Source organism: Antennarius striatus, chromosome 13, assembly GCF_040054535.1.
Source record: "Antennarius striatus isolate MH-2024 chromosome 13, ASM4005453v1, whole genome shotgun sequence".
Lineage (NCBI taxonomy): Eukaryota > Metazoa > Chordata > Actinopteri > Lophiiformes > Antennariidae > Antennarius > Antennarius striatus.
The window spans coordinates 13772425-13881363 of NC_090788.1; the positions used below are offsets into that span (position 1 = coordinate 13772425).

Here is a 108939-nt window from a genome sequence, read left to right on the forward strand (position 1 = left end):
GAATTGATTCCGCCCACACAGATTAGTGACCTTCTTTTGACAAAGAGAAAGAGAAGAAAGAGAAGAAAACAGAAATTGTTGTTTGAGAAATGAATACAGTCAGAAATAGGCATACAGTATATAAAAAATGAAAACTTCACCAGAGGTTGAAATGAGAAAGAATACTAAAGAAAAAGAAAACTGCTGGAAAATTAGAAGATGATGAGGGTGATGCAAAACCAAGTCAAAGAGGTTAAAGGAGGCTGGAATGGAGAGACAGGCAGGAAGGGAGAGTAACAGATGAGAAAATGTGTCCCAGTTCTAGGGTGTATACAGTGTGTGTGCGCGCGTGTACGTGTGAGTGAGTGCGTGTGTGTGTGCTTGTGTGTGTGCGCGCGCGTGTGTGAGTGCGTGTGTGTTTGTGTGTGTGTGCGCGTGTGTGTGATTGCTAGAGTGGTTTGTGTTGCAGGGATCTTGGCTACTGACAGGCATTGAGACTCCCAAAGGAAGCCAGTCCTTGTTCAGTTTACAGTGAATGATTCCCTTCCTTCCCTGCACAGCCCTGTAGGCCAGTGGCTGTGTGTGCGTGTGTGTGTGTGTGTGTGTGTGTGTGTGTGTGTGTGTGTGTGTGTGTGTGTGTGTGTGTGTGTATGTGTGTGTGTGCGTGAGTGCATGTATGTGTGTGTGTGCATGCATGTGTGGCTGCTTGCATTTCTTTATCGGGTGTTCTGGTGGAAAGATGAAGATTGTCCTGTAAATAGAAAGTCACAGGTTGTGCAACATTCAGTGTTTGTCCACCAGCAGCCATGTGTCCAGTGGAGTCAATCATGTCCTCAGGTTTGAAAGACCTGCCTGTGTTTTTGGGCAATGTTTTTGTTGAATTACTTGTGGGGCACCTCTCAAACGCACCTCTTTTTATTCCAGTGGGTCAGGATTAGGATTAGAGTAGCTGTATTGCTTATAAATCTCAACATGAATGATTCAGAACGTTAACAAAATATTGTTTATTTAATCTCTAGCATTGCAACATATTTCTGAAAAATCTTTATACAGTCACTTTCTAATTATTTGTCTGACTGTGCTGATAGTTTGCAGCAAATTTCAATTCTTTAGTAAGAAGTCAATGACACATTAACAGGAAAACAAATTAGATTCAAAGCGGGATAAGTCAGCTCCAAACCAACATTTTTAAAGCCTCATTAAGAAGTAATTTCTTTAACAGGAAAATGTAGAACTACTGCACATTTTGAAACAGTAATTTGTCACACTCTTGAAAAAGTAATAATCCTACTGTAATGCTCCTTGCCAGTTCTGTTTAAATTCCACAATAATAAGGAACTTGTTGGAGCCATGAATTAGCTCCGGTCCTCCCAAACAACCACATTCCAGTGTTTCCTGTAGGATCTTTTTCCTGGTATGGCCTCCGAAACAACGTTTTAGACCATGTTCAGAATCAGCCTTCAGAAAGTAAAAGTGGATTAGATAAATAATGCCATTCCTTCCAAAATTGTGGTGAAGAACTTTTTTTGTGTTGTCCTGGTATCATCTGTCACAACTTCATGGGTTCAATCATTTTAAAACGAGTGCAGCCCAGAGTCAGTGATCGTTCTGTATTGCTCTGTAGACCATTATGTCCTACAGTCCTACAGGCCACAGCTCTTTTTAATTACAGAACAAAGTGAAAATACATGTTTAATGATATGGTACAGGAAGAAGGCATTGAATGTTAGGTCTGATTTTATCTGGCCCATTCTTATAGTCCAGATTGTCTGATCAGATGTTTTCAGATATACTGTAAAATCATTAATGTTGTCCTGTATTTGAGTCAGACAGAGATTTTCCATGGCTTATTGAGCTAAGGCAAAATTTATGTATTCAATCAGTAAGGTTAGGGAACATTTGGTATCTGATTTTGGACTGAGCGCCTTCATTATTATTTAAGTATTGATTTTTACTGTTCATGTCTGTAAAGTGATGGCTGTGTTATTTATTAATTTCTTTTACTTAAAACACATCTTTATTTAATGGCTGAAGGTTTATTCGCACAATTTACCCTGTTACTGTCATATAGCAACAAGTTCAACGCTTTTATCAATGATTAATTTTTACTGGAATTTGGTGAGACCCTTTCGGGGAGTAATAAAAGCTGAGAAAGAAACACTGGATCGGCCGTAGCCCTCGTCGACCAGGGACCAGTGAACTGCAGCAAGGCTGCCATCTGGTGGCTCAACACCGAAATTCACATATTATAAATTCCACATTTTCTTTTATTTTGTTCATGTTTTTGTCCTTGAAATTGTATCCGTACAACGACCTTGAGTGTCTTGAAAGGTAACTTCAAATAAAATATATGTATAATGCAGTATTATTATTATTATTATTATTATAAATTCAGCGACTTGTTGATGCAGGCTTTCATCAGGGCCTATCCCAGATGACTTTGGGAAAGAGGACAGTTCACCATGGATGAGTCACTAGTTAGTCACAGGTTAAATGTGGGAGACAAACATCCATTCACGCTCACATTCACATCTATGGACAACTTAAACCCACCAATTCACCTCTAATGCCTGCTTTTGGGCTGTAGGATGAAACTGGAGGGAACCCATATAAACATGAAAACTCCACTCCTGGATTTGAAGTAGCATGTTTACACATGTGAGGATAAATAATGTAATAATAATGTGAATTCCTTTAATGATGTATGTACAGTTACAAACTATTAATCACATGTTTCTACAATTACCATAATCACAAACAGACAAACATTCTAGTTCCATTTTCAATGTAGACTTAATTTCACATTTAAACCAGTTCACTCAATGTAAATCTAGTAACTTCTCCTCACCAAACAGAAGATTCCAGGAGTTTCCCATAGATGTAAATTTTAAAGCTAAACACTTCTTTTAAAAATCACAAAATATGCAAAAAGGCATGTAGTTACAATAAAGTTTTCACCCTCCTCTGACTGGCAAAGGAGGGATTCTCAATCTTCTGGAGACATGTATTACACACAGCGGGCTGCAAAGAGTGATTTTGTTTTAAACTAGTTCCCATCTGCTTCAAATGTTCAGGAGGAAGCTGCTGTAAAGACTAAGGAATATCATGAGGACTAAACAAAACTTCATTTGACTTTTTATTGGCAAGACTGCAAGCACATACATGCAGAATTTACATTTCTTGGTGGAACTACTCCTTTAACAGGAGATGTGTTACTTTTTAAATGAATTATTAATGTACATAAAAGACAGTCACATTACCCTTTTGTTCCTTTATTACTTTACTGACTAAAAGGTCCCACAATGTTTTGTAAGATTAAAATGTTTTTATAAGAATTATTCATAAATAGACATACAACAGGAGTGGAACTTATATAGGGTGAATGATTTTACAGCACCTCTGTGTTAAAAAAAAAAGATAAAGTGAAGTTCACAGGGAAATCTGCTGGTATATGAAGATGATCTATGATCCACAGTGAAAGGACAGTTTCTGTAAATTCTGTGATAAAACTTTGGTCCATCTCCCTTCCCAATCAGAAACAAAGCATTTGGTGTTCGCTATATGTTAAATACTTCTCCTCTTCATGAACATACAGCTCAAAAATTCATGTATTATGAAACAGTCAGATCTGCCCTGAGACTGCCAGGTGATATGGTCATATAATCCTGATAATAATCAGATTTGTCTATGAATCTAAATGTAAATATTTAATGCACATTCTTTATGGATCTTTTGATGACATTTATAATCAAGAAATTTACCAAAACTCCCAATTAACTGCAGTTTTGCAGTTAACAAACAGACTTGTTCCGATTAAAAGTAGCTACGTAAAAGATAGTCGGCCAATCAGTAGAGAGCGAGCATCCGTCCTACTGAAGATGATGAAATAATGACTCCCACTGTTATTCCCTGTCATGTTGGCCTTATTTGCTGCAGGTTGAATTCACAACCAGATGGGTGCCTTTTTATTTTCACCGCCTTGTTAATTTCTTTTGTGCTAGACATGATCAACCGTTAAAGTATTCCTGTGTAAAACTGGTTCCTGTCTTCCAGCAGTGGTATTTCATACTTGAGTTCAAAGTGAACACCCATTAATCAAGAGTGGCATGTTCTGATACCACACACACACACACACACACACACACACACACACACACACACACACACACACACACACACACACACACACACACACACACACACACACACACACACACACACACACACACACACACACACACACAAGCACATTTTTCACACACATGCATCTAATTATATATTCTCCCTTCATAAATATGTGAACCTTTTCATGACTAACCTTAAAATAGAGCTTGAACAAAGAGTGAAACTTTTTTCTATACAATCATACAGATTTTATGTAACTTTTTTTGTCATACTTCACCCAAGACAAGACTGCACTCAGTGTGCATCGAAAAACTTTATGTAAGTGTTCATAGTTCCTGAAGCCATCTTGTTTCACATGTTGCCTACAGGCCTGGGAAGGAAAAAGATGGCCTTCTGGCCCTGGTGGGTCTTTGGTCCTGCTTTGGGTTGGCCGTTCCTCTTCAGCCCAATGTACCACTTGTACTTCTGGGAGCAATATGTGTTGTAGTGGTTCTCTTCATACTTCTCCAGGAAGTAACACTCATCATTCAGCGCTTGCTGAGAGAAGCAGATGAAAAGGGAAAAAGAAAAGCAAGTTTAATTCAAAGGTTGTGTGGATATAGTGACAACGTAAAATATGGTAAATATTAGTTTCTGGTGAAATAATCTGCAGAACAAATCTCTGACTCACTCATCTACTCATTTATGCGGTCACAAATTATTACTCACAAGGATTTATGTAATGCAGAAAAATCCCCCGTGGTTTTCCAGTGTTTTGCATTTGTGGAAATAACATTGAGACTTCAGGAATCGGCGAATTTAATCCCTGACAAAATTAATGCCAGCAGATTTGTATGATGTGGCAGGAGCACCATTAAACGACTCCTGAACTCATTGGGTTACAGAAAGAGGATAGTCTCCCTTCTTCATGAATCAAAATCCATGCTATTAATATAGAGTTTTTCTATTTAAAGTCATATTTTTGATGGGGAGAGTAATTAACACTCACTGATCCGTAGAGTTGTCCTTTTCTGTTCATGGCCAGGTACCTTCCTGCTGTCTCACCCCTGATAACCACCACTCCCACACTCACAGCTTTAAGCCTCAGGATGTCTGCAACATAAATGTATTCAGAAGACCTTTATAGTTGGAACTTAAACACAATGTTCACATCATCTAATTTGCTGAAATATTTGTCTCCTTTTTGTACATTGTAATATTTGCTTGTTGTTGTTCTAAAACTGTTAATTCCAATCAAAATATTAAACAGAAAATGTCTCTTTTTCTTCTTTTACTTTGCTTTTGAATGTAAAAAAAAGAAAAAAAAAATTCACCGTAAATGTCATTTTCCTGCCTGCCGCCGTTCACGGTCCCATCTGGTAGGATTCTGAGGTGAAAGCCCCCGTTCTGGCTGTATAGCCTCACCAGCGTTCGCTGCTCCTGTCTGGACAGATCCACAGATGTAGGTCCCAACGGCAGCACTGTGACGTCTCCCTCAGACGCTCTGCATGAAGTAGGGTGATGTCCCTGTGTCTGCAACGATAGAGTAGGTCCATGGGGTTCGCTGTGTGTGTTGTCTGGACTGCGTCTTAGACAAGACACCAAACAAGCAGAGGAAGACAATGCTGCCTTCATGATGATTATGAGAAATCCTCTCCTCCTCCGTCACTTACGCCCTCTGTCTGCGTCTGTTTCTCTGCGTCAACCTTTCATGATACTCTAGGTTTTCATTAAATGATGAAACCAGCCTAAGGATTTGATCTGGATGGAGGCCAGGAAGACCCACATGACCAGACATGTTTTCCAGATGAACATCACTTAGATTCTCTCTTTATGGAAATAATTTCCAGATGGCAGTGATGTAACTTTAACCTGAAGTCAGTGAGAGGCAACAAAATAAACACGTGCTATACAGATTTCACTACAATGATTTTTTTTACTTTGTAAAAATTTCTGAAGCCATATGCAAAAAACCCCAAAAACAAAACAAGGGAAAGGGTCTGGACACCCTCCATTCAAAATCTTATTCCACTAAAATCTCAAACAGTTACTTGAAATATTTCAGTATCTGGAACCAGCATCCATCAAGTCTCTTGGATCGCCTGCTTCCTGTAAAACTTATCCAAAAAAACAATCATTTTAAAGCCCCTGAGGCAACATGATCGTCGTATGATGGAAAGTCAAGATCCCAGAGCAGCAGAGGCTGTCATAAAGTCTGTCAAACTGAGACGGAGCAGGGAGGCGATGACGGATCCGGTCAGCAGTGTCTCTGTAAAACTCTGCTGTTTGATATTACATGTAGCCGTAGGTAGAGTATAATTAAAACAGAGTTAGGCTAGCCCACATCTGGAACAGCATAAGACATGGAGGGAGGGAGAATGGAATGGGAGAGGGAGAAGGAAAACAAAAGCCACAAAAGGAATGTAAGGCCTTCCCACTCACAGTTTTTCCAAAGAAGAGGATCTGAGGAGGAATGTAGTATAATGGGATCTGAAAATTAAGGTTAGTGGCTGAATGGACACCAGTACTGCTGGTAGGAATGATGCCCAAAGTGTAACTGCTGAATCAGTCACAGAGGAGAGACTGAAGGAACTGTGTGTTTGATAAGGGGGATGTGTGTGTTTGAAATAAAGTAGAGTAAGGTTCAGCTGGGAGTCAAACCTTGATTCTCAAATGCGTTTTAACCATTAAATAGCCTTCATATCAACAAGATCTGTCTGTTATCACTAAATCACAGAAGTTGATGTATCCCAACACAAACAAGGCAGAGCACCTACCTGTGGGAGAGTCATGTGACAGTGCCCCTGATGAGCCAGCATGTCCTTGTTTCTACTTTTCAATAATCTTTCACTCAGCTTTTTTTTGGGACAAGTTTTCTACTCCACAGAGCACCAGTGTCTTCTGACACTTCAGTATGTGCTTCTGTATTTTTACCCCATCCACACGCCTCCATCACCTCACCAAGCCTCTACGTTACAAGGCACATTTTAACAAGCAGGCGTCAGGACTAAAATTACCACACTCGAGATAGAAATCGAGGCTGAGATGCAGTGACGTAAATGTACGGACAGTGGGATCCAGCTAGAGCCTGGAAATGAGCAGAGCTGCTGATACATTCTCATAGTGGTTCACTGCTGGAGACGCTGGAGAGAAACACAATACACCCATTCACTCATTTTCTCAACTGGCTTCATCAGCTTTAATCATACATGGATCTAATTGCAGTGGAAGTTTAGGTCATGTTACAGGACTCCTCATTCCTGCAGCAATTTTTTTTGACTCATCAAAAATATAAATAATTCTGTGTACACGGTAAATGTCCTCAGCACATGAATACAGCTCCACTCAAGAGGTGCAAGTCATTTCCCCACAAAAACTAAAACCTGCACTCATTGTAAAGTACTGTTTAGAAAGAAATATTTCACAAGGTATTATTATTATTTATTTTTTATTTATTTATTCATTTAATAATATTTTATTATATTATACTAGCGGGAACCCGTGGATATTCCACGATAAAACAATAATATCAGACTTCGTGTGTTTTCCTTTTTTTTCTTTGCCGTCACAAGAAAAAACCGCTGTGTCCGACGAAGCCATAACGGCTCCGACGAACGTGAAGACGAAGGCCGCTTCGGCGTTACAGTCCAGCCATCTGGGTAGACGCCGGCCTCGTGACTTCGGTCCTGGTGAATAAGGCATCAGGATTCCCACCATGACAATGTGAGGTCCATCACAATCAAAGAATACAAACCGCTTTGTTTGACGAGGCCAAAACGGCTCCGTAGGTAAGAGACATGGACAAATGTGAAGACTCGGCTAGCAGCCCTAACGTCCGGGTAGACGCCGGAAGCATGACAGTGTGAGGTTTTCAAGTGAGTTTATTCAAATATATAGTTGGGGATATTTTGTAAACAGGGGGAAATGTATTCTACTTTCACTGTTTGTCTTGCTATACAAGAAACAGTAGTTTATATGATGACATCTGCATTCTAAAAGCAGTTCAGTTTTTACTTTATCATTTTTTCATCATGACATATAACACTACGTGCATGACAAAGAAAGACTATCCTTCCAAAGAAGTGTAGTACAGTATCTGACCTACTTCTGTCTTACCCGTTCAGCTGCTGAGGAATTTCTTGGAAAAGCCTGTAATACTTTTTTTCACCAGGAGATGACGAGATAGGCCCGTTCTGGTTCTGTAAAATAGAATACCTCTCAGTGAAGCTTCGAGGTCCGAAAGTCCCCTTAATTCAAATCAGGCCCTATCTAAAATCAAACCCATGCCCTGAAACCATAATTTAAGGTTACCAGATTGGTAGCAGTCAACCCTTTATATCTGGTGGAGCTGGATCTTTATTTGTATCTACATGAAATTCCAGACAGTCATTCAGAACACCAACTCTTTCTTTCTTTCAAATATCCAACCGTTATTATAAAAAATGTAAGAAATGTGGGGATTAGAAAAGATTAATGAAATATCTAAGTTAAAAAACAAAACAAAAACAAATGCAGGTTCCACCTCTCCAAATTCAAGGCAAAGTTTAATGGAGAACTTTTCCAGCTCATCCTCACTGCACATTTCATGCAAATCCAACTCTGTAGTAAATACAGTATAGCATTTGGAGTATTTACCAGTAGTCCTACTGGAAGCTGTGTTGAATGTTTGAGCTCAACACAGTGTTGTTAACTCCGTCATAGGTCTGTTACCATGTGCCATAAAAACCTCTTGACCAACATCTTCACTGGTACCATAAATGTTATTATCCTCAGATGATGTTTACAGGATATATTAGACTAAACGTTCATTAAAGATAATTACTTCCATTAGATTTTGTCCGGATTCAGCGAGAACTCTGAGACTACAGGGGTATAGGAAATAATGAGAGTGCACTTAAGATATTTATTCTTCTATCCAGTTAACAACCCATGGTCAAAACCACAGACGGCATTCCATCACAGGAAACAGTATCCAAAGGGCCGGGCAGACTCAGAGTCCAAGCAGACAGGCAGACAACAAGGGATGCTGAAATAAGGAGGGAAAGACCAACAGGTGACACTGGGAGGAAGAGGTCATTGGAGGCAGGTGAAAACAAACATTCACTAGAGAACGATTATAGAAAAGTATAGAACACAAAAGTAGAAGAAGAACACAAAGATTACAAAATATGAACGCATGAAAGCAAGACAGAATGCAAGCCATGAAGTGTAAAACAAAACACAAAGAAAACTTTAACTTTCAAAAAATAATAGGACACAATAATATAAAAGCCTAACAATAACCTCTCAGAATGAAAGGAACAACGAACAAGGACCAAAACCATGACTTTAAAGGTAATCTGGATCAACGTTGTGTTTATGATTTCCTGTCTGCTCAAGGTGTTCATTAAGGAGATGAGAGCAGAGCTGCACATGCACAACTCCCACCAGGAGGTGGCATCAGACAACTGTGGAGTGAGCCCCATTACATATTTTTTAGAAGAGGAAGTTGTGCCACATTGATTCAGAAGTGTAACAAAAGGAGAGATGGTCATTAAATATAGATAGGGAATGTCAGAAAACGTTAGAACCAATAAAACAAGATAGTGAGGTGCCGAGAGGCCAGTTATATTAGTTAGGTTTTGAGGAGGATGTTGAACTTGTGAAGGGTGGAGGAACTTATCATTTATTTATAAAGAGGAAGTGGAAACCCACAGACTTATATTTAGCCATTTAGTGAATATATGTGGTTGCATGTACAGGAATCTTCTCTGGGTGAGGTTGATGAAAATGATAAAGTTAGAGAGGAAGAATAAAAATCTAATTAACAGCTTCTTGATAACCATAAAGCATCTTCGCATCTCTGTACTTTAAATTTGCAATATTTAAATATATTCTGTGACAAAGATGTGAATGGAAATTCCTACTAATTTATGTTATTTAATTTATTGTTTTTTAAGACTCCCTTCTCTGCTACCTGGAAACCGTTTCCTTTCGACACTTATCAGCTTCACTCTATGAGGCTAATATATTGTGGAATAAAATGGATTTTTGAAAGCGGATAGATTAAAATATTCGACAGGAAAGCACATTTTCCATGCAGATGTCACAATTAGTGCAGCAGTCTATATTTAACACAAGCACCTGACTAGGAACTGTTTTTTTTTCTAGTTCTAAAACTGACCTACTGAACACACAAACAACAGGCTACGACATCCTGCGAAAGGTTATATCTGGACGCCACAATGTGACAGATGGAATAGTGAGTAGCAGGCTCTATGCCATGCTGTGTTACAGGAAACAACTGTGAGATGTTTTCACACAATAGTCAGTAACTCAGACACGTGATGTAATGTAAAATCACACACAACAAATGTAATACAAGTATCATATGGATATGTACAATTTCCTCCGGGATTAATAAAGTGTCTGTCTGTCTGTCTGTCTGTCTGTCTGTCTGTCTGTCTGTCTGTCTATCTATCTATCTATCTATCTATCTATCTATCTATCTATCTATCTATCTATCTATCTATCTATCTATCTATCTATCTATCTATCTATCTATCATGATTTTAATTTTAAGGCAGAAGAGGCAGTGACTGCAAAATAGAAATGTATAATCAATACAATTGAACTACTTTGAAGCGGTTGAAATTCAAAATATGTGAATGTCATGTAAAATTTTTTTAACAAAGAGAGAAGTTGACGAAATAAATACAGTAATACGTATTCTGTAGCAGTGCAGAACAGTGCCGTAGGAGGGCACCATATAGTTATGGGTTTAATCCGAGACAGAAATTCCCCGCGCAGGTTGAAATGACGTCACGGCCCCTCCTCCAATTGAACACTCACCCCGTTGCATACAAAGATTGTCTATGATCGTTAAGATGTAATACTCAATTGAGCCAAACTGGGTCAACAGAGAACATTAGTATAACAAATGGGTTAGTTCAGAGATGTCAAAGTCAAATACAAAGATGGCCAAAAAACTGAATTTGCTTCAAGCCGAGGGCCAGACTGGTTCAATGTTTACTAAAACATGTTGAAATGAGTACACATAGCCCACTGAACCAAGAGTATATATTATTAAATGATACACAGAAAAAAACAAACCGGAGAAAAATCACGTCTGTATGTATGTTTCTGAGATGCGCGAGCGCACACACACACACACACACACACACACACACACACACACACACACACACACACACACACACACACACACACACACACACACACACACACACACGAATAATAACGATAATAACGACAATAATAATCTCATTATCGATCTATCTATCTATCTATCTATCTATCTATCTATCTATCTATCTATCTATCTATCCATCCATCCATCCATCCATCCATCCATCCATCCATCCATCCATCCATCCATCAAGAAAAAATTACTAGTGTGAGACCTCTGTCTTTTATCCGCATCTCTGGTGAAGACTAGTCCGACACTCATCCACCCTGGAGTGTCAAATCCCCAGTTTGGGCCATCTGATTGGTCGACAGAGACGTCAATCAGAGGATTATACGCGCACTGGTAGGTTGATTTACATTCTGCAGAACTGAGCTGAGAGGCGCAGGAGAACAGCAGCGCGTTCAAAACCGCCCAGGGAAGACGCCGCGATATCGAGCCTGGTTTTGTTTTTGGCTGTTCCCTCCTTCCCCAGTCGCCCTTGTTTGACTCAAATCCTGTCCACGATGACTCGGTCTGGAGGAATGCGGCACCGGTACACCTGAGGAGGGCTTTCCCCCCCTAACTATCCACCCAGAAAAATACTTTACTGTGACATTTTTTAAAACTCAGTTGAATTGGATGCCGTGTCGTGTCAGAAATACGAGCTTGCGGAGGTAGCGGGCATCTCTGGGATACATCTCTGCCCCGTTTGTTTACAGGTTGTAATTGGATTTTCCATTACCTCCAGTAGCAGAACCAGAACCATCACCAGCAGCAGCGACAGTTAAATCTTCTGCTCGAAACACATCCCCGGGTTGTCCAGGTTCTGTAAGAAGATGGGTCTACCTGCTCTGGAGTTCAGTGACTGCTACCTGGACAGTCCTCAGTTCAGGGAGCGACTCAAGTCCCACGAACTGGAGCTGGACAAGACCAACAAGTTCATCAAGGATTTGATTAAAGACGGCAAGGCGCTGATCCAGGCGCTGAAATGTAAGTGGAGCTGTGAACGCGTGTGCTTCCATCCACAGTGGGGTTGCACTGGTTCGAATGCATGAGGTTTGACTCCTCGGAGTGTGTTCCAAACTGTTCTGCGAGGGTTTTTCCCCCTGCTTGATAAGAAGGTAAAACGCGAAGCAGGTGCATGTGGATGAAAAGTGCGTGGATTCCCGTGAAGCTGTCAGCAAGTTTGTGCACATCGATTCTCATCCGATCACATGATTATTTCAAGATGTTTCATGAATGACTTGATGACTGATGATTTCTTGGTTGAGCTGAATTTCTGAATCAGTGTGATTGGAATTAGAAGTGTGTAGTTCAATAACTGGTTGTTCCACCTGTGCAGTAACACAGGTTATTGTGTGTTTGCATGGTGGAACCCCGTGGAACCCTGTACACACACACACACACACACACACACACACACACACACACACACACACACACACACACACACACACGCACACACCTGATGCTGTAGATCCCGTTGTGTTTGTATACTACCTACAGTAATGCTGCTCTAATCCAAGTAGGGAAGCTGTGGAAGGTCCACAGCAGAATGGTCTCTCCTCCCCCTGCATCGTAGGTTGTCCTCAGTCAGCTGATGTGGAGCTACAAAGACAATTCTGCTTTGTCAATTGGTGAGGTCTAGAAATCAAACAGTGGGGCTGGTGTGAAAGTGGAAGTCATTTGCTTGCTCTGCATCATTGTCACATGGGGTGCCGCCTCACAAAGCTCATGTCAGCAATTGTTCCTAGCGGAACTTTCTATACCTGAACTGCATTGTTTTCCATTGCTGGTACACTGGATGAAAAGGTTGCAACAGGCCATTAATCCAACTGTGTTTTAAAGATCTTCACTATAAATCCTCTCTGCTGCTGCTTTCACCACACCTCTACCTCTTCTGCTTTTTCCCGAGGCACTGACAGGATGCTTGACTGTCCCGGGACGCCCCTGAATGTATGTTAGGTACCAACTGCTGCCGGAGCAGGAAGCCCAAAGTTTCCTGACAGCTTTCACATGTGTTTCTGTTGTAATGACCACAGACATGTTACCACAGAAACTGAGAGGGAAACATTTACAATACTGTACTGTGTGCCATTCTCCTGTGGATGGTAAAGTGCTGCTGTAAACTTTGTGCGCCATGTTGTTATCTCTGTTGGAGACCCTACTGGTTGTAAAAGCAGTCAATGATTACTTTTAGATTCCCTCAAATGAAAATATCAGGTTCTAATTTCACATTTTTGTAGAATTTTTCTGCAGAAAAATCCCAGCAAACATTCCCCTCCAGTGGTTTGCCTCACACATACAATGGTTATTCTTGAAAAATGGAGCATTAGATATGAGTGTGAGGGTTCTAAGCAGACCTGAGGGGGAGTGTTCCTGCTGCAAGAGCCCCGGGGCTGTTTGTAGAACTTTCCTGGGGGGCAACGTGCAATACTTCCACTGGTCTGGCGTCCTATAAGCAAGATGAGTGTGTGTCTTCTCTGATGTTTTACATATATCTTAAGCAGCACTTTGTTTTCTAATTCACTAAGTTGGCTATCGACTGCTTTTAGCACCTTTTTAAACCTCACGGTTTTCGGTTGATCACACGATGTATCGTTGCTGGTACACCTTTGTAATATATCTGCGGAATGTTCAGGCACATTAAAAGTGCACTGATCACAATCACTGCATCATAAGTTGATATAATTGTTTCCCCTGCATCATTCTAGTGTCTGTATTGAACATTTTGTTACAAATTTCCTTTAGGTGCAGTGGGATGTTGGCACCTGACATTTTAATGCTGGCATTGGTATATAGAAATGATTATTGCTGCTAGAGAAATAATTTAATAAACAGGATAAAAACTTCACTCTGATACAAGGAACAGGAAATAACAAAGTTATTACAGACTATAAAGAACCCAATAACAAACAAGTTAGATGTTCCCACATGTTACACAGAGAGGCCTTTACTGACATTGCAGAGTTACAGCAAGTGCATTCAGTCTATGGGTGTCAAACTAGCTTACGTTGCAACCAAACATGCAGACAAAGTCAGGCAGATTCCTGAACACAGTCGCACACACAAACCGTGTTTCATTTAGCACTTGACAACCACAAGGTACTTTTGAGACATAAGAGATTACAGATGCTTGAGCAAAAAGCACCCAGATACACAAATTTTGCATACAGACAAGGATTTTGTGTTAGGCGTGTGTATTAGCCAGATGTCATTTAAGGGCAGATGTGGCTTTTTATTTTGGAGTCTGGAGAAATGTTTGGTTCTCTGCTCCACCTCAGACAAACAAACCATATTTACCAGCTGGGCATTCACTGGTGCTCCGAGTGGCGTCTCCTTCGTGACAATGTTACGTATGTTGCGTTGTTTCATATGAAATGTTCTGACACCTCCCAACTTAATTTTACATAGTCACTCGTACTATGTGAATGCGTAAAACACATAAAACACGTAATGTGCACATAAACGTATCAGTCAAAGGACTCCAAAATAGATTTTAATAACAGTGATACTGAAATGTCTCCATCAAATCTTGTCATTAATGCTCCTTGGTGTTACCGGATTATTCAAGGAAAGAGGAATGAATGTATGAAACCTTTTAAAAAAAATCAAAAAAAAAATCAAGTGAACATGTTTTAAAAGAGAATGTGTGGTGAGAACGACTATGAGCCAAAAACAGGAAAACTCTTCAGTGATGAAATAATCAAGCAGATGCTGTCAGCACGTCATTTATTCCAAGCATTCAATTGAAAAACTCAAATAAAAAGTGACAAAAAAACAACAACAAATGGTACATATTTAATTCACACAAGCGAGTCCCATGACTATGCTGTCATAGTTTCATAATGAGGTCATCATGTTGGGGGGGTTACAGGAATATTTTAGTATGAGACACACACACACACACACACACACACACACACACACACACACACACACACACACACAGTGAAAGCATCATTCCGTCAAATAGATTTTAGATCATTAATGGAGCTTTTGTGGCTGAAATGCCTGAAATATGAGAGAAAGCAGCTCATGGTAGAAACGGCTTGATTTAAAATGTGCAGGACAAGGGTGTGTGTGTGTGTTTCCTGATCTTCACAAAGTTGGTGGGTGGGTGGATGAAATGACAACAATACAATACAGTACTGATAAGATGTTCAATTCTATCAAACTAGATCTGCAAAAAAAGTGAATCAAAGATAAAAATGTGATTAAATCAAGACTACATATTACGTGAATGTAATGGTGGTAGATTAAAAGAAATATGAAAGAATGGCTTTATACATATTGTCAGTGATGCAGAAGCATAGACAAGAACAGGAAAATTAAAACACAGCTAAGTAACAATTTTAGATGTACCAAGAAAGCCATCATCTATGAAATCAACATCATCATGAAGTAATTTGGTAAGATTACCTCTGTTCCACTACTGCTCATCCATCAAACCTAGACTGAGTCACCATAAAATAAAACCTGCAAACCTCCATTCCACACAGCCTGTCTGTGGTTAAAAACAGCCTCCACCCATTAGCACCATCCTGATAATGGCTTCATTTTCAAGTGTCTGCTCTGACTTCCAACCTTTAAGCGCCCCTAGCAACCTCACAGACATGGCGCTGGAGGTGTTACTAGTGAGTGTTACTGTCCCGGATACAGAGAAGTGGGAATTCCCAGCGTGGAGCCACACAGTGTTACACTCCATACGTCTGTTTTAACCCCCTGTTTTTGTTTGTCTGCAGCCACACACTGTGCTGTTAGTGAGTGAGTAAGGGGTGGTAATAGTAGTCATTCAGTGCTTCAGCTGTCAACTGCACTGATAGATGAGGGTCACACACACACAAAAGCACACACACAATGCACGCCACACCATGGCTAATTCTCAATTATGGCTGGTAGATGGAGGGAATCCTCCTTTTTAAAACGTCTGGAGTAAAGGAAGGGTGTGTGCTCAAGGGCAGGAGAAGGAGGAGGTAGGGGTAGGGTAGTATTGGTGTCTTTGACAGTAATATTTGAAATCCATCATAGCCTTAATTTCTACCTGCCTACGGTAATTGAGACAATATGCGATGAGGAGAGAGGAGGAGGAAACATGGAGGAGGAGAGATGCATGTGTTTGAGCAATGCGTTACATGATAACAAAGAGGTGTGTGTGTGTGTGTTTGTGTTTGGTCTTACATCATTTTGTCTGGAGTTACAACTATTTTGGAGCCTCACACAGATTTTTCAGCCTGCATGTCATCCATCATATGTGTGTGTGGGTGTGTGTACTCATTGAACATATGCATACCTGTGTGTATGTGTGTGTGCATGCTGCTGCTTCAGTTCAGCACAGTGGGGGTTGGGGGTCTTCCTCCAGATGTGACGTAGCAGGGAGAAGGAAAGTAGGGCACGAGTCAGCCCAGATCTGGTGCTATTGTTGCACTGCTTTTGTCAGAACACGCTGTCTGAGACACACACACACACACACACACACACACACAAATTTTCAATTTACATGTAGGGTTTGTCTGTCGTTTTAAGGTCCTGGATGCAAAATAAGAATCAATGAGCTTGTTTGTGGGCAGCATGGTGGCGCAGTGGGGAGCGATGTCTCCTCACAGCATGATGGTTCTGGGTTAGGATCCTTCCTTTGTGGAGATGGTATGTTGTCCCCATGCTTGTGTGGGTTCTCCAGTTTCCTCCCACTTCCAAAAAATGCAGCTTACACAAATTGATCAGTTCCAAATTGTCCATAGGTGTGAGTGTGTGTGTGAGTGGTTTTTCATCTTTCATGTGTCTCTGCGATGCACTGTTGGCGTGTCCGGAGCGTCTCTCCATCTCTCGCTCGTAAGTCTGCTGGGATAAGCGCCAGCAACTCGTGACCCTTGAAAACAGAAGAAGTGACTCGAACAATGAATGAATGAATGATGTTGTTTGTTTGTATTTTGGGCTTGACATAAATATAGTCTTCAAAAACCAGGTACTCTTCATCAAAGGACAGGTTTGTGTTCCTTCCTGATGAACCCTCCTCCTTTTTTCTCCCTATAATCTATCCCATATGTGTCAAACTCAAGACCCGCAGGCCGAATGTGGCCCGCCATATCATTTTATGTGGTCCGCGAGAGCATGAAAGGTCAGTGTCTAAAACTGAATAGGTCAAAGGTGTGCTTAGACCAAAAACTACATTTCCCACAATTCAGTAATTACGCCAATTTTAACTTGGCCAAAAATGTTTTGAACAAAGTCAATGTCCTAATTTGTGTTTGATGTTAGTTTTCAACAAGAATATCGATGTGTCACTGTACATTTTTCATTGATAATCTCGTCACAAATCAGTTAAATCATACTTGATGAAGCTTTTAAGGACTTCATGGTGCACTTCCAAGAACGGTGATATGTTCCAGGACTGGTATAGAGATTAAAAGCGTATTCCGGTGTTCTTATTAGCTGAATCTTTGATGTGGCATGCCAGTTCTGGCCTCCAGCTGTACTGAAGCTGCTAAATATTTTAGCTCTGGGACTTATTTAGTTACACTATTTGGTTACAGTGACTCACACCCTTGATGCAATGTTGTATATTCTACTTTTGTGTTTTGTTTCATCACAGTATTGGACTTTTCTTACCGGCATCTCATCTCAACCACAGTTCCAGAAATTGTTGCAGCTGTTACTCATGCAACACCTTGTTAGGCATGACTTGATTATGGGTCATTCTGGTTATGTGTCTTCAGGGAGTCTTCAGACAAATGCATATTAAAAGCACATTATGTCAGTAGGAGAGGAAAGATGTAACAATGTTATCAGAAGCTAACCATTAGAGAGTTACAAGGTTAGGTAGAACTGATTGAGGTTGGTTAAAAAATATACTACATAAGTAATTGAACTATTATCCAAAATGTTGACATGTAAGAGTACTTGGAACTAAAAGAGAAAGAGGTGGGACTCAAAAATTGGTATTGCTTAACTTTCATCACAACCACTCCATCACCTTTTAGAGGGGAAGGTCACACTTCTTGTAAGTGATTGGCAGAGTCGTACTTGGCAGCTCTGCCGCATTTTTATATATGCCTATAAGAAAATGACTCAGTGTGGATCATGCTTGGCCACAAACTCACACATCTTAACTTTGATGTTCAGATAGTTTTAATATCTTAACGCCTATCTTGAGTGAAAGAGAGCCAGGGATGTATCTCAGTCGTAGAGTGCATGCTTTGCCTGTAGGCTGCCCCAGGTCCAATCCCCGGCATCTGAAACCCTAACGGGCACAAGCCATTGTCAACTGTAGGCTGGTGCTAAGCCTGGAAAAATCCAGAGTTGCGACAGAAAGGGCATCCGGCCTAAAAAATAAAACAAAAAAAATATGATTCATTTGAATAACAAAATGGAAAAAGGATGGCAGGCTGTTTTTATGAGTGAAAAAGATAATCAGCTTCTAGAGGAAAGTCCTGCCAAGCTCAAGATGCACCTCCAGTGTGACAAGTAGCATGAGGCTGCTCCCGTCTCTGCCAGAGTAAGCTGAAGACTCAAATAAGGTTTTTTCTGATGCACTTGTGCCAGTCATTTAAAAAAAAAAAAAAAAATGAATGTGCTGTATCAATTCCACCTGCTCATACATACATTGATGTCATTGCTATACTTTTAAGGACCAGGGAGGAATCATTAAGAAAGGAGGGAAAGTGATCCCTGAGACCTACTCTAACTTTCTACCTGATCGCTGCTGTTTGGTCATAAAAACCCCAGCTGTGTTTTTACAGCTCTTTAAAGACCGTTTGTGTCCGTAACCACCTTCTTTTATGGCAGTAAGCTATGGAGGCAAATTGTTTTAATTGGAGCAGTTTTAACAGCTGACCTATCAGGTGTTACAGCCCAACTTCATACCTTCACACAACAATAAAACGGTAGCCTCATGAATTGTTTTAATGAGAAGTCAGTGGTTCACTTAAAAAACATAACACAAACTATAAAGATTGTTCAAAAGCCACATTCATCTACTCCACAATGTTTTTTGTCTTTGTGGATCTGATTGATCAAATTTAGTTGTTGTCTTTTCGATTTGAACTGGGTGTTGTAACTGCCCTTAATTGTGTTGGAAGACCTCAGTGATTTTCCAGAATTCCAGACTGGACCAGAAATCCAAATATTCAGTTACTATAGTTACTTATTAAAAACTGTTGGAATGAAATACCTTGAATTTGCTATCCTCAGGAAAAATGAAATGTGATGAGATCACATGTCAAAGGTGAATCTTTACTTCTTAGCCTGCAGTGTTGAGCTTCCAGCTCGAAATTAAGGATGTGTGTGATAGTGAAGAAACCCTTCAACCTGAGGCAAGTAAAGGTGCGGTTCAGAGTTGTTACCATCCAAAAATAAATCTTACAACTTGTTGTCCAGACTTGCAGCAGGTGTTGATGTGTGCAGGAAGATTTTTTTTAAAGCGTCTTTGTCATGATACTCAGCAGTAGGTGGCCCGTTGGATGGGCATGCAGATGTACTGCAATACAACCGCACACGTATTCTCTCACACATGTAAACACACATACCAACACATGTTGTTGATAAAGTGGATATTTTCCTCCCACTGTGCTTGTAGACGTTTTGTGCAAAGCGAGGAGAAATGTCAGTGTTAAAAGTCCCCAGCTTGGTATCAGTATCCAGCGTCTCCCTTTTTTTGAAATCCGAGTTGCGTAAGGTGAACCCAGGCTGTTGTGTCCTGGAGGGATGACTGACAAGATGGAACAATGTGTTGTGCTTTAGAAAGACATTTTTTGATAGGCTTTCCGTTTTACGGTTTTGTGCAGATGTGAGGGCCTTGTGGGGACAGTTCACTTACTTATGGGCAAATGGGTAAAAGTTCTTTTTTCCTTTTATTTCTTTTTATGCTTCCACCCCACTACAATTTAGAGACATATTCACTGCAGTTTTAATCACTAGTTACAAGTCATCATTTTGTGTACAAAACATAAATGAAACTTTTTTAAAATAGTATTTCAAGTTAGATTTATCTGCATAATGGCACCTTTTACTTCTGATATTTAAACATCATTTAAACTTTTTTTTTCATTTCTTCTTAACAGGAATTAGATTTAACTTCTTTATATATTCATTAACTAAATAAAGTCATCCATGACTCAGACAAAACTTGAAAGAGACTGAAGGGACAAAGTTCACACCACATATGACCTCCATCAGTCATGAGATTGTGATCTACGCTACCAGGACAACATTTGATGTCATCCTTCTGTCTTATTTTTCATCATTTGAGTTCATCCATGGGGCTGAAGTTTAGCCTACACAAAGAACTATTTGGGGAAAAAAAGAATTGCTGTATCATAAACAAGACGGTCTTCTTTTCATCATCCAAAGAGGGCTTTTTCCTTCTTTTGCAAGAAATGGGGAATCCACAGCTTCCTTTTCCCGATTGTGAAGGACAGTTATGTTTGGTTTTAGCTGTGATATGATCCATGGGAAACGGCTGTAGAGATTCTCTTACTTCATGGTCATGTTTTAGAAATATGATGCTTGTCAGGAATTGGATGTTTATTTAGGATTATTTTTAGCCTTCTGAACAAAATAAAAACCTCATCACCTCAGAAGCAAGTCAGTATGCCCAACATCTTGTCTGTTCCTCACTGATGCAGGCGTCACATTATGGTCCTAACTGGAGGTCTTAAAGCAGAGGATGCTGAGCATGTAAACTCTGATTCCACCTTCCCAATCTTCACCTTAAAAAGTCTCTTTTTTGAAACTTAATCTTCCATGAAGATGCTTTTAAACAAGTAACAAATGAAAGGTCAGTTAGAGTCTCTTGTTGTGTATGATTTAATGGATAGTCAAGCTGACAGTTGACCTTGTTCAGCTATTATTTGACTTTCTCCTTTTCCTCTGGCTTTTCCTCTTCCTCTGTCTTTTCCTCTAAGTCCTTTGTAGGCATGATATTTTAGACATAATGACGTCATCCTCCTTCACCTACTTTTTTTCATCCTCCTGTCCCACCTCATTTCCTTTTGTCAACATGACATGAAACTGCCTGTTACTCATCCCATCCTGCAGCCTCTCATCCTGTGTCCCTGTCTGATGTAACTCTGTTTCTTGTTATTGTTAAACAAGGATAAGTGCTTGCAGAGAAGCCTGACATGGCCATTATTGGAAATGGCATGGCGGATGAGGGAGGAGTGCATATTAAATTGAGTGCAGGAGCCTCTAACTCTCTCCGTCACTCCCATTGTTTCATCATGCGCCACTGTAGACATGACTTGGCCGGGCTTTGTGCCGGGCTTTTTCTAACAATGAAACAGAAAAGCACCAGTGTGAGGAAACAGCCATATAATCCCCAGTACGAAGACAGCACAGAAGTTGAATGTAATACTGTACCTGCAACTCTTAGAGTGTTACTTGTTAATGCCATGTCTGTTTATGACACTCCCTGGAAAGTGTATTTCTGGTAATTCGTTCCAGCTAATATGAAGTTATGACCAGTTATACTAATCTTTTTATTATGTAGTAATGTACCATGTTGGGAGCTTCTCTGAAGCTACCATTGGGTCTCAAAGGATACACTAAATAACTGACATGTGGGCTTTCTCCAAAGGCCCATTTACATTTCCTTGTAAACAGACTATGTGTCAACACCTACGTACTTCCGTGCAGCTGTTAAGTTGACATCCGAAAAACTGTGGGTGGGTACTGAAATGTCAAAAGTTCATATGGTGATTGTAGGGGGAGATTATGACGATGTACCTTGTATGTGTCTTGTTCACACTGCAGCAAGATTCAGCGATGTCAACCCTGTGATAACAGCTACCACGTTGTCACAGGGCTGGAACAAACACACACCTTGCATCACGTTCGTTGTGTTCAAACAGAACAGTTGGATGCAGTTAAAGCATACAACCTACACTTTGGAAAACCTGTGCAAATGGGGCTTTGGAGAGGGAGGTTGACCTCTGGAAGTTACAGGGACAAAGGAGAGAAATCAAATAAAGGCTTTTGGAAACAAGATCAGTTTCATTGTGAGTTGATGTTCTTCTGACTATATCCATGAATTTTACAGACTTTAATTGTACTTATGAGCTTCACCTGATGCTGCAAATTATAACCAGCCAATCAGAGGCATAAATTAGAGCTGGAGCTAATTCAAATAAGCATTCTGTTTAAAACATTTCACCTCATGAACAATTCATTCTGCTAAACCTCGTGCTGCTCTGCAATGTCTGCTGGTAGCAGGTTGAATTAATTTCTCCTCCTCTTGTTCGTATTTATAACCGTTTTGAGTAACTAGCTATGAGCGGAGTAAAAGTCACTGCCAGTGTAGGAAAACACGTTTTACTCAATATTTATCATCAGAATTCCAGTCAATTGGTTGTTGTCTTGGGAGTGATCAGCTAATGAAACCAACAAAGCATCCTGGTGTGGATTTGAATTGGTTTGAACTGAATACCTTTTTAAAAACACTTTAATAATGATAATATTTCTACAAGAGAGAAAATCTCTCTCTGAATCTGACCTACTCCTGCCTTTCAGGGGCCAACCATTACAGCTTCCTGGGAGGTTCAGGATCTGGCTTAAGGATAGTGACTTGCAGGGGTTTTGGAAAAAACCACTGACCTTGAAGTAATTTCCTTACACTTCCTTGAAGTGGACGACCACTCTACCCTCTGTGCCACAACTTTTCCATCCTCTTGAACTACCCTACTTCTAAGGACATACTCCCATTCCTTCACCTCCAGCACTTTAGCAGTGTTTATTGGGACAAGGAAATGTGCTACTGCTCAACCTCCACACGCAAGATTTTCTCAGCAGGTTGGAGGATCTGAGCTGGCAGCTCTCTAGTCACAACCTACTACATACGTATATAATCAACTAAACTAATAAGCTGTTTCACTACCACACAACCAAAAGTGATGTGTACCCCATATCAATGTTCACGTCTTAAACACTTCTAACTCATGCTGTATCTGTGTGTGTGTGAGAGTGAGACGATATTCCGAGGGAAAGACTGGTGTCTACTGCTGTTCAGCCAACACAAACCACATCTACTGGCATGTGTGTTTCTGTGTTCAAGTGGGTGTGTATTTGTGTGTGTGTATGTTAGGAGCCAGCTCCCATGCTACAGAAATAACCCCCTGCTAAGAATATTTAATCCTCAGGTTAGCGCTCTCTTCCCTGTATTTCTTTAGAGCTTTAGCATTTGATGTGCTTACACACACACACACACACACACACACACACACACACACACACACACACACACACACACACACACACACACACTGTATGCAGGACTTATATGTGGGTGAAACACACATATTATCACGGGCTAAACCAGCCAAAACTCTGGCTTAACAGAGGTAATCTGGGTGGTGACTGTTTCTGTGTGGGTGGTGCCATTGTCTGGGCTAAAGTGCTTTTGGCTTGGTGTGATATTTGGTTTCGGCCTAGGAAGCCTCTGGGTTCATAGTGGTGATTTGGCTTGTCCTACAGCGTGGAGATTCAAGGAGCAGGAACATAGGAGTGTCAGGTCATCTGCCTATAGTTGACTACTAAACTACAGGCAGATGATCAGCTCTATATGGAGGTTCATCCAAGGATTCACTGCACTCTATTCCAGGTCACATGTGATTGTATACATGTAGAGAGTAAACTGTCAGGTCTTCTTTAACATTCTTTGCATGAAAAATGGTATGTGAATAATGGTTATTTCATACATGACTTTCTTCATGATCACATTTGTGTTTCTTGTCATGTTATACGGGTTTTAGTCACTGACACCTGAGACCAAAGTGTCTCCTCATGTCTGTGTCTGATTTCTCTTCTCGCTGTTTTAGATTTAATACTTAAATCACTTTACAGTATATCTTAAGCCTCACGTGCCTAATAATGTTTAGCCATGTTTTTGAGTCTTTTGAATCACTCACCGCTGCCGTTATCAGCACTAGAATAGAAGAGCATTATTCCTTAAAAGGAATTTCAGAGATGATAGGAATTAGCTGTGTCTCTACGAATGACTGTCTCTAGTCCTGTCTGTCTCACTCAGTGATTAATCATCTCTGATCAGCTCAGTCAAAGACATTTCATGACTCTCGATTGATTGATAGCTGAATTAGATCTTGTGTGCTGTGTTGGCTTTGCCTGGCCCACACCACAATGAACAAACAGTGTCCGTCTCTTCAATCCTTAATTGTTTTTTTGGTCCCAGAGAACTATTTTCGACTGCTGCCTTTTTTTTTTTTTCAAACTCTGAAAATATCTTAATATACTGGTGAAAGTCATAAAAAACAAATCTCATCTTTTACTGTTTCTAGCATGACTTAACATCCACCAGACCTCTTTGACACGGAAAGCCAGATTGGCTCCCACAATTCTCTTCTGATTTAAATTTAGACTTTTATATAAAATAACACAGGCTTTTCAGTGGTGATTAGGAAAATTAGGTCAAAAGCAGGAGGAAAAATAAAATGCAAGAAATCATGCAACATAACATGCTGAGTGTTGTATCATGACATTGGTACTCATTTTCATCTGTAAAGGGGAAAGTTATGCAATAAAGCAGCATTATCACTCCTGCTCTACAGCTGGCATTACAAGAAAAAAAAAAGCACTCAAATTGAAGATGCCACATCCAGATACGTCTTGCAGCTATCAAACTCAACCACAGAAAATTCTGCTGAGGATCATATGGTGATAAAAGTGCATTTTCCAGCCAGAACTGAAACACCAGAACCACAATAATGTAAAGCTCATTTGTCTTCCTTTACAATGTAGATCTCAAAAATCAGTTTCCCATCTATATTCAACAGACCATCACATGTTTTACCATTTAAAAGATTTCCAGCTAATTTTGAGTTATTTGTGTGTCTTCTTGTGTTTATTGATTGGATTTTTTTAAACCAAACAAGTACAAAATTGTAAATTGAGTGTAATTCCTATTTGAACCTCTCTGTCCTCGGCTTTTGAGTAAGACTTCACAGAATGACACTGAAGAGAAATTGAGATGCATTCTGTTGTGAAATGCTGCTGATATATTTTGCAATAATTCTTTGAAATATCTTTAAAATGGACAGGTGTATATGCAGTTCACTGAATTTAAAGGAACAAATTAACAATAGCCTAATAAAGGTTAAATTTGGACCATTAACACATCTATGGACAGCTTGTAGATTATTAAATTAATCGTTTTGCACAATGCCACTGCATGAAGTTGTAGTTTGTCACGGGGTGCACAATTCATTCATTCAGATGAACACTGTTCTTTTACACTGTATGTGTGAGCGTTGCTTTAAAGCGTTGCTTTCCTTGGACTCTTCCTCATCGACATTTCTCCATCAGTTGAAGCTGCCTGCAGTTTAATGACAGCACTCTCCTTCTCCCAGGCAGAATATATTACAATTGTTTTCTAATAATTGTTTCATTCATTTGAGTGCAATTAAAATAAAGTGGACCATTTATCTTCTTTATCTGGCAGTTATGTTTCATGTTGTATGTCACTGGACAAAAGAGAGCACCCTAATTTTTTCATTCGATCAAGAATTGATTTTGGACCAATCAACATGCATTCCATTGTGATGGTTTTGACAAACATATTTCAGGCATTTCTTTCTAAACATCAAACAATGATTGGAAAGCTCACCAGCTACCTCTGAAAGCTAAGCGTCCTTTGGGCCATCTAAAGAAACCAGTCTGAACATGAACTGCGACAGACCTAAGGCGTGTTTTCTGGTCTTATTAGCTTTGATGTTTCTCTCAACTTTGTCAGTGTGACGATGGCCTCAGAGGAAGACTCTAATTGACAGACCACCAAGCAACATCTAGTCAATTGCACATCCCTTCGGCTGCTGTGATCCATCCTGACAGGAAGGGTTATGTAATGAGAAAAAGGGAGAAAGAGAGATGAAGAGAAAAAGAGATGAAGAGGAGACAGAATGTAATGGCTACTTTAAGTAATGGCTGTACCAGAAAACTGGCCTTTGTATGTTCTATTAGTGCATACTATAATAGCCTGTGAACAAAAGAAAATGTTGTGTGGTTGGAAAAATTTGAAGTCTGTGATGGTGCACTCAGGACTGCTTTTATTTTCCCTTTTCTTGTGAGAGAAAATCAAAGAGGTTGATAAAAATCATATTCATGGAATTGCTGTTGATGTAGCGCAGCCATCTTCTGCATTATTGTATTTTCTCTGATCGGTAAATCTCGTTGGACAGCTTTATAATGTTCTATTAAACAGAAATTTTTCAGACTTTTCTTTAGTAAGTAGGTGTTGCTATTATTTAATAAATTTTAAAGTTTTATTTCTGTTGATTAATTGAATTAATGCCTACCTAATCCAAAATCCCAAGCGGTGAGTTGAGAAAGGACTTTTTTCAGCTGACACTTTCACTGCCTTCTATGATGGCCTGTTAGATAATGTGCATCCTCTTTATTTAAACGATTTCATTTTCCGTATTTCGCTATCATGGACTGATTTTCAGTGTGTTCATTCAGAGTTTCAGACAATTACATGTGTGCTAATGAATGCCACAACTTTGATTATTCAGGTAGGACTAATTCAGATCATTCAATGCACATTTTCTTCTGTCCTACATGTGTGTAATTTTTTTTTACAAGAACTTGTACAAGTAAATTCCCTTTCTGTCCTCATTTTACCACAATAACATCAGGCTTCACAATTCAACATCACTTATATTATTTTGGGATGTGGCCTTTGGAACCCAAGAGCTGCTTTCCTGAGGCTGCAGCAGGTGTAAGACAGCCTGCATGAGTACACACAGATGCATGAACACACACTTACTCCATTATCTTGCCTTGTCACTATGGTTACGCACAAAATCAGCATGTCTACGAAATACAAATGATGCTTCTGAGGTTCATTCTTGTACAGGCACAGTTGAATGTCAGGAAAGGAGTGCTCAGGGCATCATATTTAACACTCAAAGCCTTGTGAATTAATGGGATTGCCCTGATAACCTAGTAACATCTTGACTGGAAGGGACCGAAGGAGGGATTATTGAGGGATTAAAAGAGAAACGAGAGTTAACGCATGGAGGTGTCTGGTCTGAGTGGGGTTTGAATCATGAAAGGTTGATCCATTCATTTACAAGCATATTTTTCTGCATGTAGGGTGAGGGAGAAGGAGAGAGATGTGTAGGTCAATTTCAGGCAAGAGTCTAATTCCAGAGAGAAGTCTAGCTGACTTTTTGTCTTCCCTCTCTCATATTCTGTTTGATTCTGGGCTTCTCCAGTGGTGAAAGACTTTCTGCTGCTACAACACATAAAAGACATGAAAGTGTGAGGATGGGGAAAGGGCATCTTTGCTGGCTGGCGAATGTCAGGTGGCACTGGATACAAAAGATGACTTCTTAGTGGAGAACTTGGCCAGTTAAAGATTACCATATGGTGGACATTTAGACAGTTTGTGTTTACTGGAATGGAAAAGCTGGGGTTGCACTGATTTGTCACATCAAATGGAGCAGTCAAAAATACATAAAATTATATGATTGTTTTTAATACTTCAAGAGTAATTATAAGCAAATTGCATCTTCATGCAAAGCACAAGGCAGTGCTCGCTATATGTATTTGGCAAACTCTTATCAATTTGCTCCTGGTTATTTGTGGTACGGATCAAAGTGGATTTCACAGACCATAAACACCATTAACTACCAGTATTGGAGTTTGCAGGTGGTTACAGGGTTTGAATGTCTGGTTTTAATCTACAGTATTGAAGGATGGAGCTGAATGTAGTGGAGCAGGAGGAAAAACGCAAGCAACATATCCTTATTTTAGCAGAAAGACAATATCCTCTTCAGAGAGAGAAAAGTGAATTTTCTTCTTCTGCTGTATTTTGTTTCCTGATCACTGAAAGCTGAAGAAATTGAAACGAGAATTGACTTTGCCCAAATCAGAAAAGAGATCTTTCCATTTTTGGCTTCTGTCTTGAAACTCAGCAGGAAAGGCTTACAGCCAAACTAGGGTTTTTGTTTTTGAGTTAATATAAATGTAACTTATGATACTGTTATTTTGCTGCTTGATAACTTTATTTTTTATCTGGAAGGGCAAACTGTTTGAACCAAGGTTGGTGCCAGGTTCAGGTCTGCCAAAGGAGTTTTGGATGGTTTACAATTAGTGTCACTAGTGGGTGACATTCAAGTACATCTTACTGATTTGGACACATTGAAAATCTTTCTGTGCTCCTGCAAAGGGAACTTCTTTGGGCAGCAGTAGCTCAGTCCACTCAGACCCACATCGGACAAACAATTTCGTCAGTGAACTGGCGGTGGAGAGGGGCCAGTTCACCTCCCAAGCATTGAACAGGTGTCTTTTAGCAAGACACCGTCCCCTGCTCACTAGGGGTGCACCTCTCTACCTCTCATCAGCATGCTTGCAAGCACCCCGTGTGTGTGTGTGATGGGCCTGTACACATATACACTATGTATGTAATTAACAACAATATTCTTACACTAGAGTGGACAAATAATTTCCCATCTGGGATTAATAAAGTTGATTTAATCTTTCAATTTAAAACCCACAAGGCAAAACGAGATTCAACTTCACACTTGCTTTTAGGGGTCTTTTGGTTTGGTTTTAAAAAATTGGTTTCTTCAATTTGATTGACTGTCTACATTAACACAAATGCAAAGTTGTTGCTAGCAATGTTGGCGGCAAACTTCAAAGTCTACAAATAAAAACAGTAGTACGTGGAAATTAACCTGATTGTTCTCTGTGATGTTTATCTGTCTTCATCCTCCCAGCACTACATCTGGTTTTGAGGATCTGCTAAAGCTGAGTATTTAATTAGATAAAAACATGCTGTAGATTTTGGAATAGATAACATCCATCTTTTTACAGTAACTTCACCTTCAGACTCCACAAATAAAAAACATGCTGTGCAGCCTGTAGTCTATACCTATATTAATGTAGCAGAAATACAACCAATGAACGAGTATGTTGTTATAGAGGTCTTCATTGAAATTGACCAATGAAACCATCGGGTAAAATCAGTATCAGTTTGTTTTTTAGGAATGAAATGAGGTCAATGTTGAAAAGCCATGTATGCAACCTTCCTTTCTTTATTGAGTGATAAATTGTACCATATGATAAAGTCTAAATACACATTTTGGCAGCACAGGACATGAGGTATTTCCTGTGCCATAAAATAACAAAAGATGTCAGCTTATGGGCTCAGCTTTTCTGGATGGAAAACCTACTTCCTCTTCCTGTTCTTGTTTGACACTTCCTGTTTCAGTCTTCCCAGAGCTTTGACAAATGACGGAGAGATTCTCTGTAAGCCTGAGAAAATTTACAGAGAATCAAAATGTTAAGCTTAGCGAATTTGATTGTTGTCATTACTGCTTAAACTCCAGATTACTTTTTATTAGTAATGATCAAATGACTGGTCAATGAGATAGAGGGATGGGAATTTTGTGGTACGTTCAAATTTCAATTTTTTTGACGCATGGACACTTTCTACGAAATAGAGTATAGAATTCTGTTCTCTGATAACAGCTAATTTGATTTTAATGTAAGCAAAATGACCTTGAATTGCATATCCATAACAGAGCAGTATAAAATTTGTATTAAGCAAAGCAAAATAAGCAAAATATTTTTGCTCAAAAAAATTCTTGAAATTATAAGTACCCAGCAGCATGCTAATAAACAAAATAACCACTTAACACTTCTTGTTAATTAAGCGATTATTTGGACATTTCTGTCAAAAAAAATCTACATTGACTTACATTGCTTGGATTCTGTGGTGCTTTCTGTCGCATCTCAGGCTTCTGATCTGTGTGAACACATTATAAAATGTCCTGACCTGAAATTGGATCCATTAACCATTTATATGGGTATTTTATTAATTTTTTAAATTACAGAGAATGCACTCTCTAATTATTCACCTGCTACATGGTACTGTATATAATGTGACCGAAATAAAAATATTTAAATTTCTGTGTACAAGTTGATAATGTATGCTCACCATAGCATCTTCAATGATAATGTTCAGTCTTTTTTTTGTCTTCCTTATCTTTCTCTATGTTTGTCTGAAGGGGAATGGGGTGAGGAAGGATCCTGTAAGACATTGCTAATATACTTTGTGGTTAATGTCTCAGTCTGAACTTAGAGCTGTGTTTTCATAGACAGAAGGTTGGCATTTGTACAGACATCTTAAATGCAGTCAGTGCTTGTGCTCAGACAGCATTTTGGCAACCACTTGATTGGCATTTTATCCAAGCATTCATGTGAAAGTGAAGTTGGCATCCAGAGACGGCATGTTGCCACCCTTTAGAACTGGCTTCTGAAGGATAGTCATTAACCATGTAATGTGTTGAAGGCTGGCCTAACAGACATGATGTCTATTGTAGGTGTCAATCCCTCCAGGATATTCTTGGATTCACTGCATTTTTGACATGTCTTCCAATATTTTTCAATCTCCTGGAAACAAGCCCATCTGATCTTTGATCTCATTACATTGCTAGTTTATATTTTGAATTACATTTTTACACTAAATTCATGTTGATTCTTTTAGCACTTGCAACAGATCTGGATGGTTATGTTGTGATGTTTTATGTTATGTGTTTTTTTTCGTTTTGAACGACTATATTATTGTAGAGCACCGTTTTAGATGTATAAAATTATTCCAATACTTTCCTTAGTGTTTCAGCACAACTGTACACAGGAAGAAAAATCTTAGAGATAGCAATAGACATAGGCTGCATTACAATGAGTTCACATGGTCACAGTTCAATTCCCAGAGGTCATTGGGGTATTTAACTATGTGCTTTTGTCGCGGATAGGTTTTTGTTGGGCAAATGGAAGAAGTGGACAAAGGATTTTTGAATAAAGTTTAATCAGGTAACTGTTTTCTGCCCTCTTCTGTTTCTCTTTATATTGCTGCTCTTGGCATTTCTAATCTGATCTATCCTTTTTCCCTTAAGGTGCCTGGTGCTTGGTCAGGTGACTTCTTTTTGTGCACCGACGGTGTTTTTAAAGAAACTAATATCCACGTGAGCTCCAAATGGTTTTAAGTGATTATTTGAGAACACCTCACTAGAACATTTCCAGGCAAAGCTGGTGGAAAAACATGTGATAACATTTCCTCACTATTGCTGCTTTAATATGACTGATTCACAGCATCTGAATGATGTGATAACAGCTAAATGTTCTTTTTCCTCTATGTTGGAATAGCATTTAGTTTGTCCTGTAGCAGCAATGACCTCAAGTGGGACAGCAGGATCTGACAAGTAGAACTACTATTTTGTCCTCTGGCTCTTGTTTTTTCTGTGATTCTATTCCGCTGTCAGAGTTCTCCACTCTGCCTGCCAGCTCCATGTAAAGATGAGGACATTTATTCTCTTACATTTCCTGTTTTGAAGGGGATGCTTGGGCTCAGTGTCAGATCATGTTTGACATACCATGTTTGATCAGTTTTATTGCAGCATTTTTCTGCAATGAAAGGATCAAGCAGTCATTGATCAACCCTTATATTTTGAAAATGTTAGCTAAAAGTGATCTAAAATTTCCTAAAACCCACATCATGTCATCTGCTCCCTTTGTCCAAAATCCACAGGAAATGTTTTTGACAACCTTATAGTTAGTGAATAATTATCTATAATTAGATAAATAACTTGTCTGCAACTGTTTATAAGGCCACTTTGTAATAATAAATTACAGTACTATTGAAAATACGGTTCAAAATAGGTTTTGAAATAATGCTTTGTAGGGCTGCAAGTAGGACTTTAGAACCGAGAAGAGGTAATTTTCTTAATGCAGGAGGCATTGCTAATCACCACACCATTGTATTGACCTGATACAAATCAAGTTGATGGATAACAAAAGTGAAATAAATGGAAAAGTAATTTAGCACTTTTATATAGTGTTAGCCTTTCTCTAATTCTTCTATGGACATCATGAAAAGAGCCAGAGGTGCTAGACGGACCATTTTGGTCCCTCTAGCTGCCACTCTTGCCCTTGCTCTCTCTATCTCTCTCCCTCTCTCTTTCTCTCTCTTGCCTTTGTGTGGTGGATCATCGGTTATTGGTGACCTCTGTCCACTTCCTTGGCTGGTGGTATCAAAAGCTACACAATGGATTTGCATCACCATCTACTAGAATTGTGGATCCTCGGCAATTGGTGACCTCTGTCTGCTTCATTGCCTGGTGGTGACTCACTCTACTGGGTGGATCAGTGTGCTTTTGTCATATGTTATTGTTATTGCTATTGTTATTGTTGTGTTGCTAATCTGTACATGTGAATATCTATTGCTTCGTCTGCCCACTCCTGGAAGAGGGTCCCTCCTCTGTAGTCTTCTTGAGGTTTCTCCCATCCATTTTTTCCCCCTGTTAAAAGGGTTTTGGGGGGAGTTGTTCCTTATCTGATGTGAGGGTCGTACTGCTGGCAGTACACAAAGGTCAAAGGGATATCATCCATGTGCAGATTGTTAAGCCCTTTGAGACATTTCTGTGAATCTGGGCTATATAAGAATAAATAAACTTGAAACTCTGGAGCACAAGCCACAGGAACATAAATTCAGTTGTGTCATCCCCTCACTTCACAAGAATCTTATAAAAAAAAGTTAGTGCTTTCCTCTTAAATTACGTGTTCAGTTTTAGCCAGAGCAGGGCTTTTGTGGCCTTGTGTCCTCCAGTCGGATTCCAAGTTAGATTGTCCCAAATTCCTCCTGCGGATTTTTCCAGCAGCAGCCAGCAGTCCGTAGGATGATTTCACTCCACAGGCGCTCCTTTTTTAAAAACAGAAAAAGAGAGAAAGAAAGAGAAAACCTCCTTGGTTGTCTGTGTGCGCTGTGTCAGCAACAGGCATAGCAGTGCCAAAAGGAGAGCAGGAGAGCGAGAAAGGGGTCAAAAAGAGGGTTAAATAAAGTCAGTGAATGAGGGAGAATCAGTCAGTCATCTTCAGATTACCACCGATATATTCGCTGCAGCGGGTCACGGGGAGCCGGAGCCTATTTCGGCGGCATAGGGCGTGAGGCAGGGGACACTCCGGGCACAATGCCAGTACACCGCAGAGCCACACACAAAGACATACAACCATGCACACACACAATCATTCCTACGGGCAATTTGGAACGGCCAATCAACCAGAAGCGCATGCTTTTGGAGGTGGGAGGAAGCCGGAGAACCCGGAGAGAACCCACGCAGACACAGGGAGAGCATGTGAACTCCACACAGAGCGGGACTCGAAGCTGGGTCCGCCGTGTTGTGAGGCGGCAGCGCTAACCACCGCCCACCGCGCCGCCCGTAGCAATGAACAACAAGAGGATATACTGTGTATGAGAGCAAATACAGAGTCTCACTTAATGAATACAACAGTTTTGCCTTGTCATCATTCCACTCTCGGTTTATGTCTATCATTGTTTTCTTTTTTTTGACCCTTGGCTTTACTTGGGTCTTTATTGACCTTTTTGCTGGTATCTGACCACCAGCCAGTCATTTTCTGATGAACCAAGTGGTTTTACAAGGGAAAAAAGCCACCATTGACCTAAACAAAGATTCATTGACTTTTCAATCTCTTAGAAGGTTTGTCAAAGACAATTTCTTCTTGTTTTTCTTTCTCTTGTTCTTTCTCGAAATTCCATGGGGTTCTTCCCTGGGATGGGCAGTTTGACTGTCATTAAACAGGAATGAGTGTGTGTGTGTGTGTGTGTGTGTGTGTGTGTGTGTGTGTGTGTGTGTGTGTGTGTGTGTGTGTGTGTGTGTGTGTGTGTGTGTGTGTGTGTGTGTGTGTGAGAGAGAGAATGAGAGATTGCATTCAGATAATGAAAAGGTTGTCCTCGTGCTTGACTAATTACAGTGAACACACACACACACTGTCATAGACCCAAACACTTGTTCCCTCACACATTCACATGTGATAAAAGCCATCTGCCGTGACAATGGGTGTGTTTCCGGTCGTTGTGTGTTTGTGCTCTTTTCTTTGTCAACCCCATTGTTATGTCATGTGTTGGCTCGTGTTTGCTTTCATAAGTGGTTCCAAATGTGGGCTATTGTGTGCCCCTAAGTTCCTGTGTGTCTGTTTGCACATGTATGTGCTCATGTGCGTGCGCGTGTGTGTGTTTACTGTCCTGACTCCCACATGTGAGTACCATCACATCTTTGTGGTGTTTACGGTCTGACGAGCTGTGACTGACAATCTCTCAAAGGTTTACATTATCCTAGTATCTTCTGTTCGTCTCTTCTTGGGATTCATTCCTGTTTGACAAGTGCACATTTTGGCGTTTTGAAATTGAATATTATACAGACTAAAGCTCGGGAACTAAGAATTACGATCAATAAATTCAGTTTAATTCATCTTATATGTGTCATTACTACAAATGATATTTATATATGAATACACTGGAAAATAAACAGGTGCATAGTTTCATGCCCTGATTTAAAATCTGGATAATTATTTTGACGAAGTGTCAGAAGTAAATACTAGTATTCTCATTTCCTCTTTTTTCTTCCTGGGTTAAACCTGTGTTGAAAATAAAACTGACACTGGCTGGCACTGGAGCTCGGTGTGGGGTATGACTCGGGTATTGGACCTCAGGTTTGTGTGTCAGCTTCTATTTTAACCACAAGCTGGAATATTTATGCAAGTGGTGACAATTAGGTTGTGATTGAGAGGTATGTAGAAACCATATGTTAGTGAATGTGTGTGTTTAACATTTTGCCTTCAGCTGTAGTCTGTGTGTTGGAGAATGTTTTGGGTTCTCGTGGAGCACATATTTGTGGTCACCATTCTGGAGTAGGAAGTGGAGCCTAGGTATCTATCCAATAAAAGGCTGTCCTGTATCACTATCACCGTCAACTTCTGATGGATTTCAACCTTTGTGTTGAGATTTAAAATTTTTGAGAATCATTGTCTTACGGATGATTGTCTAGAAACACTGACACCATGTATATAGTGGTGATACATCCTGTCTTAATACACGCTTCTTATTGTTCATTTTGACCCCTTTATATGTCACCCTTGCTCTTGAATAACTGGCACTATGTGAGAAAATGATCACTTTTAATAAGTTATCACAAAACTCTGCACAAACTGCTGCTTCTAGGCAACTCATGTTTTCTTGAAATGCGTATTTTTATCCATGCCAGCTGGGTGCCTCTACAGATGGCAATCTGGGACAGTTTTAGTTGGCCACTTTGGTCTAGACTGGACAATCTCACAAGCAATAACATTACAGAGCTGCTAGTGTGATGATCACCGGTGAAATTGACGCTGTGTAACCACGATCTGGAGCTAACAGCTGTTAGCATCAGACCCTGAGACTGCACAAGAGACCATCTGTGGGACCACCTCCGCTCTTCGGACACGGCACCCGGAGGCACTCATCATTATCACCGGTGACTATAACCACGTCACCTTGGACTCATCTCTCCCCACAATGGTCCAGTGTGTAGACTGCCCCACACGGATGATCAGAACCATCGATCTGTTCTACACTAATGCTAAGGAGGCATACACCGCCACCCCCCTCCCTCCACTAGGTAAATCGGACCATAACCTAGTGTACCTACAGCCCATCTACATTACGCTGGTGAAACGGCTGCCAGCAACCACACGGCAGGTCAGGAGGTGGTCCCCGGAAGTGGAGGAGATGCTGAGGTACTGCTTCCTGACCACTGACTGGGATGTTATTGTGGGCTCACATGGGGAGGACATTGAGGGGGTACCTCAGTGTTTTACAGATAACATGAACTTCTGTGTGGACACCGTGGCCCCTGTCAGGACAGTAAAGTGTTACCCCAACAGCAAACCATGGGTAACCAAGGAAGTCAAGGCTGTCCTGAACAGGAAGAAGCGGGCTTTCAGGAACAAGAACGAGGAGGAGATGAGGAAGGCCCAGCAGGAAGTGAGACTCTGCCTGAGGGAGGCCAAGGAGGCGTACGGGAGGAAGCTGGAGAAGCAGCTGGGGTGCAACCAGGTGCAGGAGGTCTGGAATGGGATGAGGACAATCACCAGACACGGGAAAAGGCGCAGCACTGTGGAGGGGAATAGTGAACGAGCAAATGAACTAAACAGCTTTTTCGATCGGTTCAGCTCCCCCACCACTCCCGGGTCCTCGTCCCAGGCCTGTCCCGGCCCTGCAGACCACTCCACTGATGCTCCCTCCTCCTGTGCTTCCTTTCCTTCAACCCCTGCCACTTCTCCCGAGCCCACTCCAAGAGCTGTGAAGCTCAATGGCCCCACCTCAACCACTGGACTTCCAACCTCGGCACGACCTCCTGCTCCCACCACGACAGAGACGGTCATCACTGCAGACCTGGTGATGACAACGCTGAGGAGGCTCCGTCCCTATAAGGCGGCTGGACCTGATAAGGTCCCCCCAAGACTCCTTCGAGCCTGTGCTTTGGAACTGGGGGACCCCCTGCAGCGATTGTTCAACCTCAGTCTGAGGCTGGGGAGGGTTGAGTCACTGTGGAAGACCTCCTGCCTCGTCCCTGTACCCAAGAAAGGACGCCCTACTGAGCTCAATGACCACCAACCAGTCGCTCTTACCTCCCACATAATGAAGACCCTAGAGCGACTGGTCCTGGAGCTCATGCGTCCACAGGTGCACGGTGCTATGGACCCTCTCCAGTTTGCCTATCAGGCCAAGGTTGGGGTGGACGATGCTGTCTTGTACCTCCTCCACTGCGTGCTCTCCTACCTGGACGCCGGGGGCTGTGCCGTGAGGGTGCTCTTCTTTGACTTTTCGAGCGCTTTCAACACCATCCAGGCCCGGCTCCTGCAGGATAAACTGACCTCCATGGCTGTGGACCCTACATCATGAGCTGGATTATTGACTACCTAATGGACAGACCCCAGTATGTCCGTATGGGGGACTGTTTGTCTTCTATGGTGACCAGCAGCATGGGGCGCCACAGGGGACCGTTCTCTCCCCCATTCTCTTCACCCTCTACACATCAGACTTCAAGCACAACTCGGATACCTGCCACATACAGAAGTACTCCAATGACACTGCGATAGTGGCTTGTATCTGAGAGGGTGATGAGGGGGCGTACAGGGCATTGGTGGCTGACTTCATGGAGTGCCTCCTTCTCCACAGCCAGTGATCATTGAGGGTAGTGAGGTGGACGTGGTAGAAAATGATAAGTACCTGGGACTGCAGCTCGACAGCAGACTGGACTGGTCACTCAACTCGGACTGTGTGTACAAGAAGGGGCAGAGCAGGATGTACTTCCTGAGGAGGCTGGCCTCTTTCGACATCTGTCCTAAGCTCCTTTTCATATTCTATCAGTCCGTAGTTTCCAGTGTGCTGTCATACACCATATTGTGTTGGGGTGGTGGGCCCAGGAAAAGACCGTCTGAACAGACTCATCCGCAGAGCGGGCTCAGTGGTCGGTCTGAGCCTGGACTCTGTGGAGACAGTTCTGGAGAGCGGGACCATGTCTAAAGTTAAGGCCATCATGAACCACAACAGCCAACCCCTGCATATCACCTTCTCCCAGCAGAGAAGCACCTTCAGCGGCAGACTGCTGTCACACAGCGCCTTCACAGAGAGACTGAGGTCCTCCTTCGTGCCCCGTGCCATCAGGGGGTACAGTGACTCTCTCAGGAGGAGCGGGGGGGAGGAAGCGAGGTCAGCACGCGGTTAAATGGATTTAATTTAATTTTATACTGTTTATATTTTAGTCATAGTTTAGTATATGTCCTGTTAATGCTGCTTGTGTCTGTTAGTGTAGTGTATGTTCTGTGGTATGTTCTGTGATGTCAGTGTTTCTTTTTCTCCTGGTGTTTATCCAGTATTTATTTGTTATGTAATGCTTGAGCAGTGGATATGTGCAATTTCCTCCGGGATTAATAAAGTATCTATCTATCTATCTATCTATCTATCTATCTATCTATCTATCTATCTATCTATCTATCTATCTATCTATCTATCTATCTATCTATCTATCTATCTATCTATCTATCTACCGATGTTCATGTTTTACTAAATCTTGCTAATATATGGGCTCATGTGACACATGCTACAAATTGGTCTAATGTTTGTATGAAGTTGGTTGCAGCCTGAAAGGTTATCCTGAGCTGTGGTCCCTGCAGCAGCTTGTGTGATAAATTTAATTGATAGACAGCCCTTGGAAGGTGATGAGATAAAATATAACTCTCAATAGTTTTTTCTCTTACTTAATTTCTCTGCCAGTCTCTCACTCTGTTTTTCCGATGTCTAAAGTGACGTTCTTGCTATTGCATCCAACCCAAACTTACCTAGTGTTGAAAGGTCTTGGATATGATTTCTCTTGGGCTGACACAACATGAAAACTATCTTTGTTGCTCATATGTAGTTGGAATACAGTGTATACATTCTTCAAGTCATACATGTAATTAAAACCAGTCATGGAACAATGTTGCAATAAGTGGAGTGGCTTAATTTGATTGCAGTGTGATTTGTAATCCAACTTTAACCTCCAACTGTTAACCCACTTTTCACAGGCGACAGGAACGCTCATGAAAGGTATTAGGTCCTATGGTGTTCATATTACTGGAGTGGAGGTCATTTTCTTCTACTGTCCTCCAGCTGTGTTACTGGGTCATGTTACAGACTGATGATAGATCGGAAATATAGGTCTGAAACAAGATCTACAGTCCTGGCCAGATTTGACCTTAATTGTCTATACACTATGGCCATGAGACATTATATGTCAGTACAGATCAGTGATTGCCAGCAGGCTCTGTGTCCCGCAAAGCTCACTGCGCAGAACCAACAGACAAAAGTTGACCTTTGACCTGTTCTTCCCCACCTACCAGCACTCACCAGAGCAACGCCTGAAAGAAGCCATCACTGCTTCATGCTTTTTCTCTGTTACTTTCCCTGATTCAAGGGCTCATTGTTGATGTGAAAGTAGTGTTTCCTTCCAGCTAAATGTCAGACTGACCTTGGGTTCTCTGTCCTGCTGGAAAGCCTGGCTGTACTGTAAGCTGATGCTGACAATTTGATAATAATGACCTCTGTACATTGGTCAATGAAGTTCTCGAGGAAATTTAGTGTTTTAATGTAAATCTATCAGGATGCCACAGTGATTATATTTGAGTTGGATGCTATGGTATTTTATGTACCAAATCTCTTTCTTCCGCTTCCATCTTTCTCTGTTTCTGTCTTTGTTTTTCACACAAAAGGGCTACAACTTTATAAAAACCGGAGCCAGAGGGTTTTTTCCAACTACAGCGTCTTGGGAAATGTCTATTCCAGGGAACTGGAGGGGAGGATTAAACCGATAGTTAAGATTCAGGAGGAACAATATGGCTTATGTGTCTGTTGCAGAACACTGGATCAGCTCTACACTCTCCATTGGGTGCTCGGTGATACAAAGGGGTTTGCCCAACCAGTCCACATGTGTATTGTGTGTTTGGATAAGCCTTTCAAGTGCATCCCTCATGGTATCTTGTGGGGAGTACTTCAGGAGTATTGGTCTAGGGCCCTTTACTAAGGGTTGTCCGGTGCCTATATAACCGAAGCCGCAGGTTAGTTCGTATTGTCAGCAGTAAGTCAGACCTGTTCCAGGTACATGTCTGTCTTTGGCAGAGTTGCCCTTTATCACCAGTTCTGTTCACAATTTTTATGGCCAGAATCTCGAGGTGCAGGCAAGGGCAAGAGGGGGTCTGGTTTGGGGGCTGTAGGATTTCATCTCTGCTTTTTGCAGATCTTGTCCTGTTGTTCACATCAAACCTGGACCTTCAGCGTTTACTGGAGCACTTTGCAGCCGTGTACGCAGTGAGTGAAATGCACCTCCAAATTTGAGGCCATGGATCTTGACTGGAAAAAATGGTCTGCCCCCTCGGGGTCAGTGGGGAGTCTTACTTCATTTACCTTGGGGTCTTGTTACATCCCGCAAAGCTGTGATGTATCGTAATTTCATCCCGCGAAGCGATCATGTATTTTTCAGTGTTTGTGTGTTTGTCCGTCAATCCATCCACCAAATATCTTCACAACCGTCACAGATAGAAAGATGAAAGGAAAAGAACATTACCTGGGCGGCAAAGGGGATGAAAATGAGATGATGACCTTGACCTTGAGAAAACTAGGTCAAGGTCAAATTTCAACTTCTGTACATTTTTCTCAGGAACCGGATAAGATAGAAAGACAGAACAAAAGGCGTTATATTCAGGGAGGCAGGAGATGAAAATTAACCATGACCTTGAAAAACGAAGTCAAGATCTAATTTTCACTTTTATACTTTTTTAATGCCCAGAACAATATTGTAGGCTGGGCTTGTACCAGGAGCTAGTATGACTAAGCCACTGTGACTCAGTGTAAACAAACTGAGTAAGCCACAAAAAGCCACATTCTGTGTCCAATCAATCAAGTTTTATTTATATAGCGCCTAATCATGACAGCAGACATTTCAAAGTGCTTTAACAGACAGAGAAACCCAGCTGAACCCTCCAGAGCAAGCATAAGCGACAGTGGCAGGGAAAAACTCCCTCCATGAGGAAGAAACTCCGGGCAGGACCCAGACTCTTTTGGGCGGCCATCCGCCTCGACCGGTTGGGTGGAAAAGAAATCAAAGGAAGACAAGAACGGCATCAGAGAGAGAGAGACAGATAGGCCAGATAGAGACAGTATCAATATGGTTAAGGTTGCTAAAGTCAAGGCACAATTACAGCTGCGTGGATGACTGTATGGCGGCACGGAGGAAGAAAGGAAGCAGGACCCCAGCCGATGGATAGTTGAGGTGGTACTGGTGGGCTTGGAGGATAAGGTGCACAGCACATGGAGAGATGGGAGTGATACTGATGGGCTCGGAGGTGCAGGTCCACAGAGGAAGGTCCACGGCGGCTGGGCGGATGAGGGGTGGAAAAGTAAGATGACACCAAGGAAGACAGGCAGCAGGACCCCAGTCGATGGATAGGTGGGGGGTGATACTGGTGGATGGGAGGTGCAGGTCCACAGCAGATGGTCCACAGCGGATGGGCGAATGAGGGGTGGAACAGTATGGTGGCGCGGAGGAAAAAGTAAGCCGGACCCCAGCCGATAATTAGGTTAGGGGTGGTACTGGTGGGATGGGAAGAGCAGGTCCATAGCAGATGGGCGGATGAGGGGTGAACCTGAGAAAAACCTGGGAGAACATAGAGCACAGAGACTCCAGGGAAGAAGTTTAGTTAGTACGGTGTGATTGGAGACTTGAAGAGTGAGGTCAGAGAGGAGGAGGAGTAAGACAGCGGCCTGCTCTAATAGCAAGTAAAACTTACAAATAAACATTGAGTAGTATTTTGTATGACTGTATCTTCACACAGTGAAAGCAAGTTTTCAATTGTTGGGGGTTGTAAAACCACACTTGTCGTGGGGCGTGTGTGGGGTGAATACCCTCCCACAGAGGGGGTCCGGGGGGCCTCCCCGGGAAATTTTTTAGAAAGTGGGGTTGTTTTCCTGCATTCTGGTGCATTCTGAGGGCAAAATATTCTGTTCAGTTTACTTACAAAAATACACTAAAGTCAATAGTTCAAGCTTAACTATCCTTATATCTGTCTTACTTTGCAGGTATAAATGTGAGATTCAACAATTGAAAACTTGCATTCACTATGTCAAGATACAAGTAAACATTGAGTAATACTTTGTATGACTAAGTTTTACTTAAACTAGAAGACATTTTAACTTTGACTTAGACACTTTGATTTTGATAAATTTGATTCTTGGTATTACTCAATGTTTACTTGCAAGTTTTACTTGCTATTATAGCAGGCGAGGTGAATACACATTTACGTGCATCGATGGTTATTCTTGCTGGTCATAGGGATCAAAAGTCTAAGACTACAAAAAGTATTGATAATATCTTTCATTTACCTTCTGATCGGTCCGTCACCACTCCTACCCCCTCTCAGCATTCACCATTTGTTGTTCAATTAAAGTTTTAAAGCATGCGCGCCGAGGAAGGAGACGAGGAAGGAGACGAGGAAGGAGACGAGGAAGGAGACGAGGAAGGAGACGAGGAAGGAGACGAGGAAGGAGACGAGGAAGGAGACGAGGAAGGAGACGAGGAAGGAGACGAGGAAGGAGACGAGGAAGGAGACGTGTCCTTCCTCGTCTCCTTCGTCGTCTCCTTCGTCGTCTCCTTCCTCGTCTCCTTCCTCGTCTCCTTCCTCGTCTCCTTCCTCGTCTCCTTCGTCGTCTCAAATCAAAAACATTCCTGAATGAAGAAAACTAACATTTATCAAACTAAAAACAGAGGCTCTTGTATCCATGTTGAATATGCTCTTGTATCCATGTTGAATATGCTCCATTCATATTCAAAGTACAGGACTTAAAACACAGAAGAACAAGAAAGAGATTAAAAACATTGGTTAAAGGAGTGAAGAGCACTGCAAATCTCGTACACTCACTAAAAGCATGAAAAGACTGGCTCTATTTACGTTTAACGTCCCCACACTAAAGAATTCATGATGAGGGGAAAGTTGAAAGGACCTTAAAATAACTAAATAGGAAAAAAAATAAAAGCAAAATTAAAAACTCAGTTGTCTACGGACTTTCCGATGAAGAGGAAGACAACTAAGACGACGAAGAAGAAGATGACGACGAAGAAGACGAAGATTTTATTGATTTTTGCAAAAACACTTTAATCACATTCAGAACATTTAACAATTTTTCATTAGATGAAACTTCAAAAACACTAAACACCAATAAACAAAAGGAAATACAATTTAAAAATTAATGCATTACATCAGGAAGTTTGCAAAAGTGAGGTGATCATCAGTCAAAGTGCATAGGACATTTTTGTAACACCAGATGTTCCTAAAGTTATTTAGGTCTTTTGTCATTTACTAGAAACTATATTCTAGTTTTAAGCGACATCTGATGTTATACCAAAAAACAGTAGCTGCTTCTTGAACAGTATTGTTTTCAATTCTCCTCTTCCTGGTCACATAAATTGCGAGTTTTGCTTCTCCAGAGATAAAACTTAAAAGCTGCCACTTTCTTTGATTCGATTTATTATACCCAGCACCGTAGATGAATTTCCTGATACTAAAATTTTCACTGAACAAATTAAAAACATTCGTTAGAGGAGTGAAGAGCACCGCAAGTCTCCCACACTCACTGAAAGCATGAAAGACTGTCTCACGAAGGGGACAGAAGGGACATTGGCTGGACACAGCAGGGTTAAAAACAGAGATAAAAACATTAGAACCGATGGCACAATGTAAAATCCTCCACTGGAGGTCGGCTGTTTTTTTCTTGATGGGAGGTTTGTATAGAAGTCTCCACTGTGGGTCAGGTCCATTTCCTGTCATCCTGTTGGCCCAGGTAGTGGGTGCTCTGTCACACAGGCTTTTCTTGTTGATTACTTTCACACATTGTATAGTATTTTTTTGTTGGCCGTGTGCAGGCTGATTTGTCGTTCATCTCCGAGGAGAGGACCCTCCAGTTCTCCAAACAGGGGACTGATGTGTACCTCAGGGAAATGATATGTGCTGTCCGGCACAGTCCCTGTACTATAGTCCAGGAGGAGGCTTCTCTCCTTCCCGGAGAGTCTTTGCCTCCACAGTTGTAGCACCCTCTGAGCCACCCTGGTGGACTGGATGTTCAGCAGGGAACTCAAAGCCTCGGCTTCCGTCAACGCTGTCCCGGCGTTGTCCACCAGCTGCTGGAGGGTCCTGGTTCTGCAAAGCGCTGCAGACAGCCCAGGTGTGGCTCCACTGCAGACATCCAGCCTGGCTCCATGGACTAGTGGTTCCTTCAGTAACCAGAACAGAGAGTCAGAGCTTTTTCCTGGGCTGCTTTTAAATAGGGCCCATGACTTAAAAACACTATGATAAAACTGTGGCAAACCATTAAACTTTAGAAACTTAGAATCCATTAAAAACAGTGCAGCATCCAGGTCTAAGTTACTCACAAGTTTGAATATGCAGCTGGCCACCTCTCTCCACGTCAGATCTGCTGGATGAACTGTAATCTGAACGTGGCTGTTCTACTAGCCAGGTGGATGAGGCCATGTCCCCCCTCCTCTCTTGATAAAAACAACACTCCTTGAGGCACCCAATGCAGCCCATCCCAGAAAAAGTTAACAAGTTTATCTGGATTTGGGCTAGAAACCCTGATGGAGGGTCCATACAGGCCAAGCGGTGCACAGCTGCGAGGCCACCAAGTTGTTTATCACTAAAACTCAACCTCTGTACGACATTGTGGGGAGCAACCATTTCCATTTTTTAAGTTTCCCTTCTATTTTTTCAATGACGCCCTCCCAGTTCTTCTTGGTTGTTGTCTCATTTCCCAGGTACACACCGAGATATTTGAGACCATCAGTCTTCCAACACAAGTTTTGAGGAAGAACCGGGAGGTTGCCATGCCACTCACCAACAGCAAAGGCTTCACTTTTGCTCCATTTTACTTTTGCAGCAGTTAACACATTGAATGAGTTCGTCAAACCCACCAAAACATCAACATCCCTTTGGTTTTTGATAAGAACAACAACATCAGAAGAAGAAGAAGATGAAGACGACGACGAAGAAGACGACGACGATGAAGACCGCCTAGCGAGAGAAAGTTTGTTTTCTTATGTTACCGCTCAGGGATTTTCGCGAGTCCTAAAAACCTTGTAGCCACTGTAGAATTTACTTAGCCTATGGCGAAGTGGCGGATGGCTAGTGCAAGCTCAGATAGGTTCTCCTGAGTCTGTCTTCTACAGTACACCTCTAGCAGTGGTCAACTTACAAATATGAAATGAAAAGCCAGATACTCGATAGTAAAATATAGAATTCATTACTGCAACCATTATGAAAGTAAGTCAGGGTAATATTTTGAATTCAGGCATGTCACGGGATGTTCCAGTCTCTGACTGCCTTGTTCACAAGTGAGAAGGATGGAGATTGACAGACGGATTGGTGCAGTGGCCAAAGTGATGCTGTTGTTGTATAGTTGTGTTGTGAAGAATTAGCTGAGCCAAAAGGCAAAGCTCTCAATTTATCGGTCAATCTATGGTCCTGCTCTCACTTAATGTCATGAGCTTTGGATCATGAAAGGACAATATCCTGGATATGAGTGAATTAAATGAGTTTCCTTCGTTGGGCTGCTGGGTGCACCCTTTTAACATTCATATTCATATATCTTATTTTATCTTGGTTTTTTATGTTGTTTTTTGTTGTGTAGCACTGTTTTTTTTTCCAAATATAAAGTGGATAACAAATAAAGTTCATTATTATTATAAGCTGGAACACAAAATGTACAATATTTTTGGTCCTGGAATAATGAAATCCATCAGGCTATATTTATATTTATATAATTTATGTACAGTATGTGCAATGAAAGGTCAAAAAAAGAGATGTTTTAAGATTTAACTGCACTAGATTTTACCTCAACGCTTGAGGGTGCTGAATAATTGTTTTGTAAATACAGTAAGTTAATCAAGAAAGATCTTGATAAATCATTGTTTTATGAATAACATGCTACCAGAATAGTCTGTCTTGTGTTCTGTGTGTGATTCTCAATCTTTCAATGTATGACTGAGTTCACAAATTCTCTTCCTTGCCTGGCTGCTGGGTCGCGTGATGAATTAGATGAGGAGACTAAATTCTGTCTTTGTCCCCAGAGATGAATGGTGTGCATGTGTGGTATGGTGGTGTGTTTGTTCCAGATGGTGAATAGGGTTTCTATTCACATGCTTGTGGAACAAAGAATTCTAGCTACTGCTGGATATCCTGTTGATACCACACAGACCCATTCTTTTGACTGTGTATATGCGTGTTTATGAGTTAATACACATAGCAGTTGTTGTACAGTGCTGCTAGATGTAGTTCACTACAAATTCCTTTTGTGTACCTTGCAGTCTTCACGGTGTTCTGCATATGTAAGTGTTTTGTGAGAAGGACGCCTCATTCTAGCAAGATCTAAGTCACTCTCACTCAAATGTCATTGTTACATTGCAAGCAAAACAATGTGATTGACGGCTGATAAGTATTTCCTGAGATTGCATTGCACAATATTAAAACGCTCTTATCTATTCCAGAAAAGAGTGAAGAGGTGTGGAGATAGCCCCAAGTCAACTTTATTTTCTGTGAATTTTATTTAAACTACTTGATGGGGCTTATTTCATGCCTAGTAGATAAATGTGATTATTACATTTGAGAAACTTGGAACTTGTGTTGAAAGATGCAGAAAATACTGTAATTGGAAATGTACCATACTGGCCATGTCTATGACGAAGGTGAACTGGAGTGCAAATGATTAATAAAAGCAAAAAGTTTTCATTTATTTGTAAGTCTCCACTGGTTTTTGCCGTGAGATCAGCAGGAAGTGAAATAGAGAAGAATGGGGAGGGGGTGATTCCGTTGTACAACACAAGAGGGCAGAGAGGTCAGGAACATTTCTTTACAACTGTCACTGTCCTTAGCCGTCCTTCCTGCTTGGACATCAACATGGAAACACACATGGCATCTGGTATGTGGAAATCCAATGTCCAAATATATTCTTATTTTTGAGCTCAAAATCTGATAATGTATATTCAGCATATGCAAAATATGTCCCATCCTGTAATATCTTTATCAGCTTTAGGAGCTGAACTACGTAATTGATAGCTGCTTTAGCTGCATTGACAACATAACATTTGTAATTGAGTTCTATTTGGTTATTTATAAATGAATGGAAGTTCAAAACTATCCCTTGTCTTTGTTGCCTTGAAGCCTCAAGACAGACCATGAACTTCTTTGTCTCCAGTTAAATTTCAAGTTGGAACTTTTGATCTGTTTCTTTTCCTCATTTCCTCACTACATTCAACTGTCTGCCATAGATTGTGAGACAGCAGTCTTCATTACATCTATAAGTACACATCCTACACAACATTTTATACAAAAGCTTTTTTGGATGATGCTAATCTTTATTTCCTTGTAATTTGTCCCCGTTGTCAAGATCTTCCAGAATTATATAAGCTGACAATATACTTTTGCTCGGGGCCCATTTGTGAATATGCACAGATTTATCAATGTATATGGGATTGTGAGTGCACCGTTCTTGCAACATCTACAGAGAACACGGCTAGGAAGAATAATATGTATTGTCTATCTGCAAGTACAAGTCAGAAATTTTCTGTTACCCCATTATGTCATCTACCAACACACAAGCCTGCTTGTGAGTTTGCTTTTCACACAACTTTGAAGTTGTTTTTTTTAAGACTTGTAGTTCACGAGACTCCACAAATGAACTATAGTCACAATAGACTACATATGATCTGATTTTTGTGATCAGGCAAGTTGGTTTCAGTTTAACAACAATTGAATTTTTAAATCATCTATACTACACTAATTCAGAGTGTGTTGAGCTGTTTTGTGAAACAATTTTTAAGTTAAGCAGGAAGAAAACAGAAGACTACAAACATTTTTCCTTTTCTCCCAGATTCCACTGTCCTAATAAAAACTGCTTAAATAGAAATCTAATTTAATGAGTTTTCTCATTAAGGTGTTTGGCACATTGTTTTCAGAATCAGCACTAAATTTTGGATGCTCATTTTACATGTGAAAATGCTGTGGTGAATGCTGTACACTTTAACGCACATGTAAAATGAAATGGTTATTCAGCTCTGCCTTTTTAGTGGAGTTTGTGTTTATTTTAATGAGGAAGATTTAGTAACAGTTTAAGGACAATTTTAAATGTCTATACGTGTATCCTAGATTTCTCTTTCCTAAATTTTACAGATACATTCAGTAAATCACAACAATCATACACATTTGTTGAACTCATATTCTATCTTTTGGTTGTCTCCAATCTGCTGATTGACATTTAAAATCAGGGATAACCAATCACTGAACAGAGGGCCAAATCAAGGTCGCGTGACTTTCTATCTGGAAATCAAAGCCTTACGATCTAGTGGGGAAAATATAGAGCCAGCTCAGCATTTTGTAGTAGCCTTGGGTCTGACTGTCACTGGGGTGCTACAGTAGTGTAACATCTGGTGCTACTTGTTTTAACGCTATGCTCATCAAACTGAATTACAAGACATGCATGAAAAATGAAAAAAGGCAGGACGAAAGTCGACAGTGAAAATCAAGACTGGACAGAAAATACCACACATACTTTAGGAATGTGTTTTTATTTATTTTTAAGATGAGAAGTGTGTGAATAACATGATTAGGTGATTGTTCAGATGATATCAGGCACAAGTTTTTTTTACTCAAAAGAATTGATTAGAAACGACAGATTTATATTTGAAGATAATACATTGCTTTAAGTGTGTTTATTTTATATAAAAAATGTGACTGGTCTTGTTCACTCTGTCAAAAAGCACAAATGCTTTTTATCATTACTGTATGGTTTGAAATTGAACGGAGAATGATGGTTGACTGGACCTCCCACAAATATCTTTTTTTAGTGAATACACCTACTTTAGATGTTGTATTAAAAAAACATTAAAAACAGGGTGAGAGGAAGAACAAATCCAATAAGAAATAAATATATTTTCTTTTAAACTTGAATTTTGGCTCCTTGAAATCTCTTGAGCTCTCTTAAAAACATTGATGCTGCTGTTCTGATGTATACTGCATTCCTGAATGGATCCAAAACCCCAGCAGCCGACGAGCCCAGCTTTAGGGCAACACTTGGGCATCAGCCAAGAGGCTTCTGTCCAGACTCTGTCTCTCCTTTACATGGATGACTGAAACTATTAGGAAGAAATTCATCACAGAGAACTTTCTCAATCCAGTCAGGCAGCAATTAGCATGTCTGTGTGATGAAGCCATTGGGAATGTCTTCTAAAAGGATTCTGCAGTACTACACATTTTTGTTTCTCATTTACCAAAGAAATTTGAGACTTCATTTAGGCCAATAACTTACCAAATTCTGAATTATGACAATAGCTCAAGAGGGTTAATTTGTTTAACATATACCTAAACAGTCAGCCACAAAAATAATTAAACTGATAAAATTCATGGAGACAGATGTGTTTTTGGCAGAAATCTAAGTTGCCTGCCTGTTAGCAGAACTGAAACCAACTCCAACCATCTGCTGTTGGCAGAATAAAATGTGAGGAGAGTAGAAATGAAGAGGGTGACCTGCTGTTTCACAGTGATTTCACTAATCTGAAGTTGTATTCCTTTAAATGACCATATTCCTTGGTCATGGTGTGATTTTCATACTTGAAAATGAATATGACAGATTGGGTGCAGTGAGTAGTGTCATGAACAAAGTGTCATCTAGTGTGGCTCAGTGGGCATAAAACTTGACATTGGTCACAGTAAGGCCCCCCATGCTGATAATCATGCCTGTTGTTACTGTTTGCTATTTTAACCTCATTTACTAGGTGATAATGAAAGTCATGCATCATTAAAAATCAGCAAATATCATTTTTGCTGTTCTTACTGTTTTCTTATAGCTGTCTGAATGAATACTTAGCGGTCATGACAGCGGGGGGTCCATTAACTCATTCTACATCACACTTCGTAGTCTCAATGAATCCTAAGTAGATTTGAGTGCCAAGGACACCTACTCCAATCCCTGACTCTTTGTGATTCTTTTTAGGCTATCACATAAGTGAAAATTTCACATCCCATCTTTTATCTGCTTGGGGCAGAAGCTATGTCCAGTTAAAAAAGCACTTATTTACAGTTTATTATTTTATGTTTGTTTTCAACTCAGTAGCATGATCGCGAAGGTCCGTGTAATGAACAATAAACCACCTGTTAGTAATTTGTATTTACAGTGATGTTCATTCTATTAATATCTACTATGGTATACATTTCCCTAGCTAAAGAACTTGGGATGATAACGACTGTTTCAGGCATTAGTCCAACCCGTAGGTGTTACCAAGGAAACTGAGCTATAGCCTGTGAACATGCTGATTGTAAATCAGTTTTATTTTCTCCTTTTTCAAGTGACGATGGAAAAAGCAGTTAGGAATTAACATCAAGCAAACGCACAACATCACTAGAGTATTGTAAATACTGCTGTCATTAACGCTGGCTCTGTGCATCAGAAACCTAGATCCCAAACAATCTAGATGGAGTTATAACTTTGTTGCAATAGTTATTTGATAAATGTGTAGAGATTTTAGTGTGGTGACATCTAGTTTGTCACTGATGACTTTGCCTGGTTATCAAAGTCATTATCAGGCAGAGTAAATAGACCAGGTTATACTTCCAGACCTCAAAAGCAAAGCTATGTCAAACCAAAATGGTTTTGCTAAACCATGGAGAGAGGTACTACAACCATTAAGTGTCGAACTTGTAGTTCATTGTTGTAGAGGCAGGAAACTGAAAAATATTTTAATTGATTTTATTCCAAATTTTTCACATTGCTGTTAAAATAACAGTTGGCTGTTATCATTTCCAGTCTGTAATATGTGGATCACATTTTAGAATTTCTTGCAGTCCAATTGTTGTTGTTTTCATTTCATTCATCTCTCAACTGACTGTAAAGAAATAATTTAGTATTTAGGTTTCCGTTAAGCACAATGGCACATGAAAATAACTGTTTATCCTTAAAGGTTAGATGTGCTGTCAGCTGGGTCAGATATGCTGTGAAGTCACTTTGTCTCCCTGCTGACTGACAGCCTGTGATATTTTGCTGAGTCAGTCCCAAGAGAGACAGCAGTGTGTGTGCGTGTGCCAGGATTTGCATGTTTCTGGCAGCACATGTTTTATTTCTTTGGCTACAGTGGCTCTTTCCAAGCAAAAAACAGTCCCACAGATCTACATGGAAGACCTGTGGTATTTGCATAATCATGGCCAATTACTCTGTGGCTGTGCACTCTCTCACTCTGTCCTTTCTCTGACTTCATGTGTTGTACCATGAGACTACTGATCTATACTTTCATTTTTTACCCCTCCTGGAGCCCAGACATCATTTCATTTGAATTTTTAGCAATTGTATATAAACCATCACTGACTTAAACACTTGCTTGAGTAGGCCTGGTGTTGTTTCCGTCCTCCTCGAAATGCAACTGTACATTTGTTTATGTAGTACTACAGTATTTGGATAAGACGATTCACAGTGTAGAACTGCAGAATTAATTAAAAATGAGGAAATTAATAACATTACAAACAAATTATATAATATATCTGAGATTTTCACCGCCTCACTGTCTAATGAAATTCAAGGTTAATAAAACCTGTTGCTCTTTTCAACACACACTCACATGTGCACAGACGGAAAAAAACCTGTAGGAGCTGTCAACTCACTGTTCTTTCATCAGCTGAGTAACATCAAGACACAGAGTTCTGCTCTTTGGGGGCCACACTATACATTATAGTCGGGTATTCAGAGTCAAAATCAGCAATGTGATACTATGAGTTGGTGGGTGAATTATTAGGAACTTTCACAGAATAATGCATACCAAATATGAAATGTGGACTTTGATAAGAAAGCATGCTGTCCTTTAGTAAATTTTAAAAACTGCTTTCCTTCTCTCTCCATTTTGTCAGGTCTGTCAACAGCCAAGAGAAAATTTGCTGACTCACTCAACGAGTTCAAATTCCAGTGTATCGGAGATGCCGAGACGGATGATGAGATATGCATAGGTGAGACTGGTATCATTAAATCAAATCCTGTTTATTCCCTGTTCCAGAAGAGGAGAGTCTGTAACTAGACAGCAGACAATGTTTTATGATTAACCCTAAGAGAGCCGTCACTCTAGTAAGTCGTTCATTATGTTCATTCTTCACATAAGATACACAGCGAGTCATATTGTAGAATATCCTCCAGAAGTGACTTGTTGCTCATGACCTATTAAAAGTTTTATGAATTCTGAGAATGTTGCTGTGCTATTAGTTTACAGTGTTCAAGAATATAATTGCTAATCCCATGAACTGATCTCATCTTTCCAGTGCTGTCTCAATCACTGTCCAAAAAGTTTCCTCTGAAACATGCAACAATCACCACACCCTCTGTGTTTAGCTGTATCTTGCAGGCTGCAGCTCCTCACTGTCCTCATCCACCCACTAGGGTTGTTTAACAACCATAGCTATCTTTCCTGAACAGCTTGCCACTGGGCTGCAACCCAAAATTGTTATTTTTAGGGTATTCATAGCAAAACTATGGAGTTAGCCAACATACTGCTCTGATAATTTTTGCATAGATTTACTTGTTAGTATGTGAAATCTATTATTATTTTGAAATGTTATTGAAGTTATTTTAAGTGTTTAAAGTTGTATTATTTAAGAAATATATAACAAATATGATAACTGGAGGTATGATGGTATAAAGGAGTGTAGAGGTTTGTTTCTTCTTTGAGAAATGAAGTTTGGCTCAGTTGTCTGTGCGCATGCTGCACATGCTCAATAAGTATTTGCAAACACTGTATCTCAGTAGCTGTGTGTGTGAGAGACGAGTCTTGGACAGGGACAGTTGCAATTGAAGTGGAAACTCTGACCCACAACAATGTAATCGTGCCCCAGCTGCCAGCATGCAGAGAAACAAGCTCTGAGCTGTGCTGGTTGAGAAAGCGTCATTGAAACGAACCATAAAAACTGCGGTTTCATTTCCAGTCAATTGGTCTGCTGTGTTATGAATTTAGAAAGATTTGTGTGGCATCGAAGAAAAGAGACAAATCCCAGCAACCTCATGCTAACTTCCTTATTCTTTTTTTTTTTCTTTCACGAATGCCCCTCATCTATTATGAATGCCATCTTTAAATCTCCCTCTGTCCAATGACCTCTTGTCTTTTCTTGTTTCTATTTCTCCACCTCCACGTTTGTCTTTAGCCAAGTCTTTGCAGGAGTTTGCAACAGTCTTACAGAACCTTGAAGATGAGAGGACACGTATGGTGAGTGACCTGACAGAGTGTAAGATGTTTTATTGGTGGCTGATGGGAGGAAGTGGAAACTATGTTTTGTACATAAACCTTGTCATTACCTAGAAAATAGTTTGACATCCATAGCACTGCCCTTGTTCTCCTTCTTGGAGGACAGGTGATTCATTTTCAAAATCTGATAAATCCATATATTGTCAATTTACCTTTTTTTATGTACAGTGTTTTTTTCATTCAATGATGATATGTTATCTTAAAATATTCAATAATTTTCTCGCAGTGGGGAAAGGGGAAAAACTGCAGCTCAATCGTACTGATTGAAAGAGAAAAACATTTTCTCTATCCACGCCTCCATTCAAATAAGTTTTATGGGTCCCTGTTAAGCCGCATTTTGTAATAACAGTGCATTTTGTAATAAATAGTCCAAAATGTAATAACTTTTTCATTTCATTTTGTAATAACGCTGGATTTTGTAATAAACTACCGCATTTTGTAATAAACTGCCCGAATGCATTTTGTAATAAATTTTGCCGCATTATGTAATAACTTATGACATTTTGGACGTTTATTACAAAATGCACCATTATTAAAAAATGCGGCTCAACAGTCCCCCTTTGTCCTACAAACTTTCATGAAATTCAGGAAGCTGGCTAACAAACCAATATGGAGACGAACGAAATAGACCTCCTTTGTCAGAGTGAAAGAGTAACATTGTGATCAGTACAGTCATGTGTACTGTATGTGTTTCCACAGATTGAAAATGCCAATGATGTATTGATTATGCCTCTGGAGCGATTTAGGAAGGAACAGATCAGTGCAGCCAAGGTAAGGAGACAAGACGATGTGTAAAACATGGAATGGTAATTAATAACAGCCCCACTAAAAGCAAAGACTTTTGAATTAAACAGCCTAATATGGCAAATTTCATCAGGGACAACTACAGTACAGTCTTGGAATCTGAAAACAGTGAAATAATGCAGCATTTTGTCTAAATCTGTAAGCGTCAGTAGAAACACTGCTTATCTTGGCCTCCTCTGTGATATTCATCATCTCAGTCAGTTGCTACAGATTTACTTTGCACTCTAAACATTTGGGTGAAAGTCTGGCTTGTATTTAAAATCTGTAGTAAATATGCATACAGGATATTTACTGCATCTCTTTTTTTTTTTCTCCAATGATGGTCAGAGGATATCTACCAATGTCTAAACCATCCTTACATGACCTGGATAGGGGATTAGAGGAGCACATAATCCTCTCATAAATCACTGTGGGGTCTCATGGGGCAGCAGGGCTCCCTCATGGTATGTCTGCTGTTGTTTTAGGCCGTCAGGGTGAATAAATTTGTACCTTGACTGAATGTTCAGGAGGGTTGGAAACAGAGAACATAAAACAAAATAAGGAAGTAGGTAAACAACAGGATGTTAACTCCAGATTTACTACCTATTATCAGCACATTAGATTTTGAAAGCAGAAATATTGTACAGAATTTTTTGAGGAGTTAATCCGTATATAGTAGATATGCCACGTTTCAGTTTTGAATGGTCCTTGCACTAGGTCAGGATATCATTAGCCATAAGTCCTAGATGACTACCCACGCAGAAGTTACCTCCCTCTGATGTGAGCTGTATTAACATGTTATTGCATGCTCTGTAATCCATCTTCATACAGCAGTTCATGGCTCGATTGGTTCAGATTAAGAAATGAAAGCACAATCTGTGCTGTCAGGTCACCATGAGTGATGTTTTAATCCTTCTTTAGCCATAAAAGAACGGACAGCATCTTTGTTGCAATGTTGGGGGGGGGGGGTATACCTACACAAATAATAATATGTGTATTATATTTTATATACCACATTATATGCCACACATTTAATTGCGTCAGGCAAAAAAGTGAAGCTTACTTTTCCACATGATCACTAATGGCACTGCATCAACTGTCCATGTTTGCAAAAGTAAAAGGTAAATACTTGAGCTGCAAACAATAATTAACTGGTGCACTATTTTAAGTAAAGGCTGTTGTTTAGGGTAGTAAAGTGGGTGAATTGTGGAGTTGCATAAATAACCACTGAAATTTATGGTTTTGTACTTCAGAGTAGGCTGAGTCTGATGCTTATCAGCCAAATGTTAAATCCCACATGCTGAATCTGTACAATATACTGCAGTATATGTACTTCGCTGTACTGTAAGTAGTGATTAATCATGCACTGTTTTTAATGTGATGCCTGCAGAAACAGGGAGTGATGATGCCTTTTCTGGGCTCTTGTTCCAGTGGGGCTACATAGAAATTATTTATATGACAGAGCTGATTTGAGTTGAGTCAGGCGTGGTTGTAATTATGATGGCTGAGTGTGATTTCAGAGCAAGATCCTGTATCAAAACATTTAACTCACTTTACACTTATGGGAGAAGAAACGTAATGTTGGAAGTTAAACTAGGAGGAGGCTTCCACCTGCTGGCAAAAGATGGTATTGATTTAAAATGCACAGTTAATGGCCTCTATATATGTTCATTCATTGTCAATACCCACTTCTTCCGCTGTTGCGCATCTCGGAGTTTTATTTATACCATATTCTCTGTAATCAAAGTATTTTTTCACACATCCATATGTACAGGCCTATGCAGGCAGACACACACAAACACAAACACACACACACACACACACACACACACACACACACACACACACACACACACACACACACACACACACATGTAAGCATGCAAGTTGGAGAGAGAAAGATGATCAAGTGAAGAGCAGTCACATGGCAGGTTGTGGGGTTTGGTGCTTTGCTCAAGGGCACCTTGACAGTGTTGAAGCAATGCACTGGCACCTCTCAAACTACCCAGTTCACACTCCATATTTTTTATCCATGTTAGTCTTGATTTGGCCACCCTCTGGTCCCCAAGCCGAGATCTAGTAAATTGAGCTTCTTCGGCCTCTTTAATCTACAAAAATGAATCATAACAAATAAATGATTTATAGAAACTATTAATGCAGGCTGTAAAGATTGTAAGTATCTCTCACAACACTTTGTGAAATCTTGATATTGTAATCCATTTGCTTTGTAACATTTAAAGTGTTTTGGTCAAAATCACACCATGAAATCCATTATGAGGGATGAACAGCAGGAGGTTGTATGAAAATGTCAGGGGCAGACTTGAAACAGAGGCCTCGGTGTTTGGAGGAATGTTCTTTATCTCTGATGTATTCTGCAGCTGCTGTCTGTTCCTCTGTTGGCCAAGCAGACGCTTCTTACAGTGGAAACTAGCTTGGCTGCGAGGCACCTGTGTCATATGACTACAATAGGAGCTTACATCATTGAATTTCAGACTGATGAGACATTATTGTGATGTTTTCAGTGATCTGGAGTTTTTATTTCTAAGTGGAGTTCAGACAAGAGTCACATCCTCATCATTTACCAGACAGCAAGACTGGAAAATCCAGTCAAGTGAACTCATGACTGATGGAGGAAATGTTTTACCATGATGGGGAGAAAAAAAAAGCCCCCATGAATACAAGAATACCATTGAACAGTGATACTCTTTGATTTACATCACATGACATTTTGAATGGTTGATCTGTTCTGTCGCACAATAAATGACTGTGTGACTTATAGCCTGTTCAATGCAAGTATCCTGAAGCTTATTTAACAGTCAATATTAAATTAAAATGATGTATGTCTCTGGCAAGAAGCAAGTCAGTTTTTAAGCTACATTTGGTTGTGTTTTTCATTGTAAAGCTAGACTTTCCTGAATGACACGTATGATTAGGTATGTATGTATGAGCCTCTTGTTCATGTTTTAACTCTAATGATGAAATGTTAACAGGCCAGATGTACAATAATTATACACCCAGGGCCTCTCTGACATTGACTAACCCACACTTAGCTGCTGCTCCATTTTGTTTTCTCTCTGTCTCCTTCTCTGTCTCCATTTATCCATATTCGAATCTCACTCCTGTCCAACTAAAAAGCTTGATATGATTTAAAGTTTAATGATCCTACCATAACTGAAATTTATTGTACAGCTAGATATAATTTGCATTTGTTTCTGTTTGTACGATGTCAATCGATGCTATTCCTCTTTGAATTTTTCTGTCCAGCAAGCAGAAAACTGTTCAGAGATCGGTGACTTAAGAAACAGATACATAGACGATAAACCAGGATCTGCATTATTTTTGGTGTAATTGCATCAGAGATCAAAGGCAACAGAAATCAAGTATGACAAATATCATTTTTTACCTGTTACAGGAAGCCAAAAAAAAATATGACAAAGAGACAGAGAAGTATTGCGCTGTGCTAGAGAAGCACCTTAGCCTTTCTGCAAAGAAAAAAGAGTCACATCTACACGAGGTGAGAGGTCGCCGCTGAGTTTAGTTCAGTGTCTGTTTTCTTTTGCATAGCAATCAGTTTTCTCAATTTCCTCCTTCGCTGCAGGCGGATAACCAAGTGGATCATGTACGGCAGCATTTCTACGAGGTTTCTCTGGAATACGTCTTCAAGGTGCAGGAGGTCCAAGAGAGGAAGATGTTTGACTTTGTGGAGCCGGTAAGATGACACTTGTTTTGAAACGTTTCCTCCATATTCCTGAGCACTCATGCTCTTTGTCAGTCTCTCCCAATTCCATCGCTATCACTCCATCCTTTTCTCTGTTCTTCTACAGTACTTCTTACATTTTTATTTCCTACCTCACAGTATTCCCTATTCTGTTCCCCAATTAATTCTTTTTTTCAACCTTTTTCCACACTTTTTTTTCTTTTTTGTAATTTTTACTGCCTCACATGCATCACTTCCTTTTTTTCTCCTTCAGCTTTTGGCATTTCTCCAAGGCCTATTTACCTACTATCACCATGGCTATGAGTTGGCAAAGGACTTCAACCACTTTAAGACTGATCTCACCATCAGCATACAGAATGTAAGGTCTGACACAAACATTGAAGGACACGTGCATAAATAAATTAGTCTCTGGTCTGTTAGACTCACAAGTGACACCTTTTGAAGATTTCTAATCATATACAAGACATGTTTTCTTATGGATTTAAGGACTTAAAATGCCTCTGTTATAATTTTCAATGAAAAAGGCCGTTTTATGTGAAATGCTAGAAGCATTCACATTGAAACTTCCAAATATCATGAAGTCTAAGGTCACTTAGCGCTGCCTCATCAGCGGAGAGGACACATTTTGAAAAGTCATGATGTATGACAAAATAATCCTATAAATGTGAAAAGGTCCTTGACCTAAATGATAAGTTACTCAGAGATGAATCTGAAATGACATTTGATAGCCAAAAGTCTCAAAAAAAAATTGCATATCCTATTTTTTTCTTTAAAAGATCTTTCTTTTAGTGCTTTTGTTATTTATCTGAAAAATCGGATAGTTTATTTTATATTGTTGAAGGGACTGGACTGAACAGCCGATAGCGGGTGATCCTCTGCTTGTTTTGACAGACGAGGAACCGCTTCGAGAGCACACGGTCAGAGGTGGAATGTCTGATGAAGAAGATGAAGGAGAATCCACACGAGCACAAGAGTGTCAGTCAACACACCATGGAGGGATACCTGTATGTGCAGGAGAAGCGTATGTATCACCACTGTGTGCACCCTATGCTTACAATGAGGGAACAGGTTAGCATCAGCTTGACAGTCTTGTTGTATTGACACGCGAATGGATGAGTGTACGTATGTAGATACGAGACTTGTTATTTGAGACACACACACACACACAAACACACACACACACACACACACACACACACACACACACACACACACACACACACACACACACACACACACACTCATACAGGTTAAATATACCATAATATTGTTTAAGTTTAGTTCGATCTGTTTGAGATGAGACTCAGACTCAGGCACTGTGCTGCCACTATGGTAACTAGTGCTTAAACAGACCACACTTTTTTTGTCACCTACTCCTCCCTCTTTATATTGACCATGTGCAACTTTTCACGTTCCTCTCCCTTCTCTCTCCTCACATTTTCTTGATTTCTTTCTCTCTCAGGCTCATTTGTTTCTACCTGGGTGAAGTACTACTGCACGTACCATCGAGAGCCCAAGAGGATCACCATGGTCTTGTTTGACCCTAAATCTGGAGGGAAAATGGTGAGTGTTTTGGCCTTTTAAAATACACAGATAAGGTCAAAAGAGATTAATTTTTTTATGCTTACCTTGGAGCATTGTGTTTGAAAGGGCTCATGGAAAGGTTTTCTTTGGATATCACAAAGCATTTAGACTTTTTTGAGTTGGTTTTTGTCATTTTGAACAAGTGCTGATGGACTTCATTTAGATGGAGAGAATATTTCTGAATATTGTCTGGTGTAATTCCCACCCAATCTGCTGTTTCTCTTTCAAGACAAAGCTGTGTATGTTGACATCATCTTTCAAGATATCCTCATGATTTATGATACAAATAAAAATCCAAAATTTTCCCGGAGGAACAGTCACAATATATTAGATTGCAACACTTTGGCACGAGGATGTTGTGAGCATGAGCCCAACTCTTGTCCTCCTGTTCCCTTGCATAGTGAATAATTGAAAGCTGATGATGAAGTCCGGGCCTGTTCTCTGCCAGAGGTTACCTTCAGTAGAAGCGTTGAGAGACAACAGTGAGGCAACAAGAACATATCACCAGATGTGGTTCATCTGTGTTTTCCAGTTAAAGCATTAAACATGCTTGAAATACTTTGTACGTTAGTTCAACTGAGGTGACAAAATATCTACTCCTCATGGAAAATCAAATGAAATCATTATTTCGTTTGATTTTATCATTTCATTTCATTTATTGATCTCAAAAGCAGAACTGTTCACCCTTAAGAAGAAGAAGATGAAGAAAGTACACTTTGATAATCCCGTATGGGAAAATTGACACTTTATACAGTTACATGCATGTATGTGTTAAACCATGCTCACATACATTCACACATTGTTGTGTACATTCTCCTGAACACAACACACTAGGGGCCTGTAGGCATGCAATACAGCAAGCAGTATACAATATATTGGGGGAAGCAGAGTGGCGAGTCGTGACTTTGGGGTGTGTCCCAAACAAGCAGCTTATAAGGGGGGGCGGCGCCTTTCCCAAAGGCGCCTTGGTAGTGGCTGGAAGGTGAGCTGACACCTACCACTGTTAGCTCACACTCCGAGGATGGCTGGGTGGGAGCAGGAATCTAACTGCTGATCTCCGATCATAGGGCGCCCGCTCTACTGCTGAGCCACTGTCGCCCCAGTGACCTTTACAAATCTGAAGTCTGTCCAAACAAGAGCAAAACAAGCATATTTGCGGCACGTGTTCAACACTGACACGCACGCACACACACACACACACACACACACACACACACACACACACACACACACACACACACACACACACACACACACACACACACACACACACACACACATTGAGATTTCATCTTAAAAATGGGTTAAACTTCACAAGCAGGCTCCTCACAAACTGAGTTTTGCCTCAGCTAAATGTCTTTCCTGCTGTCTTTTTTTGGACGAGGAGGCGGGGGGTGACTTCAGTCTAAAGGAGACATAAAATAATGATTGCTAGCCGAAGGACAAATATCCATTTAAACTGTTCTGCCGGCAGCAGTCAGGCTTTGGAGTGTCTGATCCATTCCTTCTGAGCGGTCCAGGCGTCACTGCAGTGAACAAGCAGTTTAGTGTTCTGCTTGGAGTGTGCCCCAGTAAAACTGCTGGCGTAGTCTGTTGAGGGACTTGCATACCCCAAAGCGGCCTGCCCCACAGAGCCATGAACTGTCTACAGCACCCACTGGCAACAGTCCATAACTCCAAGTGACCACCACACTCTCCCACCAAGGCCGGATGAGTGCCAGACCCCACTCAATCGGTCGGATGTTTTAACTTTCTTACCTCACTGGCCCAACTGTCAATGCCTGCACTGACAGTGTGTAAGTGCAGGCATTGACACACTGTCCCACAGGATGGGCTGCTGTGCTGCTTTTTAGCACCAGGGCCATGTTGGCTGCCATCTCCTAGGACCCCTAACTGATTTGCATCCCTGCCAGACTAACTCTGGTATGCTACCATCAGTGGCAGCATGAATGCTACCCCTGGATGAACTCTTCAGAAAGGGATCTTCATCCTGTCACACCCAAGCTCCAAACTGGACCTCCATACCTACAATGGAGTGAGTTACACAGCTAATTCCCAATCCCACATAGCTTGTCAGTCAAAGTGAGTGTCTTCTTCCATCACCAAACCTGGGTGAAGATGTTGGAGAGTGCTGGCACCATCTGTTACTTCCTCCCTGCAGGCTTGATCTGCAGCGTCGTGCAATGGCATTATGAAGTAACTTGTATAATTCTTTTGAATGCAGTCCTCCAACCTTCAGTCTAGTTTCCACCCTTGCCACACTTCTAACAATGGCATATGAGATAATTCAACACTGATTTTCAATACTCCACATAATGTCTAATGAAAGCCATATCTACTGTACAATGAGCACCTGAAGGATAGTTGCCATAAAGATTTTTAAGCCTGATTTAATAAGTTGTAACATGGCATGACAATACATTAAATAAGTAAGCTGCTGCTACAACTGAGATATTTCCACCAAAAGATCAGTGCCTCATGAACAATGTTTAACAATCATAAGATTTACATTAGACAAGGCTTAAATAATTGCATGACAGAACTTATAAATATCTGTTTGCTCACATTCTTTGATCCAAAGCTAGTTTTTTGTTTGGTTTCTGAAAAGATTTGTGCTGGTGCCCATCTCGTGCACCAGCACGAGTGTTCAAAATATCTTGTCAATGTGTGTCAAATGAAAAAATGAAGTGAGTTGGTCATGCTGTCTTTTACTTTAGTTGTGTATCAACATGAGAAGGAGCAAAGTGAGTTCTTATTAAAAACGAAGAATAACAGACCTACAGTAGTTTGTTGCTTAATCTATCAGAGTTCTCAGTATTTACCAAGACAGCATCCAGCTGAGTTGTTCAGGACAACCTACCCCCCAACCTCCACCCCCCGTGGTGTGAATATGCACTGAATGCTATATTTTATATAGTAAATGATACCAGCATCATGTTTTTGTTTCTTTTCTTTTTTTTCAGGGAGATGAGGAGAACTTTATCCTCAAGTCATGCACCCGGAGGAAGACTGACTCCATAGAGAAGAGGTTCTGTTTTGATGTGGAAGCTGTGGACAGGTTAGTGAGTGTGAGATTTGTCTATACGTATCTACACTACCTTCAACTGGTTCCTTCTGATTTATCTCAGTTATTCATAAGACTTCAACACACACACTTCATATGTGTGTGTTGAAGTCTTATGTATGAACTCCATCTTTTTTTAGACCATTATCAATGTGTTGCAGCAGCCATTCTGTCCTTTGTCTGTTCGGCAGATATTTTGGTTTGCTGAGGAGTTAAGCAGTAGTGTGATACATTATCGACTTGTTTTATTTTTTTAAGAAAATTTGCTCACCGCGTGTAGAAGGACACATGTACAAAATTGCTAAAAATGCTTAGTTGTAACTTAGTTGTAGTCATAGAACTGAATGCAGTCTTCATGTAGCCAAGAGCCCTACTGAAGGGAAAATTTCTTCATTTCAGTCATTAGCATGTGTATTTCCTGCTAACAGACACTTGGGGGTGCTGTGTTGATTTAGACCAGGAGACCGGATGTTTTAACTTTCTTGCCTCACTGGCCCAACCCCAGTTGGCTGTCATCCTAATCATGTCCTAGTCTTTTCTGCTGCACCTTCTCCCTCACCCCCCCTGCCCCCCAGTTCAGCCATCAAGACATCTTGTTATGTCTTTCCTTATGTTACCATTCTATGGCTAGTATATATCCACTGACAGTGTAAGAGAATGGTAAAGCAAGCAATGACATTTCCTTTAATGATATGTTCACATGGATATTTCATGTTGTCGCTGCACTGATGAGCATTAATGCATACGAAAACATTCATTTTTTGCCAAACATTTCTGTCCCCTTTTCATCTATCTGTTGTGTCCACCCACATGCAAAACGTTGGGTTTGCATGTGTGGATGAATGTGGACATATGCAGAGTGTTGTGTCCTGATTGAAGGACAGGGTGTAGATCACTGTGTGTGTGTGTGTGGGGGGGGGGGGGGGTTGTAGCACTGCTGAGGTGACGGTTGAAGGAGAGTGTGCTGTTAATGAGAGTGAAAGACTGTAAGATGGACTAGAAGCCGATGGAAGACAAGACGACTGTGGATAACATGTTAAAGGTCGTCTGTGTCAAACACACATACTGGATCTTATTTCCTATTATCAGATTCCCATGTTAAATAAAGTGTTCATATTTTGATCTTGGTACAGTTGGAGAACTATTGATGATCTATCTTTATTGGACATTGATATAGGAATCATGCTGTATTTCGGGCACAAATATATAATTTTCTTTAACCTCATGAAATAGAAATATTTCAACAGTGTTTCCTTCATTTTACTGTATAGATTTCTCAGTTGTTGTGAGTTTTGCATGTTTGTCTTCATATGTGTGTGTTTTCTATCTACTGATGTTAAAATTTGAAAACGTACCTCGTGTGTTTTGTGTTAATGTGAAGGCCAGGAGTGATCACTATGCAGGCTCTGTCAGAAGAGGACCGCAGATTGTGGATGGAGGCCATGGATGGGAGAGAACCAGTAGGTTACCCTGGTTACCTTGTTTTTTGGGGGGGTTTTTTAGAGAGAGAGGGACAGTGACTGATACCGAGAGAGAGACAGAGAGAGAGAGACAGAGAGAGAGAGACAGACAGAGAGAGAGACAGAGAGAGAGAGACAGAGAGAGAGACAGAGAGAGAGACAGAGAGAGAGAGAGAGAGAGAAACAGACCCCTGGCCTAAACAAGACCTCCAACATTTAAAAGTATCTTGACCTCAGGAGGACTTACTCAGTGCAGCATAGCATATTGTTGTTAACACTCAGCAATGATTCCCATACAGTAGCTTGGGGCCCCTCTAAAGAATTTCATCATAATTCTGAAGGGACGCAGATTTAGTTTTTAGTCCTCAATATAAATTTATTGTACATTCCTTTTATCTGGAATAAGCAGGACTGTTTGAAACTGAAGGGTTCTTTAAAAGTGAACAGTTCCACTTGAAATGTAAAACTTGTTCAGTATACCAATGTAATTTGCAGGGCTTTTTTGTAAATAAAACTGTCAGTGACAAAGATCCTAAACTGACTAATATCCAATACATATTTAATGCATACCTGAAAGAAATTGACAATGATTAGTCGATATCACCAAATATTATATTACATCTGTGACCTTTCCACTGCCATGTGGTGTGAGTACTGTACTCAAGCATTATTACCAGAAAATAACACAAATGGTTATTTAGAGAAAGCTGCTTTGGAAATGTATGTTAGGAAAGATGGATTTCAACCAAATGTGATGATCAGATTGCCATAACAACGACAAGACGACATTGCGATGCCCAATTTAGCCACTTAAGACCTGTCAAAGAAATGTCCTAACATACAAAAATACAGAATCATTATTAAGCCGTGTAACCCAATGCCTTTAAATACTTGCTCGTATAAAATAATTTTCTTGTAGATAATAGCGGTGTTTATGTTTCATTAGGAATGCTGGGTGGCAGACAGCCCTTCAAAACACACATCTAGTGTTTTTATTGTAGAACCTTTTTCACCGTCAGTCTGAAAAACAACTGCTACTTTTCACAATTCGCACACTGTTATTGTCCAATGCAATGTCACAACACACCATTCTTTCTCATGTCCACATTCAAATATTTAAAGGTAATTGGCACCCACATAGCCACAACCTCCTTGAAGGAGCAGATGCCGACAATTTGTACGCTAGAATAAAACAAGACGTGTCATGTTCTGCTTAGTTAGGAGTCCCTTCAGCTGCTTGTGTCTGTTATTTTAAAACATATTGTTGTTTATTACATTATGTACAAACAAAATGTTCCGTATAGAGCCTTAACTTAAACAAACGATTCCCATCAATACCAGTCATCAAGTCATGGATATGATTAAAGCTGACAATAATCGTGACAATTATATTTGTTCTTCAATATTCTGTTATGTTCCAAATGATATATTCAGTCTTTCTTTCTCAGAAATGGAATTAGGAGTGTTTGCTAAAATGCATTCGAAGACTAATCAGCACATTTAAGAAAAGAGCAAAACATTTTGTTTATAAATAACAGATATAACCTGCTGTGATTAGGCATGGTTGTAAATGATTTTCTAGCTGAATGAGAAAATGTTTTTTTTTTTCTTTCTGTCTGCAGGTATACAATTTGAACAAAGACAACCAGACTGAAGGCAGTAAGTAGCATTCATTATATCAATTAAGTATATATTCGATGCTGCAATATTCTTTTGCATTATCATGAGCAGGATCAGGGTTAGATAATTTATGTACGAATATTCAAAATTAAAAGGGTCAAAAAATATCTGACATTTTTTAATTCAGTTCCTTAAAAATATAAGGTTGTCATTTTTTATACCATTTATCTCCCCTTCAGTGGCCCAACTGGACGTCACCGGGTTCAATGTGATGAAGAAATTCATCTATGCAGTGGAGACTCGAGGTAAAATGTCTCTCTGTTTTGTTCTGTGAAAAATTATTATATACCACATCTTATGTCCCACAGTAGTGCACAGAACAGACTGTCTGTACCATAGGCAGCATTCAATTTGCAACAATTTGTCATTTCTAATTATATTGTCACCAGTATGTCTCAATGTTCTCACAGTTAATATAGAAATATATGAAGTATATCACAAACATTTAAAGAAAAATTATCTCTCTGCTTACATTTTTTTTACATAATTGTTTCAATAATGAACGAGTGGTGTTTTGCATAATGTTGTGGAAATGATAATTCAGATTTAATCCTTTTGATAATTACAGAGATATATTTGGAATATTCAACATTAAAATAAGTTCCTTGTTAACTATATGGATATTCTACCCTTTATTTTTTATGTGTTGAAGTTATGTCCTAACTAGTTGAAGATGGACTGGAACAGAATTTTGACATTTTATAGACTAAGAAATAGGTAATTGAATCTTCTATGCAATCTCACATACAAAATAATATTTATACTCATCATAATGGAAAATGGTTTGTAAAAAAAATTCTACTACAATATGACAGACTGGAAGTCTTATAATGCTACATTGTTTCAAAAAAATATGAGCATTATTGCCTTCTATAGTTAAAGTGCTAAAAATGGGTCTCCGCACTGTTAAGATTTAGATCTGATAGCTAACCAGCTAGCCGTGTCTAACACAATCATCTAGCCTCTTCCTTCCTCTCTCTCTCCAGGGATTGATGAGCAGGGCTTGTACAGAATAGTTGGTGTCAACTCCAGAGTCCAAAAGCTATTGAGCCTTGCTATGGGTAAAGACAGAAACACATCGGTTCAGTCAAAACTGAAAATGTGACATATGTTGTTGTTTTTGTTTTAATTTCATGTTTTTCACCATTAGATCCAAAGACATGTGCTGATGTGGAGCTGGATAACCCAGAGTGGGAAATTAAGACTATCACAAGTGCAATCAAGCACTATCTCAGGTTTGTGTGAAAACACTTGCATGCATGTACATTTTAAGAAGGGAAAATCCTGTAAAAGGCAGCACGGTGGGGCAGTGGGTAGCGCTGTCGACGCAGAACAAGGCGGGTCCTGGTTCGAATCCCGCTCTGTGTGGAGTTTGCATGTTCTCCCCGTGTCTGCGTGGGTTCTCTCCGGGTTCTCTGGCTTCCCCCCACATACAAAAACATGCTGTTCAGGTTAATTGGCCATTCTACGTTGCCCGTAGTGTGTGAGTGATTGTGTTTCTTTGTGTAGCTCCGCGGTGCACTGGTGTGGCACCCGGAGTTTGCCCCGCCTCACGCCCTAAGCAAGCTGGGTTAATTCTTCGGCTCCCTGTGACCGGTGCAAGCGGATGCAGTGGGTAAAGAAAGTGAATGAATGAATCCTGTAAAGTAGTTGTAAAGAAGACATTTTCTCAAACTTTCTTACAAATTATCTTCTAGTATATACAAAGAGCAGGAGTCAATTTCAACCTCAAAAACGTAATTGTAAATAATTTACTGCCGTTGTCATGGCTCCAGTTATTCATCATGTTTTAAAAACACAACTCTCCTCTGCTGTTGTTGCTCTAAATCCCTGCTGCAACCATTAAACAGATCTGACCTGGTCAATAAACAGAATAAAGCTCGCTTCATTTGTTTTACAAGTCCCGTTTAATAAATAGAATAATTGGTAAGTCGTTAAAAATGTGGTCCACTGAGTGATGCATTTAGACTGGCATTTGACTGACAGCTAATATATAAGCAGTTATAATTTATATTTTGTGTCTTTAATCATTTGATTAAAGGCAACACACCCATAACCACACAATAGCAATTGCTGAGCATTTAATTAAGCAAATGTTGATGTACAGTAATTAGTTACTATTTTTTTCATAAGCATTATGAGCTCATCCAGTCTCACCCCGTGAAATGCCACTCAACAAGTAGCAAGCAAGAGTGAAGGTGACCAAGAATGGGTGGCTAATTAAAAGAAGACATGCATGAAAGGAATACGAATGGTGCTCAAGCAGTGCTCAGACTTGTGCACCTACTGTGTGTATATATATATATATATATATATATATATATATATATATTCAAGCATTCACGTATAGAAACATCCATGCACACAGCGCAGACACAAGCAGTGCAATTGCATGTAATTGACATTCTTACAGAGACACTTTGCTGTTCACATTTATGGACAAATCTGACATAGCACTACTCGGACAATGTTAACTGACACTCAGCTGTGTAAAAGTTGGAACTTTTCAGAGAAAAATAAGACACACTTTCACAATGTAAATTACTTATACCAAGCTGAACTGTTCCATTTTTCCAAGTTTGCTGACATTCTGCAGAATTTTCTTGTGTTAGCAGAATGCTGCCTGCACCTCTCATGACGTACCAGTACCAGAGGAGCTTCATCAAGGCTGCCAGTGAGTGTTTTATCTGTCTTGTCTCTCAAACAGTATGTAAAATTAAGTCCACATAGTTAAATAAAGGCACACATTTTTATTTTTACACAAACCACTGGGCAGGAAAATTAATAAGTGTCCATGGCTCTTTTTTAAACTGTTTTAAGGTGAAATCATCCTTGATGATGGTATGCTTACATGTGTAGCTTATGAATGGATAAGAAATGTGTTGCTGACTTTTGTGTTTGTATTATCTCTCCTCCATTAATGGATGTCTTCTGAGATTTATGAAGTATCTTTAATCACCGTAATTAATAAAGAATGAGAGCGTCATATGAATGATCTTGTGAGGTCATGATTTCCTTTTAATAAGTCGTTGGTTTCAAAGGCACATTTAACCTGCTGATGTACTAGGACACCCTCAGGTTGCACCTCGTCTAGTGTGTGAGGCACAGTGTGTTACTGACCTGTTGTATGAAGCATTTTTATTCAATGTTGATGCAGGTCTTCATGAAGCAAGAAATCATTGGGAGCTTAGTGTGACAACCTTGATTGGTAAACCTTCAAGGAACATTGGGGTTTTATCAAACAATCCCTTTAAATTCTTAATTTATTATCAATTACATTCAATTACATTAAACTTAAACCTGAATTTAAATTGTTATCACACGACATTTCATGACAGTTTGTAATAGTTTATGTCTAAATAACAAAAAATCCAATTCTTGGAGCTTTCAAAATGTTTTGTGCCCCTTTCTCTAGATCATGACAACATTTTTTAAATGATAATGATTTTGTTTAACCTGGCCCTTGTCTGGGAGTCACATTATGTGTTTCAGACTGTTTAGGAGGCAAATTCCCTTTCAATGACTTAAAAAATACTGAGCTGGCCTAGTTTCTGAGGTTTGAATGTTTCTTGGTTTGTGACCTTTTCTTAAGGTGGGTTGTTGTATCCTTCATGATCTGTCTCAGTCAATTTAATCCCTTTATGACCTTGCTCTGTGAAAAGGACTACACTATGCAAAGTTTGTTCACCTACTCTGCATGTGTCACATGGACTGGAAGCTTAACTGATTTAGAACAGGTGAAGGTTCTAAATGACCTGTTCTATACCAAAACATGATTTGTTTTGGTTTAGTTAAATTTTTTGACCCTGGTTTTATAGTCTTAGCTGTTTTTATGTTGCTACTACTATCCTTTAAGTGAATTTTTTCTCAAACTTAATGAAATTGAGTCCAGGTCCAGGTGTAAAGTTGTCTTGTTCTAGCCTGCACTGCTGCATTAAAGAATATCTCAGTGGTCCATTCTCTTTGTTTGCCTGGAGCTAAGCCCTCTAGACAGCTTAGCTGCTAGGAAAAGGAACTACAGGAAATGACTGTGTGTCTCTGGCAATGCTGCCAGGGAATGGCTAAATAGTGAGGTGAACTGGAAAGACTGAGATGTGTGTTAGAAGAGGGGAGCTGCTTTGACACCAGCTTGGGTCACATCTTATGCCCTTATCTTAATAGTTTGGAATCATTTGAAAACATTATCTAGTAGTCAAATGTTATGCTTATGTATTTATAGTTCTCATGTCCTACCGGTTTTTGATTACCTTATACTACCCTGTTATTGTTCAAGAGGGTTGACTTACGTAAGTGCTTTTCTTCCTTTTTAAGAACAGTAATTTTGCAGCAGCAGTGGAGTTATTTGAGGACATGTCCTCAGTTGAACTTCCTGTATCAGATTTTCTTTCTCCTCTCTTTGCTCAAGTATTTCCACCAACATGCTCAAGCACTTCATAGTCCTCCTCTAGTTTTCTTGTAGATTACACTCTCCCTTCCAGGTCTAAGCTGGTTTTTAAATGTCTTGCTTGCATAGAGGACATGATATTTTAAGTTTAGTTGAGTAGCAGCAGTTTTACAGCTGGCCAGCTACAAGGTTCGGCACTTTGGGACAGACTGAATCATTTAAATACAAAACTAAGTTGTCTTAAATAAAGAGCAGGTCATTTATAATTCTACCAGGTTCTTTTTATGTATCTTCAAGACTACGCACAGTTTAGTAAGCAATATGTGATTTGGAAAATGAAATATGTTGTGAGAGAAAGCATATTTGAGCGCCACCTGAATATTGTGTTTTTGGTACATGACAGCCCAAAGAAGCACATCCTGTAAATGCCCTATCACCAGTCATTATGTAATGCTTGTAGTATTGCTTTTGCAATAATAGATAGATAGATAGATAGATAGATAGATAGATAGATAGATAGATAGATAGATAGATAGATAGATAGATAGATAGATAGATAGATAGATAGATAGATAGATAGATAGATAGATAGATAGATAGATAGATAGATAGATAGATAGATAGATAGATAGATACTTTAATGATCCCAAGGGAAATTCAGGAAAACTTACTAATCACAATTACTAATCAAGTTTCTCATCATTACTTACTGATATACTATATACTGATAATACTACTACTACTACCACTATACTACTACTGTCAAAAACACTAATAAAGACTGCTTTCAGTGAACGGATGGGCAGTGGAGTGCTGTGTCTTTCCAGGTGACTTTTTTTCAACCTGTGTCCAAAACAACACTCAAATTCTTCATCTCTTGTGTGGTGAATTGATTCTGTGCTGAACAGGCTGTTTTCAGTTTTAACACAAACCAGATCAAATGAAACAGGACACTGGAAATTGATGATGAACCCAACAAACACATGTTCTGTGCTTGCTCCAGAAAACACATTAACATTTATCTTGAAGATTTTTGACATTATTGGGCAGAGCTATTAATTGAGTGATTAAAAACATTGTCTTTCTTCCTTGGATTGGATAAACATTTCTCACTGAATGATTGAATGCTGTGAATCGACAGGAGAATATCAAAGGATTTAATTCAGTATTGATTTATTTAATTGGCCACCAGAGAGAAGCCAAGCAAGCTGTAAACATGTTTTTAACTCCTTTCAAAATGATAGTGGGGATAGTTTAGATAATTCATAAGTCCCCGATTCCTTATGATTTAATGAGTTGTACTCCAGATAAGTTGAGACCACATCTGAAAATTTTGCCGTGAAATATAAAGAATGTGAAGCCCTAAGATTACATGCTACAAAGAAGGATTACCATAGCAATTTGGCTTAGGGGGGTTTATAGTCATATTTCCCTCTGTCCATTGATAGTCATTGTTTGACCGGAGCATATCTGGCAAACTGCTGTATACTTTATATGTTCACCAAACATCACATAGAAATCAACTATACTCTAGTTTTATTTCTTGCTTTTATTTATTTTATTAGTTTTGAAGCAACCAAAGATACATTATTTGCCAAGAAGTTTGTCGTATATTTTGTAATTCCCCACTATGAAATGGTGCAAATAATGAGCCGTGGTATGTTGCACATACAACACAAGTCTGGAGATGTCAAGTATGAGTAATGAATGGAATGCGTTAAGGATCAGCCAATGTTCAGTGGATGTGGTGTCATTTACTTTAAATGGACATGCACGTGTTTGCTTTCCTGGTTGGAAATGTAAGCAGTCTGTGTATAAACCAAGTTCCTCTTGTTTAGGATATGCATTGCTAGTTTTTGCTGATATTCAAACTTGGAGTTTTTCTTTTTTGCACACCCAGGAGCTGGTGGTGAACACTTCATTTTAGAAATGTCTATTTAAGTGTAAGATATCCTATCTCAGACAATGACACCCCTTCTTCTGCAGTATGTTAAAATATGTATATCGACATGGGAATGCTGTGTAGTCAGTATTTTGTTTCTAATGAGAAATTCCAAAGTGACAGAGAAATATGTCTTAAGAGGGTCATCTGTTGTATCGGGGTGGAGGCTGCAATGATTCATTATTTGGGTTTTGTGTGCAGTAATTGTTTGACATAGCTACAGGTCACAGAGCTACATCAACATTCAGGCCACAGTGCGTGCACTTATTTATTTTTGTTTTGTTTCTGTGACTCATCCCAGAGACGTGCGTTAATTGTGTTTGCTCGTACCTTAATATTAAAAAATACAGCTCATGTTGTTGCAGATATTTTTTGTTTGCAAAGGGACTGCTGATTTCGATCTGTTCGCCACTGTTCATCCCAGAAGCTGATTTAAGACGTCTATAGCCCACAACTTCATCCACAGCCATGCCAAGTTCCTCCATTCTGTCATTTCCAGCATACAGACAGAGAGACATGTACACACAGACTCAAGGCCAACAGGCAAGTTAGGAGTGATGAAGTCAGGGTCAGAAAAAGCTGATATTTCATCTCTGAAAAACTTGAAGCTGTTGCAGAGAGAGGGTGATGGCCTTATGGGAGAAATTTCTCTAGGTTTCAAAAGAGAAGAATACGATAGGGTTTGAAACTGGTATGTGAGACAAGATTGGACAGGTGCACCATCTTTACTGCCTTAACGGCACCCTAGATGGCTGAGAGACATGGAAGAATCTCAATATTCCACTTTTTTCTCAGCATGAAAGCATCCGAGAGCACATTTGGAGCCATTTTTCCACAGTTCTGCAAGTGTTCTATTGCATTTTGTTTTAAAAGGGTGCAATAGTACCCAAGATGCCTGAGCATATTAGAAATAGTTATAGTATTGACAGCATAATCATCATTCATTCTACCAACAATGTTTGATCGGTTTTAAAGGCAGAGAACGTCTTTGTATCTTGAGGGTTGGTTGTGCATAAGCATTGTAAGAGCACAGGTTTTAACCCTTGAGCAATGAATGGGAACGGTATATGTTCTGAGATCCATATTGATTTACAGATTTCCTTTATGTGAACAAGAAAGCCACATGATCACACAAGATCTAAGGTGTGTCCCTTTTTGTGGGCAATTTACAGATTGAACATCAAAAGAATGAAATGCTTACGGGAAGCAATGTGATTTAGGAAATTATTAACCAGAGGTTTTGAAGTACAAAAGACATGTACATTAAAATGACCAGAAATTACAAAATCATCATACATAACAGAAATCACCAACAGAAGACCTGCAATGACATGAATAAAATCAGTATTAACTTTTGGAGGCTGGTATGTGATATCAAACAGGACTAAAACGACAGGTTTAGCTCAAACAGCTGGAGCGGAAAGCTGGAATAAGTTTCAGATGGAATTTTTTCAACACAGAAACTTGATCTGAACACAGAAACTAAATCTCCATCCCAGATGGTGGACTGTTTCTTTGTGCCTTTTGCACGCAAATTCAAATTTAAATATTTTGCTGGTGTTTTATTTTTTGAACAACAAAAAATAGACAAAGACATGTCTAACACTGAACATTTTCCAAATTTCCTACCTTGTCTGGTAAATAGCTCCACGACAACTGTTTCCAACTGAAGATGTTAGTGATTCAAAAGAAATAAAGAAAATAAACAGGTAGATGGTTCCTATGTTAAGTTTTATTTCCGGTCAGGTGTTGAAACGTGTTTATTGTCTTGGTAAATATTGTGGGCAGCAGGATGGTGTGTATGTGGTTGACTCAAAATAAATAGTGTCCTCATTCATGGACTAGAATGAACATGTTGCTCCTGGCCACACTGTGACCTACAGTCTATTTGGATAGAACTCAAAAATGAAGATCTTTGGCTTTGGGGAACAAGCTACATCAGTCTGTAATTGTAGGTTTTTATCTTGTTGTGGCTGTTCTTTACAGTAATTTAATGTGACACTCTAATGCTTCCTCTCATTGATCCCAAATTTGTCCCTGTTCAGAATTGGACAACCCAGAGGCCAGGGTGACTGATATCCATGGTCTGGTCCACCGGCTGCCTGAGAAAAACAGACAGATGCTAGACCTACTCATGAAACATCTAACCAAGTAGGTGAATGATGTCACACATACAAAACTCAGTCATCATTGTGCGCTTAACAAACACAATATTCCTTTTTAATTACTATGTGGTACTAAAAGCAATTATGAACTCCCCTTATTCTTTATTTCCTCTTGTCTGTATACATTTTATTTGCTGCAATGCTCCTTTCCATGGCTGTTGTTGTCAATCTTCGATGAGGATTAGGCCTCTCTGTAATCTCTTAATAAAACACATTAAGCCACCATTTATTGAAAATAGAAATCTGTCAGCCACCAGGTAAAATCTATTTCCTGAGTTATCCCTCAAAGAGAAAGAGGGGATGATGGTTAGTGGAGGACATCTAGAAGTTACCATGGTGAATGCCCATTATGGAATAATTTTATGATTTGTTTTTTATGAGAGGTCCTTATGTTTTTTTTAATAGATGGCTATATTTTTAGTACTTACCAAATGAGGCATGATGACAAAACTGTGGCACTGCCCTTACAAAGATATACAGTGGTACCTCTACTTACGAAATTAAGTGGTTCTGGAAGAAATTTCGTAAGGAGAACATTTGCAAATGCCCTAATCAGTTCCAAGCCCCCCAAAATTCAGACGTAAATGTTTTATAAAGCATAAAAATGCATCAAAACATGTAACAAATACATGTTGCAATTATATTATTACATAATAAATGAGAGTTGTGCATAATATAAAAAACAAAGAATAAAGAATAAAAATAATTGTCATTTACCTTTTAAGTGCCGTCCTCATTATTTTTTACCCTCTTTGGTTCATGCACTCTTGCCTCAGCATGCCGAACAACAGAGTGAATTCCAGTCCTCCTTTTGAAATTCTCGAACCACCCACGAGATGCCTTAAACTCCTTAAACTTCCTTTTGTTTTAATAACGTGGCCATTGTACATTCATTATGGCCATATTCTTTGGCGAGATCAACCAAACGCATCCCTTTTTCATGCTTTTCTATTATCTCTTGCTTTGTTTGTACAGACAAAAAAACTCTTTTCTTTGTCTTTCCTTTTCCTGTTTTCTCCGTCACTTTCTGAGGGTCATAGCGAATACTCTAAAGTTAATATATTTATGTAAAACTATCAGAACATGTCATGGGTTGAGAGCTGAATGACGAGGACGCTGCATAGATACCTATTCTAGCTACACACAGAGGTCCCTCTTAGCCAGTGGGAGGCCAGGATGCTAGGTAATAGCCAAAGGTAGAGCAGCTATGAGTTGTGTTCACGAACCTTTGGGAGCTGCGAATATCAACCCACACTGTATTTTTACCTTTCGTAACTCAAAATTTATTTTGTAACTAGAGGCAATATTTTCCTGTTAAAGCGTTTCGTAAGTATAAAATTTCATATGTAGAGACATTCGTAAGTAGAGGTACCACTGTATATTTTTCTTATTAAATGTTATCCAGTGTCAGTTGTCCGTTGATTTTTTTTTTCTGCTTCTTCCAGGACATGTAATCACACTTTCACCTCCACGTTTTGTGTATTTCTATATCACATGTAGGCCAAAGCATACTATATAGGGAAGAAAATGTGAATTAAATGGGTTTATTATTCAGGAGATTGCATAAGGTCAACCGTCAGCATTCTGTTAACAAATAAGCGGGGCATGACAGTTGACTTATGCATAATAATTTTCCATTGTGTTTTCAGTCTGCTTCTAAGCCCTTTGGCTTTATACTTTTCTTTTTAAAGGCAGCAGCATTAAATATTGTTGCAAATGGGACATCAGCCATTTCAATGCACTGCGTGGGCGAGCATGGAATTTGACATGGAGGTCATGATATAATGATGTGTTCTAATCATTAATTCTCACTATTTAGTCCACACTCGTCAGTGTAAATTGAAGAAGAATTGAAGAATTGAATTGAAATTGAAGAATTCCACTATAACATGTTGAAAGATCACCATTAAAGTTACAACATAAAATGAAAATTGGATGAAAATAAACTTATTTATTGTCAAACTCAGATTTTCTAGGTCTGTTGGATTTCCTAATGTACTCTGATTGGATGCTTTGAAATCAATAAGCCTATTTTTGAATCCAAACAAGTTGTCTAAAGCAGTGGTCCCCAACCTTTTTTGTGCCACAGACCGGTTTCATCTAAGACAATATTTTCAAGGACCGACCTTCATTTCCTCGATAATCGTTAATGACGCCAGGACAGATGTAGTGTAATAATAAATCACCCGCGGTGGTTTTATGTAAAATGCAGAATCAATAGACAATAAACAATGATTTTTTCTTAAATTGATAATTAACATCTCTGTAAGACATAATTATATTAAAAACTCGATTCAAGTGACGGCACTAATTAGGCTTACTTTGAAATATAGCGACTTACAATAAGTGCATTCAACATAGGAGAAATACTTATCATTTCTAATAAAAGGGTGAACAGGTCAATCAAATAATAATAGTTACAATAAGAATTAGCGGATGGGGACCGCTGATCGAAGGGTAATGGCACCTGAAGTGTGTTCCATACGTCCGGTCTACACCGCAATTGGTTTTCTTTACGGTGAATGCAGAAAATCACGTTTCACAAAAACAGGACGTTGGAAATGGAAGAAGGGTTTTCAATACTTTTTGGGCGATCTCAGGATAATTTGCCTTGACTTTAATCCAGAACACTGGTGCAGTTGTGCACTGGCTGGTAACCTGTCACGTGACCCAGACCTGTCAAGCGAGACAGACGCATGCACTCTGCTCAAACGTCACTTCACAAAATAAATCATGTTTAGCCTGGTAATCAATAAAAAAAATTTTTTGTCTAACTTTCTGTGTCTAATGTCCCACGACCATGTATCGGGTCTCGACCTGGTGGTTGTGGACCACTGGCATAGATCGGGTAATTTTTCAAAATAAAACATCTTTCAGACTCTGAAATCATTTTTCTTTCTGTGCGGCCCGGTACCAAATTACCCACGGACCGGTGCCGGTCCGCGGCCCGGGATTTGGGGACCACTGGTCTAAAGCATATACGCAACGAAAAATGAATTGCCCTGGTTGAGGACCTAGATGTGTTTTTTGTAGCTTTCTCATCTGATTTCATATACAGTACTTTGCCTTTTTTCTCACTGGTATAAAAATCTTGGATCTTCCATCAAAGAGCTCAGCGTAATTTATTTGTTATTCATGTTTGAAGTCTGGCTTAAATGCTCAGCCATGAACAGGAAACTGGGATGTTCTGATGGTAACAGCTGATTTAAATATTGTCTGGTCACTTTTGAGGTAAAACTGCTCTTTCCAAAAAAGAATATGAAGCCCCTCAGCTCAAATAACATTTGCCCTTTGTTTTGTAACCTGTTTCTGTCCCATATTCACTTTTTTTCATATTTTGGTGAGACGTCAAGAAAATTGACTGCTCTGTGCCCTATTCAAAAAATAATTTGCTGACATAAGTGTTAAAGTTTCCCGGGGTGATGCTTTCTGGCATCTTTTAATAAATTAATGACAAAAAAAAAATTCAATTTGCAATTTAAAGCGTTATGTCAGTTATATACCCAAGAAAGGATGCCCTATTGAGCTCAACGACCACCGATCGGTCGCTCTTACCTCCCACGTAATGAAGACCCTAGAGCGACTGGTCCTGGAGTTCATGCGTCCACAGGTGCAGGGTGCTATGGACCCTCTCCAGTTCGCCTATCAGGCCAAGGTTGGGGTTGACGACACTGTTTTTTACCTCCTCCACCGCGTGCTCTCCTACCTGGACGCCGGGGGCTGTGCCGTCAGGGTGCTCTTCTTTGACTTTTCAAGCGCCTTCAACACCATCCAGCCCCGGCTCCTGCAGGACAAACTGACCTCCTTGGCTGTGGACCCCTGCCTCGTGAGCTGGATTATGGACTACCTAACAGGCAGACTGTTTGTCTTCTATGGTGACCAGCAGCACGGGGCGCCACAGGGGACCGTTCTCTCCCCTATTCTCTTCACCCTCTACACATCGGACTTCAAGCACAACTCGGATACCTGCCAAATACAGAAGTACTCTGATGACACTGCGATAGTGGCATGTATCCAGGAGGGTGATGAGGGGGGGTACAGGGTATTGGTGGCTGACTTCGTCGAGTGGTGCCAACAGAACCAGCTCCAGCTCAACGTCTCCAAGACCAAGGAGATGGTTCTGGATTTCCGGCGGGTGCCTCCCTCTCCACAGCCAGTGATCATCGAGGGTAGTGAGGTGGAGGTGGTAGAAAACTATAAGTACCTGGGACTGCAGCTAGACATATCCCCAACATATACTCAATAAGATGTCCAAAAAAAATAAAAAAAATAAATAAATAATAATATCTTAAAGCTAAGGGAACTAGGAGCCGGGAGGGATACAGGTGAGGACAAGCGAGGGCCAGAGCATGCCAGGGGTACTGTCTACCTTGGGGAAACAGGAACCCACTGAGCCCTATTCACAATCAACTCAACTCGGACAGTGTGTACAGGAAGGGGCAGAGCAGGATGTACTTCCTGAGGAGGCTGGCCTCCTTCAACATCTGTCCTAAGCTCCTTCTCATGTTCTAGCAGTCCGTAGTCTCCACTGTGCTGTCATACGCCATTGTGTGTTGGGGTGGGGGGAGGGGGGGCAGGAAAAGAGATATGGACCGTCTGAACAGACTCATCCACAGAGCGGACTCAGTGGTTGGGCTGAGCCTGGACTCTGTGGATACGCTTCTGGAGAGCAGGACCATGTATAAAGTTAAGGCTATCACCAGCCACCCACTGCACACCACCTTTTCCCAGCAGAGAAGCACCTTCAGCGTCAGACTGCTGTCACACAAAGCTTCCACAGAGAGGCTGAGGTACTCCTTCGTGCCCCGTGCCATCAGGGGGTACAATGACTCTCTCAGGAGGAGTGGGGGGGGTAGCGACGTCAGCACGCTGTGGAATGGATTTAATTTAATATTTATACTGTTTATATTTTAATTTTATACCGTTTATATTTTAATTTAATATTGTTTATATTTTAGTTATAGTTTAGTATATAAGTCCTGTTAGTGCTGCATTGGTCTTAGTGTGGTGTATGTCTTGTGGTATGTCCTGTGATGTCAGTGTTTCTTTTTCTCCTGGTGTTTAATCCAGTATTTATTCGTGATGTAATGCCTGAGCAGTGGATATGTACAATTTCCTCCGGGATTAATAAAGTATCTATCTATCTATCTATCTATCTATCTATCTATCTATCTATCTATCTATCTATCTATCTATCTATCTATCTATCTATCTATCTATCTATCTATCTATCTATCTATATCTATCTATTCAAGGTTGCAGTTTTTCAAGGTTATTCATATGTTCTGTTGACATTGACATCATACAAAAGTTCTTAGATTGATTGTGGAGACACTCTCTTTTTACCTACCCAACCTTAACAGCGTAGCCAGTCACCACCAACAGAACCTGATGACCGTGGCCAACTTGGGTGTTGTCTTTGGGCCGACTCTGCTCCGTCCCCAGGAGGAGACGGTGGCAGCCATTATGGACATCAAGTTCCAGAACATTGTAGTAGAGATCCTCATAGAACATCATGAGAGGGTAAGTGGGTTCTACTTGAACCAACGAACAAAAACCCCCAGATATGTGTGATATAAAGGACTGGGCATGTCAAATGGTGTCTCAATGCTTTCATTTTTAGTGCAGAAGAATGGGTGAAAGCTCTAACCCCTTCACACACACACACACACACACACACACACACACACACACACACACACACACACACACACACACACACACATGAAATGATATCCTAATATAGTTCTATAACAGGGTACATCTCACAGCCACTTTCTCCTTTAAGTCCAAGAAGCTTATTGACAGGCTGAGCTGCTTGTAGATATCACCATGGTGACTCTAGCCTTATATACACATGCAATATAATCTCCTGGCGAAGGATATAAATGGTCAAATAGATAGATATACTTTATCCCAAACTGGGAAATTTAAACGTTACAGTAGCAGAACAGACAGAAACAGGGAAAATATACATTGAGGAAAAATAAGACAATAGGGAAAGAGAATAATAATATTAAAAATATTAACGATGATAATAATAATAATATAATAATAATAATGATAATAACAGTACCCAAGCATGGCGTTTAATTATAAATAAGTGTGGCACTCTGGCCATACACAGTGTTATGTGATTGGTAAGGAGATGGAGGAGCTCCAAAAATGAACATTTTTATCTCAGCAATAGATGTTCCATCTGTGCTAAATTGGGGATCAAGGAGTTGAAATGAATTTCAGCACTGTCATAATCGGCATCATGTAATTGGAGACTGATGCCCATCTCTGTGGTTTTGTCTACATAGGAACCTCTTATTAAAAAGGTGTCAAACACAGTGAAAAGCAGCGTCTTCGTCTTCTTCTTAGTCTTCTTCTTTGTCTTCTTCTTCTCCTGCTTCTGCTGCTTCTTGTGCTTCTTTTTCATTCATATTGGACTCATGTTGCCTTGTAAGTGGATGTTCTCACATTTGCTCTTTTGTGCAGATATTCAGGGAAATTCCAAGCTCTATAGGTGGTTCAACCAACGCAGAGCTCAACCATCCCAGGAGGAGAAGCACTGAGAATAGAGTCCCATCCTGCAGCGAACGACCCCTCACACTCTTCCATACACCAACACATTCCCAGAAAGGTGAGTTGAACGACCTGATTCCGTTGAAGAAAATACTGTATATTACATGTTCTCACTCTTATATGTTTGTGACTTGCACCTGCTATAGCCGCAAGAGGGAAAAAGCTATTGTCTTATTGTGCTGGTCCCAAGCCCGGGCTAGAGTTGTGTCAGCAAGGGCATCCAATGTAAAACTTTTGCAAAATAAAACATGCGAATCAAATCTATGACTTCCATACTGGATCGATCGAGGCCTGGGTTAACAACGACCGCTATTGGTGCTGTTTACCTACAGGGTGCCGGTTGAAATTGGAGTACTGTTGGTTGAAGAAGGAGAGGAGGAAAGTGTGTTCGTAGGAAGAGAGAGAAGAACGGCAAGAGTATAGGACTGAGAGTAAGGACGTTGAATGTTGGAACTATGACAGGAAAAGGTGGAGAGTTGGTTGACATGATGCAGAGGAGAAGGTATAAATACTGTGTGTCCAGGAGACTAGGTGGAAAGGTAGCAAGGTCAGAATTTTAGGAGCAGGGTTCAAGTTGTTCTATCATGAAAAAGAAATGGAGTACGAGTTACCTTGAAGGACAAATTTCTTAGGAGTGTCCTGGAGGTAAAAAGAGTGTCAGATAGAGTGATGAGTCTGAAACTAGGAATCGAAGGTGTGATGTTCACTTTTGTTAGTGGGTATGCTCCATAGGTAGGATGTGAGCTGGAGGAGAAGGAGAAATTCTGGTTGGACTTTGATGAAGTGATGCAGTGCATACCTAGAAGTGAGAGAGTTGTCATTGGTGCAGACTTCAATGGACATGTTGGTGCAGGAAACAGAGGTGATGGGCAGGTTTGGTATCCAGGAGAGGAATGCAGAAGGACAGTTGGTGGTTAACTTTCCAAAAAGGAAATGGCTGTAATGAATACTTTCTTCCAGAAGAGGCAGGGACATAGGGTGACCTATAAGAGTGGAGGTAGGAGCACACAGGTAAACTACATCTTGTGTAGACGGTGCAATCCGCCGAAGGAGATCAGTGACTGCAAAGTAGTGGTAGGTGAGAGTGTAGCCAAACAGCATAGGATGGTGGTGTGTAGGATGACTCTGGTGGTGAAGAGGATGAAGAGGACAAAGACAGAGCAGAGGACAAAATGGTGGAAGCTAAAAAAGGAAGAGTTTTGCATGACTTTAGGAAGTAAAGACAGGCTCTGGGTTGCCAAGAGGTGCTTCCAGATGACTGGACAACTACAGCTAATGTAATCAGGGAGACAGGTAGGAGAGTACTTGGTGTGTCACCTGGAAGGAAAGTAGATAAGGACACTTGGTGTTGGAATGAGGAGGTACAGGAGTGTATACAGAGACAGAGGTTAGCTAAGAGAAAGTGGGACACTGAGAGGACTGAGGAGAGTAGACAGGAGTACAGGGAGATGCAGCTTAGTGTGAAAGTAGAGTTGGCAAAGGCCAAACAAGGGGCTTATGATGACTTGTATATTAGGTTGGACAGTAAGGAGGGAGAGACTGATCTATACAGGTTGGCAAGACAGACAGACAGAGATGGGAAGGACATGCAGCAGGATAGGGTGATTAAGGATTGGGATGGAAGTCTATTGACAGGTGCCAGTAGTGTGATGGGAAGATGGAAAGAGTATTTTGAAGAGGTAATGGACGAGGAAAATGAGAGAGAACAAAGACTAGAAGAAGTGACTGTTGTGAACCAAGAAGTAGCAAAGATTAGTCATAATGAAGTGAGGAGGGCATTGAAGAGGATGAAGACTGGAAAGGCAGTCGGTCCTGATGATATACCTGTAGAGGTTTGGAAGTGTCTAGGAGAGGTGGCAGTAGAGTTTCTGATTGGGTTGTTCAACAGGATCTTAGATAGCAAGAAGATGCCTGAGGAATGGAGAAGTGTGCTGGTGCCCAGAGCAAGACAGATTATGGCAGAGTTATGGCAACTACAGAGGAATAAAGCTGATGAGCCATACAGTGAAGTTATGGGAAAGAGTAGTTGAAGCTAGACTAAGGGCAGAAGTGAGCATTTGTGAGCAGCAGTATGGTTTCAGAAAAGAGTACTAAAAATGCAGTGTTTGCTTTGAGGATGTTGATAGAGAAGTACAGAGAAGTCCAGACGGAGCTGCATTGTGTTTTTGTAGATCTGGAGAAAGCTTATGAGAGGGTGCCCAGAGAGGAACTGTGGTATTGTATGAGGAAGTCTGGAGTGGCAGACAAGTATGTGAGAGCTGTGCAGGACATGTATAAAGACTGTAAGACAGTGGTAAGGTGTTGCTGTATGTTTGACAGAGAAGTTCAAGGTGGAGGTGGGACTGCATTAGGGATCAACTCTGAGCCCCTTCTTGTTCGCTATGGTGATGGACAGGCTGATAGACGAGGTTAGACAGGAATCCCCATAGACTATGATGTTTGCAGATGACATTGTGATCTGCAGTGAGAGCAGGGAACAGGTGGAGGAGAAGCTAGAGGTGGAGGTTTGTCCTGGAAAGGAGAGGAATGAAGGTTAGCCGCAGTAAGACAGAGTACAAGTTTGTGAATGAGGGACTAAAGAGGAAGAGTGAGGTTATAGGGAGAAGAGATCAAGAAGGTGGAGGATTTTAAGTACTTCGGGTCAACAGTCCAGAGCAATAGAGTGTGTGGAAAGAGGTGAAGAAACGTGTACAGGCAGGATGAAATGGGTGGAGAAAAGTGTCAGGTGTGATAAAAGAGTTTCAACTAAAATGAAAGAAACAGTGTACAAAACTGGTGAGACCAGCGATGTTGTTTGGTTTAGAGACCGTGTCAGTGAGGAAAAGACAGGAGACAGAGCTGGAGGTAGCAGAGATGAAAATGCCGAGGTTCTCTTTGGGAGTGACCAGGATGGATAGGATCAGGAATGAGTGCATTAGTGGGACAGCACATGTTAGAGGTTTTGGAGCTAAAGGCAGGAGAGGACAGACTGAGATGGTTTGGACATGTCCAGAGGAGAGATAGTGAATATATTGGTAGAAGGATGACGAATTTTGAACTGCCAGGCCGGAGGCCTAGAGGAAGACCAAAGAGGAGGTTTATGGATGCAGTGAAAGAGGACATGAAGGTAGTTGGTGTGAGAGAAGAGGATGCAGAAGAAAGGGTTAGATGGAGGCAAACTGATTCGCTGTGGTGACTGACCCCTGAAGGGAAAAACCGAAAGACCACCTGCTATATTTGGCATGCCTACAAACACCAACGACATTATGAATCTTTCTTGATTTTTGTAGGTGAAAAGAAGAACAGTTTATTCAACTCCATAATTGCTGATCTGCAGCAGCCAGTTTCGTACTCTGCCAACTGTAACAGCAGTAGCAGTAGCAACAGCAGCAGCCAAGGTCGAACTCCGAGACACAGCCTGACCAGTAATGATGGAGAGCAGGACCCCCGGCAGAGCCGCCCCAGCTCACTGTAAGCAAAAGTGAAAACATGTTTAAACCCTGCACTATTCTTAGATAATGTAGGCTCTTGAATAAGGACATAAGGTATATTTTCCCCATTTTTATCCTTCTGTCATTAACTGAAGGATAATACTCTAATAAATTACAAATAATATATCAATTTTACTTCTTCTATTATTGAGCTATCCTTGATCACTCTAAGCTCAATTGAAATATAAGGGGGAAAAAATAATTTAAGATTGTCGTTGATTATGGGGTGTGGCCAGAGTTTCTCCTTATTCCTGTATACATACCTTAGACTTCACACATGCAGAAAAAAATTTCTGATAGCATGAATTCATGTGAGGCATTGAATTGAAATGTAGCTCAGTCAAAGTTATGTCTAGTGGCTGGGGTATAGCATACGATGCGGCGCGCTGTGTATGTAAAACACATGACACCATTACGTCAACAAGTCAATATACTGTAATAATAATAATAATTGTACCGGTTTTATTGTCAACAATGTGATATGGGCGACTCCTAATACACACACTTAAAGACAAACATAGATGCCTACATTTATTCTCTATGACTTAAGATAGGCAGTTCATGTTGTCATTACACACAGGTTTCACATCAGTCATTGTGAATCGATGACCTATTGAGTGGAGAACATAGAAAAAATATGGTATAATGATAGGGTGACATTCATCTATTATTATCATAAGTTGCAGTATTTTCTGGAGTAGGTGAAATAGAACAAAAGACAAAAGCGAAACAGATGAAGCACAGGAGAGTGGATGCATCAACAGTGATAGGGTCTAAGTGTTGACATTGTCAAAATGAGTTTACTAACTAATGGATGTAGCCTTTTTTGAAAGTTTGTAGGTATAAAATAAACCTCCGGTGGACTGACCACCTGTCGAGGGAACTGTAGGGAACGGGTGCAGTGTGGATTGGGTGACAGTCGTCAGCATGAGGCTCAACGACCCAATCATTCTGGACTCTAGGGACATGGAAAGGAGCTAGAGCTTGTGAGGGAGGTTGAGAGGTACCGACTAGATATAGTCGGGCTCACCTCCACCCACAGCTTTGGCTCTGGAACCCAAACCCTTGAGAAGGGCTGGACTTTCAACTTCTCTGGTTTTGCCCAAGGTGAGAGGCGGCGGGCTGGTGTTGGCTTGCTTGTGGCCCCACAGCTCAGCCGTCATATGTTGGAGTTCATCCCGGTGAAAAAGAGGGTTGCATCCCTGTGCCTTCTTGTTGGGGACAGATGTCTCAATGTCGTTTCGGCCTACGGTACGGGCCCAATGGCAGTGCGGAATACCCGGCCTTCTTGGAGTCCCTGGGAGGGGTACTGAATCGTGCTCCGACTAGGGACTCCATTGTTCTCCCTGCCAAATTTTCACCGAACTAGTTAAGAGCAGAGCAACAGATCCAGTTTACAAAGTAATTTAATAATGCTTAGTTAGTTCAAGATTCACAAAATACTGTTAGCTCAAACAATCACCAATCATATCATGTGATTACAAGATGCTAAATAATCATATGGTGATGGTGTTAAGGTGTCAAGAGTTAAGTCTTTCCTCTCTACAATATATTTGCCTCTGCCATCTGCAATTAGCTCAACTAAATGAAGATGAATGAATGGATGAATGAATAAATTAATGATTTAATGAAATATTATTTTTTTTCATACTTATTTTTATCCAAGCTTAACGGTCTGTCATGTGTTCCTTGATGAACAGCCAATGCAAGTAGTACGGATGGATAAAGCATCTGTGACTTAATTATTCTTGAGATAGGTATCTAAAGTTTAAGTGATATCATGTTGTTTAAGTGTCATACCTTTCATTTGTTTACACAAGTTTGGAAAGTTTTTCCGGTACTTAATGTGGATGCAATGTTTTAACTTTGTTTTATCTCTTTTGTTTCCAGGCTGAATCCAAAAACTCGCAGCAGTATACCTACCAGGTACATAAAATGTCTTTCATTCAAAAAACGTAACAATGATTGCAGGTGACTGTTGAGAACTATTTTAAAAGTTTTCCATGTAAAATTGGTTTCAGATGTTTCTGTTGGCTGATCATCTGTTACAAAATACAGTACATACCCAAAACAATGTGGAGTATGTATTGAACTACGGAGATACAAACAAACTTGTGCGCCACGTTTGACTATTGTCCTGCTGTTCCTTTTTCTTCCACAACCCCCGCTGAGCAGTACCACTGCGTTCTTGTATCTCCAATATTCGTCTCTCCCTCTTGTTGTTGTTTGTTGTTGTCTTTGTGAGCATTTCAGAGCATCAGGCTTGGATACTTTACTGTTTATCATGGTGATAAAGCAAAGGCGAGTGATGATAGTGGTGACCGTATGTCTGATGACAACTTTGCCTCAAATCAAAAATAACCACCCCCTTCTTCTGCTTTTTCCTTTGCTCTAATTGTGAGTCACATGCTACATGCTACAGACCATACAGTGGTTTTATCTACATCTACAGTTGACTGTGACTGGATATGCTTAAAAATCTTGTAGAAAGTTCTACTCCTCAAGGATTAAATTATAAGGAGTGTACTGTTCTCTTCATGTGAGCGACCTCGCTCCTTTAATAACTCTCCACACAATTTAGTGGCGATGACACATTGAAATGGAGTGAAACTATAAAATAAAATACAAAAAATATACGTAAATAATCTTATAAACAGTTTAAACAATTGCAATTAACTTAATGGACACAAAACAGGTAAGTAGATAGCTGTAAGGTTGTTTTCTAAACACATACAATAAAGTTTCTAAATACAAATAAACTTTACAAAATGTCCACAAATATAAACACTTTAACATAAAGAAAAACATCTACACTTACAGCCATTGCTTTCTGGAGGATTGGCACGGAGGATTGCACTCAATTATGAAGTTGTAACACACTCTATGTCATCACGCTTTTCGTCTCCGCTCGCATCGCTACTCTACTTCCTACTTCCTGTTTCCTATTTCCTGTTACCGCTAACTTCGGTCCTTCAAAATAAAAGCATCGCGATCTTTCTAAAACGCGAATAAAACAATAATAAAACACATTTATATAATCAAACTTATCTTTAAACATTCTAAACACATTAAACACATTTAAATAAACTCAGGGCAGAACACTCCCCATCTGGCATTTACTGATGCCACTTGAGACTTAACCGTCCACATTTGAACTTTGACCTTCGTTTGGCAGGAGCAAGACAACATCAGAAATAGGTCTTAAGAATGTTTTCGCTTTGTCTTGTGATGTTGTTTTGACCTCGATTTTGCGGACCTGTCCATCACTGCTTGGGAAGGTCAACGTGACAAGACCCATTGGCCACTCGTTTCGAGGTGCTTGGCTCTGTTTAAGCAGGACAATGTCTCCTGCTTGCAGGTTCCGGCGTGCTGTGTGCCACTTGCGCCGTGGCTGAAGAGTGAGAAGGTATTCGTTTCTCCACCGGCACCAGAATTCGTTAGCTAGGGCTTGCACTCGTTTCCATTGGCACTTAAGAAGATCCTTTTTGTTGAAGCTGCCAACTGGAGCAGGTACACCGGGCTGTTGAGTTAAGAGCATAGCAGGCGTCACTAGCATTGGAGAGGAGGGATCAGAGGAAACAGGGACTAGAGGCCTTGCGTTGATGATAGCAGACACTTCTGCCATCAGAGTACAGAGCACATCATGAGTCAGGTGAGTATGTTTGGTTTGCAGCAGCATGGAATCAAGAATCTTTCGGGTGACGCCGATCAGTCGTTCCCAAGCTCCTCCCATGTGGGACACATGAGGAGGGTTGAATTCCCATGTACAACCGCTCTCGTGGAGGAACTTAAGGAGGTTGGTTTGGCTAAGATCATCTTGCCCCATGCCTAATTCTGAGCTGGCTCCGACAAAGCTTGTCCCTCTATCTGATCTCAACTGCTTAGCTGGCCCCCTTACTGCAAAGAACCTGCGCAAGGCATTGATGCAACTGGCGGTGTTGAGTGACTCTATGACTTCTAAATGTACAGCCCTTGTGCTCATGCATGTGAAAAGAATGGCCCACCTCTTGCTTTGAGCTGCTCCACCTCTTGTGCGTCGGGTGACCACATCCCAGGGACCAAAGACATCCAAGCCTACGTATGTGAATGGTGGGGATGAGCTCAGACGTTCTGCAGGGAGATCAGCTATCTTTTGAGTTTCAAGTTTTCCTCTCAACCTGCGGCATGTGACGCAGTGATGCAGAACTGAACCTATCAATCTCTTGCCAGCAACAATCCAAAAACCAGCAGCTCTAACTGCTCCTTCTGTGAACTGTCGCCCCTGGTGTTTGACTTTTAGGTGGTAATAACCGACCAGTAATCTTGTGACATGACTTTGTTTTGGGAGAATAAGAGGGTTTTTGAACTCCTGGTTAGCTGCGGCGTGTCTCAGGCGTCCTCCTGTACGCAAGAGACCATTACACATGAACGGGTCGAGATCCAAGATTACACTTGATCTAGGGATGGGTCTATCCTCTTGTAGTGCTGCATACTCTTCTGGATAAGCATCCTTTTGAACTGACTTGAGTATGACCAGCTTTGCAGCTTCCAGCTCTTCTGGAGTGCGAGGTTTGTTGCACTGATGCCACCCCTTACACAGGTTTGATGAGTCGGGTTTGTGTGAACGAGTCTGGTGGACCAAGAAAGAAACTGCTCTCAGTAAAGACTCCCAGGTTGAAAAGCGCTTGAACCGTTCTGAGGTAAGTTTTGCTTCTTTTACACAAGTGACAAGAGTGGTTAGATGCGGTCTCACATCCACATCTGTTTCAGGGTCCACTAACTCAAACGACTCACTTGTCTCCATCTGGAGTGGTTTGTGAAGGAACTCTGGTCCTGTGAACCACATGGTGTCTGTGAGCTGTGATGCAGGTACAGACCTGGTGGCCAGATCAGCTGGGTTATGTTCTGTAGGCACATAGTGCCACTGCTGTGTAGATGTAGACCGTCGTATACGGCTAACACGGTTGTGCACATAAACAAAGAATCTCTTGGAGTTGTTATGAATGTATCCAAGGACAACTTTGCTATCACAATAAAACTTGACAGCATCTGGTTTGAGGTCAAGCTCGTCTAGAATCTGTTCAGCCATCTCAACAGCCAGCACGGCTCCGCATAGTTCGAGGCGTGGGATCGTAGGCTCTGGTTGAGGCGCTAACTTAGCTTTCCCGAGCACAAAACCGACTTTTCTTTGTCCGTCTGTGGTGATGACCCTAAGGTACGCGACTGCTCCTATGGCCCAGTTAGAAGCGTCAGAGAACAAACACAGCTCAGTGTTTGTGGCACTGGAGAGGGGCTGACGCACATATGGGCGAGGAAGATGGAGACTGCTCAGATCCTGAAGTGAGTCTTTCCATTTTTTCCACTTGATGAACTTGTCTGCAGGGAGTTCTGTGTCCCAATCTTGAATGTCAACAGAAAGTTCTCTGAGCAGTGCTCATCCTCGGATGGTCACTGGTGTAACCAAGCCTAATGGGTCAAAGAGACTGTTAACGGTGGATAACACTCCACGTCGGGTGAATGGTTTGTCGCTGACTGCTACTCGGAATGTAAAGGTGTCAGAGTCTATGTCCCAGCATAAACCAAGGCTCCTTTGGACAGGAAGAGCTTCTTCATCAAGGCCTAAGTCTTTGAGGCCTGCTGCCAGGTCTCCAGGCGTAAAGGCTTGCATTACTGTGACACTGTTTGAGGCGATCTTATGCAGTTTCAGATTTGATTTGGCCAGTGAGGCTTGAGTGCGCTTAAGATGATCAATTGCCTCAGTCTCAGATGTGAGGGAAATTAGCCCGTCGTCCACATAGAAGTGTCTTTCAACGAAGCGGCGTGTGTCAGATCCAAACTCTTGTTCACCTGCTTGGGCTGCTCTTCGTAGGCCGTACATAGCAACTGCAGGTGAGGGACTGTTCCCGAATACATGTACTCGCATTCGGTACTCTGCTATTTCTTTGGTCAGGTCATTATCTTTGTGCCAGAGGAATCTTAAGAAGTTTCGGTGGTCTTTTCTCACCAAGAAACTATTGAACATTTGTTGGATGTCAGCTGTTAGCGCGACAATTTCTTTCCTAAACCTAAGCAGTACTCCAAGTAGGGAATTATTTAGGTCGGGGCCTGAGAGTAAGACACTGTTGAGAGAGACACCATCTTCTTGTGCACTCGAGTCGAACACTACTCGTATTTGGCCTGGCTTTTGTGGATGATACACCCCAAAGATAGGTAAGTACCAGCATTCCTCATTTTCTTGGAGAGGGGGTGCTTCTTCTGCATGTCTGTTGTCAAAGAGCTTTTCCATGAAGGCAACAAACTGTTCTTTCCTTTGGGGATCTTTATTTAACGTGCGTTGCAAGGAATGGAGACGGGAGAGGGCATGAGCACGATTATTTGGAAGGCTTGGCCTGGGTGACTTGAACGGTAAAGGTGCGATCCAACTGTTTAGCTCATCTCTCTGAAACTCTGCCTGCATGATCTCCAGAAACTTCTCGTCCTCAAAAGACAAGGCAGGTTTGTTGTCGATCTCCGTTCTCACAAAAACATCTTGTCCAAGTTTGTCTTCAGCAGGAACCGCAGAAGCAAGATAACCTGACTGAAGGGAAGGGAGGCAGTGTCTGTGCTCCCCGCTGTAGCTTACTCTCTCTTTCACACAGATGTGATTCTGACAAGGCATCAGAAAAGACGGACGTCCGTTTTGCAGGACATTTGTCTTGAAGACAGATATAATGGGCTTATAGGCACGGTCGATGCAAACCTCCCCCACTATCACCCACCCTAAGTCCAAACGCTGGGCAAAAGGATCATTGTGAGGCCCATTAATCTGCTGTCTCACCTTGTGAACACGTATGAGATCCCTGCCGAGCAAGATTAAGATCTGGGCTTCCAGGTCAATCTCTGGGATGGAGGATGCCATGGATTTCAAGTGAGCATAAGAGCGAGCGACCACTGGTGAAGGAATTTCGGATCTATTGCTCGTGATCTCGTTGCATTCGATGAGTGGAGGTAAATCTAGACACACTCCACCATTTACTGGTTCGATCTGAAAACCAACTGCCTTTCTTCCAGTCATTTCAGTTGTTCCAGCACAAGTTTTCATCAGATAGGGTGCAAACCCGCCACGTATGCCAAAGAGCTGGAAAAACTCAGATCTTGCAAGTGAGCGATTGCTCTGGTCATCGAGGATGGCGTACATTTTGACTGAGCGTTCTCTTTGGCCTTGTGGGAAAACTTGCACCAAGCATATCTTTGCACAAGATCGTGTTGGGAGACCTTCTCCGCAGATCTCAGTGCACCTTGAGGTCACCTCTGGGGGAGAGTTGATGTGCTGCTCTCCATCGGACTCTGTTGCAGAAGATACCACCGTTGGGATTGTGTGGTCTGGGTGCATGGCTGTGCAGTGTTGATTGCTCTCACACTCATTGCATCTCAGCTCCACTGGACATTCTCTGGCCATATGAGTAGCAGAACAGCACCGGAAACAACGTCTATTCTCTTTGAGTAGCTATTTGCGTTCCATGAACGGCTTCATTTTAAAGGCTCTACACATCTCCAAAGGGTGAGGTTTATTATGGATTGGACAGTGCTTGACTAAATTAGACCCATTTTTCTTGTATGGTGCTGCTTTCTGTGCTGTGCTTGAATTTGCAATTGCTGACATATTCGTCTTATGCACCGAAATAGCTGTCTTCGCACTATCATATTTGGCTGTGGGTCTTTCGTTACGGTATTGACTGTGGTTGGTATTTAACAAGATGAAACTGGGATCATTTCTGGCTTTTGCCTGTCTTCTCACAAAGTCAACGAAGAAAGAGAAGGGAGGAAAGGAAACTCTGTGCTCCTCTTTGTAATGTGAACCGATAGACAGCCATTTTTCTTGCCAGCTGAATGGTAACTTTTCGACAATGGGTTTAATTCCTCGTGGTGTGTCAAAGTAACTCAGTCCAGGTAGGTATCCATCCTCTTTGGCTTAGAGTAGTTCTAATAACAGATCACTCAGTTCTCTTAACTTAACGTTGTCTTTTTGAGTGAGACGAGGAAAGTTGTCCAGACGCTTAAACAAAGAATCTTCTATCACCTCAGGGTTGGCGTAACACTCTTGGAGTCTTGTCCAGGACAAATGGAGCGCAGTTTTAGGGTTGGCAATGTGGACAGCACGTATTCTTTTGACATGTTCAGACGACTGGTTCCCTAGCCATTTTACAAGCAGGTCCAACTCCTCACTGGCTGTTAACTCTAAGTCTTGAGTGGCGTTAAGGAAGGAAGACTCCCAAGCTCTGAAGCTATCTGGATGATCATTAAATTTAGTGAGCCCTGTGGCTACTAACTCCCTGCGAGCGAGGTACTTAGCAAAGTCTATTACATTAGTAGCTGGAGCTGTGGGGGAATTCTGTCTGTTGTTTCTTGGTGGATAATTTGGATAGGTTGGACATCTGAATGAAGAGGGTCCATGCTCCTGATAGGTTTTAGAGGCAGAGTGGAGTTTCTGAGGTTGTGGGCTAGGAGGCTAAAAGGGAGAGTCTGGATGGTGAGGCAGATGTATCTGATGCTCAGGTACAGTTAAGTACTCTCTCCGCTGCGTATCTCTCGCTGGTTTTGCATCATAGTGGTATGGAGGGGTTATTTGAGAAGCTTCCTGCTTTATTGGTGATGTCGTTTCTTTGAGGAGAGGAGAGGCTCTTTCTGGAGGGGTTGTGACTGGTTTAAAGGTGACATCAGCCTGATGTTCCAGAAATGCCTCTGTTAACTGTCTTACTGTACGTGGTGAGACGCTGCTCCTGACGCTGCGCACATCCTCACATTCTATTCCTGCTGCAGCTTCTAAAGCTTCAGCCTCAGCAATGACAGCAGCGGCTGCCTTTTCTTCTTCCAATGCTTCCAGATCCGCTTCTAACATAGCCTTTTCCAGATCTAATTTATCTCTCTGTTTTTTAAATTCTAATTCCTTTTTTGCAAACATAGCTTTTGCACAAGCAGCTCCGGCTCTGGCTCTAGCTTTAGCAGCAGCACTTGCTACTGAAGACTCAGCAGAAGAGGCAGATTTGATGCTATGTGATGATCGACTGACTGAAGATGCTCTTTCATTGTCTCTCGCCTGGTCCTCCATAACTGTGATGCACAAATCCTTCTCATGTTATGGCTTTTCACTGTACTGTTCTCTTCATATGTTATACTTTCTAAGCGTTAACATGAGTGAAACAGCCAGCCAAACTCCTTTCCAAGAGCCAGGAGGTGAGCGACCTTGCTCCTTTAATAACTCTCCACACAATTTAGTGGCGATGACACATTGAAATGGAGTGAAACTATAAAATAAAATACAAAAAATATATGTAAATAATCTTATAAACAGTTAAAACAATTGCAATTAACTTAATGGACACAAAACAGGTAAGTAGATAGCTGTAAGGTTGTTTTCTAAACACATACAATAAAGTTTCTAAATGCAAATAAACTTTACAAAATGTCCACAAATATAAACACTTTAACATAAAGAAAAACATCTACACTTACAGCCACTGCTTTCTGGAGGATTGGCACGGAGGATTGCACTCAATTATGAAGTTGTAACACACTCTATGTCATCACGCTTTTCTTCTCCGCTCGCATCGCTACTCTACTTCCTACTTCCTGTTTCCTATTTCCTGTTACCGCTAACTTCGGTCCTTCAAAATAAAAGCATCGCAATCTTTCTAAAACGCGAATAAAATAATAATAAAACACATTTATATAATCAAACTTATCTTTAAACATTCAAAACACATTAAACACATTTAAATAAACTCACGGCAGAACAAGTAGCATATTCTTAAAGTAAACTAATCTAAATTCAAAGCAATCCTTTGAATTACACGTGACGTTTCACGGTAGATATTGGAACTATACGTACTTATTTTATTATGATTACAGTCCACCCTCGTGTATTCACACATCAACACTTGCGACTTCACCTCATCGCGGATTTTTGGTAGGCAGTCACATGATACCATACGCAGATTCTATTGGCTGACAGCATCGGGGAAGGGGCTACGTTCCCTGAGTCTCGGGCTTCCGTGAGACACAAAAGTGCTTTAAACAGTTAATGAGAGTGTGGGAAAAGATAGTACGAATAGAAGGTGGTTCAATATCAGTATGGGGAAGATTCATAAATGTTTAAATTACCGTAAATAATAACATAAAGAGTTTGTCGCTTTTTTGCGGAATTCGTTAATCGCGTGTGGTACCTGGAACGCATTAACTGCGAAGAACAAGGGCACACTGCATTGTTTTTATGTTGTCATGTGTCCCCCTGTAGGAGATAACCAATATGAAGGAACCATGTTTTCTGGTTAGGTTTCTGTCTGTAAGCATTAACTGACGCTAACACGGACTGCTGAATGCTGAATGTTTTGCTATTGGACATTCATTATTGGTTAAAATAACTGGGAAAAATAATGGAATTAATAAATATTAATCAAGCATTAAGTGGCGTTTTGGACTTTTCATTCCCGAGAAGTGCATCAGTGTGTCATTGACTTAAAGCTTGGCTTAGCCTCTACACCACGAAGGATAAAGTTCATTCAGCAGAGTTAGAGATGTAAAAGTTACAGTACTGCAGTTTTATATTTTGTTTGTGTTTTTAAGTCCTGTTATTGTTTCTGGAAGAGTTAGGAAATAGTACTTTTGTATTTAGAGAAATAATGGCGTTTAAATTACCTTAAATGGTGATGATAGATTGAAATTTAATAAATAACGACTTAAAAACAACTCAACTTATGAACAAACTCTGGGAACCAGTTGGGTTCGTATGTTGACGACTACCTGCACTGATTTATATTTTGTGGTGGTTATGGTTACATATGGTGGTTGTATATTATTATTTGTTTGTGTGTATGGTTAATATGGTTGATATGATAAATGATAAACTCTTTCTGTGAATATCTCCATTAGTGCAATTTCTCCAAGTCCTACGTCACCACGCTCTCCCTCCTGGCCAATGTTCTCAGCCCCATCAAGTCCTCAGCCAACTTCCTCTGCCTCCAGTGACTCATCCCCTGCCAGGTTGGTTCACAATGTTTGTAATTGTGCAATGATGAAACTGCAGCTTATCAGCAATCACAGTGGAGAACTGTCAATTGTATTATAAACCTTTCATTTTTGTGACATTGATGCAACACAAACTTATTAAATTATTTGATTGCTGACAGCAATTTGTTTTACTTCTCTAAGTAGTTCCACAGTGTTACCATTCAAGACAAAAACCTTTAACCAACAGGTTTATTGCTGCAGATTTGCAAAGCCATTAGTGGACCATATCCTCTTACTTTTCTGAAGAAGTGGAATTTAAAAGTTAATATAGCATCTTGATGAAATTCTCATTCTCAATTATTGCACAGCAGTTATTTTACAACAGTCATCTTCTTTTAATTTTGTTACTCAACTCAATTTTGGCAGTCATGCAGTAACATTCGCTGCATGACATGCTTTGTGTTTTGGGTGTTTTTGTGTTGTGATGCTGCTGCAGAAGCTGCCAATTTTCTATTTTTTTCTGGTCTTTTTTTGTCCCTGTTTAGCAACGTCAAAACTGTAGCCTTTCTTTCATCCTGTACATTTTGCATTACAATCCATTTATTCTACAACAGCTATTCTGTTTAACCTGCAAGATTACATGTATTGTCCTATAAAGAAGCAACATTGTTGTGTCTAACAAAAGGCTACAACCTGAATTTCATAACTGTCCAAAATGTGTAGCATATCATTTTTTCACATTTTTGACTGTAGCCATGTGGTACTGACATAGATTTCAGGTGTTTAAATGCAGCATTGCTTCAAATGGAGAGCGTCTTTCACAATCATTCCTTCCCGTTGCCTCACTTTTGATTACTTACTGTCCCCAGTGTTGTTGGCAGGAAGGCTCGAGCGCTATATGCTTGCAAGGCAGAGCATGACTCCGAACTGTCCTTCATTGCTGGGACTGTCTTTGATAATGGTGAGTCAGGCTTTAAATATTTTGTACTTTGGTTAGGAAAATGTAACTATTGAAATATTCTATCTAATGAAGTTAAATTGTGGCATGTTATTTTATTTATTCTAATATCTGTTCCATTGCATTTATATGAAAAAGCATTATAGGTTATTTCTTACAGTGAATTAATACTTCATTCCACAGAGCATTGTGTAATGAATCCATATTAACAGTACTTTACTTTAGGATCATTCTGAGCATACATGCACTTCTCCAGATATTATTATTGGCTAATAAACAGACCAGAGTGTAACTGATTCAGTCAAGTACATTGCATTGCACACACTCAAGAACTAAAAACCAATCTTATTTGTTAAATTTTTTGTTTTGTTTTGGGCAACAGTATATTTTTGACTGCAAGGGTGACTGGACAGGGGAGTATACAGTCTCTGGATTCTTTCCAGTCTACTTTCTGCCTCTCCAACCAAAAGCTCTCACAACTGTAAATCACATGTATCTTCTCAGTGCTTTGGCTCAACTTTTTATGAAATCCAGATTTTTACAAATTTGAAAAATATTTCTGTGAAAGAAGTATGAACCACTGATAAAGCATAACAGCAGTTGAGCAGACATGTATTCAGAGATGAGGCAATCCAATCTTGACCTCTACAAATCTTCAAAGTCAAGTCAAAGTCAAAGTCAGCTTTATTGTCAAATGTACCATATATGCACGACATACAGCACAGATGAAATGGCAGTCCTCTCTGACCCACGGTAGAAAGTGCAACAGGCAGTACAACACAGACAGTACAACAGGTAGTACAACACAAGTAGTACAACACAGGACAACACAGACAGTACATCAGACAGTACAGCACGAAGTATAAGACAAAACACGAGGGATGGTCAACATCTCTATACACTCTAATCTCATTGGGGAAGTGATGTGTGCGCAGTCTATGAGTTGACAGGGGGAGGGAGAGATAGGTAGTCAGGTGCTGGGGGGAGGGCAGGGCAGTGTGAGGGTAGAGTTCAAGGCTATGGAAGGGGGCAGAGCAGGGAGGGAGTTGAGCCTCGTGACCGCCTGGTGAAAGAAACTGTCCTTGAGCCTGCTAGTTCTGGCCCGCAGACTCTGCAGTCTCCTACCTGATGGCAGCAGGCTGAAAAGGCTGTGAGAGGGCTGGGTGGGATCACCTGCAATGCTGGTGAGGCGGGTGTTATAAATGTCTGTAAGGGAAGGGAGAGAGACACCAGTGATCTTTTCAGCTGCTCTCATGTATGCAGTGACGGTCTCCGTGTACTCTTGGAGGTCTGTGGTGGTGTTGTGGGTGGCTTCATCTTTGAATATGCTCCAGTCTGTGGTTGAAAAGCAATCCTGGAGTGCCTCTGACGACCAATCAGGCCACACCCGTATCTGCCTTTTCACAGGTTTAACGACTCTAACGAGCAGTCTGTATGCAGGCGTTAGCATAACAGTGTTGTGGTCTGACGCCCCAAGGTGGGGGAGGGCGTGGGCCTTGTAGGCATCGTTATATATCATGTAGACATTGTCCAGGATGTTGGCTCCTCTGGTGGCAAAGTTGATATGTCTATGTAATTTTGGAAACACTCTTGGGGTTTGCATGGTAAAAGTCCCCCGCCAGAATGAGGAAGGCATCTGGACGGGCTGTCTGCTGTTCACTGATGGTAGAGTTCATTCAGTGCCTCACTCCTGTTGTTGCTGGCGCTGGGAGGGATATCTGTATACTGCCACCAGCAATATGGCAGAAAACTCCCTGGGCAGGTAGAATGGCCGGCATCTGATGATCATAAGCTCCACCAGAGGAGAGCAGTGTGTGCAACCCACAGCAGCGTTGCGGCACCAAGCATCCCTGATGTAAACACAGAGTCCCACGCCGCGGGTCTTCCCCCCTTCAGCGTGCGCTCTGTCAGCATGGTAGCACGTTAGCCGGGACGCTGTCAGTGAGTCATGTTTCCACAAATAAAAAGACACAACACTCGCCATCATCTCCTGTTCATGCAAACTCTTAATCATGAAAATGTATTTATTTTCCCAGTCTTTAATTTACCAGAAATTCACATTCGTATACTTTGACTTTAAGCTTTGGTGTCCAAGAGTCAGGTTTGGTGTTTTTAGTTTCACAAGTCACCCTCAGTTAGGTGAACCAACCAATCTAAGATGATCAACCTTCCATCTTTGTAAAAGTAGCATTCCCACTGATCACTGCCCTTTAGCTAGAGCCACCTTGGGGCTTTCTCCACCACCTTCTTATTTTCCTTTCGGCTTTTACCTTCAGGGGTCGCCACAGCAAATCAATTGCCTCCATCTAACCCTGTCTTCTGCATCCTCTTCTCTCACACCAACTACCTTCATGTCCTCTTTCACTACATCCATAAACCTCCTCTTTGGTCTTCCTCTAGGCCTCCTGCCTGGCAGTTCAAAACTAAGCATCCTTCTACCAATATATTCACTATCTCTCCTCTGGACATGTCCAAACCATCTCAGTCTGGCCTCTCTGACTTTATCTCCAAAACCTCTAACATGTGCTGTCCCTCTGATGTACTCATTCCTGATTCTGTCCTTCCTCGTCACTCCCAAAGAGAACCTCAGCATCTTCATCTCTGCTACCTACAGCTCTGTCTCTTGTCTTTTCCTCAGTGACACTGTCTCTAGACCAAACAACATCGCTTGTCTCACAACAGTTTTGTACACCTTTCCTTTAATTTTAGCTGAAACTCTTCTATCACAATTCACACCTGAGACTTTCCTCCACCCGTACCATCCTGCCTGTACACGCTTCTTCACCTCTTTTCCACACTCTCCACTGTTCTGGACTGTTGACCGTAAGTACTTAAAATCATCCACTTTCTTGATCTCTTTTCCCTGTAACCTCACTCTTCCACTTGGGTCCCTCTCATTCACACACATGTACTCTGTCTTACTCTGGCTAACCTTCATTCCTCTCCTTTCCAGGTCAAACCTCCACCTCTCTAGCTTCTCCTCAACCTGTTCCCTACTCTCACTGCAGATCACAATGTCATCTGCAAACATCATAGTCCATGGAGATTCCTGTCTAACTTCGTCTGTCAGCCTGTCCATCACCATAGCGAACAAGAAGGGGCTCAGAGTTGATCCCTAATGCAGTCCCACCTCCACCTTGAACTCCTCTGTCAAACATACAGCACACCTTACCACTGTCTTACAGTCCTCATACATGTCCTGCACAGCTCTCACATACTTGTCTGCCACTCCAGACTTCCTCATACAATACCACAGTTCCTCTCTGGGCACCCTCTCATAAGCTTTCTCCAGATCTACAAAAACACAATGCAGCTCCGTCTGGACTTCTCTGTACTTCTCTATCAACATCCTCAAAGCAAACACTGCATTTAACCATACTGCTGCTCACAAATGCTCACTTCTGCCCTTAGTCTAGCTTCAACTACTCTTTCCCATAACTTCACTGTATGGCTCATCAGCTTTATTCCTCTGTAGTTGCCATAACTCTGCCATAATCTGTCTTGCTCTGGGCACCAGCACACTTCTCCATTCCTCAGGCATCTTCTTGCTATCTAAGATCCTGTTGAACAACCCAATCAGAAACTCTACTGCCACCTCTCCTAGACACTTCCAAACCTCTACAGGTATATCATCAGGACCGACTGCCTTTCCAGTCTTCATCCTCTTCAATGCCCTCCTCACTTCATTATGACTAATCTTTGCTACTTCTTGGTTCACAACAGTCACTTCTTCTAGTCTTTGTTCTCTCTCATTTTCCTCGTCCATTACCTCTTCAAAATACTCTTTCCATCTTCCCATCACACTACTGGCACCTGTCAATAGACTTCCATCCCAATCCTTAATCACCCTATCCTGCTGCATGTCCTTCCCATCTCTGTCTGTCTGTCTTGCCAACCTGTATAGATCAGTCTCTCCCTCCTTACTGTCCAACCTAATATACAAGTCATCATAAGCCCCTTGTTTGGCCTTTGCCAACTCTACTTTTACACTAAGCTGCATCTCCCTGTACTCCTGTCTACTCTCCTCAGTCCTCTCAGTGTCCCACTTTCTCTTAGCTAACCTCTATCTCCGTATACACTCCTGTACCTCCTCATTCCAACACCAAGTGTCCTTATCTACTTTCCTTCCAGGTGACACACCAAGTACTCTCCTACCTGTCTCCCTGATCACATTAGCTGTAGTTGCCCAGTCATCTGGAAGCACGTCTTGGCAACCCAGAGCCTGTCTTTACTTCCTAAAGTCATGCAAAACTCTTCCTTTTTTAGCTACCACCATTTTGTCCTCTGCTCTGTCTTTGTCCTCTTCATCCTCTTCACCACCAGAGTCATCCTACACACCACCATCCTATGCTGTTTGGCTACACTCTCACCTACCACTACTTTGCAGTCACTGATCTCCTTCGGATTGCACCGTCTACACAAGATGTAGTTTACCTGTGTGCTCCTACCTCCACTCTTATAGGTCACCCTATGTCCCTGCCTCTTCTGGAAGATAGCATTCACAATAGCCATTTCCATCCTTTTGCAAAGTCAACCACCATCTCTTCTTATGCATTCTTCTCCTGGATACCAAACCTGCCCATCACCCCCTCATCACCTCTGTTTCCTGCACCATGTCCATTGAAATCTGCACCAATGACTACTCTCTCACTTCTAGGTATGCTCTGAATCACTTCATCCAAGTCCAACCAGAATTTTTCCTTCTCCTCCAGCTCACATCTTACCTGTTGAGCATACCAACTAACAACATTGAACATCACGCCTTCTATTTCTTGCTTCAGACTCATCACTCTGACACTCTTTTTACCTCCAGGACATTCCTAACAAACTCCTCCTTCAAGACAACTCCTACTCCATTTCTCTTCCCATCTACACCATGATAGAACAACTTGAACCCTGCTCCTAAACGTCTAGCCTTGCTACCTTTCCACCTGCTCTCCTGGACACATAGTATGCCTACCTTCCTTCTCTGCATCCTGTCAACCAACTCTCTAACTTTTTCTGTCATAGTTCCAACATTCAATGTCCCTACTCTCAGTCCTATACTCTTGCCGTTCCTCGTCTCTCTCTTCCTACGAACACACTTTTCTCATCTCCTTCTTTGACCTTCTTCGAGGCTTTCTCCACCACCTATGCAGTGCTATCTATCACTGCCCTCCTGCTTTCTCCCAATATGCACAGCATTACAATGGCCTTGCTCTGGAAATAATTTTCAAAGCTATGGGTGTACAATTTCATAGCATTACACCTGTTACTCTACCCGTTTTTGCAGCAGTTCTCCACCAGGTCCTGCTCCTTTGCCTCATTTGTTTCTGTGCCTCCTAAAGAGCTTTGAATCAACTGGTAAGGATGTGTTCACATCTGATTTACTTGCTCATTCCTCGCTCACTAAAACATAACCTTCCTGCATCAACCCCCCCCCCCTCTGTCCTGACAATGGTTGAATGTCAAGATGATGTTTAGCTCCCAAGACCACCTGTATCACTTATTCAAAAAATTTGCCTCAATATCTTTTCGACCTGCTGACCTAGTTTGCCAGCCTTTACATCCTGTCTGTTCTATCAGAAAGCCAAGGACTATCTTGTTTAACGCCTTGATATGTGGTTTACTAAAGTTTTCCCGTACCTCTCAACTTCTTTTTGACAATGCTGAAAGGGAGCCTGATATTTTTACTGTTTCTCTGTAACCCAGTGTTAGTCAGGCGGCTTTGCTCATGTACAATTGAATGAACAAGTGAAGGTATCAAGACTGCCTTTATCTTTAATCATTCTGCTACAGTGATCTTTATACATCACATCGAAACACTGCAAATCAGCTTTCCTTGTTTGGAGCAGTTGAGCACAATCAACTGATGGTGGATTGTGTTTGGTGGTTCACAGGCAGGTGTCTGTGCATGGATGCTCCATGCACTGCTGGTCAGTGGAGATGCAAGGTGAATGCTAGCAGCTGGTATTGGGGACATTTAAAGATTTTGGGTTCTGGCATGACATCTCATGAGACATTTTTATTCAGGCTGTCAATTATTACATCTTGATCTTTTGTCCCTTCAAGCCTGACACATTTTTAAAAAGCTTGCCACAAATTTGTTATATTTTCAGTGTTGTTAATCCATTGTCCCACATCATTAAACATGTGTCAATTTGATTAGGTCACCCCTCCTTCCCTTTTAAGGTCCCTAGGGGACAAAATTTCTCAGTGGGTTTTGTAGCTTCCTTGAGTTATTTTCAAACTCTGTGGTTTGGTCAGCCAATCCACCCACCCTGACTGTGGTCTCTCAGGCTATCCACTTTCTCACTAGTTGTCATCACTCTATTCATCCACTCTCCAATCTAATCCAATCTTTATTTGTTGAGCACTTTACAACAAACACAGTTGATCAAAGTGCTGTACAGACGAATAGATAAAAAGAACAAACATTATAGATAAAAGACAAATGGCTCAAATATTCAAAGTAAAATAAATTAATTAAAAACATAAAACATGGATAAAAGCAAAACTCATACAATCAGGCAATAAAAATATGATAAAATAAAATAAAATCCAGTGTCTAGATGTTAAAAGCCAAGAAGAGGTAGGTTTTCACAAGAGATTTAAAAACAGACAGAAGAGGCCTGTCTGATTTGTTGAGGCAGATTATTCCATAATTTAGGAACCACAACAGCAAAGGCACGGCCCCCTCTGAGCTTCCGTTTGGTCTTGGGCACACTTAGGAGCAGCTGATAAGCTGACCTGAGAGAGCGAGCAGGTACGTAAGGGTGTAGAAGCTCAGAGAGGTAAGGAGGGGAAAGAGCATTCAGGGATTTAAAAGTAAATAAAATAATTTTAAAATGGATTCTAAAATGTATGGGCAGCCAGTGGAGTAAGGCTGAAATGGGGTTCATGTGCTCATGTTTACGGATGCTGATCAACAGACGTGCAGCAGCGTTTTGGACGGGAGATGGAAGAAGCACTAACCCCCACATAAAGGGAATTACAATAGTCCAGCCTAGCGGTGACAAAGGCGTGGATAACTATTTCAAACTGTTGCCTCAAGAGAATTGGTTTTATTTTGGCCAGCTGCCTCGAATGATAAAAGCTCGACTAAATTACTGCCCTGATCTGGCTGTCAAGTTTGAGATCAGAATCCATTTTTACTTCGAGAATAGTGATGGTTGGTTTGATATGCTGGGCCAAAGAACCCAGATCTGGAAGGGGTGTTCCAGCAGTGACACCAAAAACCATCAATTCGGTTTTTTAAAATTTAAAAAGTTCAGAGCCATCCAGGCCTTAATGTCATCAAGGCACTTAACTAATGCAGTGATAGAGTACACATTCTTCTTTTTGAGCGGAACATAAATTTGGGAGCAGATAGAAAAGAGAGGAGGGCCTAGAACTGAGCCCTGTGGGACCCCACACAAGAGAGAAGCAGAGGAGGACACCGAGTTGCCAAGGCTAGCACAGAACGTTCGATCTGCCAAGTACGACCTGAACCACTCCAGTGCTATGCCCCTGATGCCCACCCACTGTTGCAAGCGAGAGATCACGATTTCATGGTCCACTATCAAATGCAGCAGTTAAGTCTAAAAGCACTGAAATAACAGTCACCAGAGTCAGTAGCTAAAAAATATATCATTAAATACTCTTAAAAGAGCTGATTCTGTGCTGTGTAGGGTTTTAAAACCGGATTGGAAAACCTCATGGGCCTGAGGACCTCAACTGACCAACAATCTCCTGTAAAAAGGACAGTGTCAGGGGCTCAAACTGGTCAAAAACAGCAGAGCAGGTGACAGAGATTGAGGGGTCATAAGCAGGAGGTGACATGAGATCCCTTGAAGAAGAGACCTTGTCAATAAAAAAGTGAAGAAAATCTTCACAGACAACAGGAGAAGTCTCTTTACCGACATTCTGCTTGGCATTAAGAGCTGAATAAATTGTTTTAAACAAAAACCGAGGTTTGTGACAATTAGAGAGGATAATATTAGACAAATGCTCTCTTTTAGCATTTTTCACAGTTGTCTGATAACGACGCCAGCAGTCCCTTAACATTTGAAGAGACACCTGCAGTTTGTCCTTTTCCCATTTGTGCTCAGCTTTACGGCACTCATGTCTGGCACCAGGAGTCATGTCATTTAACCAGGGCTCTGATTTAGTTTTAGACTGCCTGGTTTTTAATGGAGCCACAGTGTCAAAATCAGTCTGGCAGGTGGAGTGAAACCATGAGCTAAGCTCCTCTGTACTGCACACAGACCCAGGAATGACGGAGTTATGATTAAAAGCAGCCGAAAACTGAACAGCAGTGGAAGAGTTTATGACGCAACAGCGCCAAGAAGCAGCGGCAGATTTAACTGTATTAGCGACAAGAGTAACCTCAAATAGCACAGGCGTATGATCTGAAAACACTGTGTCACAAATCTCTAGGTTAAAAACAAGCATACGATAAAACAAGATTGAGTGTGTGTCCATGTTCTTGTGTGGGTCCAGACACAGACTGCACAAGACTTAAAAGAGTCAATGAGGTTCAAAAAGTCAATTGCCATTGGCTTTTCAAGACAACACACGTGAACATTAAAATCACCGACAATAAGGACACGGTCATTTAGGCATAATTTCAGCCAGGAAATCAGAAAATTTGTTTAAAAAGTCCTTATTGTATTTAGGAGGCCGATAGACCAAGGCACACAGCACAGTGTGAGAGCGACCCAGTTCAAATAGGCTCAGTTCAAAGCTGGTGAACGAGGATAATAGGGATAACTGCTTACATTTATATTGATTCTTGGAAACAGTAGCGATTCCACCTCCTCGGCCAGTAGTCCGCAGGGAGTTAAAGTAGCAACAGTCGTCGGGTAAGAGTTCAATGAAAGTGCTGGACTCACCAACACTCAGCCACGTGTCAGTCACACAGATAAAATCCAATCCCCGGGATGTGAAGAAATCCTTCAGAATGAAGGTCTTGTTCGCTAGCAATCTAGCATTCACCAGGCCAATCCTGGCGGGAATTGGCAGATCCGTGACATCAGCTGTCAGGGAAGCCCGCCGCAGGTTGCGGTGGTTCACCCCGCGCCAGCTTGGACGAGGAGAGCAGGGGCTGCGGGGCTGGAACACCTCATCTGGGCCGATGACAGGTAGCAGCCAGGAGTCCACAGGGTCCAGTGAGCGCCGGGAAAAAGAGAGGCCAGACATAGCTTCAAACTTTACCGTAATTGGTAAAGTTCCGTAATGTCGCTCACCTGCTTTGCCTCGTCTTTCCAGGACACGTCTGTTTCTGTTGTTTTCCCAATTTTCCCACACTTGACCCGTGTACATCTTTCCTCAGGGAAAGCTTTAGGGCCACAACTCGATTGTAAGGGTTTAAACTTTCTAGAAGATAGTAGAAAAACTGTTTGACATGCAAGACGCAGAGCCGTCTAAAAATATCCCTGTCCCCTTCTAAAGGCTTACTGCTGCTGCTCGGAATAGCAGCATATATTTCACCAATTCCCCTTGTAACTTTCCAAATCTTGCTAACAGAAGCTCACAAGCTCACTCTGGTTGTGGGTTTATGTGGTCCTTGCAGAGCGTTCCAGTTTTCGACACATCTTTGGATACACACTTGGATAGCGGTGCCACAAGTACCTAGCATCATGGTGGATGAAGAACTAAACTCAAAAAAGAGCGCTCAATTTAATATTGTTGGTTTTATGGTGCATGACAAATTCAAAGACTATTTATAGTCTGGGTGTAGTTTTAAGAACATTTGGATACTGAAAATAAAAAGACTGCAATCTACTATGGGTCATCACAATGATGCAGCAATGAATGTATTATGATTTATATTTAGATGTCTTGTGGATTTGTAACTGGAATATGACAATATACTGAAAATGCAACAACACACAATTTAATTGTTTGTTTTTTTTTCTCTGAAGTTGCAGTGTAATTGGAAGAATTGCATAACAAGCTCCAGCTTCCAGTTGTTTTTATTTACAGCTTGCACCCACCACTGAATGTCTTAACAGCAGTGTTCAAAAACCCACAAGCTCATTCTGGCACGCACTCTTCACTTGTGAATGTGTGTTTTTATCGATGTGTGTATCTGCCATGATCATTCTTTTTTTTTTTTTATCAAATCAAATTTTTTGCCTGAAATGTTGTTGTTTTTTTTCTCTCTTCTAAAGTTCATTCTTCCAGGGAGCCCGGTTGGCTAGAGGGGACTCTGGAGGGTCGAACAGGACTGATACCAGAAAACTATGTGGAGTTTCTATAGTCCAGACTCATGAAGATCAAACTGGGCAAGGCTCGACTGAAATTGTCAAGAACTAAGGACTACAGTGAACAAGAGCCAACCGCACAAGATAGCATACTTTGTACTATAACATACTAAGGCCATGTTTTTTTTGTGATAAACTACAAGTCTAGAATCATTATGACTGACATGGAAGACCTTGTAGAATCATATTGAGAAGACATGACACGGAAACAAAGCAGATTGGACTTGGGGGACACCCATTAAATGCACTGGAAACAATAATTCCTATTGATGTTGTAGCTGTTAGTGGATTAGCGTATATGTCTTCCCAAATCCAGGTGAAAGTGTGTGGGTGTGTGTATGTGCACAAGTGTGTAATCAGTTGTATAAATAATTTGATACTTCTTAGCCATGGAACTTGTGATTTACTTTGAGCTACACTGCCAATGGTTGACCATTTCCTCTTGGTCATCCAGCGCAGGAAATCTCTTCCTGCACACTTGATGAAGATGCTGATAGGAAATATACTACAAAACAATTAGCCTTTGACTTGGGACTTAACTAGTTCACCTCTTCAATGCTGTTTGAATGACAGATAAACATAGTAGTGAACTGGAGCTTTTAAATGATTGGGTTTTGTTATACAGTGGACCCTCATTTAACACGGGGGTTACGTTCCAAAAAGTACCCGTGCTAAGTGAAATCTGTGAAGTGGTCCCTTTTTACAATTGCATGCAGAGTTTCAGGCCAGGGATGTCGTTCATGAGAAAATTAAATGCTGATGTCTTTTTAAGAGGACAGAGATGTGCTTTCAAGGGAAAGGGAATACATTTTTTAGATTTTTTTCGATATTTGAGAGCCGGTCAGCTTTTGGGCTCAAACTGGATGCTTTTTTGCTTGAACAGCTTTGTGAACATTTATCTCCTTATTATACCTTATTTCACCTACCTTTTCTTTTTGTTCTCTTGAAATTTAGGGTAGAATTTTGAAAGAACATTCTAGTGTTTTGACATTACAAACATGAAAAATCAAGTGAGTAGAAGAAAAATGTAAATGTGAAATGAGACTACTTTGTTCATTCCTGAACTCTTAATATATAAACGTTTCTTAAATGGGGAAATTCTGAAATGTATTCATTTTGATGTGTTTTATCTACGGCGCACTGCCGTCGCGCCCGGAGTTTGCCCCGCCTCATGCCCTAAGACAGCTGGGATAGGCTCCAGCTCCCCGTGACCCGCTACGGCGGATAAAGCGGTTCGGAAGATGAATGAATGAATAAATGATGTGTTTTATCTACATTGTAAATAAATACACAGTATTTGATAAAGTTTTATTTTTTAAGTATGAATTTTTCTATTTTGTATTTTAGAAAACTAACTTAATTCCTTAATTCCATCTTTGTTGCCCAGATTTTTATATCTTTAAAATTATCTGCAGCCTTAAATATTCTTCCGGTTGTTTTGACAAGATTTTGTAGAATTAAATATAAGTGTTCAAAACTGCCACTGGAGTCCTTTTTTGTTGTTGTTTGTTTTGGATTTAGTATGTGTGTGTATTTTAATCTGATGACTGCATTAAATAAGTCATGCAAGCATCTAAAACACCTGACCAAAACCAAAACGAAGCCATTACAATGCAATCAATGGAGTCAATGAGTGCTGATCGATGCAATCAAACTACTGTTACAGTAAAATAACAGCTCCTGGAACAAGCTGTTTTCAGAATGGGACACTTGGTAGATATTCATCACAGTTTTGGTTCCAGTTTAGGCAGAACCTTAAATGTTGAACATGTTAGGGAAATCATCTTAAATCATAGGTTCGTTTGAGTTACTTTGTAATAAGCATGTGCTTGCTTTCCTTCTTTCACTTTCTGTACATGAGTTCTGTCGCAACCCAAGTCATTGAATTATCAAGGCATTACTTTAGTGTGACGTTCATGAGAAAACTGCCTCTGTCCAAAGTTCATCTCCACACCTAAAACTGTGAATGTTTAGCATGTTATATCTCCAGTTAGTTATAATTGAGACTGACATATCAAAACAAGGTGGCATTTTAAACCATATCAGGAAAGGCATCCATTTATAGAACTGCTCATGACTCCTGTTGCATCCTCACATGATGCCTTAGACCACGAGTCAAACTCAAGGCCCGTGGGCCAAATATGGTCCGCCACATCTTATATGGCCCGCAAGGGCATAAAAGGTCAAAAGTGCTTTGACTAAAAACTACATTTCCCACAATGCAGTTATTAAACCCATTTTGAACAAAGTTAATGTCCCAACTTGTGTTTGATGTTAGCTTTATTTATTCACTTGCATTGTTTGATCCTTGATTGATGGAGTTCTATGGGTTTAATAACCTGACAAATTAAAAGGATTTATGTTATAACAGAAAAAAAAAGTGTATCCATCCATCCATCCATCTTCCACCGCTTATCCGTAGTCGGGTCGCGGGGGCAGCAGCTTTAACAGGGAGCCCCAAACTTCCCTTTCCCTAGGTCAGTGTTGAGATATAATCCCTCCACCTGGTCCTGGGTCTGCCCCGAGGTCTCCCAGCTGGACTTGCCAGAAACGCTTCCCTAGAGAGGCGTCCCAGAGGCATCCACACCAGATGCCCAAAACCACCTAAACTGACTCCTTTCCACGCGAAAGAGAAGCGGCTCTACAGCAGTGTTTCTCACCTTTTCTCTAAGGGAGACACCAGCTATTCGCCTGAGAAAGCCCATTTCAGCCGCTTGTATCCACGATCTCGTTCTTTCAGTCATGACCCATTGCTCATGACCATAGGTGAGGGTAGGAACGAAGATTGAACTTTAGATGGAGAGCTTGCCTCTCGGTTTAGCTACCTATTTGTGACAGCAGTGCGGTGAAGCAACTGCAATACCGCTCCTGCTGTACCAATTCCCCGTCCAATCTCACTCCATTGTTCCCTCACTCGTGAACAGGACCCCAAGATACTTAAACTCCTTCACTTGAGTAGTTATTTATTTTACATTATATTGAGTTACATTTAATTACATTTATAAGTTACATCTAGCCCTTTGAAA

At 40.8% G+C, this 108939-nt stretch overlaps 2 protein-coding genes across 5 annotated transcripts; one reads left to right on the top strand and one right to left on the bottom strand.

The window, feature by feature from the left end:
- Window positions 1-2712: 2712 nt before the first annotated feature.
- Window positions 2713-6992, bottom strand: LOC137606141 (putative fibroblast growth factor 1). Of its 2 annotated transcripts, XM_068331245.1 has the most exons (4): window positions 6861-6992; window positions 5418-5616; window positions 5093-5196; window positions 2713-4641 (listed from the first exon to the last, which is right to left on the bottom strand). In XM_068331245.1, exons 1-4 carry the CDS (start codon window positions 6900-6902, stop codon window positions 4456-4458), a joined length of 531 nt encoding a protein of 176 aa, XP_068187346.1. In that variant the 5' UTR covers window positions 6903-6992; the 3' UTR covers window positions 2713-4455. The 2 variants fall into 2 exon arrangements, with proteins under 2 accessions (XP_068187346.1, XP_068187345.1); XM_068331244.1 differs by lacking the exon at window positions 6861-6992 and having other exon boundaries at window positions 5418-6523.
- A 4602-nt stretch (window positions 6993-11594) lies between these two features.
- On the top strand, window positions 11595-107407 carry LOC137605901 (rho GTPase-activating protein 26-like). 3 transcript variants are annotated; one of them, XM_068330813.1, is made up of 25 exons: window positions 11595-11925; window positions 12000-12241; window positions 51566-51661; window positions 52844-52905; window positions 53644-53715; window positions 57140-57241; window positions 57326-57436; window positions 57699-57803; window positions 58337-58466; window positions 58908-59008; window positions 61993-62087; window positions 63475-63553; window positions 65176-65212; window positions 65413-65478; window positions 66220-66294; window positions 66384-66468; window positions 67846-67907; window positions 73605-73710; window positions 79088-79247; window positions 80208-80352; window positions 83564-83744; window positions 85655-85690; window positions 94652-94762; window positions 95599-95690; window positions 105821-107407. In XM_068330813.1, exons 2-25 carry the CDS (start codon window positions 12088-12090, stop codon window positions 105907-105909), a joined length of 2352 nt encoding a protein of 783 aa, XP_068186914.1. In that variant the 5' UTR covers window positions 11595-11925; window positions 12000-12087; the 3' UTR covers window positions 105910-107407. The 3 variants fall into 3 exon arrangements, with proteins under 3 accessions (XP_068186914.1, XP_068186913.1, XP_068186915.1); XM_068330812.1 differs by having other exon boundaries at window positions 11595-12241; XM_068330814.1 differs by having other exon boundaries at window positions 11596-12241; window positions 67849-67907.
- The last annotated feature ends 1532 nt before the right edge of the window (window positions 107408-108939 follow it).

What these genes read in the sequence shown, in the direction of transcription:
- LOC137606141 (XM_068331244.1), bottom strand. Translation starts at nt 5,718, where the DNA reads ATGAAGGCAGCATTGTCTTCCTCTGCTTGTTTGGTGTCTTGTCTAAGA. An exon ending in GCAGGAAAATGACATTTACG is followed by an intron (nt 5,197 to 5,417) that starts GTGAATTTTTTT and finishes TTTATGTTGCAG; the next exon opens with ACATCCTGAGGCTTAAAGCT. An exon ending in AAGGACAACTCTACGGATCA is followed by an intron (nt 4,642 to 5,092) that starts GTGAGTGTTAAT and finishes TGCTTCTCTCAG; the next exon opens with CAAGCGCTGAATGATGAGTG.
- LOC137605901 (XM_068330812.1), top strand. Translation starts at nt 12,088, where the DNA reads ATGGGTCTACCTGCTCTGGAGTTCAGTGACTGCTACCTGGACAGTCCT. An exon ending in GCTGATCCAGGCGCTGAAAT is followed by an intron (nt 12,242 to 51,565) that starts GTAAGTGGAGCT and finishes CCATTTTGTCAG; the next exon opens with GTCTGTCAACAGCCAAGAGA. An exon ending in GCTATTGAGCCTTGCTATGG is followed by an intron (nt 66,295 to 66,383) that starts GTAAAGACAGAA and finishes TTTCACCATTAG; the next exon opens with ATCCAAAGACATGTGCTGAT.